Below are 127,802 nucleotides of genomic sequence, written 5' to 3'. Positions count from 1 at the left end.
CAAGTCTTTATCGAAAAAACATCACATGGATGCACCTGGGATGTATCATCAGTGATGTGCTGAACTCATCTGGGTTTCGGGTCTCGCAACATCATACCCCTCATCCAGGTGACCCAGCCGGGGTTAATCAAGTCCCGACTTACATCCCAGTGGCTACCCACGGTCAGTCCTATTAGGGAAAGATAGGGCCATACTCCGCTGCTCCAGAACTATACTCTGCTGAGACTGGGAAAGGCAATATGGCGCGTGGAATAGTGTTTAAGATTTTCCGGGAAATATCTAATTTTAAATCCCGGGAATTTTCAGGCCTTTTCCCGGGCTTCCCGGGAATTCCCGTTAAAATAATAATAATAATAATTTTAAATTAAAACCATGGAATGTGCCTTTAACCAAGCTGAAATTCATTATAGATCCTATTGGGGGCTACATTGCATAGCCCATCGTCTGAATTTCCTTGTGTCTTTGAAAACAGTTGATATGTAAGCTCACAATGCCTCGTAGATTAGACGCTATGTGAGCTTGAAGATCGGCTATTTTCAGCATGACACAACACTCACACGACAAACTATAGCCTAATCAAGCTTAATGGGAGATGGACAAGGCTACGCACAACTCTTCCCAATGGAAAAACAATGTTCCTCAATGGCTCGTTATAAAGCATTGCATAGGCCTACCTACAGTTACATGGATATTTATTTTGGGGGATATAACGTTTGCAAGATCATTCTTCATAGCTCACCCCAAAGAAAGCAAGGTATAGAACACAAAACTTGGCTATTACTTACAGAATATTATGCTGTGTCTCTGTAGTGGTAAAGGGACTGTCGGAACACAGTATTAATGAGCCACCACGTTATATTTAATCAAACAACAAGTTTATCTAGTATGTGGGACGTGTAGATCAGCACTCTCCGTCCACCGCTTCCCATGATAGCCAAACCAAACTTCTACTCATGCTGAGAATCGGCCAGAAGAGAGAGTCAGAGAGAGATTCATTTGTTATTGGAATTGTCAGGATTATTGTAGCCCTGAAACATGACGGTCATATGATATGACCAGCCTGTTTCAGGGCTAGGATTGTTGTATTGCAGATCCTTGTTGGGCTTTAGAAGGACAGGATTGGGCATTCTGATATATTTTTCCTGTTAAAAAAGGAGGCGAGGATAATGTGACATGCAGCCAAATTGCCTCTGCTCTGTAGTAGGCCTTTCTAGTAATTAGTAGCAATTTCTAGCAAGAAAAAAACATCCTACGGGATTCCCGGGTAACAAAGCCATTTCCCGGGAGGCTAAATACGTTCGTTTTTCCCGGGAATCCCGCTTCCCGGGAATCCCGGTATTAAACACTAGCGTGGAAGGACTAGGCTCTGTGGATTACCTCCTGTCTGGGCCCCTCCTATGTCTCATTAGGTCCACTCCTGCTCTCACCAGGTCCAGGACCTGGTGAGAGCACCAGACTCCCAGTACCAACCATTTAATTCAGGAGCAGTGGGTTCATGACTGCTACCCACAGTCAGTCCTATTAGGGAAAGCTTTTAGCTTGCCAAAAGAAATTAGACCCCACAGTTGTTTTCTTTTTGGTAAATATATTTGTACTGCCCTTACTTAGTATTGACAATTTCTTGAATAGTATTGTCTTATATAGAAGTTAGAAGTCTAGAGTTCAGTTTTTGAAAAAAAAAAGTTTTTTGAAAAAAAAAAATTTTTTTGGAAAAAAAAAGTTTTTTGAAAGGTATTGGTGATGCGATGACGTGGTGTATACGGACGCTCAGCTCCCCGGGCCCTTCCCCGTCTTTCTTTCTCTCTCTCTCTCTCTCTCTCTCTCTCTCTCTCTCTCTCTCTCTCTCTCTCTCTCTCCTCCGCTCAGCTCCCCTCCCCCCTCCCCCTCCTCTGTAACGTGATACTCTGGTGACCAGTTTATGAGCACTGTCAAGATACTCCTTCAGGACTGGCTGCTCTGCGTGAGGCGAAAGGCGAAACTTTGTTAAATTGAAATAAATGCGGTTCAAAGAGTGGCATGTTTAAAATGTGGACAGTGCAAAATTTTCACGCTTGTTTGACGTGGTGGCTATGTTTGTGAGAGGTGTTGTGAGAGAATGGAGCTAAACATTCTGTTTGAGAATTGCCACCACTTTGTGTTTGCTGAATTGTATGTATTAGATATGAATACACAGAACCACAATGGAAACAAGCCCTCTGGGCTTTTTGTTATCCTTATAGTATTATTGTAAAACTGTACTTTCTTTTTTTCTTCTTTTTTTCAATCAATTAACTTTTGGCTCACAGAAGTTGAATAAACAAAACATGTTTTATCCTTGTAAGAAACTGTTTACATTTCACAAATGTTACAGTAATAAGGCTTCTGTTTTCCAAGAATTGATACTGACACGTCATACACAGTTCAAGATGGTTTAAAACAGAACAAGGAGGCACTGCCTGGATTCAGTCACTGTGGCTTTTTGCAAACTGGTGCTCTTCAGTGGAACAGGTAGGTGTGCATCGAAGCAAAGGAACCCAAAGTTTAGCTTATTATTATGATGATGTCAGGGCATTCCATGGTGGCAGAGTAGTATGAATATGGCATGAATATGTTTGTGCTAAATGTGAGGGGTACAAAATCGTAGCAGCATGATGTACAAGTACACCCCCTGGACATGACGCTATAGTATGATGCAAGGACTTACCCCCATCCCAACCCTTGATGCTGAGTGCCAAGCAGGGAGACACTGGGTCCCATTTATGACCCGGCCGGGATTACGTTTCCACACTGGCCTGGGAACGCCTGGGGATCTCCAAGGGGGAAGTGGATAATGTTGCTCAGGAGAGGGAACACTGGAAATATCTGTTGGAACTGTTGCCCCTGTGACCCGATTCCGGATAAGCGGTTGAAGATGGATGGATGTATACTGTCTGCACTATTCAAACCAAACCTACACCCGTAAAAATTAAATATGGAAAATACTCTAAAAACAGGAAAGTAGGTGAAGGGGTAGCCTACTAGGTAAAGGGTATTAAAAATACATTGGAAAATCTTCATTATCACAGCTCCAAAAGGAATGTTAGCTATCAGAGAACACAATGCCAAATGTCAAAACAAAACGCAGACAAAATGTCATGAACCAGGATACCCAGGGACCAAGGACCCCTTGGTGCATGTTTCCTAGAAACACCCCTGGCAAGATATCCTGTGCATGCGTGCGTGTAAACAGGGAGAGAGAGACGGGGAGAGACATGCAGTAAAGATCGTCGGGAACAGGACTCGAACCCGCGATGCACTGTGCAGGCCACCTAAATAAGGAACGTGGTATCTTTTAAATGCTTTCCATGATGATGAGGAGAGTTTGTGAAGGAAACCAAGTCAGTTTTCATTCATGACGACACTGGCATCGAATGTTCACTGCTTCACTTCCCAATGAATGAATGGACCATTGTAAATCGCTTTGAGTTTGCAACTTGCTTAGAAAAGCGCTAGGCCTATAAAAATGCAATCCATCATCATTATAACCTAATATCTTGTGTAGGCAAACTAACCATAACCTAATTAACTCTTCCATTGAATAACTTATCTGCCCAATCCTCGTTAATTAAGCCTGTGTGTGTTCACAGTCAGTAGGCTAGACCATGCAGGGGTCTTCAACAGGGGGTCTGGGACCACTAGGGGGTCCTCAGATTTACTACAGGGGGTCCACCAAATCTTTGTGTGATAGGAACTTTATTTACATGAACCATTTAAACCGCAGCATCTCTATTCTGAGGAGAACTTTAGAGCAGATCTACAAGCTCACAACGCCTCACGCTGCACATCTACAAGCTCATCTAAAACACAACGCCTCACATCGTGACCCACGTGAGCTTATAGATCGGCCAAAATGTATATAGGGTTGAAGTGGTTAATGTAGGTGTTGTAATAATAATAAATCTTCAAAGTAACTCGTAATTAAAGTTTTCAAATAATTGTAGTGTAGTAAAAGTACAAAATAAGTAAAAGTAGGCCTACTGGAAATTGGACATACTCAAGTAAAGTACAAATACCTCAAGTGTACTTATGAGTAAATGTACTTGGTTACTTCAGGTCTATGAAGCTCTTTATGAAATATATGGAAATGTTTAATCTTTTATCCAATATGTGGTAGGGTCCTAAAGGTCCTTGTTTCATCTATCTCTCAGCTAAGGGGTCCTTGGCCTGAAAAACACTGAAGACCCCTGCTGTAGACAGACAGACAAACAGGCAGACAGACAGACAGACAGACAGACAGACAGACAGACAGACAGACAGACAGAAGACTGATTGTGTGTGCAGAACTGCACTTGGATGTTGTTGTCCTGATAAAGTTCACCCGAAGGCTTTGATACAGCCAGTAATGGGAGCTGAGAGCGCAGACAAATGGGGGTCAGTGTAAGTAAAAGCTAAGGATGATATATAGCATATCTGACAGGTTCTGTGTTTCACAAAGCTTAACCTCCTGCACTCCCACACGCACAAACACAGACACTCAGACATGAAAGAAACATCAACGCTTTCATGCCTGCCCAGCCATCTCTGTAGTTCTCTAATATGCCCTTAGGGAGGCAGCAGAGTCTCCTTTTAAAAGGCCTTGCTTGTGTGTGTGCGTGCTGTGCGTGCGTGTGTGTCCATTGTTTAAGCAGGAAAAGAAACAGGAGGTGCATGTCATGTAGTATTATGTAGTGCATTGGTTTCAACCCTTTTCATATCAACTATTCATTGCACCTTGTAAGTTCGATTTTTTTGCTTTTACAGTTCTTCTTGTCTATAATATGTTTTATGTTGCACCAGAATCGCCCTCCAAGGACAATAAGGAGATCTGAATTTAATTAAATATAGACTTGTGCAGTTCCAGGGGTCATCAATATGTATGTACATGGACAAATGTGTCTGTGGGAAAGACTTGGCCTTGATTGTCCGTTGCTAAGTTTAGATTTTCTGTTTATATTATAATGTAGGCCTAATGTTCTTATTTTGATCATAATACCCAATTTCTGAATGTCAAGTCTCCAGGTTTTCTTCAGAATATGTATGGCAGTGATTTACCATATGACACAACTAGTGATTCTCAAATGTTTTATTTGCATGGCCAACATGTGATGACCCCTGGGTTCACGCTGACCTCACAAGCACAATAGAGTTAATCTGGATGCCGGTCATTGCAGCATTACAGCACACAACTTGGAAAGTAGCATATAGTGCAATTGGTTCTTCCAAGGAAGCCTTTTCACAAAGGGAAACAGATAGTGTGGTTGTTCTGACATTGTTTGATGTGTCAGTGTTCAAAGACCGTTCAAACGCTCTTTTAATGTGTCCATAAATCTCTTTAGGGGTGCCGCCAAAATCCTAAGGGCCCCTGAAAAGGCCTATCACATAATAGCCAAGCATCTGAGGAATCTATTTACAACATGGACAGTGCCAGGACCCCACGACCTACCAGGTTGCTCCTAGTTACCACTGGGTATTACTTGAAACAAGCACCTCAAGACCAACTTGGCGTGTAACTGGCTGGGAAAGACCATGACTAATGTAGTTTAACGGAAGATGGCCAGGGTTTAAGACTGGTTCACTGGTGTATGTTAAGCTTGATGCACAGTACAGGTCAGGTTTTCATATACCGGTACAGTATGGACGGTAGCTGGCTACAAGTAGCTTAGCTACATAGCTTAACTATATTTAACGTGAGAGTAGCTTGCTACATTTCTCTGGGGATACTGTAGCTTCCGTTGTAGTTGAGCTATATTTAATCAAGAGTAACTAGTAGTGTGGCTTAGCCTACTACATTTTCCAGGTAGCTTGTACATCACGGTCGGGAAAAATAAATATATAAATTGCAATGGACACTGAGAAGTTGGTGTGCCCTCGCCAAACTAGCTCCGACTTGGGCCGCCATCTTGAACTTTACTGTAATGAAACTGTACCTTTTCCTATGCAAACTTCTAATAAATATTTCAATCAATCAATCAAAGCTTGTAGATCGGCTATTTTCAAATGGCCAAAATGGATACGGCTGAAGTGGTTTATGTATGTTTTGTAATAATAACTAGTAAGACGCCTCAGGGCGACATGCAGCCTCGCCCTAAAGGGCGAGGTCGCGCCAATTCTTGGCCATCTGGCCATCTGGCCAGTGATCGGACCAGTTACCCATATATGGAGACCCCTGATACCCATATATGGAGACCCCTGGCTGGTACCCATATATGGAGATCCATTTACTGTATATGGTACATCCCTTTTAGGCCCATACATGGAGATCCCTGTCTGTCTTCCTCCAGGGCATTCCCATATGAAGTCCTGTTAGATATGGGCTTAATATTGATGACATCAGGGATCTCCATATATGGGAATAAAAGAGATTCTGTTAAGAGTGGTTCCAATGACATCACCACATACAATCCCTTTATGCCCATACATGGAGATCCCTATCTGAACCAGCCACACAGATATGGGCCATGTCTTGGCCATCAGGCCAGTGATATATATCGATGACATCAGGGATCTTCATACAGTATATGGGCATAAAGGGATTCTGGGGAATACTCATATATGGACTTTTACCTAGGTGATGTCACCTGTGATATGACCTGTGATGTCAAAGTGATGTGTCAGGGGAACCACAGTGTCAGGCATGACCTTCACAGATACATGGATACACGTGGACAAGATGTGCCGGTTTTCATAGTAAACTTGCCACCTACGGTCGCAATCAAAATCTACAAACTAGTAGCCAAACTAACTAAAGTTTTGAAATAAATGTAGTGGAGTAAAAGTACAATATTTGGAGTGGAAATGTGGAGTAGAAGTAAAAGTATTGGAAATTGGAATTAGGCCTACTCAAGTAAAGAATATATAAGTGTGCACACACCAAAATACCTAGGAGAGTGGAATCCGCGTTCCTCCAATGTATTTCAGTGAGAATGAAGCGGTTTTGTGCCAGCAGAGGATTTCTGCAAAAAAGGCTACCTTATCATTGAAATGCATTGGCAGATTGGGGATTCCACTCTCAGGTACTTTGGTGGGGGAGCAGTCTAACTCAAAAGTGTACTTAAGTAGGCTACAGTACTTAAGTAAATGTTAGTTACTTTGCAGCAGTGCGTGTTTCTATGTCTGTCAGAACAGCAGTTATTGCGGCCGCTGCCAAGAGAAGTTTTATTCATCCATTGCTTTGGAAATAAAGATCGGTTTATAATAATATAACATTCCCTAAACAGTAAAATGTCTGTGATCATTATGTTGCTCAAATATGGTTTGAAATGCAATCAAAGCCTAGAGCGATTTAAGTAAACATGCAACATAAGATGATGATTGTGGTAAGATGCAAACACAACCACAGGGTAATTCACAACAATGACTCAAAAGTAGTCCAATTACATGGTATATACAGGAAAAAAAAGAAATCACAGCAGTTACGTCCCATTGCTAGACAAAGATAGAATAGAGATGGAAGATACACTGTCCAAACACCACCGTCACAAGTACAGTACGTGTTTTTGAAGGGCATAAAGCCAAACTGAAGGGGCACAGCAGAATGGCCTCCATGAAATGTGTGCCTTGAATTGATTGATTGATTGATTGAAGATTAGAAGTTTGCATAGGAAAAGGTACAGTTCACTGGTACAAGGTCTACTAAAAGGAGATCCTAGAAAAGCACTTGGCTTATTTCCACAGGTAACCATTGAAGTATCTCATATAACATTGAATGACAGACGGATAGAACACAGTACTATGCAGTAGATATAGTCAGGAAAAAAACATAAAAAAAGAAACTGTAGGTAAATACAAAGAGGGGTCAAAGAGTGAAAGCTACAGTAAAATAAAATGTATATCTATCTAGTGTCCAGTCCAGTATGGCATCTGCTTCTAATAACTTGAAGCAAAGTTATTTGCTTCAAAGCCAGGGTTGAAATTTCACAATGGATAAGGAGACACCTCCACCCACTGCAGATGTGATAGTTACAGTAGATTGTATTAACAAACATACCATACCTGTTATTAGGATTTTGTTTGGACTGGAATCATAAGCAAATTTGAAGGATTTATACAAAATGACTGATAAATATTAATTTGGATGCATATTCAACTATATATTTGTGTTATCTGAAATGAGTATTCACGTTACACACATTGCTAAATACAAATGTACTGTAGGCCTATCACGCTCCAACTTCCTGAAAGTTTGCCAAATTTAGGATGTAATTTTCCTGATTATGCCAGCTGTGAGGAATGCAGCTCCCAGTCACACACATACCGTATGCAGGCATCTGTATTGGCATTTAATCAGTTGTTACAGGCATGAGACGTTCAGCCAATATCCACCCATCTGTGTCCTTTCTGTATTCCTGTTGTGTTTCTTTTCTAGTGTTCCCTGTTCGTATAGTTACAGGGCAACCAGACTATAGTATGAATCGGCCCTAAGGGACATAACAGAAAAGTAAAACACAAACTAAAAGTAGTATTTTAGTTAGTGTATTACTTTTCTGTTATGTTCCTTAGGGTCGATTCATACTCCCCTTTTAGAGCCAAATTTATTTCGGTTCGGCTCTGTCCAAACTACAATATGACGTCATTCCAGACATCCCAAGTTGGCGATCACCATTTCCGGGAGGTCCCCTGTGCACGCTATCGTTTTTTTCTCGGATTTTACTCATTTTTCTACGGTTAAAAATGGTTAAAAACTGTTCAAAACGGTTCTGCACGGCAACGGAACCATTTAGGCTTAATATAATCGGGTTAATTTATAGAATGATGTCTTTCTTACCTATTTGGGAGAAGGTTATGTCTTCTCACAGTGAAACACAGGCTGCCGTGCGTCACACAGGCTGACGCAGCTTGTCCAGTTGTATGTCCAGCGCAAAAGAACCGACAGCTGTAATGTACTGTTATTTTATTCATATTAAGCAAGACCTGTTAAAATCTGTCTGTTTACTGTTACGAGTTGATTATATTCTCGCGCTTGAGAGTCTCGACTCTCGAGAGGAGAACCCAGTCTCCATCTGAGACCAGTGGTTGGTCACTTTTAGACGCCCACATCTCCCACAGCGAATTGCAATCATGCATTTGCCAGATTGACAGTTCGACGACGAATTAGAACCGGATTAGAACACATCGCGGGTCGCAGATCCGGCTTTTTCGACCGGATCCAGCCGGATATGGCAAGCATTTGCGGGAGCGGCCGGGATTTCCGGGAGGTTTAGTGCCACTCGTGGGTGTCCGGGAGGAGACGCTGATTAAAACTTCGTTGACTAAAACTTCAGAAAGTAGACGATCTGTAGACCTTGTGACCATGTAGATCTGCTAACACCACAGCTTGTAGATCTGCTAACACCACAGCTTACTGGGAGGGGAGGGGAGGGGGGCAGGGTACCGTTCACAGGGTACTGTTCTCTCCCTACCAGGTAAGATTGCATCCAGCTAATTGCTCCGCTGTCAAGACCGATGGCTTTTAATTTATCAATCTACGTGGCCATTTTGACATGCAGGTCGATACTGTGTATGCATTATCCATTTTAAACCAAAGAGCAAGCGCACATAAAAGGGGACTTTTGCGTGCATTTAAGTTCTCTGGGGTTTTACAGGACAGGTGCAACTGGCATTCTTTTGTTTGGTTCAATGTATAAACACTCTCATGCGGCACAAGTCAAGGAAGTCTGTAACTGGTCCTTATCCACATGCAAATGTCAAAGTAATACCTGTTCATGTGTTCACAGATTTAGGATCATTTGAGATTCATAAATCATCAATATTCATAAATCATCAAAGTTGTGTGAGACTTTTTTGTTTGTTTGTTTGTTTGTTTTCATGAATGAGGCCCTAGGACTAGATTGTTTGGAATTAAGAAAAAAAAAAATATATATATATATATATAAATATATATATATATATAGGAAATTGCAATCAAGCTGCTGATAAATCGATAAGTGGTATTGATTGTGATTAGTAAGTGATGTAGGACTAGGAGCAAGTACTATAATGCAATCTGGTTCAATTGAACAATTGTCTCACCAATTGTGGTACCACACAAACTATTTCTCATTCAAAGAAACGTTTGTGTACTTTTGGCCACAATGATTAGGCACACTGAGTGGCTGAAAGGCCAGGAACAAAAAGAGAGTGACACTAAGAGTGGCACCATTGCTTACCTACTGTATTAAACAAAATAGATCTTTCATTTTGATATACAGTATATTGTTTGTTTCTAGCTGGAACTAAAATGTTTTGATAGGGAAACATACTTTAAAACCGTGGGTGGACTCCTTTCTCATCCAGTGCCAAAACCGAAAATGTTCGGTTTTTTAAAACGTATTACATATGCCAAAACCGAAAAAGTTCGGTTTTTGAAAAAGAAAAAAATTAAAGTTTTTAAAAAAAAATTTTTTTTGGACCCCATCAAATCTAGTGAACATGATTTCAATCGCGATTTTGCATGTTCCACCCCCATACAACCCCATCTAACATACAGGGCAGCCATGTTTGTTTACATAACATGTAAAACATAATGGCGATTATCTCAAGAATGCCTGAACGGATTTCCAATCGGATTTTTTTGTTTGAAAGCTGTGAACAAACTGCACAAATCCACTCCAATGCAATCCAGGATTGCATTGGATTTTTTAGAGCTCATTCTTCTCTGTTTTTTTCCCATGCATGAGGTGTGCAAGGTTTAATCATGGCTAAGTTGACGAAAATAAGGCTTCTAAAATGCTTGGTAGCCAATAGCTAACTTCAAGCTAACTTCATCCTCTTCCTGTACATGCACAAAGGAAAGTGTTCAGGCAAGTCATGGCTGCAGGGCTTCTGCATATACCAGCATATCTCTATGGGATTTTCTATGGCACCTGGGGCACCCTCTAGTGGTGAACGGGTGGCACTAAAAGAGTTAACACTCTGCTATAGTATATGATGGTCATGATGAAACCTAAATAATACATTGTCCAGTGTCACTCACTATGTAATGGTAGGGTGTTCAGCTAGTCATCTATGCCATCTCTGGCCTAGTCACAAAGGCAAACAAGAAGAGCGTAGAGATAATCCTTCTGCCAACTGAAACTTGTTAATCAAACGCTGTAGTCAGGTGAACGTTCGTTCACAGTCAAATCCTCAGTGTTTTTTACTGTGTTCTTTTTTACTGTGTTCAGTTGATACAACAAACTCGTAATCTACAGATCCCTCTCAAAGAAATAGAATATTGTGTTATAGTTTGTTTTCCTCTGTAATATAATTCAAAAGACTTTCATATTATCTAGATAGATTGCACATGCAGTGAATTATTCTAAACCTTTTTATTTTAATTTGGAACTTGATTGGCATACAGCTCATGAAAATCTAAAAAAAAAGTCCTGATTACCCGAGACCCGAACCGAGAACCGAGCCGTTTCGGGTCTAAAATATTGACTTGTCCCTCGGGGCAGGGTAGGGTAGGGTCTAATTGCTTCGGGTCCATTCGGGGTATACAGAAATAATGCATTTACCCGTAAAGATCCAAGAGGACCCGAGCTTTAAAATATTGTGTGTTTACCCTTCAAATTTAAAATATATATTGTTTTTAATGAGACATGCATTGTAAGTATGCTCCCAAATCCATATTATCGCCTGTTCTCGCATATTGAATCAATTACCCGAGACCCGAACCGAGAACCGAGCCAGTTCGGGTTTAAAATATTGACTTGTCCCTTGGGTCAGGGTAGGGTAGGGTCTAATTGCCACGGGTCCGTTCGGGTATCGGATCTCAAATTCCCAATAATAGGCGGGTCCATTCGGGTCTGGGTACATTTCTCACGGGTCCATTTGGGTTCGGGTAGGTAAAATTGGACCCGTGCTACCCTCTAACCACTATCAGTGGTGTAAAGTAACTTACTTAAGTACAATTTTGAGGTATTTGCACTTTACTTGAGTATTTCCAATTTCCAATACTTTTACATACTCCACTATACATCTCAGATACAAATATTGTACTTTTACTCCACTACAATTATTTGTTATTATTTACTAGTTACTTTGCGGGTATAAATTATAATATATAAAACATACATAAACCACTTTATACCTAGGCTGTTTGAAAATAGCTGATCTACAAGCTCACAACACTTCGCGATGCGATGCGTTATGAGCTTGTAGATCTGCTATTTTTCCATCACTGCCCACTATGTACCGGTATTGTGCAATGAGTGGAGAGTGGAGACCAATGAAGCACAATCTCATTTACTAAACCCCCTCCCAGGTCCATACCCTAATCCTGACCACGCCACCAAACCCATCCCAGCTTAACTATCTCTCAACTAATGCCAAACAACACGGTCTAATGCCAAACAACACGTTTCTGTTTTCACAAGTGTTATTGTTTGTCCTGCAAACTAATCCATATTATAGTGCTTGTAAGTGGTTTCTTCCTTTGCTCAGAGAAGCAACCTGTTGCCTGATTCATATATTCTTTGTTATTGGACTGCACCAGCCATAGATTTGATTATATTGGCCATCTGATATGGTGTGTGCTATTGGCTTGAGTGTTTACTTCCCCAAAGTCAAATTAATGTAAATGTATCACTACTTATTATGTGTTATCTTATCGCGGTTACATTTTCAGCAGGTTAGCCGTAGGGCAGATGTGATCGAGTCTAGACTAATATTGAAGTTTGATAAGGCGTGCACAGTTAGTACACAAGATTAAAAGTCTTTGTTTACGTTTGATAGTGGCAGTAACATTGTTGCAGTCACAATCAGGACTAAATTGAGGAGACGCACACACACGCATACACGCACATGGGTAAACGGAACACTTGCCACAAAACACACTCGCCCCGATTTTTTTAAGGGACGCTTGCCCCCAGCGTTATTGTATTCTTGTATTGGTTTTACTGAGGTTAGGGTTAGGAATAAGTTTAGGTTCATTCATAGATTTACTGAAGTACATTTTAGGAATAAGGTTGGGTTTAGGCATTTGGTCGCCGGATTTGACCTGGGGCGAGTGTATTTTGGGGCGAGCGTTCTTGTATTCCACACATGCACATGCTGCACATGCTGCACATGCTGCACATGCACATGCACATGCACCACATGCACATGCACATGCACATGCATATGTACATGCACATGCACATGCACATGCAGGGCCATGCTGTCCTTGTCATACTGTATGGTTTGAATGACTAGCAAATAATGAAGTATGTAGCTTCATCAAAGAGGATTGTGCACACATGCGATACAAGAGCGTGGTCTAGCCAATACCAACTCAGGACTCCTGGATCACTGCCACTCCACACTCTCCCATCTAACATCAAAGAGGATCATCCTGAATGTGAGAGACAGTTATTGATGAGTGGTGTCCACTACTCTGTTGATCTACAACACACTTTGTATGCTATGCTTCACCATACCTTGGTACAAAATAAGGATGCTGAAAAAGCCTTACAGTACGTTATTGAGACATCAGTCTTTTGACATGATGGAAAAGCGGACGGTTAGTATCTCTACTCAAAATTATTTCTTTTTCGTGTGGCCAGTTCGCCATTAACCAGAAATTATGATTTCATACATTACATATACTCTTTGGTCTAGTAGTTGTGTAACCATATTTTACTGACGGACAACAGAATGGCTGGCATTAGGCCTACTGGCCTTACGCCAGCTGCATGTTCATGGCTTTGAACAACTCAAATGGTTGTTTATGAGGTCAGGTGCATGTTCATTTGTATTTGGCCAAAGGGGACATATTGGTAAAGCAATTTGAATTGCCTTGTTGTTGAAATGTGTGTAACGTATGAATAAAATTGTCCCTGCCTAAAGCTTAGAGAAGTGGCTGCATGTCTCTCTCATTGCCCCTTCTGGTTACCTATCAACCACATTAAAAGAGCTGCCTTGGCCACTCATTACCCATCAACAGCAATAAAGTAGACGTGCACACCTGCACGGTGCTACTATGGTTCAAAGGGTTACATTATGCCATAAAACCTACTCTTTATTGGGAAAAAACACCCTCACACATTTGTCCACACACACACACACACACACACGCGCGCGCGCGCACACACACACACACACACGTGCACGCACACACACACCCCGGGTGGTAAATACAGCCTAGAACACACTGATTGGCTTGGTTTGGTGAGCCACGTCATGGGGTGTGCCTGACCACTGGGTAATAAACGATACAGAGATAAAGCATAAGCTTATTCTATACTGGACATCAACTGCAGAAGGACCAACACACTGGAGCGGGAGGCAGAGTGTGCGTGTCTAGAGAGAGCATGCTGTGACAAATCTTTTTCTTGGATGTTGCAACAGGAGGAAAGATTGGAGGTAAAGAAAGCGACCTTGTGGATAAGGTTGAGAGGGTCAGGCTACTGAGACGGGAGTGACTCTGTGACAATTGGACTTCATACAAAGGCTACTGTACTGTATATAAAGAGAAACACTCAAGATATCGATAAAAGAGAGGAGCAGTAAAGGACAAATAAGGAAAACAGGACAACAGCTTGAAAGAGACACTCAGCGAGGACAGAAACCTTCAAACAGGAGTTTATCTTACAGAGGAGACGCCTGTTTGGGGGCGCAAAAATGGCATCGTTCGGTCTCGAGCTGGTCGGTGTTTGTCTCTCTGTGCTGGGATGGCTGCTGAGCGTGGTCAGCTGCGCGCTGCCCATGTGGAGGGTCTCCGCTTTCATCGGGGCCAACATCGTCACGGCCCAGGTGTACTGGGAGGGCCTGTGGATGAGCTGCGTGGTGCAGAGCACGGGCCAGATGCAGTGCAAGGTCTATGACTCCATGCTGGCCCTGCCCCAGGACCTGCAGGCCGCCAGGGCCCTCTCTGTGGTGGCCATCTTGGTCGGGGTGGTGGCGCTCCTCATCTCCGTGGTGGGCGCCAAGTGCACGACCTGCATCGAGCAGGAGGGTGTCAAAGCCAGGGTGATGGCCTCCTCCGGCGGGGCGTTCATCGCGGCCGCCTTGGCACAGCTGGTCCCCGTCTCCTGGTCGGCGCATACCATCGTCATCGAGTTCTACAGCCCGTTGATCCCCTCCGGGCAGAAGATGGAGATCGGGGCCGCGCTCTACCTGGGCTGGGCCGCGGCCTTCCTGCTCCTGGTGGGGGGGTCCATTCTCTGCTGCAGCTGTCCTCCCCAGGAGGCCAAACCCACCAGGTACTCCATCCCCGCCCAGAGCCACGCCATGGCCTACTCTGCCGCTCCGAGGTCAATGGCGCCGAGCTCCTACAACAGGAGAGACTATGTGTAAGGATAAGGGAAATGGAATCTGAGGAAGACAGCGGTCTTCATCAAGATGTCCGTACACGGACAAAATGTGTCCATGGCAAAGACTTGACCTTGTCCGCTGCAAATTTCAGATTCTCTTTTTTACACACTGTTCTTGACAAGACCCAATTACTGAATGTCTAGTCTCCCGGTTTTCAGAATATGACACTTATTTACTGGACACTATGGCACTAGGAGTCCACTAGAACTTGTGGTTCTCAAATGTTGTATTTGCAATTAACTCTAAGAGTGTACAAATGCGGGTCCATTTGGTTCCATTTCTACACTCTCAGAGTTACAGACCTGTTATGGTCATTCAGGGCTAGCTCTATGTGTTTCTGGTACTATTATTGTCCACTCATTTTGTATGTCTGTGGCTAAAATGGAATGCTGACAGAAATGTCCACCACACAAGCCAGCATGGCGATGACCCCTGGGGGAAGGATATAGAAAATGTCCTTTCCCTTGCATGCATTCACCTAAAAATGGTTGGATTGTGGGGAGATTGTAGTACAGTATGTACCAACTAACTAGAGGAGGAAGTAAAAGAAAGAAAACCAAGGAGTTGTCCTGTATATCTGTTTAATCAGAATTGTACAGTAATATATGACTTGAACAAATACCTTATGAACATGACTATCACATTTTGAAAAAGATCGTATTCTGCTGAGGAAAGGACTGAATCACTTTTATTTTTATAACATTTTCTTCTCACTGTTTACAGTTTATTTTGGTCTACAGTCACAGTAATGTAAGTAAAATATACAAATGGGGAATACTATATGTCAGCAAGAAAAATATTCATCCATGAGAGTTTTGTAGGCCAAAGTAAAAGTTCATGTATTTATTGTGTTTTATAATTATTGGTAACTTTATTTTATGTTCTGTATGTGTATATCAAAGATTTTTCATAGATCTTATGTTTTGGGTCAAACGCAGGTATTTCAATTGTTTGATTGGCATAGAACTAATGTTCTACTCCAATCATAACTCCTGTGTTTGCCCTAACACATGGCCGCTGTAGGACTACAATTGCCACACACTATAGTCTTGCCACTGTTTAGCAATCACTGTAGTGATTGTCAAAGCCCATTTATATTCCAGGTTAAACATTGTAAAGTAACAAAGCTTTCATGCTACACATACAAATACTGTATAGGCCTACTGTGCTGGTGGATAAGGGCACAGCATTATATATATACATTGTTCAGAGCTACAATGACCCATCGTAGAAAGGTCAAAATGGCGGTACTATACTGTTTTGTTTATATTCTTGTCTTTTCTTTCTTTTAATGTCTTGTTTAAAAAAAGAGAGAGAATGATAGGTTAATTGTGTATGTACGGTATACTGTGATTTGTTAATAAATACATCTAAAAAGAATGCTGTACTATTTGTGTAATATGAAATATGTGAGAGAAAAGTTAAACAATGCTGTAATGCTGTAAAAATGGAACCCAAATCAATATGTAAATTGTTGGGAGTCCTGGGTTAAATTAACACAGAAGATTTCACAACTTAGGCATACCTACAGTACTGTTTTTGTTGACGTATTAACAGTGTATCTACATTATGTTGCTCTTTATATTTCCAGTGCAAACGTGAGACATGCAACCTGAAAAACGTGTGCATACATTATAATAAAGATTTGTTAAGAAGTGTACAGTAACTCGCCCAATGTATGGACTAATGTATACTCCTTGGGATAAGGATGATTGAAAGGGCCATAAAGATGTTGGACATGAATGCTTGGTATAGAAGAACTGTACTGAGAGCAGAGCACACATAACTAATAGGTTTCACCCTATAGAAGATAAAGGTGAGATATTTCAGGTAAATACAGTCCTTGCAACATAGTGGGTGAAGAAATATGTTTTACAATTGTACGGTTAATGAAAAAAAAAAGCATTAACTGAAGGCATGGGAACATAGGCTACTACAAGGAGTTTATCCCCATTCATAATGACTTCCTCAATGATGATGTATTTCATTTAAAATGTCAATATGCTATGATAAGATTTATTTTCATATTTTTGTTATTGTAGAAAAGAAGTCAAAAGGAGTGTTGGACACCGAGGTTAAATTAACCAACTAATCTCAACTAATAAGCAAATCAGATTTCCCTCCCATTTCCACATCCAGTCCCATCTGACAGCTGATTTTCTGTCAAACATTGTTATGGAACAATAGAAATCTGATATTTAGACACATGACACAACAAAGAGAGGAAGTCCATGGAAAGTACCTCATTTCAATCGAAACTTCCACTACTCTGCACTTATACAGTAGCTCCATGACTGAACTATTCAGCTGGTGGCTGAGATACGCACAGCTTCCCCTTTTGAATAATCAAATTGTTCCTGTGTGTTTGGACAGGTGTGCCGTGCGTGGCAAAGGGCTCCACAGGGAAACCTGTCCGTTCTGCACTGTGTGAGTCTCTCTGGACGTGACTCCACCAGGTTGCTGTTGACAAAACAACGTTTGTTTCAAACAAGACGGAATCTAATTACGGCTTGGCTTCCCTCTGTTCAATCTTTATCTATCTATAGCAGTGGTTCTTAAACATTTTTGTCTCAGGTCACCCCCGCAAATAATTATTTCATCCACGGCACCCCTGAATTGCATTTGTTTTTATAGCACCTTTTGTCAGATTAATGGAACGTAAATATGTAAATCTTTCTCCTAATGATACAGTTTGCCACGAGGAAAACTGGAGAGAATATCTGTTTCCATTAGGACAGGCTGAAACAATGAAGAAGTTGCCAGCACACAAAGAATCTCCTTTTCACATGTTTATTTACCTCTCTGGACAGAGGACAACGAAAGCACGCTTTGACCGACAGACTGAAAACCTTTATACTTGCTGACACTTAAACGCCAGGATCCCTATACTGGCACCCCCTTTTTGAGAAGCCCTGATCTATGTGTATATGCAGTCAGTGATGAAGCCGCACTGATCAGGAAGACTCATGATGGCATCGTCCCCACATTGACAAACTGGCTGCATGTGGGCATGTCTGTCGTCTATACGGTGATCGTCTACACTACAGTATGTCTCCTTTGGCCAAATACAAATTGCAATCTTTCTAAAATGTTTCACTTTCCCTTCACCTGGCTGTTCAAACGGTTCATACTGTGCTTGTTTATTGCCAGAGGGGTTCTAAAAACGGGGCTATAAGCTAGTAAAGCTACAGTACTGTACATGTAGTGGCGTGAGCTGGCATTGGTCTATGTTTTACGCCATATACATACAAATCCTATTGTAAATGTTGGATTATACATTATTATACTCAGTTATACATACTGAAAATTAAATCATTAATCTTGTTCCAAGTTAAAACTCTTCTCTTGAGAGACCCCTGAAATAAGATCAAGCCAAACACAAAACTCATCCTGGATATCAGTGCTCACAAATCAAATTTATGTTTCTAGATGTTCCGCTCTTGATGAGACATTTGTACCTCATAAAATAAAATACTGTAGTTCAAACCATGGATGACCCCTGACAGTCAACAAGATTGGAGGAGTGTCGTCATCATGTCAACACAATGTTGTTGAGGGTGCAGCTATTTTACAGGAGTCATATATAGATAAGATAAGATCAAAATAAACCTTTATGTAAACCATTATATATTATTGGGTCCTTATACTGTAGTCGCGGACCGATTTTTGTGGGTCGTGAGTAAACATCCCATTTTTCCTTTTCCTTTTCCTGCACTTAAAAATATATCTAATTTCAAAAGATTTTAAAAAGTTAAAAACTAAAAATTCCATCAAAAACATCAAACCAAGATTTTTCTAAAGTATTTCGTAAAATAAAATCAGAAAATCTATGCATTTTCATGATGCATTAAAAAAAGTTAAGAAGTAGTGAAAATAGCTGATCTACAAGCTGACAATGCGATGCGAAGCGATACGTTGTGGGCTTCTAGATCTGCTATTTTCACTAGTTTGGTTCCCAGGCAATCGTCTGTCTCTTTTGGACCTCGGCTTGAAAAGTTTGGGAACCACTAGACCCACCAGTTCAATCTATGCCATCCAGTGGACAAGGAGACAAAGATGAACCACAAGGTGAAATAGGGACAAAAACATGTGTCACAACAAGGTGAACTGAGATGAGAATGAGATTACATAGAACTGATAAAGTGAAATGTAAACCATATGCCTCCGCATTGCCTTGGGACTGATACATCAACTACTGTTGTCCACCCAAGTCCAATCTTTGTGTGTGTGTGTGTGTGTGTGTGTGTGTGTGTGTGTGTGTGTGTGTGTGTGTGTGTGTGTGTGTGTGTGTGTGTGTGTGTGTGTGTGTGTGTGTGTGTGTGTGTGTGTACACATGATGAATGTTTGTTTGTGTAAATTTCTTGTTAACCCTGAAGCACATTTTGAAGGATACAAAGACACTTACTAAAGACATTTTGTTTTGATCACGGTCCTGTTGTTTTTACCAGTGTAATTATGTTAGCTCTGGGTTAGGGTCTAGGCCCTAGGGTTCCTTTGGTTTTATTGAAATTCAAATGAATATACACAGTGCAGTGTACTGTAATTATTCACAAAGCTTTTTTTTAGTTTTCTTTTACCAAGCCTGCTCATCATTAGCGGACACAAATGCATGCAGAGGGTGAAGATACACTGAACTGCTTTGGGATAATTGGATTACTTTTATTTCCCCCTGATTGTACAGTCATGAAGATGAAGCATTTACATCTCCCTTGGCGTAATTGTATAACCGATACTGAGATGATACACATTGTCTGTGTACTAAGGGTGTCTGAGGGCTAGTTCCATTATGTAGTCTTTCCTCTCATATTTGCTCTGGGAGCAGTTATTCCGGTTTCTACGGCTTCGGGATTGTGTTCCAATCCTTACACAGACTGTTGGCTCCTGCACAGCCCACCACTGCAAGGACCAGGAAATAATGGGCAACCAGTAAAAGAGGACCATGCCCGAGGGCATATGTGTAATGTGTGTGTGTGTGTGTGTGTGTGTGTGTGTGTGTGTGTGTGTGTGTGTGTGTGTGTGTGTGTGTGTGTGTGTGTGTGTGTGTGTGTGTGTGTGTGTGTGTGAGTGTTTCCATGCTTACTCACAACAAGGATTTCTAAGTCGCGTGTGGGCAGAATCTGTGGGAAAACACAACAAAGATGAATGAAGCACAAAGAATGGTCATCTATTGTCCACTATGGTCAACTCTCCATTTCACCTGAGGGCAGTTTGAAGAGAGGGGGTTTACAATTCTCTAATTTGACACAGTTTTTTCAAACCAACAGGTTGCCTTATCTTGTTTGTAAGGTCCAGTCATTTCTACACCGCTGCTCAAAGTCTGTTGTGTCTGCTTTGAGTTGAGGAATACTGTGTACAAACAAATACACTTCTGATGCACAGATACTGTACCTCAATTTCTCCTGTAGATTATTATAACAACCATATAAGAGAAAAATAATCCCACCCTATATCTAGCCAAACCAAGGTTTGTCTTACGGTATATGAAATAAGAACAATCAGGAGTAATTTTACTCATCATTCATTATCCTTCCCCCTCACTAAACCTCCTCTCCCGCCCAATTCCTCCTGACCCCCCCCCCCCCCTCCCCACCCTCTCCCCCTCCTCCCTGGACAGCCTCCTGAACGTGATGCAGGTGCATGTTGTTTTTGCTCAGAGACCTTACACGTCCTGCCCGTGACATCATCACCAGGGGACTCCTCCTCCTGCTCACCTGCGGCTCCCCAGAGGTATAAAGGACTTGTGTCTCCGTGGCAGCATCTTTCTATACATCACCTCGCGCTGTCTCGGTTCATCTCACAGCGCTGGAGAGAGGGCACAGCACACAACAAAGGAGGCCGCAAAGGAGGAAGTAGAATTATTATTGTCATTTCCTGAGGTGAAGGAGATTTTCCAATTCTAAAAAAAGCAACATACATCTTCATCTTACCTAAGGAGGCGCCATCAGAGAAGCCAGAGATGTCTATGGGCATGGAGATCGTGGGCATTGCCCTGGGAGTCCTCGGCTTCCTCCTCTCAATCATCGTGACGGCAATGCCAATGTGGAAGGTGACCGCCTTCATAGGAGCCAACATCATCACGGCGCAGACCATCTGGGAGGGCCTGTGGATGAACTGCGTGGTCCAGAGCACAGGCCAGATGCAGTGCAAGGTCTACGACTCCCTGCTGGCCCTGCCCCAGGACCTGCAGGCCGCCCGGGCCATGACCATCATCTCCATCATCCTGGGCGTGCTGGGCGTCTTGATCTCCATCGTCGGGGCCAAGTGCACCAACTGCATCGAGGACGAGGCGGGCAAGTCCAAGGTGATGATCATCGCCGGGATCTTCTTCATCCTCGGCGGGCTCCTGGTGCTCATCCCCGTCTCCTGGTCGGCCAGCACCATCATCAGGGACTTCTACAACCCCATCCTGACCAACCCGCAGCGGCGGGAGCTGGGGGCCTCGCTCTACATCGGCTGGGCCGCCGCCGCCCTGCTCATGATCGGCGGGGCCATGCTGTGCTCGTCCTGCCCCCCCAGGGAGGAGAGGTACAAGCCCCCGCGTATGGCCTACTCTGCCCCGCGCAGCACCGCCACCGGCGGCGGGGGTTACGACAGGAAGGACTATGTCTGAAAAGAAGAAGCTCAGAATTATCTGACAAGCATCATTTCAGGAGAATATGACGAATAAGGATCTTAATGTCTTGCACATTATTTTTTTGATCAGGGTTGTTGTTGTTTGTTTTGCTATGACAAAGAAATATGGAGGAGAATCCTCTGAGAAGACTCCGCAATGAAGGGCAGTGTTTAGTAATGTTATTTTTTACTGCTATGCTTTTCCTTACATGTTGCTTTTACACTGTTGAAAAGTATATAATATACAGTAAATATGTGTTAATTTGAGTGATAAAAGCTGCATGTCCGAGGGCGTACAAATGTAACCAACATTTAGATTTGTACGTCTTTACAGTTTTTGTTTATTTTATTTTTTGTCACAAAACAGATATTATAGCCATTGAAACATATCTGCCCCATCATTTTGTTTACCCGACATGTACAAAATGCCACGCTTTGTGTTTGAGATGTATATTTTAATAATATAGTACTGCACAGTCAAACATGCACTCATTAAGACTTGATTATCAGGTACCCTTCCTTTGTGTACAGAGAGCTACTGTTTGCTCTCAGCTTTGGTGGTGTTGCGTTTCACTGAAACTGCCGGTTAAAATGCGACGCGTTGACAGTGAGAGCCGTGGCTCTCATTTTACATGGATTTGGTTAGGCGATGCTATTGTCTGTGTTTTGCATGTATTTGGTTGGGAGAGTTTCTGCTGAGACTGAAACTGAAGATGGATCCATGATATGGCCTCGGGACACACACAACATCATGATGATGTGCACCCTCACTGTTCTCTGATGACGTCCTGTAACAGGAAGTAGGAGTTGGTGTGTGTGTGTGTGTGTGTGTGTGTGTGTGTGTGTGTGTGTGTGTGTGTGTGTGTGTGTGTGTGTGTGGGCGAGCGTGTGCGTCTCCTGTGTATTGTAACGTAAATGGTGTAAAATGTGCCTTGTTGTGATATTTGTAAATGTTTGTTCTTTTGGATGTAGGCTCGCAGCCAGGGCAGTGATGTGAATAATATACTGGAATTATTTGTTAAGATTTAGACTGTTAAACTTTAGAGTATATGGAGTATATGTAGTTTTCTGTTTGTCAAACATATTGTAAAGCCAAAGTACTTCTAGTGAATGGGGTTGGTACTAGTGTGCGTGCGTGCATGCATGCGTGCCACCCTCTCACAGAGTATAATCCAAAAAGGTAAAGTGTATATAACTGAGATACTCCCCATGCAACTTTTCTCTATGTCGACACTAAACTGTCAAATTGTAACTCCACTTTTACCTTATTGTTTTGTATTTTAAGAGCTAGAGATATTCATATGGATATTGTTCCGGATATGATATTTGCTCACATTTCAACTGTGCTGTTGTTGAGATCAATAAAAGTTGTGACCTTGTGTTCATGTGCCTTATATGATGACTATGTGTGTAAGTATTTTTATTAACACTAAATGTTCAGGAAACATTCATGAAACACATGCTACAAAGACAAACATCTGTTTAATCCGTTTTTCAATCACGTTACACATCATTATAAATATATGGTGGATTTATTATCCTTTATGCAAAGCGCTTTTCGCCTGTTCACACATCCATGCAAGGCACCAACCTGCTCATCGGGAGCAATTAGGAGTTCAGCATCTTGCTCAAGGACACTTCGACACTAACCAGTGTAACTAAGAAAATGTACTCAAGCTGTACTTACACATAGAAAGGTTTGAGAAGTGTTGAAACACAATCACAATTTATTCAGAAGCGCTGCCGGAGACAGCACTACACCATAGTATCAGGCAGCAGTGGCTCAGGGTTACAGTTGCTGTCTTAAGGTGTCTACACACCAAACAGCCTACAGGAGACTACTTCTGACTGTACACAGACTGCAAAGAACTGCAAAGAACTGCAAAAAACTAAGCACTTTTATTTTTTCAGACGACGCCGACTGTAGTTACTGTATGGCAGTGGTGCCAGGTCTGCTCGTTATAAGCAACGTTGATCCTGTTTTCCTATAATGTTGCTAGTTGTGGGTTGCTTTTGTTTGGGCTTGTTTCTGAAGTGTAGTTGCTTATTTGGCCTTGCTTTCAACATTATTTTATAAAATAACTAATGTAATAGAGCTCAGAGGTGAAACTGGTCGCTGCTTTTGGGCTTATTTTCATAGACCTGGTCGCTTATTTCACTCACAGAATCTGGCAACCATACCGGAGCCACTGTGTGTTCTCCGTGCAGAGGAGAAGGGGGAAAAAAAGAACAACAACAACACGGGGAGCTGCTGCACTATTTACTAGCTTTGCTTTGGATCAGATTGGAATAGGAACTGAGAGTTGTGATTGAGAATATGCTATTTAGTAAAAATATGCGACGGGAAAATGTCTCTGGCTTATTTTGCCTTGGTTTTGCAACAGTAGCAAACTATTCTACAACTCCCTCAATCTTACCGACGGCCAGGGGCGACTGTACAAAACTGAGCAAGTCCAGTTTTCCAGTTTTCGGTCAACGTTCCCGACCCGCTGCCGAAAACCTGACGATGAGCTCCCGTTCGGCAAACGACGCTATCCGCCGCCTTCCGCCGCCGAATCGTCGCCGAATCTGTGCGGTTAAAAGTGGCCTTTAGAACACAGAGGGTTCCCGAAGGGTTCCCAGTTCGATCCCGGGCTCCCCCAGAGTTAGTGTTGAGGAGTCCTTGAGCAAGACTCTGAACCCGTAGTGGCCCCTGGTGAGCAGGTTGGTGCCTTGCATGGTTTCCTTTGCCATCTGTGTATGAATGTGTGAGAATGGGTGAATGTATTGCACAATCTCTGTAAAGTGCCTTGGATAAAGGCGCTATATAAATGCACCATTTACCACAGGCCGAGAGACACAAAATAGACACAGCACTCAGTGGTGACAAGATGAATGGCCTTAAATGGCTCTTTCTTTAGGACTGCAGGAAAAACAGCACATGACATTCATGTGACAGGTGAAGGAGTTAGTCACCTGAACAGTTGTCCCTCTCAGCAGCAGGGTTAACAGCATCTCAGTTGATTTCTTAAAACAGACTTAAATTTATAGAATTTTGTACATCTGCTATTTGCGCCACTCAATAAGCAATAGCCTACACATACATACACAAAGAAACATTCACCAGTCCATGACTAGTAACACATAGGAGGAAGTAGCTCTTGTTCTGAACACATCAGTATTGCTTTGAATTGTCCCTGCCAGGCCAGATAGCCTTTGGCCAGACGGCCATGACACCGTCCTTCCATGTGTCCATCCATCCGTCCGTCTGTCCATGTGTGTCTGTGAACAGCTAATCGCTGTCACTGTTGGACCGATTGGCGTGAAACTTTGCACGCACGCTCCCAGTAGGCCATGGAAGAACCTCTTTGCCCCACATTTTTCAAATATTATCCAATGAACAGAATGCATTTGTATGCTGTGTTAATATATATAATTTAACACAAGAACTATAGCTTATCATGCTGGTATGTTAACCATTGATCTTAATTACATCCCGTGCTGACACCTGGTCGGGCCACTTTAAAGGGAATGCTGCATTTACAGCCTAATAATCTCTAGAAAATAGATAGAAAGGTATTATCTGGTGAAAAAGTAAAAGAAACGTGTTCTTTATAGTACACACTCACTCACAGAACTATGAGGTATTAACAACCCATTGCCCACCCATTGACAGGTGTAAACACACGAACGCACACACGCACATGCACACGCGCGCGCACACACACACACACACACACACACACACACACACACACACACACACACACACACACACACACACACATATAGCTGACCTGTTCTGGCATCACAATGTTGACTCGACCAGCCAGATTAATAATTTAACTAATTGTGACATTCATCATTTTAGACCAAATAAAATTACGAAAATGATTACATTTATTTCTTAAACATCAGTAACCAGGGGCAGACAGGAGGAGTGATGTGAGTTCATTATATCCCCGTTTGTCAACAGAGGTGAACTGAGGACTTTGACTGAGGCCGGCATGTCAGTTTTTATTCAGTGTCACTTTGACTATGCATAGACTGATAGCTCCAAGTCACTGAAAACCAAATTGCAGAACCTCCAAAAATGACCTTGTAATATTACTACTCAAACTGAACCCCAGGTCCCACTTAACCTCTGTTCACTTCAGTACTCTCTAGGATGAGTGGAGGAGAGTTCAACTCAACTTTCATTGAATGTGTTCGGTTTTCAAGATCCTTAATGGCTTAGTTCCCAAATGCTTGCTTAACAATATTTTGTTCAGGGTGAGGGGTGCTCATGGGTACTCAATCAGGGGGAGTTCTTTTGATCGCTTAAGGGTAAGAATGCGTCTGTCCCAGACTTCCCTTCGAAAGTTTAAAACTGATCTTAAAAACGAATCCCCTGGCTTAACTGCCCCTTGGCTGAAGAGGGCCCACTTTCTCTATGTTATAGAGTTTAAAGGGAAGCATGGACAACCCTAACCCTAATTGCTTGCCTATATAAAGTATTCTATTCTATTCTATTCTATTCTATTCTATTCCATTCCATGACGTGTCATGGAGTGAGCTTGTAGATTTTCCCTATTTTTGAAAATTATACAGTAGCCTATGTATATGTGAATGCCAAAATAGGGACACCTGGGCTAAAGTGGTCAATCCTCCAGGCCTTTTACAAACAGGACTGGAACAAAAAGAGAATGAGAAAGAGAGAGAGAGAGAGAGAGAGAGAGAGAGAGAGAGAGAGAGAGAGAGAGAGAGAGAGAGAGAGAGGAACTGAGAGAAAAATAGAAAGAGACAGAGATCATGGCATGACAAAAACTCTGTATGACCGAACTGAACAGAATGTGAGACCATTGTTCTCTTAAATGTCAGAGGCTTTGGTATTTGAATAATAACTTCCTTTTTCTTGTTTCCACCGGTAGCAGATTCCTCACAAACATGCTGATGTTCAGACAGCAAAGTCCAACAGAAAACCGATAGGGACGCTAATCTAATAATCCCGGGTTATCACTGATTTTTTAACCCTTGTCATAATGCAGATAGCTCTATCTGATGCCAGCTCATGGAGAGCTGCTACACTCTACTGCAGGGTTCCATTTGCTCAAAATGTAGAAAAGAACTAAAAACAAATGGGCACATTTTGTTTACCACATAAGCCCTATAGGCTAATTCTTCATGTGACAATTAGCAAAGAAATGCCAAGCTCACATGCAATGCGTTGTGAGCTTTTAGATCTGATATTTGAGCTTTTTTTTTAATTAAGAAAAATCTAATTTGTTTTCAATTCTTTTGATACATTTTGAACATTTCCCCAAAACAATGATGTCAGGATTAATGTGGTAAACATACATTTTAATTGAATTGTTAAATTGTGATATTATCAAAGAGAAACATCAAACATACTGTATGAGACTGAGTCTATATCCCAAAACAAAATGCATTTATTTAATTCAGGCTAATCAGAATCAGGGATCAGATATATCACAACCGACTGGGGAGGGGATAACAAAAGCATAAGGCATGTATTCCAATCCTATCAACCCCAGCAAGCCTGACTGTAAAGTTGAGTAGCCTACATCTTTCACAGACACATGCACACATAGACATCAAAGATGGCTTCAGTCCCTGCCCTTTAACCTGTCTCTAAAAAGTGCCCTCTCTCTCCAGACCATGAATGTAGCTTTTACTATTGTCGTACGCTGCATCTCCAGTTGTTAAATAATGCAGGGTCGTGCCCCGAAAATAGCAGATCTACAAGCTCACAACGCATCATGTTGTGAGCTTGTATAGATCACTTTGGCTTTGGGCTTTTTCTGCCTTTATTGAGAGGCTAGGGGATAGTGACAGGAAACAGGGAGAGAGATGGGGAGTGACACGCTGCAAAGGTCGTCGGGAATGGTATTCGCAACCGCGACAGGCTGTCAGGCTGCACAGAGCCTATATGTGGTATGCGCCTGGACCGCTATTGCCAGCGGGCGCCCATAGATCCACGATTCTTTTGACAAAAAGGCCCTTTTAGGGAATTTCAGCCCCTGCCTCTCTAACGTTGTCCCTGATCTGTCACATAGAGCACTGTTTCTCAACGTCGGGGAGACACTCCGCCCCGTAAAGCCTTTTGGACTGCTGGGGGTCCCCGGACCTGATGTTGGGAACCAGTGGCATGGAGTAGCTCACAATCTGCTGCAAGTGAAGGACAGACAACACGGTTTTCCAGCACCTGCATGCGGTCAATGACCCCCGGGAGGTCAAGGAGGCTCAGACAATTAACTCACATTATCAATATCTAATAAAGCAATCAGCCTGTTTTATCTCCATTCCATTGAAAATGAGGTTCATTTCTTGTTTTATTGTCCATTATATGATGAACTAAGACAGATTATTTGGTAAAATGTCATCTATTTGTGTTAACCTTTTTTAGAAAGACTTGAATTATGTTCTAATAAAGGTATTTTCTTTTTGGCAGATTATGTGTGTAAGGCTTGGGAAAGAAAGACAAAGTGTGTATGTTTGAAGCAAAGTTTCATTGTTTGTCCTCCCCCAGAAAGTATTTAACATAGTAGTAGGCTAAATGTAATTGCCAATCGTCCTGGCGAATCCAGGAGCATTGACAAGCCTGTGAGCTTAAACATTTTTGGGGGGGAAATACCAAAACTGTTTTGAATTTTTGTGTGATCCAGTCAGGGCCTTAACGCGCAAAATACAAAATGTGCATAGAAACCAAAAAGATACCCATTAAAAGAAGCCCTGGGTTGGAATCCATTGCCTCTGTGCTATCTATATAGGCTAAAGCACACATGCATCCCTCTTAAAAAACAGAAATGTGTCTGTGGCTCTGGAGACAGTAGAGTAGACAACATCATCAACAGTAGGAGTTGAGCTGTGCCAGCAGGCTGCTGTTATGCTCTCTCATCTGCTTGGTGATTTATCTCCCTGGAAACGTGAACATTCCTCTTTCCTTTCCCACATCGCATCTCTGATAACTCCACAGCAAAACAGTCCTTATCGTGGATACCTCACGCCCCCCACCCCCAAGTGTTGAGCTATGATAGAAGTGAGTCATCAAAACATTTTTTATCTGTAAACAAAGATAATTGCTCCGTCTTGTGAAAGACTAGGAAAAGCGATTTAATTAGTTGGAAACGTTTTGGAACGGTGCTTTGCGCTGGAAGACAAGAAAGAAAACCTTCATTTCTGCCAGACAGTTTCTGTCTGGTGTCATATCAGGATAATGAGAAGAATATTCTGCCAGAGGGAGACTGTTTCTGGAATGGACTGGTTACTTTAAAGTTTTGAGAACTTGAAAAGGCAATCCACATTTTGTGTGTTTTTTTTTTTTTTTTTTTCTGCATTTTGACTGACGGGTGGAGAGGCTACTGAGGATAAAATCAGTATTCATTCATATTGTTCACAGACAGTAAATTTATCCCATCCAATTATGACTGGGCATTTAAAACTGTGAAAAAGTTTGAATTATTTCCATCACAATGAGAACTAAGTGTCAGCCTATCAATAGTCATATTTAAATGGTATTCTAGGGCTATAGACAGAATAATCTCACTTGATTACTGTCTCTCTTTGGTTATTTTGAGGATTCCTGTGCCTGCCTAAGCCAACACTTGGTGGGTTTGGATGTTTGGGATGATGGTGAAGTTTAAATACCTTTCCTTTGTAAACAGACAACTCAGTGAGATGATACATTTAATTCAGATGGACAGATAAAAAGAAGACATTTCTTATTTCCACAGATATGTCAGTAGATGGAGTGGGAACACTTCTATTCAAACTGTTTTGTTTTTAGTTTGCACAAATGCACAGTGTCTGATGCCTTTTTTCCCTCTCAGTGTTTTATTGTATCATTCGTATTTATTTAACCATGTTGATATTCAAAATCTCATTCTAGTGTAAGTGTAACCTGGCCATAAAGCAGCAAGAAAATAGGGTTAGGTTTACACAGTCTCAGAAACTTAAATAAAATAAGAAACACCTAATTGCATAACAGACCCACCGGATCCCTTCAATTTAGGGGTCAAGTATTCAGGCCTATTCCTGTTCCAGGCACTCATCCACTTGTGGAGTATATACTATGGTGGTGAAGGATGACTCATCTGACTATGACACTTTTATGACAGTCATGTGTCAGGGCTAACCTCACGCTAACCTAACATCTCTCTGACTATTGTCGGAATAATACTCAGGCTAGTAATATGCAGAGGTGTGTTTGGGCCGGGCAGGCTTTCCTGTATGCAACGATTAGCTGGACACACACCAGATGTCTCAGACACACCTATAGCTCAGAGTCTAATTAGTTTGATTCAGGCCACTGCAGCTCTAACAACTCTAATATAATATCCCTCTATGTCAACAGTTGCTCTTCTGTTTTCCTTACATATCGCACTAACACAACGAGCATTATGGTCATCGAATGTGAGCTTTTGATTACAATTTCTGACTCAATTTAGTGATGTCTTTCTCATAGATTTAAATGCACATGCAACTATAATTCGTTTTCTTATTAGCCAGCTGGGCAGACTGTGAAGTTCCCCGTGCCCCCAATAACAAACCCTTTCTCTTGTCATGTTGATCCAAAATTGAGGTCAACATGGGCCTGCTCATGCCTTTTCATACATGACACAGAGCATGATAGGATGTTAATTGCTAAATTGTATCATGACATGTAGTGTCTGTAGTAGAGCAGTATCTGCATTAATTATTCCACACTCTTTTATTCTGGTTTTTGTTTTAATTTATCACCCTTTGGTAAATATGGGTCCCATATGTTGCAAAATACATTCTAGGTAACGGATGCCATAAAACGACCTGGGATGGTTTTAAAACATTTCCAACAGCCTTTAAAACTGAGGATGAAACAAAGAAAACAAAGGTGGTCAAAGGTTTATAGATGTGATAGTTGACACAGTAAGCCTCTGTAGAAATGTCCACAGTGGAAAAAAGCAGAAGTTAAACCACTCATTGCAGGTATAGAAACATGAACCATGTGACCGATACCATGACAAGTCAATATGCATGGAAGAAGTTAAACACAATACATTCCACACACACACACACACACACACACACACACACACACACACACACACACACACACACACACACACACACACACACACACACACACACACACACACACACACACACACACCATAATGCTCCTTTCACAGTTTTTGTCTGGGTTCTGCATGCACCTGCTGAGCAGTTTTGGATTTGTGATTATAGAGCACTCCTGCTCACTATAGACCCTCAAAGTCTTTGATTGATTGAATATATTATTGGCACTTTTTTTTAAGAATACAGTAGTACAAGGAGTTTTAATATAAAACAGCAAATGGATGGATGAGAAACAAAACAATGGTGACCCATGATTAAACAGTCAACACTCAAACAACTGGACAAACAACAGTGAAACAAACGATACAAAATAAAAATAGCACAATATACCGTTTTTAAAACGCTTCGTGACAACAACATAGCAAGGAGGAGGGGATATACCTACCCGAAGGAGTGGTCTGTTTTCAAATCTGGGGGCAGGGCCAGCAGGGTCTGTCGTTGAAGTTCTTCAGCCAACTGCCACACACATAAATCATGAAATATATGTGTGGTGTTATATGCAGACATTGGACCTGTAACTTGTACTCACACAATTCAACTGTGTTATCGCCATGAAGGGAGCTGGCTGAACGACAAGAAAACAAGCGTCATATTGTAAATGTAATAAACCCACATGTGACTGTCACAGATTTCTATCTGTGGTGGCATTTGCCGTAGGTTAGTGTGCCACTAAGTTCAGTGTGCCATGCCATCCTCGTAGGGTTTCCCTGGCATACATTACACACATACTTGTTTTATGGTTTAACAATGTGTGTTTTTCAATGTATACAGTAAGGTGAACCTGCTGTGTGTCCTCAGCAGAAAAAAACACATTGAAGGTTACATAAGCTATATTGTGATGATGTTCAATAATGGATGACGAAACTGAACATGTTATGGTAAGTAACAGAATTAAGTAAAGTGGTTATGAGCTGCAATACAACCATGCAGCTCATAACGTCCAAAAATATGAAAGTTGATTTATAGACAATCAGATGACTGAGTGAATAATATCTTTCAAAAAGGAGTATATATTTCTCAACACTTGGGTCAGCATCTCTCAAAGATATACTTGAAAATGCATCAATCGGATTCCTATAGTATCTTTACATGTTTGGGGTATCATGGGAACCTCTCTTGCTATTCGGGGGGGAAATGTCCTAAAGACACTGTAATCTTCAATTTATATGGCGCTTTTATAAATACTCAGTGGCTTTACAAAACAAAACAAAGAGATTTTTTTTCTTCTTTTTTTTTTGAAAATAGCAAATAAATTTAAAGAACAGCCTGACCCACTTATGTTGGCTCACACTTTGAACCTCTAATACAGTTGGCTCTGTGCTTTCTCTCGTGCTTCATGGCCTCCCCATGGGCCTCTGTGTCATGCCATCGCTATGGTGACAGTGTGTGTCTGTGTAGGGCTTCATCCCAGCAGACATGTTCCCATGGTAATGAAGATTTAGAGAGAGAGAGAGAGAGAGAGAGAGAGAGAGAGAGAGAGAGAGAGAGAGAGAGAGAGAGAGATAGATGCACACACGCACAGAGACAGAGAGAGAGAGAGAGAGAGAGGGGTGGGGGTGGGGGAGGGATTGAGAAGATAAAAGTGTCAAAGATAGTTTCCAATTCCAGAGATTATAAATGTTTTTACTGTGTGAGGTAGTTGTCGCTCACAAAGATGTAACCAAACAATGAGTGTAAATCAAATGCACGGGCCATTAACGAGTGCAGGGGAGAGATTTAGGAGAGAACAGAAAGAAAGTTAGAAAGTTTTATTTCGGTCCCATTTGGCAGCCAGTATAGTACAATACATTCAATATCAGTATACACTGTATGGTCCGAAAAGGTATAGGCAGAAGCTTACGCTTATAATGCCTACCCCATATAAATAAAATACAATCAAATATACATTTGATTTGACAAGACTGAAAAACAAAATAGTCAATAGACTTGCTAATCCAAAAATAAGAGAAAAAAACAAAAAAAGAATACAATTGAGTGTCGGTGTCGGTCTGGTTTAGGGCTTCGTCAAGTGGCAATATGGAAGTATTGCCACAAGGCTACACGAAACCAAACCACTTGGTAGATATTTCTAGATAAGGATCTTAATGGTATATAATAAACACATATACATACACATGTAATATAAACAGTAAGACTCACACCCACTATAGTACCGATGTTATATTTTATACATTTATTACTTATTTATAATAAATGCATTAATATATTTATAAATGTGTGTATATTTATTTATAATGCTAATATAATTTTAATATATTATAATGTTCTATATTTATTTATTATCTTTGTTTTGAACATTTTTTTGAATTTAGTGATTGATGTGCACATTTTCAGTTCTTTATCCAAGCTATTCCATATGCTTACCCCTCTTACAGATAGACACCTGTCTTTTATGTTGGTTCTTGGGGTTGATCCCTCAAATACACGGGGAAACACCACATTTATATTTTGTGTTTCAACTGAAAGTGTTTGTGAACCACTGGTCAACGTGTTATTCACTCACATGCACTGGTTCTAAAATGTTACTAAGGCATAGATTTTATAACTACAGTAGGCTAATGCTTAAATGCCAGATTGGAATGGAACATTCAGTTGAAGAGTATGAATCACCTAGCCAACTTGAAACTATAATCACTTTCACACATAACGAATTAATCAGACTCAGTGATGTTATTATATCTAGATGAATATGTCTCCAAATATGTCTCCACAAAATGTCAAATCAAAGAAAGGACAGCTGGGTCAAACTGTTTCCACTTGGGGGTTAATATGACAAGTGTTTCTGGTAGGAGCTGGACTATTGATGTGTAGCTGGCTAGCTGCACGATAGTATGATGTTTGTCTGCTTGTGCATGGGTTAGGGTTACTTTTTCTAAGCAGTAAAAGGTGAAAGAAAAAACTTTTTATACAGTATGTGGTGGCATTTCAAGGGGGGAATTAATGCAGAGACAGACCTGAACTCCTGTAGAACCTAACCCTGGCCCCATCCTAAACCCTAAACCCAAACCTAACCCTAAAACCCTGACCCCAACCAATTAAAGCCTGCAAAAGTTCCACTCTGAAACTGTCTCCATCTCTGCATGAACCAATATGCAGATCGTTTGTGTTTGGCGCCTCCTAGCGCGTCAGATTTGCATTACATTTGTGCGTTGAGCTCATCTGGAGCCATTTGGTCATTAGTGTAAACTAAGTAGGCCTAAATACATTTACTTAAGTACTTTACTTAAGTAAAATTGTGAGGCATTTTCACTTTACTGAAGTATTTCCAATTTCTAATACTTTTACTTCTACTTCACTACATCTCGGAGGCAAATATTGTACTTTTACCCCACGATTTATTACTTTGTAGATTTTGATTATTATTACATTACCCACTTCAGCCCTATATACATTTCGGCTATTTGAAAATCTACAAGATCTACAAGCTCACAATGCAATGCAACACATTGTGAGCTTGTAGATCTCCTATTTATTTGAAAACTTGTGAAATGGGACATTCCTACATAATGAGTACTTTCTACTTTTGGATTGTACTTTAAGTACATTTTAATACCAATACTTTTATACTTTAACTCAATTACATTTTGAATTTCTGGACGTTTACATGTAACAGTCAGTATTTCTACATTGCAGATACATTTACTTAAAGTAAAACATGTGAGTACTTTTCCCACCACTGAACCTATAACCTAAAACCCTGACCCCAACCCACTTACAGGTGGCTGCAACTCGAAACTGGCAAAAAAGACAAAGCCTATCCTTACCTCCCCCTGACCTATTGACCTTTCTACTGTAAATGCAATTTATATTTTATTTTGTTTTCCGACTGTCTTTACATGACGATCGATATTTTTTGCATAGTACTTTATTTTATTTGTCTGTCATTTAATGTTGTAAGAGTTGTAATTAGGGACACTTCAACACTAACTCTGGGGGAGCCCGGGAAAGGCGGGAAAGCTTTCTTGTGGTCTTTATCCTTTAGTTGACCTGTCCTGTCTTTTTGATTGATTGATTGATTGATTGAAGACTTTATTAGAAGTTTGCATAGGAAAAGGTACAGTTTCATGACGGTACAGTTCACTGGTACAAGGTCTACAAATAGGAGATCCTAGAAAAGACTTATTTCCACAGGAAACATTGAATGACAGACGAATAGAACACAGTACTATGCAGTAGATATGTAAAGAAAAGAAAATGAAAGGACAAAAAAGAGAAAAGAAAACAGTAAGTCTAAACAAACAGTATGTAAGTAGGTCTATACAAAGAAGGGGCATGGGAGGGTAGGGCTGGGCTAGGTTGTTTTTTTACCAGTTGCGAACGGCTGCTGCCTGTAAGTGGTTTTTCAGGGCAATTTTAAAGGATGCTAGTGATCCACACTCCTTTATGGCCTTCGGTAAGGCTTTCCACATTTTGGTGGTATAGCAGAAGAACGAGTTTGACCCTTTGTTGGTTTTGACTCTGGGTTGAAAGTGATCTGTGGCGCTGCCTCTGGTGTTGTAATTATGGACATCCTTAACGTTTATATTTGATAGGTACTTGGGTATCATAGTGGTGTAGTGTATCTTGTACACCAGGCCCATTGCAAGTTGCTGTACACTGTCATCTACTCTGAGCCACCCCACTCTTACAGTAACTGGTGAGTAGCGGTGAGGTGAGTCTGATAGGGAAGGTTAAGCAGGACCCTAATTCGTTTATTTTGGGCTGTTTGGAGTTTAGTTTTTAGGGCTTGTGGGGCGTCACACGATACCATACGTGGACTCCGTAGTCAAAGAGGGGCTGGATTATTGCACCAGCTATGGTCTTCAGTGTGTTGAAATTGACCATTGGGGCGATCCTCTGTAGGAAACGAGTTTGTTGGTTGATTTTATTTATTACTTTAGAAGTCATCTTTTCACTGGAAAGATTAGCTTCAAGGATACATCCTAACTCCTAAGTAAGAGATTTTTTTTTTTTTGTGTGTTATGACCTTGTCACCCACTTTGATTGTGAAGTTATCGACTTTTTTGAGGTTATGATTTGATCCAAAGAGGATGGACTCAGTTTTTCCCAGGTGAATTGATAATTTGTTGTCGTTAAGCCATGTGCAGATCTTACTTAGTTAAGTGTCTTTTCAACCTGCAAGTGGTCCTTGCCCGAGACTAAGAGAGCCGAGTCATCCGCCAACAGGAACAGGTTGCAATCGCAAGCAGATGCCATGTCGTTCACGTATATTAGGAACAACAGAGGTCCCAGTATGCTACCTTGAGGAACACCACAGCTTACTGGGAGGGGGGGGGGGGGGGGTACCGTTAATCTCCACCACCTGTTCCCTCCCCACCAGGTAAGATTGCATCCAACTCACTGCTGCGCTGTCAAGACCGATGGCTTTTCGTTTCTCAATCAGAATAGAGTGTCAAATGCTTTCTGGAGGTCCATCATGACCATGCTGCTATATTTGCAGATATCCGCTTCGCGCTTGATTTGGTCAGTCAAATAAAGAAGGCATGTGTCAGTGGAATGAGATTTTCTGAATCCAGATTGGAACTCGTAAATCAGATTGTTCTCATGGTCATGGAGATATCTTGCAATCTGTTCGTAGACTATTTTCTCCATGACTTTGGATATGGAGCTAAGAATGGAAACTGTACCTTTTCCTATGCAAACCTCTAATAGTAATAGCCCAATGAATCAATCAATGAATCAATGAATCAATGAATGAATGAATCAATCAATCAATCAATCAATCAATCAATCAATCAATCAATCAATCAATCAATCAAACCCTAACAAAAATCCTGTAAAAGTTCACCCACCTTGAAACTGCAGTCTCCAGCTCCGCATGAACCCACGTGCAGATAGTTGGTGTTACTCTGGCGCCTCCTAGCGCGTCACATTTGCATTACATTAGCGCGTCGAACGTGTGTCACGCACGTCTGTGATTCTGCAGCTCTACGTCATCACGCACCATCAGCTGTAGTGTGAAAGGCAAAGAGCTCTCCTTCCTCTGCTAAATTCCAGACGGGACTCTCACTGATTCATTGACTGCTGCATGTAAATGGGTCACATTTAAATCCACATGCTCGTTACTTAATCTCAACCTGCGATAATCGTTGCTCTAACTTCTTACCATGAGTGTTTTCCATCGCATCATCCAGAGAGGACTGCTGGGCAGGAGGACGGCGGCGTGTTTTGTAACGGCGGCGCATCGGGACATGTGCGAAGGACCATCACCCACCAGGTGAAGTAACTGAGTACATTTACTCAAGTACTGGACTTTGAGGTATTTGTACTTTACTGGACTGGAGTGTTTCCAATTTTCAGTATTTTTACTTCTGCTCCACTACACATCTCGGAACCAAATATTATACTTTTAGTTTTAACTCCACTGCATTTATTTGAAAACTTTAGCATCTCACCCCTGTGTGGTAGTTACTTTGTAGATTTAGATTATTATTACAAAACATACATTAACCACTTCAGCCCTGTATACATTTCGGCAATTTTCAAAATATTCTTTTAATACATTTTATACATTTGAAAACTTGTGAAATGGGACATTCTGCATAATGAGTAGGACTATTACTTTCTTTTTGGTACTTTAAGTACATTTTGATGCCAATACTTTTGTACTTTTACTCGAGTACATTTTGAATTCCGGACGTGTACTTGTAACGGAGTATTTCTACATTGCAGTATTGATACTTTTACTCAAGTAAAATACGTGAGTAATTTTTCCTCCACTGGGTAGCGATATGTCCTCTGTGTGAGCATCATGCTGCTCTCTGCTAATGCACTGACTAGCGTCCTCTCCTCTCCTCTCCTAGCAGATCTCCAAGTCAATGATGATCCATGCATGATTCATTCATTGTGGTTTAAATCCAGGGACGCTTTGGTTGGAGATCTAAACGAATCACTTGTCTTTTTGCAGGGAAATGATATGGGAGCGTCCATTGTGAACCGTTACATTTTTAAACGCCGTTCAAATGACTTTCAGACCCCATGCCTAGTGCCTACCCTGCTGCTATGGCAGTTAGCAAAGAACCAGAACCTAATGATCTGTGTCACATTCATTTAGTTTGTTAATTTAACTTCTGAGAGAGTTGTACAAATGTAAGCAATGCACCATTACTGGTCCAAATTGGTTCAATTTAATACAACTTTTAGTTACAAATGGACATTCTCAAAATGAATCAGTGTAGGGCCTACTAGACTACCTGACAAAATAGTTACACATCTATGTCTCTGGTGATTTATCATAATTGACTTGTTTTGCCAGTGAGTGGTGATGTGTGGCATTGTTAGTCTTCTACATCAGTTGTCGTATTAAATGCAGTTAGTTGTGAAAACAGGGAACCAAAGAGAAACAATGGCACAGGCAGATTGTTTAGTTTGTAATTTGTATACTTGTTGTGATACATCTATGATGAGTTTATTGACAGACTATGGTAGACTATACATATTTCCAACTTTGGTCACATTCGCAGGCCATTCCATGCCAGCCTGCCACGCCTTGGAGTTCTGTGCCATGAATCATTCCTATTCCCTACTTAGTTCTCTGTATGGGAAATATCTCCTGTTCTCAAATCTCAATGCTGACCTTTTGAACCACTAAACTCTCTCAGATGAGAAGATAACTCATGAAGTATTTTGAGTTTGGAAACATGACCAACGACAAAAAAACTCCCATATCCCATACCTACTGGGAGAAATACAACAATGTGCGAACACAGCAGCAAGATTTGTGAACTGTTGCGATAAAATAATCTGAGGCTTTTTTAGTATAGGCCTACTATTGAAATCGTATTGAGAAAAAATAAATGCCCCTATTTGTTCCAAAAATCTTCATGCCCTGTATATACTGCATATAACGACACAATGTGACATAGCTCTGTTTACACAATGCTGTATCCCCTCCAACTGTATATATTTTCTACTGTTTTTATTATATTTTGAGTCTTTTGACCCTTGCTTTGGCAATGTAAATGTATGTTTTCTCATGCTAATAAAGCTCCTTTGAATTGAATTGTATTATTTTTCAGCCCGGTCAACCTGACCTACGATGTGTTCGACGGGAAAGGAGAAGACAGCACCCCGCTTGTCTTTCTTCATGGCCTATTTGGCAGCAAGTCCAACTTCCACTCAATAGCCAAGTCCCTGGTGCAGCGTACAGGCAGGAAGGTAATGCAGGGGCAGAAAATAATGTAACACTTTCACTTTAAAACCGCATTAACAACATGTGTAATAAATAGCTTTCCTTTCCACAAGACCAAGGGCAGTAGACTCCAAAAAACGAAGCTACTTCCCCCAGGCAATCGGGTTTATCACAAGGGCAGTAGTTGCCAAAAGAAAAAAAGCAAGTCACCCCAGGTTTGCAAATGATGGACGCTATATTTGTTTTGCCTGTCAAAAACGTTGAATCTTGAGTGAATCTAAAGTTCTAAAAGTGAGACATATATTGCTCTCTTTCTCAGATGTCACAGCCTATGCAACACTGATAGAATACACACATCATTGGTCGTATGACACGACCGTCATGATTCCACCTCAACCTGGTGTCGAGCAGTGAGCCAATTTGCCACGGCAGGCTAAACAAACGTTCAGATTTCAAAAATAAAGTGCTTAGGCCGGCTTTACACTGCCACTGAAATCTAGCCTGAATCAGATCTGAGTCACTTCAAAAGTGGAATCCGATTTTTTTTTAAATAGTCTAAATCCAAACATGTCACATGCAGGTCACATGAAATCCGATTTTGAAAAACCACATCCACAGGTAGTTTCAAATCCGATCCATATCGGATCTGAGGACATCTGACTCAGTCTGAAAGCAGCAACCACATCCACCCCATTGAGTTGTATGCAGGTCACATGCAAGCCACATCAAACTGGCCAAGCGTCACTTGTGCTGCGCAACCCGAGCGCGGAGCGCCGACGTCATTACAGAGTGCGATTATTTACTATTTGATTACAGCGCATATTACAGCACGTTGAGCACATGAGAAAAACAAGAGAGGAGAGAGAAAACACGTGAGCTAAATAGATACAACCAGAGAGAAGAGCGAAACACAAGAGTGAAGAAAAGGAGAGAAAAAGTTTTTGTTGTCGCTTGTCTGTTATGTCGCATTTCCTGAACATGTGATCAACTAGCGTCAACGTTGTGACGTGACGTCATGACGCCGACGTCGTTACCACGGTAACCAAAGCAGATATGTAGACGCAGGGCAGCTTTGGGCTGACGCTGTTAAAATCAGTCAGAACGCACAGATCAGATCTGTGTCACTTGCAAATGCAGTGTGAAAAGTCGGGCCAAAAGATCAGATTTGAGAACCAAATCGGATTTGGTCTGGATTTGTCAGAATACCAGAATTACTGGCTGCTCCAGTATTGTTTAATAAAAAGCATTTTAATCCGATCGTTGGCTGCACTAAAAGTCCTCGGACAATCAGGTAAAACTAAACACGTTACAACCAATAGATGCGCATGGGTAAAACCAGGAAATACAAGGAAAAACTGAAAACGATCGGATTAAAATGCTTCTTATTAAACAATACTGCGGCGGCCAGTAATTCTGGTCGAGCGGCCCGTATTCTGACACCCATGAGCCTTCACTAAGCACTTTATTTTTGAAATCTGAGCATTTGTTTAGCCTGCCGTGGCAAATTGGCTTACTGCTCGACACTAGGTTGAGGTGGAAGCATGGCGGCCGTGTCATACAACTGTCATGTTTCAGGGCTAGGTAAGATAGGATCAGGAAGAAGAATAGAACCCTCACACTCACATGCCCCAATACATTTTATATTTTATGATCTGGGCTCCTGGGCAGGATTTATTAAAAAAGAAAATCCTTTGGTTTGGAGCATGTGAGTCTGTATTCTATTCTTCTTACAGTTATGTAATGCACCCATCAATGTGCAATGAATCTTGTACACTGCCACAAGTGCACAATATAGCAGTCTCTGACTCAGTGCCTGGACACAACCCTGAGAAAGTGACAGGAAGTTCATGTGCTATGAAATTAGGTCTCGGCTGAAAAGAAATTGCCAATATTTTCTGGTTTAAATCTGCCGTCTGCTGTCTGCAGCTTGTACGTGTACTGCGTGTTCCACATAGCGATGTGCATGCCAAGGTAGTTGTCCCCTTTGGCCAAATGGACCTAATGATCTTTATAAATATTTCACCTCTATGAATAAAACGCTTCACAAGAACATTGTGATGATTTGTAATGAAGAGATCCACTGAACATAGTGTAGAACGTAGTGTTTATTATCAAAATAATAATAATAATCTTAAAACAACATTGCTCCTGTGAAGAAGTTTGTAGGTTATGTATTTATAAAATTTGCTATTTCAATTTGCCCGTGAAGCAGTGCAAGGCCAGTTTGCACAAAGCTTGTCTCTATATATATGGACACAGTGGTTTTTTTAATAAATACTTCATCTTGTGTACAAAACTACTTCACAAGAACAGTATTGCTTTTTAACTACATGTTACTACTTTCTTACTTTTACTTGGGCCCATCGCACCCAGTGGATCATAGGCCATCTACGACTCTTCTCCATCCAACACGGCTTGGGGTTGTCTTTCTGCCTCAGCTGATTCCCAGAGTTACTATAGTCATTTTTTAAGTTGACATGTCCTGGTTTTAACCAGTCACGACAAAGTGATTGGATCTCCAGACATGACTTTCTGTACTTAACATAAATTACTGATCTCAGTGAAGATAACCTACTCGCAAAAAAACCTTGATTTGTTTTTATTGGCGAATTAATTTAGAACTAGTTGTCGAATATCTGAAGCTTGAGAAAAGTTCATCCGGACAGCCCTACAAATTGGACATTTACCATTTAGGATTCCTGCTGGTATGTGTCCCTGTAAATGCTGTTAAATAACCATCACTTTGGCTGCTAGCAAGTGATTATCAGATGTACCCACCCCGTGTCCCCCCCTTTCCCCCCATCCCAAGTGTTCTAACTATACTTTGTCCAGTTAGGTGCTGACCGTAGACGCCCGTAACCACGGGAACAGCACACACAGCGACGTGCTGACCTACGAGGCGATGACCAACGACTTGAAACACCTGCTGGCCCAGCTGCGCATCGACAAGTGTGTCCTGATTGGCCACAGCATGGGAGGCAAAGTAGCCATGACGACAGCCCTTACACAGGTAGAGGAGGCTGAAATGTCACCATGAATTTATCATGATCCCAAGAGTGTTTGATTGATTGAAGAATTTATTAGAAGTTTGCATAGGAAAAGATACAGTTTCATGACAGTGCAAGGTCAAGTAAGCAAATTACTTATTTAAATTGAGATCCTATTTTTAACTCGTATAACATTGAATGACAGACAGATAAAACACAGTGCTAAAGAAAATAAGAAAAACTGTCGTAAAAACACGATGCAAAAATAAATGGTAGAATAGAAAGGTTAGGGGGGAGGTAAGGTTGGGCTAAGTTTACTGTTACCAATTACGAGTAGCAGCTGCCTGTAAGTGGCTTTTCAGAGTGGTTTTAAAGGAAGGTAGGGATTTACACTCCTTTAAGGCCTTGGGTAGGGCGTTCGTCATTTTAGCGGTATAGCAGGAGAACAAATTTGACCCTTTGTTTGAGTCGAATCTGGGTTGAACGTGATCTGTGTGGAGCTGCCTCTGTTGTTGTAATTGTGGACAGTCTTGACGTTTTGGAAGTATTTTGTCAGGTACATGGGTATCTTAGTGGTGTAGTTGCGACCGTAGGTCGCAGTTACTTGCACACTATCCAAACCTCCACCGGCTGTCCCTCCGTCACTCCCTCCGTCACTCCCTCCGTCACTCCCTCTGTCACACGTCACACGTCACACTTTTGCCCTGCTCATATCTCTGCAACCGTTGCCCCGATCCATGCCAGATTTTGCACACACACTCCTTGCCTGCCAAACTACAACCTCCAAGGACCCCCGGAGTTTCGGGGACCCCCAGGTCCCTGGGGGACCCCCAGGTGTAAAAAATTACCAAATGTGCAAAAATGACCAAATGACCACCCCAACGGGGCTGCTCACGGGGCATTCCCGGGGACCACCCACTCCTGGTGCTCCAGAACGGATGCAAAAGTGGTGGCGCCCCCAGTGGAGGACCCCCTGCCACTGCAGCTCACATAAAATGCCGTAACTCGGCCTAGGAGCGACCGGGAGAGCCGGGGCCGGTACCTATTCGTCCGCCTTGGCGGCGCGGAGACCCCACCCCTCATTTCTCACATGGCCCTCTAGCGCCACCATGAGGCCGATTCAGATTTTGCCCTAAAATCACGAAAATCACTACACAGTATGTCTACACTCATGTCAACAACATGGATCAGGAAGATTTTGGAAAAACACATTTTTGCTCTATTTATGGAGATAAGCGACCAACGGTCGCTTATCTCCCGATTAGGGAGTCTTACTGGTGTATCTTGTTCTCCCCCTCGCCCTCACTCATCTTGTGTCCTTTTGTCCCTTCCTATCTCAACTCTCGCCCTGTTCCGCCTCCACCCTCAGCCCAATCTTGTGGAGAGATTGGTGGTGGTGGACATCAGTCCGGCTCAGACCACCACCCGCACAAACTTCCACTCCTACATTAGAGCCATGCAGAACATGAAGATCTCCAGTGACATCCCTCGCTCCACCGCCAGACGAATGGCCGAGGACCAGTTGCGCTCGCTGGTCAAGGTCAGTATTCTTCTTGGTTTTTATTTGAGCTTTGTGTGTACCCTTCCTCTATGATACGAGAGTCTGTTTTATTTGCAAGAGAAAAAGGTGCAATGAACTAGTGCTGTGATTATAAAAAAATATAATCTTCGAATGTTGAAATTGCCATTTGAATGTTTTAGTTTTTTACTGATTCATTTCCTGACCTACCATGTGAAAAAACAATTGCTTTTATCACATCACACATGATCAACAAAGGTTTGCACACAGCAAGTAAATATGAAAATGTTCCTCTATAAATGTACTGATTAATTTCCTGACCTACCGATGTGAAAACAAGCTTTTATCACGTCACGCATGCATCAACAATAACAAAGGTTTGCACACAGCAAGTCAGTATGAACGTCACGCTGCCACCCAATGTGTCTGGGTTGTGCACGCTCGGTTGCACCCCTGTGTTTTTGTGTCTGGTCACGCTGAGACTGTCTGTGACACCCATGTTGGTTCGGGTCCATGCTCAAGTTCCCTCAGCCCTATGTTCCCTCAATGTTAACCACTATGCCTAACCCTAACCTTAACCTCAGTGAGGGAACATAGGCATGACCCCGTTGGTTCAGCACAGCAGGCAAGACTCCCTTTCCCTGTATAAACTTCACTTGTAAGTTAAAACGTTAACGTTCATAATTAACAGCGCAAGTTGTGTAACATTGTTTACTCTGTTGCTACAATGTGGACCTGTGGCTGGCTATCAGCACTTGGGACGGTGCCTGTTGGCGACTGTTAGGAATCACTATAATAGTACAGTAACATCTAAAAGTAGCTACTACACACCTATGCAAGTGAGAAAGTGGGTAAAGCGCAGCCGCTTACAAAGCGACGCAAACCAGCAGGAGTTTCTATATCACCTGCCATGTTATGAAAATGATCAGTGCCAATGTGGGCTGTGCTCAGAGGTTCCAACACACACAAAAATATCATGTCCTCGCAGCCAGGAGAAGGACATCTAAACATGGTGTGATAAAACTAAATATAAACCTATTTGCGCTAAAAATTAGCATTTTGTAATTACATAATCGGCGATAACTTAATTAGAGATTGTAGGAAACTCATAATTGTCCTGTGACGACTATATTGTGATCAAATTACATAATCGGCGATAACGTAATTAGAGATTGTAGGAAACTCATAATTGTCCTGTGACGACTATATTGTGATCAATCAAGCCTAGTCTGTCTTTTTTCAAACATGAGACTCTCCTAATCTGATCTCCCGTCATAGTCAGGACGAGACCGATTGTAGTGTAGAGGCCTTTAGGTGTTGTAAAGGGATGATGATGATACTTTATTGTCGGACTGATCCGAAATATGTCTTGCATCATTACCAGCAACACACAAATAAATACATCAATTTAACATAACATTTCATAATATTACGATCTCATACAATCACGTGACCTTACAACATTAGAGGATGACAACCTTCCAACATACTACAAATCTGGCTAGTGTGCGTTTAAGCTCCAAATAAAATCTTAGGGTCAACTGATGCACAAAGGAGTGCTTCAATCTTAACTTTTTGTATCTCCTATTTTATGGTAAAAATTCATATTCACTGTTCAGAACATGATAGGGGTCTCACTCCTATCGCTCCATGGTTTTGCAGTTGTAATGGAAGTTCTTGGTGTTACTATAAGTAAGTGGATCAGGAAGATGCAGGACTGCAATGTCAGGAATCAAACTTCATTCTTTATTGCGATAGTAGGTCGCAGATTAGTATGTGAACAGTCACAGCTTGTCCGTATGTGGTTCTATGGGTTTGTCACTCTGACATCACGCTCTGGCTTCACTGTGATGTCACACTAACAGAATCCCTTTTATGCCCATATGTCCCTGATGTCATCAATATTAAGCCCATATCTAAGAAATCCATATATGGCCAAGACAGATGGCTAAGACAGCCCATATCTGTGTGGCTGGCTCTACAGACATAGATCTCCATGTATGGGCATAAAAGGGTATGATGTCAGATGTCATAGACGTCATAGGACTTTCACATAACGAATAATCATATCTCCATATACTGTACATGGGTCTCTCCATACATGGGTACCAGGGGTCTCCATATATGGGTAACTGGTCCGATATACATCATTGGCCAGATGGCCAAGAATTGGTGCGTGTCGCCCTGAGGCGTCCTACTAGTTGTAGATATCTTCACAGCAGAGAGAAAATAGTGTCTCCCTCCAGAGCTTCCCACTGCACCCCCTAACACAAATATCCTCCAGAGCTTCCTACAGCACCCCCTAACACAAACATCCCACACACATTTATACTGGCAGGAGATGTACACCGAGGTAACAACAGATGGTCACTCCTTAAATGACCTTTATTCTATAGCACAGTCGGCATCTTTGAAATAGGTTTGCGTGAGTCTGTCAGGGAGAGTGGTTTGACAGATATAGATACCTTTATTTTAACAGGGAAGAACAGGTGATGACGATGTCACCCCCTTGCAGAGGGTGACATCTACTACTAACTAGTAGTTTCATCTAGAGTACAGGAGGATTATTTTGCCGCTTCCTTCCTCAGGAGCACTCGGTGCGTCAGTTCCTGTTGACCAACCTGGTGGTGGATAATGGTCACTACACCTGGAGAGTCAACCTGAAAGCCATCTCAAACCACCTGGAGGACATCATGAGCTTCCCCAGCCTGGACACCAGCTACGAGGGTCCCACGCTCTTCCTGGGAGGAGCCAGCTCGGCGTACATCAGGTACTGTAACTGTAAACCTCGCGTCACCAGGCTTTCTCTGTAGGGCTGTCACAATTATTACATAATCGTCTAATCGTGATTATTTGACATTATCGCAATTATTTTGTCATAATCGTCATAAAAAAAAAAAATCCGAAATAGTGGAAATAGCAGATCTACAAGCTCACAACGCATCGCGCGCGTTGTGAGCTTGTAGATCGGCTATTTCCACTATCAAAGTTATTTTTTAAGTAGTAAGTTGTCAAATATGTCAGTAATTGCTTTGTATATTTAGGTTATGTGTCATATCTACCATGTACAACTTCAAAACCTAAAAGCCAAACAGAAATGTAATTATCAACGTCAAAAACACAATTAAATCGTTAATCGCCAATTATTTGAGTGACAATTAATCGTCATGTAAAATGTCATATCGTGACAGCCCTATTTCTCGGGGGAAAGCCTGGTGTTCGTTTACTAAACAGGTCGTTTGATCCGGTCTAGACCGGATGGCATCCTAGACCGGATGGCAGAAGAAACGGCGTCGCTTTGTTTTGGTTCCCCGTTTGTTTAACTAATCCCTATTTAAATGCTAGAGGAGTGTAGTCTTGCCAGTCGCTGCGAGTTGGATTAAAGATGGACATACCAAACGAACTTTTAAAAAAATATGAAAACTACACCGCATCAAGGGTTTTATTGGGTAGGTACTAAAATTATGTCATTAACCGCGGGGAATTGTTTTGGGTTAAAACGGAGTCCGGTTTGGTATTTCCGGGCAAAGTGTAGTCCGTTTTGACTACAAAATGACTTGGGACGCTATCCACTCCCGACCGGATCAAAAGCCTGAAATTGGAAGCGATCCCAGGCTACTGTAACTGTACTATGGACGCCACAAGTTGGTGTTGAGGAAAATGTTCCTCGGTTTATCAGACCAGGTGTTGTCTGGTGAGTAATCCTAAAATAAGAAACATAAACTTTACTCAGTTTGCTCAATTTCCTCAGTGGGAATTGTGTTGTTGGAGCAGCTTGTAACATACATACGTTGACTGTATTCCCAAGGGCTCTAATACTAGGCCCATTCTGTTTTCGCTCTACACTAAATATCCCTCTATATCCCTCCTATTTTCGCCGTGGCCAAAAATGGATGATCTGTGAGTTCACAACACATCAGAAATGAATCGCGTTGTAGGCTCCAGGATAACCCACATTCGGCAGAAATAGGTGAACATTCTGCAAAGATAGGCAAACATTTGGTGAAAATACCACATCTACTCACTCACTTGTCGGTAACTCATGGTGAGCTTCTAGATTGGCTATTTTCACCATTTGTCGTACAATAGAGTATTTACTATATATAGGGTTTAAGTGGTACCGTTAAGTATAAACCTATATTGTTATATTGTGTGCCTCTGACGCTACACCCTCTCACTGTTCTTTCCTCCTCTGTCCTGCTCTGCATGTTGCCTGATGTCTGCTGCAGCTCGGACGACTACCCAGAGATCCAGCGTCTGTTCCCTTACGCCGACATCCAGTACATCCCAGACGCCAGCCACTGGATCCATGCAGACAAACCTTTAGACTTCATCAGCTCCATCATATCCTTTCTGCAGTCTTAGTCTTCACCACCACCCCCTTAAACCCAACCCCCTGCTGAACTCCCTTGGCATCAAGTTGCAGAACTTCGCGTTCTGGGCGCGGGGTGGCAGTCACACCCACTCAAGCAGCTTCGACAATGATGAGGTGGAGCTCGTTGACTGTAGCTAATACTCGCTAATCCTGGACCAAATGTACCCTGTCCATGTGGGTCAGAACTGACCATTTTAAAATGTTCTCAAGGGTAGTATGTATGTAGCCGTAGATGTTTAGGACATTTCTTATTCTTTCCACTAGACATGTAGTAATGTAAGTTCATTCAGTTTGTAGAGTTATACGTGGTTAAGTACTGTAGGTTTACCATTTTTAGTAAGTGATTAGATCATATAAAATAAAACATTTTAGTTTTTAACATGAGGGGAGATTGTATTGGACCACTTACTAATCCAAAGAACCTCTCGCTTGCACAATACCATTTCCTATGTCAAACTGTTTTGTCATCTTTGTAGAAAAGATGTTTTTGGCCAAGTATATTGAAGGGGTGTGTTACTGAGGAACTTACCAAGAAATTATATGTACACTATATAAAGCAAAACTGCAGTGAACTGTAAGAAAATCAAGTAAAGAAACGAAGCTTTACGAACAGAAAACAAGAATGTGGAATGTTAAGCAAAAAATATTACTTTTCATAGACACCTCTAGTTCTGTAGAGAGGCCGCAATACAAACTTTGTGAGCACAGTTGCTGCAAACCATTTTGTTTTCGTTATAGTGGCATATTTAGTATTTTGGTCTGAGATTTGACACAGTTTTCCCCACGTCTCCTCTTTGTATTTGTTCCACAGGCCAAGTTGTAGATATCTATTCCTCCATTACTCTTTCGCGACTTGATGTCACGGATATATTTTTATGCTAAGAAGAAGAAGAGCGAACCATTACTCCTCAATGTAGTATTATCAAGCTGCCTCCTGAATCTCCCAGGTTTCAACACTTTATTCTACCTTTTCTGTTCTCTTAATACTCTACATCTGCTTCTGTCAGGCTGGTAAGCAGCCATGTCTGTATTGCTGTCTTGTCTGAGTATGTGAGTTATGTGTGGATCTACAGTTTTTATTGGAAAAGAGAACTTTAACTTGGATACATTACTTGTACACCACTTAAAGTGTGTAGGCAATGAACAGTAAGAGCAACACTGTATGGGTACGTATGTAACAAACATATGCTGTAATACTTAATATTGTATAATCATCATATATGTTGGAAAAATACAGTGGAACAATGACACTGCCATATTTAAGCAGGGTGTGATGTCTGTGAATATATATGTATATGTATGTGCCTCATATGTAGACTTTCCATGTTATCTTTGTTAAACTTGGTAACAGTTTACAATGGACAATATTCACACAATGGACATTTTACTCTTGCCTAAAACTAGAGGGTTGCGTTTTCTCACTGCCTGAGTATGAAGGAAGAGCAAAATGTCTACGGTGTGGATATGGTTAAAGACAGCCAGCAGAATTGAGATTGGCAGCTGGGTTGCCAGATCTACGTATGTGCATTGTTTCGTCGGGAATCTTTGCTAGATTTTCCGCTAGATATCATTTTATGGCGTTTAGTGTTGAATTTGGTGTGTCATCAAGGGTATATAAAAGCCAGGTCTGAATGAAAGAATTATACTGTATATCAGATGTGAATCAGAAAAAAATTGGATGTGAGTGACGTGTAACTTGCTCCTTTTGTTTTAAGTGGGGTATCCCTTTTTGGAATGAAGCAGGAAAGCCCTCTCGCTGTATCTCTCAAACACTGACCGCTGGTCAGTTTGTCTTTCATTGCACAACGGCAGAGGGGTGTGGGGAGGTTGCATTTGTATATGATGAATACAGGATCTGGATCAAGTATCCGCTGCCTTGCTGTTGGCCAAGAATGTGTCAAAGGGAACCACAGAGTTGGTTATATACAAATTTTGAATTTATTTATACACCCACATCAAATTTTAATTGAAGAGTGTGTAGTAATGTACTTTACTATGAGCATGCCTTTTCTCTTGTCTACAGTTGTGAATTTGTTGTTCTGTGTGTTAAAAAGATTTCAGCTTTCTTTTTGAAAAACTGACAGTAAATCATTTATTCTAGATAATGGTATTCTAGATCAGTGTTTCTCAACCAGTTCTCGCAGACCTTTGGTGTGCCCTTTGAGATACTTTGATGTGCCCTTAGCAATTTGACAGTGAAGTCAGAATTTAGGGACTTAGAAAAGAATAGAAAAAAGTCCATTACTGCATCAAAAGTAATCAACAAACTATATAAACTGGTAAAACATTGCCCAAATTGTAAAATAATATAAGAAAGGCAAATATTTTGAAAATGGCCACACACACACGCACAACATATATCTATTTGTGCCCTGGGATCTTTTGGCTATGAAAAGTGTGCCCTGGGATCTTTTGGCTATGAAAGGGGTGCCGTGGCAGAAAAAAGGTTGGGGAAACACTGTTCTAGATAATGGCATATAGTATATAATTTCTGTGTGTGTGAGTGAGAGAAGCATACTTGAGTGACTTGTTTAGATATATACATATTGAAAAATGTCAAATCTATAACTGATAACTAATAAAAATGGAAGATTTAAAGTCCCTGTCAACATGTCTCATGGTGTGGCTTAAATCCTCAGGAGAAATCATCTCTGTTTTTATACATGTAAATTTCTCTCTAATAAAAAATGTCCCTAAGGGAACGGTCACATCGCACTTTTATTCTACCTATAAGGGCAAATTCTGCCAATGCTTTTCAATGGGAATGGGGTGGTTTCTTGCCATTTGGAAAAATACACACTGTTCCCATTGAAAAGCATTGCCCGAATCGGGGTCCACCCTATGTTCCCCAGGTTCTATGTTCCCCACTTCCTCCCAAAAAAGGTTCTATGTTCCCCACCCACCCTCCCCACAAAAAGGTTCTATGTTCCCCACTTCCTCCCAAAAAAGGTTCTATGTTCCCCACCCACCCTCCCCACAAAAAGGTTCTATGTTCCCCGCTCAACCAAAAAAAAAAAAAAAGGATCTACTGTATGTTCCCCACCAAAAAATAAATAAATGTATATGTTCCCAACTCAAATGCAGGAAATGGTGGGACATCTGGGCAGTGGGCACTAAGAACATGTGGGAATCCCCAGGTTGCCCAGATGTCTCCACCCCTAAGTGCCCACCAAATGCCCAGATGTCCAGGCATCATGACTATGACTATGTGTCCAGCTGCCCAGTCATAACAAGTATGGTGTCCAGATGTCCCTAGTCTCCCTGTCCCACTAGTATTCATAATTTCTCCCCATTATTGTGTGTTTTGAGTTTTTATTCATTATTAGAAATGAATATTTCCTGCATTTTTGGATGAGTGGGGAACATAGAACCTTTTTTAAGTTGAGTGGGGAACATAGAACCTTTTTTTGGGGGGGGGGGGGGGGGGGGGGGGGGGTAAGTGGGGAACATAGAACCTGGGGAACATAGGACCTTTTTTGGGTAAGTGGGGAACATAGAACCTTTTTTGTGGGAGTAAATGGGGAACATAGAACCTGGGGAACATAAAATGGTAAATGGTGCATTTATATAGCGCTTTTATCCAAAGCGCTTTACATAGATTGTGCATTACATTCACCCATTCACGCACACATTCATACACCGGTGGCAGAGGAAACCATGCAAGGCACCAACCTACTCACCGGGAGCAATTAGGGGTTCAGAGTCTTGCCCAAGGACTCTTCGACATTAACTCAATAATCGGGGGATATCTTTAGAAATAGTGTCAAATCCTGGAATAAATTCCTTACAAAAAAAATCTTCACCAATGTGTTTGTAAAGGTGTCTAGTAACACATCTCACAAAGACTGAAATTCAGTTTCCCTAGGAAAATCTTTGACAGCTAGGGTAATTCTGGGTCTCATTCACTCACTATACACTATACTATAGGGGAAAAAAACACTCCCAAAAAATATGCTTTAAGTGGGATGTGAGGTGTCTAACTAGGTGTTTTTAATTATTCCGAATCCATTGCAAGCATTTGTTTTGCACCAAAAACATTCCTTGGGCTAGAAATGGACCCCCATACCACTGTGAAAAGTGATGACTCATCACTAAACCATCATTTTATGGGCTGTTTTTAACCCAACGAATGTTTTTTTTTGTGCAAAACAAATGCTTGCAATGGATTCAGAATAATTAAAAACACCTAGTTAGACCCCTCACATCCCACTTAAAGCATATTTTTTGGGAGTGATTTTTTTCCCTTATAGTATAGTGTAGGCCTATTGAGTGAATGAGACCCATAATTACCCTAGCTGTCAAAGATGTTCCTAGGGAAACTGAATTTCAGTCTTTGTGAGATGTGTTACTAGACACCTTTACAAACACATTGGTGAAGAAATGTTTTGGTAAGGAATTTATTCCAGGACTTTTTAAGATATCCCCCGATTACAAGGGGAGCCCGGATTCGAACTGGGAAGCCTTCGGGGACCCTTCGTGCTCTAACCCCTGAGCTATGCCGCCCCTAACATAGGTACGGCCCCAGCAGAATCCACCCTCACAAGTAGAATTAACTTTGGCGTGACTGTACCCTAAAAGGCTTACAGTAAAAAAATAAAAATCTATCTTTGCTGATCATTTAGTTTTCCATATCCTATGAATACGTTTGTTCTACCAGAATTTGAGTAATCCAGACAGAGTATCCACCGGAATACACAAATGTATTCTAAACATTCTGTGATGAAAACAAGTCGGAGCCATATAGTTTGTTGTGAGGTTAGGTTTAGTTATAGCTTATTGTGAGGTTGAGGTTAGGCTTAGGGGGTCTTTATACCAGGACGATTGGAAACGCTGCCGGTCTCGTTTTGGATTTATTACCCAAAAAACGTCGCGTTTACACCTTGTTGTTGGTTCGTTTTTCTGTGTTTACTACAAGTTGACAACGCATGAATTCAAGCAAAATGTGTCATGTAACTGTTCCCAGCCTACATAGGCCTATACTGTGTATTTACCCTTCAACTATAAAATATAGGCCTATATTGTTTTTAATGAGACATGCTTTGTAATTAGGCTATGCTCCCAAATCCATATTATTATCATCTGTTCGCATATTCAATGAGTCCCGCAAAAGGAGGTTTTTAGCGAGGTGAAGTGAAACACCAACAAAAGTCACCTGGAAGATGAAGGTCGGAACATTTATAGCCTATGGAGCATATTTCTGGACATTATCTACGGGGATGGGCTATATTAAGTGAGTTCTGTCTTCTAGCTGCAACACAGAAGTATAACGCACCATGCGAGGCAACTAACGGAGTAGGCTAGCCTACAGAGGCACATATGGGTATGGTAGTCTACCATACCTTGATTACAAGGGAAAATAATAAAATGTACTTCTTAAAATAAATTCATCATGCCTGTTGCTAAGTATTGGCAACATGACTGTCTTGCATGCGTGCCTTGCACGTGCAAGACCAGACAACAGTCATGTTGCATATTACAATAACTCACTCATTACCTGAAGTCCGCTGCGTCTGTGATGTGGCGCGGTGCATGAAGAATTAATCCAGTATTTTTTGGTGAGAAGTTGAAAAAGGGGGACGCAAAATAGTCATTAATCATAGCTTTGCTTAGAATGGAATACCATAGCCTAATGGTTTAATTTAACTTTGCGGAGAGGAGAGCTGTTGCAACTCCGACAGGCCAGCTAGGGTACCAGCCCAGGTGCGACGACTTGTGCGTAATTAGACATTTTTAAAAGGCTTTCATATAGACTACTCCTGACATTTTTCAAATGAGGTTTGTGCTAATAGATCACTGGGCTATTTTCTGGGTTTTAATTAGGCCTACAACAACACAAATAATAATAATACATTTTCGGTTAGTCTGACAGACTGACACTTATATGCAGCAGGGGAAGGGGAGCAGAGGAGGGGGTGCTATGACATCATCGCACTCTCCCTCACGGCCGAATTCCGATATTACACCGTTGCGAAACTGATGCGAAACCGCAGAAATGCACTTTCAGAGCCGAATTCGGAAAAGTATCGGTTAGGGTCATGAAACCGCGTCTCCGTGTGTCAAAATGGCCGAATCAATAGTAAAAACTATCGTCTACAAAAAAATCGACCTCATGTAATGACCCCCTTAGTAAACACTGACTTGCCTGTCATCCAAGCCAGCAAGCTGAGTGCTCCCTTACCCACATGTAAGCCAATCACAACATCTCCAGAAAATAATAGCTTACGTAGAATCACTTGTTTTGTTTCACTCAACTTCCCTGAATACTTCATCATTCATTTAGTGAGGCTCTGATTTTCATTAGGGGGGTGTGTGTACATCGCACCTCATCTTGAGTTGTGTGCCCTATCTATGCCAAATCTGTTTTCATTGAGTGCTAGTCTGAAGAACAGATTTTAGTTGTAAAACACTATATTCATGGTTTGCAGAACACAAGAAACTGTCAGGATCTTCACATCTGACTTTAAAAAGACATTAATAAAACAAAAAACTGGGTGGGTCCTAAAACCTAATTTTCTATAAGTGTCACAACTGTTCCCTCATACATCATGTTAAATAACAGAAGTGCAAACAATGAAGGGTCATTGTAATGATATTCTTAGTGACACTACACTGAAATACACTTGAACAACCTTTTGTCATATTAATGCCTTTAATTCTACATAGTAACACAAAATAAAGAAAAAGAAAAGTGCAAACCAATGAATTTCATTTCAGCTCAGCCAGTTATTGCACAAAAAAACATTATGCTCCTTAAGAGCACAAAGACCTGGGTTCGAATCCAAACCCTGTCTTGTCGGGCACATCTCTCCTAGAATAACAATTAAAGGGATTTTTCACTTTCAATAAAACTTTTGGTCATTTTATGACCTACTCCTGTAAGACGCCTCCCCATACACACCTACTGTAACTTCAAACTCTATTTTAACCATGATAGATTCATCAAAAACACCCATTATTTTTTCTGGTGACTCATACGAACCTCCTAATAATCGATAACCTTTTTCATTTATTTGTAATAATTCTTTGGGAAAATGGAAAGAAATATATACAATAAAATATTATTACAAATAAATGAAAGAAGTTATCCAAAAAAACACAGCCTGCTCACATATTAGGAGGCACCACAAAAAAATAATGGGTGTTTTTGATGAATCTATTATGATTAAAATAGAGTTTGAAGTTACAATGGGTGTGTATGGGTAGGGGCCCTGCAGGAGGTGGGCCTGATAACATTTACATCAAATATCTAAATATTGAATCAATCACATTTGTTCAGGGTGTTCATAAAAGCCTGATCAGACAATAAAATGACAAAACGTTTTAATAGCAGACACTCTTATGCTGTCTCCTCTCTCTGCCCTTGGTTTCCTTTCTTCCTACACTACCATATTGAAAATAAATCTACAAACAGATCAAATTAAAACGGAATAATTGTGTGTGTTTCCACAGCACAAGCAGCATAATGCTAGTCACAGTAAAAGGTCATTGTTGCTCCCCTGAATACACCATAGCCAGATAATTAAGTGAAGAGGCTTTGTACCAGCCATGTCAGTCCAGTGATACATTATGGAAAGCCTCTTCCCTGTTATGGTAAGCTTCCTGCCTGCCCCACGTTGACGGTGATGGCTGTCCCACCGCATCCTGGTCGCCCTGACGACCCGTCTTCCCTCTCTTCAGCCTGTCCCTCCAGTTACGCTGGGGGGCCGGGGCAGGGGCGGCAGCGGCGTTCACATTGACACCCGGGGACGGAGGTGGCTTATACGCCGAAGAGGAAGCTTTGTTGATGAAGACCTGGTTGGTCATGGTGATGGCGCCTGATGCAGCGGGAGCGGCGACAGGGACAGGGAAGGAGGCGGGCCTCTGGACGAGAGGCTTGTTGTTCCTCCTCAGCAGGCCCAGGCGAGAGGACTTCTTCTGGGCCTGCTCAGCCTCTGCCTCGGCCCGATGCTGGTTCTGGAGCTGCTGCTGCAGGATCAGCTGGACGTCCTCCTGAAATCAACCAAACGTCACAGACACGCACAGGTCACCAGAGGCAGAGAGTGGCCCACAGAAATGTATTGCCAATTGTGAGGCTCATATACAGTAGGGTCTTTTTGTACAATTTTATTTTTTACTTCTGGCACTGCGACAACCAGGGTCATCACCATGTTGGCTTGTGGTGGACATTTTGGAAAAGAGCTAGCCCTAAATGACCATAACAAGTCTATAACAACTCTGAAAGTGTTCAAATGGAACCAAATGGACCCTTACGGGTTCAATTGTATACTCTCAGAGTGTCAGAGGACCTTGCAAATAAAACGTTTGAGAACGACTAGTACTTGGGTCTTTTGATCAAAATAAGAACATTATACGTGTGTAAAAAGAAAATCTAAAATTTGCCAGGGACAAGACAAAGTCTTTGCCACAGACACGTCAGTGTACTGCACATACTGTATGAACCCTGGCGACAACCTAGCCTACTTTGTGTGAAAATAGGCCATTGGAAGCATGTAGATCTGCTATTTTTACTATTTTTGAAATTGTTTGAGCATTGCCCAAGATACATTCATGCATCAAACCACATTGAACCCGGCGTCCCTATTTTGGGCATACTGTACATAAGCCTACGTACATTCCAACAGTAGAATACACATGGATAACAGACAAAGCTCATTGCTTAATATTGCGAAGTATTGTACAATTTATTAATAACAATGTAGGAATAATGAGGGGCCAGGCGCCAGCAGGAGTAGTCAGGTTAACAACTTAAAGGAACCCTATATAAAAACTGTAGATAGTTGGCTCTGTACTTGGCCCACTCCCTGTTTCCTTCAAAATAACCGACCTACAAACTCACAACACTGTACACAGTACACACGCACCCATGTCTGTGTCTGTGACGTGTGTGTGTGTGTGTGTGTGTGTGTGTGTGTGTGTGTGTGTGTGTGTGTGTGTGTGTGTGTGTGAGTGTGAGTGTGTGTGTGTGTGTGTGTGTGTGTGTGTGTGTGTGTGTGTGTGTGTGTGTGTGTGTGTGTGTGGTGTGGGGGGGCGTTGGATCAATACAGGAGTTCAGTTAAGCTGCGGTCTACTTCCTGTTTACACCACACGGTGCACTAGACACTCAGCAGATGACCTCATTGGTCAGAGAGAGAGGCTTAACAACCATAATAGAACAGCGGAGAGTAATGACCGAAAGAAACACAGCGGGTATAAGCACATCCTGTGTCTAATTAATAATGTTTTTTTTCCAGTGCACTACCCTTTCTTTAGCTGAGTGCCATATGCTAGACAATGTTCCATCTGTTCCTTCATGCCTATAGCCTACCCATCTTTTTATTTATTTTTTCATGCCTTTATTTGTCTTTTTATTTGTTTGTTTTTGTTCTGGTTGCAAGACCTTGTGGTTCACTCGCTTTGTCTCTATCAAACTAAATTCCAGTGTTGAACACTTCATTACACATTAACACTAACTAGCACCTCCCAGACATGGCATGTTGTTCAGAGCAGGAAGGGGCACTTTTCTGGTACACTCCACTGTCCACTAGGTGCTGCTATAGCACACAAAGATAATGAACTCCACTGTCCACTAGGTGCTGCTATAGCACACAAAGATAATGAACTCGCTCCAGAGGGCCTTTAACCTTTAAAACCCACATGCCATTGAATCAATTCTTAACCTGATTTCACAAAATATAATTAACACATCTGTACATTGTCAGAATTGTATTAAATAATTCAAAAGGGCAGGGGTGAACCAAAGGTTAGAGGAGCACACAATTTGCCGGTTCGATTGCCCGTATGGAGAGGAAAGATCTTCAGGCTGTTGCTGAATTCAATATAATAGTAATACAATATAACTAGTACACAGTAGGCCTAAATGGTTGGAGGTGGTCTCTCTGTAAACTTTCATTGAGAAATTTAGATCCTCATGTCAGATAGGACACTTGCCTGAAGCTCATAGCACAATATCTCCCCTGACCAAGGAGGGATTATTGTCAAAGTAGAAATGTGGTCTCTCATGTAGGACAGCCAGGTTTGAATCCCGGGTTAGAAGTTATGGATTGCAGGTTTAACACTGGGGATTTTTTTTTTTTGCGTAATGGCTGTCTCCTCTTTGTGTTGCAACTCTCAACCTGTGGGTCAGGACCCCCAGGGAGGGTCCCCAGATGATTAACTTAATGTGCAACATTGTTTTTCTCTCTCAACAGTAAACAAACCAACATAAAGTTTAAGTGTATAGAGGGTATCTGCACATTTCTAAAGTGACAATTTAAGGACATTTTAGTACCTCTAAAATTACGAATGAAACATTGGCCAAATTGTCAAATATTAGAGCCAGAAATTGTGAAAATAGACGATCTACATGCTCACAATGGGGGGGTCCCCAGTTCAAATATGATTATTTGGGGGGTCGCGGCCTGAAAAGGTTGAGAACCACTGTTGTAACTCATCCAGTCAGTGTCAGGTAGGGCATTCACGAATAGTGATTTTTAGTATTCTAATTATTCGACCTCAAAGTATTCGAATAGTCGAATATTCGACAGGACTGGCCAAACTGTCAAATATTAAGTAAGCAAGAGGCGAACATTGTGAAAATAGCCGATCTACATGCTCACAACGCCTCGCGTTGCGAGGCGTTGTGAGCATGTAGATCTGCTATTTTCACAATATTTATCTACAGAACCGAGTCAAATTAAATGTAATACCTACAATTCCAAGTGCTTGTTCCCAGTTCATATATGTTTATTTTGGGGGTCACGGCCTAAAAAGGTTTGAGAACCCCTGGTATAGAGCATTAACAAATTCATCCACCAGGGGCGTTGACAACTCATTCTTATGACTTCCTATCTAACCAAGCTTTATAAACTATATATTGGAGAAAGAGAAAACAATAAAAAATAAAAAAAATAAGCGAATATTCGACTTCGGTGAACAACGTCGAATAGTGACTTTGATATTCGATTATTCGGTGAATGCCCTAGTGTGAGGTCTTTCTTGTCTTTACCTTCCAGGCTTCCAGTTCCAGAGAGAGCTCCAGGCGTCTCTGCACGGCCTCCAGGAGCTGGTTGTTCAGCATCATCAGCTCCGTCTTGCTGCGCAGGAGTTCAGCCTCCATCGCCTTCTTCCTGTACAGAAAACATGACGCATCCCCTCAAAATAGATCCATCCCTGCAGTAGCCAGGTCATCTATTCTGTCCTACTTCCTCTGTCTAAATGTGTGGGCTCTTAAAATTGGACGTACAGTGAGTGAGCGGTGTGTGTGACTCACTTCTCTATGGCCTCGTCCCGGTCCCATAGCGCCTGCTGCAGAATGACACTGTCCTCCGCTCCATGTCCTGCTTGGCCTCCAGACCTGACACCCTGAAGAAAACAAAGGATTCAGAAACATATTCACTTCACTTCTATGTACAGCAGGGGGTCTTCAACAGGGGGTCTGGGACCCTGCCTAGGGGGTCCTCAGAGTTACTACAGTGCGTCCTCCAAATTTTTGTGTGATAGAAACTTTTTTTCTCCTTTTTTATTAACCACTTGAACCCTAACGTCCATATTCTGAGAACTTTAGCCAAAAATAGCAGATCTACAAGCTCACAACGCCTCGCGCTGCGAGGCGTTGTGAACTTCCATCCATCTTCAACCGCTTATCCGGAATCGGGTCGTGGGGGTAACAATTCCAACTGAGACCTCCAGATTTCCTTATCCCGAGCAACTTCCTCCACTCCCTCAGGGAGTATACCGAGGCGTTCCCAAGCCAGTTTGGAGATATAATCCCTCCATCTGGTCTTTGGTCTGCCACGGGGTCTTTTCCCAGTGGGACGCGCATCGAGGACCTTCCTAGAAGGCGCTCGGGGGGCATCCGTACTAAATGCCCGAACCACCTAAGCAGCGGTTCTACTCCAAGTCTCTCTCGGGTGACTGAACTTCTCACCCTATCTCTAAGGGAGATACCAGCCACCCGTCTGAGGAAACCCATTTCGGCCGCTTGCACCCGTGACCTTATACTTTCGGTCATGACCCACACTTCATGACCATAGGTGAGAGTAGGAACGAAGATTGCTCGGTAGACAGAGAGCTTTGCCTTCCGGCTCAACTCTTTTTTTCTTCACCACAGTGCGATTTAGCAACTGCAAAACCGCTCCTGCTGCTCCGATTCTCCGGCTGATCTCCTTCTCCGTCTTCCCCTTTCTCTCATTCGTGAACAAGACCCCGAGATATTTAAACTCCTTCACCTGGAGTAAAGCCTCATTCCCTACTTGGACTGCACAATCCATCGGTTTCCTGCTGAGAACCTCAGATTTAGAGATGCTGATCCTCATTCCGGCCTCTGTACACTCGGCTGCGAACCTGTAGATCGGCTATTTTCGGCAAAGAGGTTTGGTGTAGAGGGGAAAAAAGAGCACACTAAGTACAGAGTGATAGGTCAAGTTTATTAAGTATTGACGGTCCAAATGGTTAAATATCTGAAAACACAAATTGACATGAATCCAAGATACCCTGATGATTGTGCTGTCAAACGATGAAACTATATGTATGTATGTGTGTGTGTCCATCATGTATGTATGTATGTATGTATGTATGTATGTATGTATGTATGTATGTACTGTATGTGCAGTATGTATGTATGTGTTTGTGTATCCATCATCATGCACGTATCTCTCAGTATGCTTGTCTGTCTATTCTGTTCTGGCATGAAAACTAAGTCTGAGCTCCTTTGTTCTCTGAACTGGTAATACTGCATACTGTAGCACTGCTGACTTTAAATACCACAGTTGCTGATCAGGTTCACCACAGGGATTGTGTGTGTCCCCCCTCTTTCTTTCTTTCTCTCTCTCTCTCTCTCTCTCTCTCTCTCTCCCTCTCTTTCTCTCGCTCAGTGTTCCATGTCTTTGTGGTGCATAGTGTAGTAGAGACCCAAAAGAGAGATTAGACGTTTGCCTGGGACCCAACCTAGTGAAAACAGTAGATCTACAAGCACAAAGCGTATGGGAAACCGTGGATAGTGTATGCACCACAGAATGTGGTGTTGTACAGTACGTACAGTATGTGGTATGTATGTAGCTATATCGTTGGTTAGACTCATGTTAACTATCGTTACACAGGGTTACTATTAAACATTCGTCAGTTGCAGGGAAAAAATTATCATATGTGTATCTATTATCCTGTCTGACATCAATGGTATGTGGGCAAAAATCACACCATAAATCATTGACTGGCTATATTGTGATATTTTCTTCTATACTCACCACTATATCCACCAGTCAGTCACTTGACATAATTAACTGTATTTTAAACTGCATCCCCTTTCATATAATTTGCATTGCATTTTCATACTTGAATACAGTTTCTTTGTGTTCTGTTTGCATTGGTGTAAAGTAACCAAGTATTAATTCAAGTACTATACTTAAAGGAGCTATAGTCAACTTTTTCTTGAAAAACGGATGCTAAAATAAAAATAATGTTTTGAAAATATTTTATTAAAAAATATGCTTCATATTCTGTTCAGAAATGTCCACAAAAAGCATAAAATAATGATAAAATAATCATTTTGGCCTGACACTTTGTTTACATCCTAGTCTATTCTTTTATATGGATTGATAGGATGTAAACAAAGTGTCGGTCCGACAATTTCCAAAATGATTATTTTATCATTATTTTACGCTTTTTGTGGACATTTTTGAACAGAAACACATATTATGAAGCATGATTTTTTTATAAAATATTTTTGAACATTATTTTTAATTTACCATCCGTTTTTCAAGAAAAAGTTGACTATAGCTACAATTGTGAGGTATTTTTTACTTTACTGGAGTATTTCCAATTTTCTGTTCTTTTATTTCTACTCCAGAAATAATCTATAAGCTCACACCGTGGAACCGAGTGCCGCGCAGTGAGCTTGTAGATCTGCTATTTTTGAATAATTGTGAACATTTGTGCAAGTCTTATATAATATCCACCTGTTTCCGCGAGAATTTACTGTAGCATTATTTGCGGGACACTTCCGGTTAACAGCAGACATACAAGCTCACGTCGCGTTGCAGATGCAACCGTTGTCAGCTTGTAGATCACTCTCGGCTGCGGCGCCGGAAGCTGCCTGCACATTCTGCGCAATGCACGATGGGATGTTGGAAAGTTGGGGATAAGGTTTTTTGAAAAACCTATGTTTCCCATCTCAAAACATTTAGTTCCAGAGACGCCCCAGAAGGAAAATTACAAATGTTCGCAGCGCGGTGCAGCGCTGTGAGCTTGTATATCTGCAATTTTTCAATATCTAAAGTATAAAATAATTAAGGTCCCTCCACCTTGGACCCTGGTAACTCAGTCCGACTCCCCCCCTTGTGACACCCCTGGTACTGACCTGCTGGGTGTGGCTGATGGCCAGCTTGCGGGCCACCGCCTGCAGCTGACTGAGAGCGGTGTCCAGGCTGCCGTCCTGATCCGAGGGTTCCGCGGCTGGAGACGACTCTGGTTCTGTCAGAGGGAGCAGCAGCCGCAGGATGGATAGAACCTCGTCTGTCACCTGGAAACACACAGCACGGTTTAGGTTAGTTTCAATTGATTTACTTTTCACTTTGCCATTAACCTACAGTTTGCCATTAACCTACAAGCACCACCTTGTGTGCTTGTAGATTGGCTATTATCAAAGATATTGCGAATTTCTTTTCTCTTTTTTATATATAGAAAATAAGGATGTTAATTGAATTCAAAGGAGCTTTATTGGCCAAAGCAGGTGTCAAAAACAGTTGAAAATGGGGAACATAGGCCTATATATAGTTGGAGGGGGTACAGCATTGTGTAAACAGAGCTATGTTGCATGTGTCGCCACATATACAGTATACAGGGTATAAAGCTTTTGGAACAAATAGCAGCGTTTATTTTTTCTCAATAGGATTTAAATAGTATACAAAAGAAGCCTCAGATAATGTGTTTAAAGGTAGCAGCTCTGTTTATACTGTATGTGCGGTAGGTCAAGATGTCAATCAATGGTTTATAGTCCTTAGGGTGTTTGTGTTCCAATCCAGTCTCCAGCCTTCTTTTATCGTAAGCGTTCACAAATCTTGCTGCTGTGTTCTATGTCAGTGTTAAAGTTGTTAAAACTTGTCTTTGTACTACAGACATATCTTCCAGTTATTTGCTGTGCGTGTGCGCGCGCGCGCGTGTGTGTGTGTGTGTGTGTGTGTGTGTGTGTGTGTGTGTGTGTGTGTGTGTGTGTGTGTGTGTGTGTGTGTGTGCGTGCGTGTGTGCGTGCGTGCGTGCGTGCGTGCGTGTGTGTTTGTGTGTGTGTGTGTATCCTTGTTCATCTAGTCCAACAAACAAAGAACTGGAAAGTTTGGATAATTTGCTGGTCCTTACTTTACAGTTGGCCTAATTGATTTTCCAGTTTAAAATTCAAAAGTATAATCAGTACAATCTTTGGCAAGCAACATAGTGCAGAACGAAATATGAATTACGCTTTTTGTTGATGGTTTTTGGGGTTTAAAGATAAGCATTCAGTGGTGAGCGGTGGGGTATGAATGCGGAATGTAGCAAATTACAGTGTAATTTGCTACATTCCGCTAAAAAGAGGTGTGTGTTGGTGTCGTACCCTCTCCCGGTGTTTGCTCCATCCAGGTCCATCTCTGCCCTCTTGCAGTTTGTCCACCTGGGCCTTCAGCCTTAAACTGCGTCTCCGAGACAGCTCCACTTCTCTGCGCACTTCCTTCAACTGCACACACAGAGCCACTAATCAATGCTGTATCATGAACATGACATTTATTTTGGTTATAAACAGTCAGCCACTCGAAACCCACTCATACATGCGGAAACCACTGCATCATGATATTTTAACGTAGTGTAAATAGAAACCCAACCTTGCTAAGCTGGATTCCCGAGGGAAACTGGTGACTTTGGCAGAGCTCATATTGACAGAATGAACACTTCAATATACTTTACCACAAATGAGACAAAAGACCACTCACAGAAATATGCAATATGACTGTAAAACATTATGCACAGGTAAGTGAAATCACGATTCCAACAATTCTTTCCTAGCTCAAAATCACAGATCAGGTCCTGTCATCATCATGTGATAAAGCATGACTGTATCTCACACTAGGCTGTCTGTCCTCTGTGCTTCATAAAGAATCACATGTATTTTTTGTCATGCAGGTTCAGACCAATTATTGACATTTGTCAATTTGATGCTCCAAACGTTACAGGGATTGTATCTGCTTGACTGTTCACAATGCAGTCCAAAACTATGAGGTCACAAAGTTAATGATTACTTATGCCCAGAGAAACTGCAATCTATCCAACGATCACACAATAATACACTCTGTTTGTCATACTGTATCTGAGACGGGTCCCAGCGTCCTGCGCCGGCTGAGCGGTCTGCCACTCCTGATCAGGTCCGGCAGGGTTCCGTCCATATAGTTCCTCCAGTGCGGGCTGCCGTCGCCCTTGGCCAGGGCCGCAGTCTGAGAGTGTTCTTCCCCTGTCTCCCCTGTTGGAGTTGGACTTCTGCCATCCCCATCCAAAGAGGAGCCGTCATTCTCCTGTACCACAGCCAGCCCCTGCTGATCATCGTTGTCCTCTACGCTCAGGCCGGGCGTCAAACACTGGTTGATTAAGGTCAGCAGGTCATCGCCGTTCACGTCCTCGGTCAGAGATGGATAATCGTCAGTGTCTTCCTGCTCGTGGCCCTGGTTCACCACGTCCTCCTCTGGTTCCTCTGGCTCTGTGGTTGCCTGCGGTTGCTCTGATTTCTGAGGCAGAACGGTGGGCCGCGGGGTGGAGGAGCTGCTCCTGAGAGAAAGCTGCCTGTCCTCCAGCGTGCTGAGAGAGGAGCAGAGACGCTCCATGGCTGTGAAGCGGGGCCTCAGCCTCTCATTCAGCTCGCTGAAAGAAACAGAATCTCCCATGATGATCCGCTGATCCGCTCCAAAGATCCAACAAAGCAAGCAGGCAAAAGACAGGATTGAAAAAACAAGCCCCTCAGTCAGTGAAACATCTCCACTCACTGATGGCCAGAATAGAGACGAATGTGACAGAGAAGAAAGAGGAAGAATGAAAAAAGGGAAGGAGAGAGGGAGGGAGGGAGGGAGTGAGGGCGGGAGGTGAACTGAATAGAATGTCTACATACTTGTTTTTCCTGAACTTTGAGTCAGGAACGTGCGTCTTTTACCATGACGTGACTTGTGATGTCATCAGAGCTTGTCTGGCTTTTCTTTCTTCCCTTTTTTTCCCCACTGCTGCTAAGACAACAAAGTAGCCTAGACACAAAGAGTCAACATGCAGAGGTTTCAGGGCAACGGGGCGGAGGCCCTTTTGATCCTTTGACACAATCAGTGACAAATTAGTGAACTAGAATTGGTTCTGACGCAGAGCACCTTTTATAGACCTCAATCCACACAACACAGAACCATTAGTGAGGATTATAAGAGACAACAGGGAGAAGGCCAGAAAATATGAGATGTAATCATTGGCAAAAGCTATTAAAACAGTAACATTGCTTTAATCTCCTGAGTTTGATCATTCTGATGAAAATATATGAGCCATAAACTACATTGTTATTCCTCAATACATTTGCCAGACATAAAATATTACAAATTAAATGATCTAATATCTTCTCAAAAATACATGCTTTAGTTGCTTTTTGTGTTGTTTATGTGAACTTGCAAAAATGCATAGGGTATAGGTTATATTACCTGATACATAGACACAAATGTACAAAGACTATAACACTCCTCAAGATTAATGTTTCCTTTATTTCATATTAATTCAAATTACAGTTTAAAAAAATCGAATACATGAATATTTACAATATTCAGTCGATAAAATAAAAGATAGCAGTTAAAATTGCTCACAAATAGCCCCTAATGGCATTCTATTTGGCATTTAAAAGGCCTGTGTGGAATGGTTTGGGCGACTTTCCTGTAAGGCAAGTATAAGCATTAATTACAACTACCAGCTTAGTCACCTATCATGAGAATGTAAACAGAAGGACAAAGCCCCACAGGGACGTGCCGGGCCCCTGATTTAGCCCGGGAAAAAGAGTTGGAGAGGCCCTCATTGCGTGCTATAGAGCTGCTGCTACTCAAAGATTTGCCATTTCAGATCATGACAAGTGAGAAGCAAGTGGGCCAATTACATGAGTAATATTTCGTCGTTGTCGGGTGGAAACCTTGTACGTCCAAAACCATTTGTTTTGTATTTATCATTTTAAAAATGATTTAAACTAGTGAAAACAGCCGATCTACAAGCACACAACGCCTCAAATCTGCTGTTTTCAATACTTTTGTGCGACGGCCTTGTATGATGAAGCAGGGCTTTGCTTTGCGAAAAAAATTACAAAATGGAACGAAAGCCAACATTTAATTTTAGATTTTTTCCTAATGGCCGGCCGGGAATGAGACGGCCGTTCGGGAGTTGTCCCGCTTTTCCCAATGGCCAGCACGTCCCTGGCCCCACCCCTTACTATTGACATAGTAGTGGTGTGATCATCAGCACAGATTCATTTATCAGGTTCCTACTGTTCTTATTTTCAGTCTCAGCAAGTTTGTTTCATACAAATTACAAAACCACTTACAATTGCTAAAGTCTGCTTTTGTGCAGTTCTATATCACTATAAGCTGATGCTAAAAGAACAATGTTGACTTGTCTGGTCTATTTCACTAAAAGGTTTAGGCCATGCAACTGCTCAATAATAATTCATTCCATATTTACAACAGCTATTTAACCACTTTAACGCTACATTGTTATAAATGGAAAATGGTGCGATTGGGATATTGTATTATTTTCTGAACTGAAACATAACACTCACCCTTGCCAAAGACACATATGTGTGAGTGCTACTACACTTGCAATTGTAAAACACAGGAAGCACAAGGCCAAATCAGTTGCAGGTACATGTTTATTTGAAAATATAAGGTTTCAGCCGGCCCTAACACGTAAATCTATATCCTAATATGACACAACTATCATGATAGAATCTTATTCTTTCTTAAAATTTCATAAATCAAAATAATATCTCCTTTTTGCCTTTGTAAAGGACCAGGCGTGATAAATTGTTACCATGACTTCTCCAGGAATGTTACCAACAGTGATGATGACGTACCTCACAGTTTTCCTTGAATATATAAACCAAAAGTAGAACAATTTGAGAAAAATTCATTCTAAACAATCTAGACAATCATCATTGGGAACAAATGCTGTTATTTGTTTGCCATCTAATCAGCTGTACCACACACTTCCAATTGGCAGAACTTCCAACACCTCTGAAGAAACCAGAAAAAAAGAAGCAGGTTAAAGGCTTGTGAGGCTTGTTACCAGGCAGTGTGGTGCGATACAACAAGCTAAACTATATGGAGTTTCACTCACTTTGTAAAGAGTGTGGTTCTTGACCCACTTCACCGCTATTGGGTTAAATAAAAACAAAGAAATGCACTCCGGTAAAGGTATGTGCAATTGAAAAGGACCACAATGGAAACAAGCCCTCTGGCTTTTTGTGTTATCCTATTAGCATTATTGTATAACTGTACCTCTGTACTTTTTGCAATTTGTTCATAAAGTAATCAATCAATCAATCAATAAATTCAGACAGCTAAATGAATCAACGGTTATCTGGCTGACTGGCTTGAGTCACCCTGTATCGCCTTCAAATGTTTGGGAGAATTGCATTCCTTCATCTTTTTACATTGGGCTACAGCGATATCCATAAATCTTTAACCTTGCCTACACATCACCAACGGTGTGCTAACTTTGTCTATGGAGCTTGGCCTTGTGGTTTGTTGTATAGAAATTCAATTCGATTCAATTTTATTAAAGTGTCACTCAAAAGTTGTCTCAAGACATTTTACATGTAGAGCAGAGACCTGACATCGTCCCAGCCTGAGCAAGCAATTCTTGCAACAGGCAGTGAAAAACTCCCCCTTTTACTGTAAGAAATGTCGGAAACGTCAGACTTACGTGAGTGCGTTGCTCCTCTCAACGCAGCAAGGCTGTGTGGTTCACTGTGTGCATGCATGTACAACTCTAGCAGCTTGAGCTGAGTTGCGATTGATCTACTTTTGTGGACTGGGGACAGAGTTACAGACATATGGGCTCTATTATGATCCAGGTCTTATGCCTTATGCCTCAACTTCTTTGCCTTTTTTTTTACTATAGACATATTCTTTTAAATATTTCAAATATCTGATCTGCAAGCTCACAACGTGCAGATGTAGATCAGCATTTGAAGTATTTAAAAATGATTTTCAAAATAGTCAAAAAAGGCAAAGAAGTTAAGGCATAAGGCATAAGACCTGGATCATAATAGAGCCCAAAGTCTCTTATAGACGGCTAGGCCCCTGGCGCCATGCCCATCACGTAAAAGATTTAAAAAAACGTCACAAGCTCTCCACAGGAGAAATAGAGCATTTCTGTATGCTCATATACAGTATTTGTGTTACCAAGTCCAAAATGCTTATAATAGTCTCTATTGGTCCCACCGCTTTATTTTCCGCTCCTTTTAAGATTTCCCCTTCTTTGTGAGCTGGCTGTTGCTACAGTTCCACTTTCTGTTTCTTCTTCTCCTGTTTCTGTCCGGATCGGTCCGTATCAGCAGCACACCTGAAGCCCAGGTTATCAGAGGCAGAGTCAGGAGTGTTCCCCATCCTATGTAACACAGAAAATATAAGTCAATAAACATCTCTGGCCACTAGGCTGCAGCAGTAGCCTAACGGTACAAGGAGAAAGAGCAGGCAAAAAGCTAACCTAATGTAATGTTCATCATTCGATCTACACAAAAACAATTTCAAAACTAGAAAAAGATGCATTTGGAAATTGCAGGTATGGTTGCCATGTCACACTTGCAAATGAATTTCGTCTTAGCACTTAAGGTTTATCTAGAAGGGGAAAGGAAGATGGAAAGATGGATGGAAGGAATAAAGTCCTATATAGTACTATTATAGTCTGGTTGAAAATAATCTCAGTTTGAGGTTAAAATTAGGCATGAGGTCTCCTGTAATTTTAACCTCGGGTAAGGCAAAGATTTAAGTGAATAAACAACTTTGTAGGCTTTGGTTTAAGTTAAGACACCACTCCAGTCTCTTGGGGAGACCCGTTGCGTTCACTACTGCAAACGGTGGAACATGTCCCAACCAAGTTTCCTGTTTTTACTGGAAAGACTTAAATATACTGAATCAAATGACATTCTGTCATTGCATTTCATGGGGCCTTTGACACACCTGGTAGTGACGCGTGCCTTGTGGTTGGCTGATCCATCCACAGTGTCGATCCAGGAAGCACCGCGCAGTACGTACATGGGCCGTGCTGCAGGGAAGCGCGTGACTGTCCATTCCCACGCATTTCCCATCATGTCATACAATCCTATGTAGAGAGTTGGCATTGCTATTAGAATATGTCAGGCTGCAGGCAAATGTAGACCAAATGTACACCATTTATTTTGTCCATTCAAAGTTAAATGAACGTCTGCCAGGGTTTTGTGCAGACGCTGTACAGAGGGTATCTTGTGTAAAATTAAATTCTATGAAGAGGATATTATTATTATTATTATTACCATAACTGTTCTGTGGTGGAAAAGCTGTTACAGGGGACATGCCATGGTAGCCATCTTCTGCTGTGTCTCCATTTGGAAAAACGCCCTGAAAACACACACAAACATAAAAGTAAACAACTGGATAAAAACAGACTTTTAGGTTCCTTCCCCCCCCCTTTTGCACGCTAGCATTCACTACCATTCGGTGTTGTGTTTGTTTCAATGACTAGATGAACAAACAAAATACTTACTAGTAAAATAGTAAGTCACTGCAATAAACACTGTTGAGAAACTTCAGAGCTGCTCACATTAAATAAGAATCTTGTTCTGGCATTACTAGTAAGACACCCTAAGGGCCGCAATCTCCATATATGGGCTTAAAAGGGACAAGGACGGAATACATTTGCAAGTGTGACTCGTGTCGTGGCAAACACACTGGTTATCATGAGACTCACCCAATATGTCCGTATATGGGCATTCCCAGATATGGGCTTAATTGATTGAAGACATCGGGACTACACCCAAATATGGAGTGTGTCTAACCTCAATGTGTCATCACGGCATCAGGCACAAACAAATGACTCAGCTCCATATATGGCCACAAAAGAAGCCATTCCCATATGGCCATATGCTAATGACATCAGGGATCTTGATTTATGCCCATAAAAGGGACAATTACTGACGGATACAGAGATCTCCATATATGGCCATATCTGTTGGATGCCTCACACATTAAACAAGAAAATAAGCAATTTTCCTGTTGATTTTATTTTTACAGAATGGCTTCTAGGCATGGCATCTATTGCACGCTGCCAGTAGGTAAAGGAAGTAAATTCCCCAAAATACTTCACATGCTGTGAATTTATTTTTGGAGCAAATATCTTCATTATCATACATAATCACTGATCCACCATCCTGAACTTCATATTTGGGCAAGACTGACATCATATAATACAGTATGCCTGTGACATCATCAATATGACTGCCACCTCACCCACTGCTGGCTGAGGCCTGGCTCAGAATAAAAAGAGGAGTCTCTCTGTGTAGACCATCAGTGTGTGAGCAGAGTCACAACAGCTTGTCAATGCCACGTCGGCTACAGGAGCGTGCAATGTCTCCTGTCAGAGGAACTGCAAGAGTAAAAATGGTTGCTGTGGCAGAGGAGAAAAAGAAGGTTTTCCGTGCCAGGAAAACCATGAAGATTAGTGATCGGCAGCAACTGGAAACTCTTCACAGCACTTTGTTAACAGCAGCTAAACCATCATCGAATCCATCTGAGAAAGACCACAGGGCAGTCATTAATTCTGCAGAGCCCATGGAGACAGATGGTGACACTATGGAGGCCAAGGCTCCTGTGATCTCCACAAGATCCACAAAAAAGGACAGAACAACATCTTCCTCCAAGGCAGATACCTCCTCGGTACCTGCATCCTCCTCTTCATCCCCGGCAGCTTCAGTTCTTGACCAGGAAAAGGAAACCAAGGAAGCGGCTAAGGAAGTGAAAGAGGATAAAGTAAAGGATGAGGTGACAGCTTGTAAAGAGAAGGTGAAAAAAGGACCAACAAAGGAGATAAGGATGGAGGTGGACCACGTGAAAGCAAAAACAGAGGTTGGAGAGTCCTCAAAAGCATCCCGACCCACATCCACTCCTCTATCTGACACAGTGGCCCAGAAGAACTCCACTTCACAACTTAAACGCACTCTGTCAGAGGTTGAGAAAGATGGCCTGGAGTTAGAAAGAGAACTGAAAAGGCCAAACCTTAAACTTAAAAAGATTGTGCAGCAGTTGGTGGCGGGGCAGTTGAAGGCGTTCGAGTGTACAGTTATTGATAAAGGTTTACAAGAGCTGAAAGACAGGGTAGAAAAATGTGCTACCCAACACCAGACCAGCATTAATACACTACAGGCTAAAATAACTCGACTAGCGAAGACGTTTGGAGAGGCCAATCAAGCACCAGAACACAGAAGCAAACAGGAGGCACTTGCTACTTCCACTAAGACTGCAGCTGCAACAGCTGCATCAGTCATAGCTGGCCCAATAACCCAAATAACCCCAGTAACCTCAGTCACCAGCACTGTTGCTGCTCGCCAAGCCTCTGCGGCTCAGATGTCCCTGGCATCTCTTGCCCGGGCAGTGTACCAGGGGGCCGCTGGAGCGATCAGTGCGCCCAGCGCTGGGGTATCAGCGACCACAGACAAGGAGAAAAAAAGGGTTTTCCGTGCCAGGAAAACCATGAAGATTAGCGATCGGCAGCAGTTGGAAACTCTTCACAGCTCCTTGTTAACAGCAGCTCAACAATCGTTGAATCCTTCTCCCCCTCCCGTGGCACCTGTAGTAAATGGCACGCTCAAAGAGGAGGGGAAAAAAGAAGCTGACAAAGAGAAAAATTACTTTTTGGACTCAAACTCAGTCATTGCTCTCCAAACCTCCACGGCTCAGATGTCCCCGACATCTCTTGCCCGGGCCGTGTACCAGGGGGGTGCTGGGGTGTCGGTGACCACAGACAGGGCACCAACTCAGTCCATTTCTGTAGCAGGAGCCATGTCTTCATCCTCTTCACCTGCAGCCTCTGGGCCAGCTGCAACAGGCTCCACTGCTCCAGAACCCCCGCAGGACGACCAAGCTACAAGCTCCACTCCAGCCAACCCTGCTGTGGTAGAGGTCATAGACCTCACTGAGGATGACGACAACGTTCAGGAAACGGAGGCAGTAAAGAATGGCACTGCTGCACCTGCCTCGGTTACACAGCGGCCTCACCCAGTCATCAGTGCTCCCAGCAGTGCTGGAACCAGGTCGTCCCCTCAAAGCAGTCAGAACTCTGGAGGCAATCCTCAGACAACGGTACACCATCGCACCCCAGTGGGATCTCCAGCGAAATCCCGTGCTGTAACCACCTCTGCACCAACCCAAGCCACCGCAACGGTTCTGCCAACCCGAGCCACCACAGCGGTTCTGCCACGCCTCCCTGCGGCACCACAACCCGTAGGCCCGCTGCCTCCAGAAGCTACCCAGAACTCACCTCCCCAGCAACCTCAGCTGAAGCTGGTGGAAAGTCCCAGTGGTACAGCGCTGTCCTGGTATGTAGCAGAGACTGACCTGACCTGTGCAACTGTGGATAGCTACCACCTTTATGTCTTCCATCAGGATAACTTGAATGCCAACAGTGCAACACAGCAGCACTGGAAAAAGATTGGCAAGGTTAAGGCCCTTCCTCTGCCCATGGTCTGTACTCTAACTCCGTTCCAGGCTGGCTCCACCTACCATTTTGCGGTCCGAGCCAAGGACATATATGGCCGCTTTGGGTCCTTCAGTGATCCTCAGTGCACCAACGTCATCAGTCCTAAGCTGAGCTGAATCATGGTGATTTTTGTTTGAACTTGAGAAGTTATGTTTTAACTTTTAATTTAGTATGTTATTTTAGTCCTTTTTTGTCAGTTCTGTCTGGCAAGTCAACCAGACCAAAAATTCTAATACAAAAAAATAAAACTAATACAAATACAAATAATAAAACATTTGTTTTATTGATTGATAACACTATATTAATCCCACAAGGGGGAATTCAGGGTGTCACAACAGAATAAGAAAATGGAAAAAGTAGAAAGTGCACAGTAGACAAAAATAATGAAAACAATACAATAATAAGCCATACAACATGTAGATACAATAAAGACTTAAAGACGTTTCAGAGCATACCAGCCTTAGTCATAAACGGATACCACCATGAGGTAGAGGATGCCCGGAACCCCATGTATGGAGATAACATACATGTGTCAGGATCAGGATGATAGAACCCATCTTGGAGTTCCATGTACTTATGGAGATAACTGAAACATTCAATCCTGACACAGGGGTTGACACTAAGGTCTCAGAGGCACTTGCCCATCGGGCAAGTACAGGTCATGTTCTACTTGCCCAAAGGTAATGCCCACTTGCCCGAAAAGTAAATCGTCCATGAATGATAGGTACGATTTTAATTACCGCTCAATTTAACACTTATTTCTTTACTTTCTGGGGCTGTGCGATAAAATGTCATACCTCAATACCTCCAAATCCAAATACCAAATACTTTAGCTATGATTGAATATGTCTATGGTTTCACACTTCTTATTTTATATTTTTAAATGTAGCAACAGTAAAAACAGCACATTATAGGTAAATAGTGCTCTTATTTTACATTCCACAGACCAGAAGACAGCGCACTGGCCACGTTCAGGTGTTTAGACAGATATCTTGTGTTGTGTTTATAGACATTTGTGTCCCCTCTCAAATGAGCACTTGCCCTGTCGGGCAACCTGAAAGCCAACTTCACCTGCCCTGATGTTTTATTTACCTGCCGGGGGCAGGTGGGCAAGCCTTAGTGTCAATGCCTGCTGACATCTATCTTTGGGCATAACTGGAATTGAGGGTGCCATATACAGTATGGCTATGACTGACACACAGTGACATCACGGTAATGACGCCGGCACCTAAGTCAACGATACAAACGAGGCGATCTCCTCGACAGCAACTACCTCCAAGAGACTAAGCACCAAAGGCATCTAATTGTATTACTCTTTGGACACCATCTCAGCGGGTCTTGACCCAGGTTTAAACAACCAACCTCATGTCATCGTTAGCTTTTACAAAGACTATACACACGCACTTAAATTTTGACATTTCTGTTTAATGGCATGCACACTTGGAAAACAAATCAATGGCATTACATGACATCATGCTGCGTTGTATATAACAGACACATCAATTAGAAAGCCAATTATTAAAAGTAAAGGATGCTTTTGTTCAACTCTCAGTCTCTCACGGTTTTTTAAAAATAAAATAAAACATCTAACCTGCCATAAATTGGTTCGGTCGGATTGGAACTTGTCTCCCCAAGGATACTTCCTGCCTGGTAACCAAAGGAAAGATGAGAGGAATGAAAACACAGACCACCCTTAAAGCTACCAGACATACAGTATGGTGCTGATAAGGATGTTTAGTGATTTGTTTCCTAATAATAATAACATTATGATGTTTTAGCAACACTGTTCTTGCTGTTCTAGAGGCTTTAACCTTTACTTTTAAATGATGAAATAATCGATACTATTAATATTTCACGGCAGATGTTTCTGAACATATTGCTAGTTTGACCACTTCTGCTTCCTAGCTTGCCACCAGGAATCTGCAGCTTGCTTTCAATGCTCTCCAGGATGCCCTGGTTGAGCTTAGGCTTGTTATGAATGCAAGCAAATCTAAGTTCATGGTATTCACTAGGGCTAGAACCACCAACCATGACAATTTAGCCACAATCTCTGCTAGTGGCTCTACAATTGAGAGGGTCTCAGAATATAAGTAACTTGGCATCTGACTTGATGAGAAATTATCTTTTAAGTTTGAAAATCTTGTCACCAAACTAAGAAAAAAAAAGGCTTTATTTAATTTATATATATCTGATATATATATATAAATCTTGCTTGGATTGTGCACAAAGAAAAAGGGTTGAAACTCAGTACTAGCAGTGTTCTCCTGATGCAATCTGTGCATAACTGGATTTCCTCCGTGGGATCAATAGACAAATCCACAGAGCGGCAATCATAACTGCGGTATCAAGTGGCACTGTGACTATAGGGCAGCTCTCTGATACGTCTATAAAGGTTTCATGTAAAGAGCATACCCTGCAGCCCCCCGCGTGCTGCCCACTCCCATTCCTCCTCGGTGGGCAGTCTCTTCCCCTTCCAAAGACAGAAGGCCTGAGCATCGTTCCAGCTCACTTGAACCACAGGGAAGTCGAGGCGGTCCCGAATACCAGAACCAGGTCCAGCTGGCTGAAAGCAAATTGGTGGGAAATAGAAGAAGGAAATGGGTTTGGAGGCAGATGTTTTGAAAGACTTGGTATCCAAACAGCACCTAACGTTTTTTTTACCATGACAGACTCCACAACTCACAACTTGTGTCAGGAAAACCACACATTGTAACAGATTATTAATCATGATTAATCAGCATTGTAAATATGCCTATTCAGCTATTCATCTTTTAGCTAGTTGCTGTGGCAAACTAACTGGTTGACATTTTCTGAATGTAAAGCAGACTGCTTCTTTTGATTTTGTGTTGTTGTTGTTCTTGTTGTAGTAATAATGTTGCATGTTTCTATTTAATTTGTTGTGTTAGCCAATAGAAGGAAATATAACAACAAGTGTGCACCCTTGGTTGTGCTACTGAAGCAGTGAAGGAAAGAGGGTAAGGCAAGGTTTATCATCAATATGGAGTAGGAGGAAACCACGCTTACCTGTCTCCAAAATACCCGTTCTATAGGCAGCCACCACGGAGCAGACTGGTTGATAATGAGGACATGAATCAAGAGAGAAACATGGACCAATTATTTGTTGCTTTTATGAAGGAGTCAACTACTGCTAACTCAATAATCAATGTGTGTTGTAACAAGGCGTGTAAAGCAAATCAACTGATGTTGATTTGATGTATTTGATTTGAATATATATATACATGCATAATATACTAGTACTTTCCATGGGAAAGGTGACATGTAGTTGTTGTGCCAGTGAGGTAATTCGTTGAATCTAGGGTTGCAAATTTGCAATACCTCCCATTGGCAGCCAATGCATCCAAACATTTTTTTTTCTTGCTATTTGATTGTATTAAACAACATCAAACTCACCAACATTGTGGCTGTAGTAAAAGGAAATAGGACAACAAAAAATATAAAAGTAAAAGTACATGTTCACCTCTATTCTCTCTGTAATCTTGCCCTTCAGCTCATCAGACACAAAGTCCTCAAAGACAAAACTCCAGCCAAATGTCTCTGCCTCAGTTTTGTACTTCTTCGCCCTAACAAAGTCTCTGTAATGGACAGGACAAATGCATATACATTATCTGTGAATAGGATCAATTCTTTTTATTTGGATTCTTATAAGAGACAAAAGGGGGATAGGACGGTACAAGTCAAAAATAAAATGAATAGGGTATATTATGAACAAGATACTAATCAATAACTTTGCATATTGAGAAGTTCACCTGAAATCAGAATTTGTGACAGGGTATTTGTCTATTCTGAAAGGGGCAACTTTCACTTCTCTTGTCGGGGACTCTCCATCTCTCCCATCAGCTGCATGTGTCCCCATTGTCATCTTTCCTCCAGGAATGTCCACCATCTCATTATCAGCTGCTGAATGACAGGAAAGGAGGTGACACACCAACTATCAAAAAGATAAGTCTGTGCAACAGATGTCCATTGCCGATCTTGACCATTGCGGTTGTATGAATATGCATTTTAAACAGTGTGGGTTCCTCTTACCTGCCAGTGCTATGCAAAACACAGCAGAGATCCACAGCATAATCTTAAGACACATTGTTGACTAGGTAGCAACTAGCAAACAAGGACTAGGAGTAAATTGACATGCTGCAATCAAACGTCAATGTAAAGTTTATTTATAACATTCAGCCAACATCCAAGTTTTGAGACTTTCTTCAGAGATACTTCTGCATTTGGAACGTGCTTCTGGGGGAATGTTTCAGTGTAGGACAACTGGAGATAGATTCCGGGCAAAGCGTCCACAAAAGCTGAAAGGGTTCCGCGCCACAACAACAATAAAAGGGTAATAAGAATGAGATACATAGAGGTGAAATTGTCCACAAATAACACATCTAAAAATTGGAGAGTGTTCATTGGTATTTATTTGAGTAATATGCAGAAAATCTAATCTATTTAAAATTCAAAGACCATGGGATTGTGTGAACTGCTGTGAACTAACCCTGAAAGCGTGGTTTCTATTTACTACTCACTGCTTTGATCCGGTCTACAGCCCGCTTACCATATCCGCTCATTTCAACGCACACATACATGAACGCGACGTTTCCGTATGCACTCTGGGCAGACCGGATCAACACATTGCAAAGTGAATAGATGTCAGACTCCAGACCAGACCAGTGTCAGACTAGACGCCACACAGGCAATTTACACCGTGTGGGCGGAGCTACAGAACCAGTGTTGCCATGTCTTTCGTCTTGTTTTTTCCTGTAAAGTTGCTTGTAAATAGCACAATATTTTGTGCCAGGGACCACCCCCCATACAAGATTTGTGTTGTTAAAATTGTGTTGTTAAAATGTTTTAAAAATATTCCAAAATGACTCGGTTTTAGTTTTTCTTTTCTTATATAGCATATCTACAAGTTCACAACGCTTCGCATTGTGATGCATTGTAACTTGTGTGAGCTTGTAAATCCGTGCCTAGTCCCCATGACATTTTTAAGATATCCTTTTAACCAAATCATGTGTGACTATATACCTGGTGCTGTTTGCATTTCTGTCTAATAAAGTGCTTGATCAAAGATTGTATCTATGTTGTGGGGCTTGTTTTCATCTGCATTGGTTGCTTAGTTCTCTCGCATAATCTGGCAACACCGTTTAGCAGAGCCGCCACATGCTGGAGTCTTCTGGAAGCCTCCACCCCTCTCCCTCCAGCGCTGCAGGCCGACTAGTGACACTCCTGCCCGGCAACACTTCCCTTTCTCTCCTCGCTGGCCGTGCTGCAACGCCACCATGTCCGCCATCAAAGCCCTGAACCCCAAAGCGGAGGTAGCGCGGGCCCAGGCCGCCCTGGCCGTCAACATCAGCGCTGCCCGCGGACTGCAGGACGTGCTGAAGAGTAACCTGGGACCCAAAGGAACCATGAAGATGTGAGTGTGTTTGTGGAGGATGGAGCCCTTTGTTGACCACGAGTGCTAAGCTAACTAAGCTAACGGTACATAGGAAGCAATGAGAAAATGCTAGCTCGCTAAGGCAACTAGCTAACGCTAGCAGGTAGGCAGGCAGCGATGAGAACCTGTTAAGTCATGAGAGCATGCTAAGCTAACGGTGGCTAGGCAGTTAATAGGAGAACATCATGGGATGTTTATATTGCAGGCGTTGTTTCATGATATCATAATTGTGCATTAATATGCACTTGTTTTAATTAATTAACCGGCATCATAAAGTCGGTCCATGGAGGTCTTGTCGTGGTTAAAGTGTTTTTTTTTTCTTTTCCTGGCGGCACATGTTCTGTTGATCAGTCTGACAGGCGGCCGGCTAGTAGCAACCAGCATCAGCAGCAGAAGCCGGTTAGCACATAATGATGTTGAACGCAGAAACATTAGTGAATCTATATTCTATGACTATAGGATACACTTCATTCCACTTGATTATTATGGGACCTTTTCAGCGACTTCGTGTTGATCAAGCTATAATAAATCGCGACCTAACGTTAATGATGTCTGTGAACATGAACAATGTTAAGCCGAATTATAACACTTATAACTTGAGTTATAAGTAAGATGGTTAATAAGTAGGAGTGTGCTATTCATACATTTCCCATTGACATTGCTTGTAGATGCATCATGTCAAATCATACATGTTGTTACTGTTTAAGGTGACGTTAACAATATCACTTTTCGTTACCTAATCCATCCCTTATTGTCTCTCTTGTCTCTCCACCCTGAAGGCTTGTTTCTGGTGCAGGGGACATAAAGTTGACCAAAGACGGCAATGTCTTGTTACACGAGATGGTAAGACATCTTTAAAATGTTGGTTTTTATGTAAGCATTTTGTCTTTGTTATTATTATTTTCTGGGGATGTTGAATTTTGAATGGGGTCCATCCATATTAGCCAGCCCCACCCCATCTTAGTGCATCTTTGACTTGGGTTTTGATGACATGATATTATTTGTACTTGAGAATATAAAATCATTATTTACATGCCCGATATGTACCTAATAATAGAATACGTGAACATTTTGAGTTTGATCATTTAAAAAATTATGTTTAATTTTAAAACCTCTTTCATTGGAGCCTCCATCAACCATTTTGAAATCTTAAATATTGTTAACAACAGTGATATTGTATACCATTCATAAATGTGCTTTAGAATGCATTGCCATTCATTTGTTTCCGTCCATTTTTACATGTTGCACAGAGAACACCCATGGATGCTAATGTGGCTCTCCCTGGTCTATTATGTCTGTGCTACAACAACTCTGCTCTGTACCTCTGCATTAGGAGAGCTGTTTTCTCCCCTACATGTATTCAACAGAGCAGTACATCTTTTGGATGATTTATCATTTAGAAAATCATAATTCTGTTATCTATGGTGTGCTTTTTCTAAGCCCAATTTGCTCATTTTGATCGATTTCGCACTTGTAAGTCGTTCTGGATAAGTGTCTGCTAAATGCCTAAATTGAGAATTGTCTTGTCTTTTGTACCTTCAAAAAAGTAACTCAAATTTTTATGTTTTTATTTGGGAGGGTGGGTGGGCAAAACTGGGCATAATAGAGCATTTTCACACATGAATGTCCCTTCTTCCTTCTCAGCAAATCCAGCATCCCACCGCATCGCTCATCGCTAAAGTTGCCACGGCACAAGATGACATCACAGGAGACGGGACCACCTCAAACGTTCTCATCATTGGTGAACTCCTGAAACAGGCTGACCGCTACGTGTCGGAGGTGAGAGGTTGTCTCTGCTTACTAGACAAATCTCTCCTGCGATTTTCTATCATAATAGACTGTATATAACCTGCCTCTTTCTTGGATCATTTGCTTGAATTAGTTGATACTAGACCTACTTGGGAAAGATGCAAGTTAGGAACAATGAAAATAGGGAATGCATCCATCCACTCTTATGTTATACCTGCTGTCATAGCACCTGTTTTAACCTTCTGGCTGTGTCCCAGTCCTTTTGTGGCCATATGGAGATCTCTGTATCTGTCTGAGTGCTGTATCCTTTGTCTGCCCATATATGGAGATCTCTATCTGTCTGTCCTTGTCCTTTTTATGCCCATATATGTAGATTGGTTAAATGGGAAGCAGCAGAGAGATGATTTACTTTTACGGTCTGAAAATACAGCTATTTTCCATATTCCAACATTGCATTTTTATATCCATCATGACTATTATATTGGATAATTCATTATATTGTCTAAACATAATATGTAGTAGAGGGCACATAAAGATTGTACAATTGCTCGGACACTGATCCTAGCAGCTAAGTCACAGTCAAAGAGAAAACACATCCTCATCTGTTGCCATGCCAACACAACACACAGGGTCTCCACCCCAGAATCGTGGCAGAGGGGTTCGAGGCTGCGAAGGAGAAGGCCCTTGCCGTCCTGGAGGAGCTGAAGGTGACCAGGGAGATGGACAGGGAGATCCTCATCCACGTAGCGCGCACCTCCCTCAGAACCAAGGTTCACGCAGAACTGGCAGACCTCCTCACTGAGGTGAGACACAAGGGGGGAACTGGATGTCAGCACATATACAGGGATCCCAGGGGTTAAGTAGTTGAGCCTTGGCCTCTGGGTTAAGGAGATAAACAATGACAGCTGGTGCAGCCTGATGACTGAGGAGGAGGGCCATTTTCAAGTCAATGAATACAATTTTGTTAATCACAATAATAAATATTCTGCCCAGTGTGGAGTGAGCAGTGCTATTTATGAGGTAATTTCATTAAGTGCCCTGCAAAGCTTGGCCAATGTGGGATGGGGCAGGACAACGTACACATAGACAAAGACAGATGTAGCCCTAACTCGGCACTGCTCAATCTTTATAGTTCCTGAAGGGATATTTTGCCTCAGTCTGAAAAACAACAAACAACCATGTAGCACAAAATAACATCTCACACGACATAGTCTCCGAGTTGAGGGTTTTAGTGTGTATCTTGAACATTGGGTCATAAACATTTTCAGAATGCATTGACATTCATGTGTTTATCAGACATTTGTACATGCACAGAGAACACCCATGGATGCTAATGTGGCTCTCCCTGGTCTATAATGTCTGTGCTACAACAACTCTGTTCTGTACCTCTGCATTAGGAGAGCTGTCTTCTCCCCTACATGTATTCAACAGAGCAGTACAACTTTTGAATATATATGTGATGATCTTATCCAACGACAACAAAAATATTCCAAGTCTTGGGTCTAAGAGGCTAAATCTCATTTTATGGTGGTCCGTGACCTTATCTCAAATGCAGAATAAATAATGGACCATTATATGAAAAGGGTTGAAATCCACTGATTTGGTTGTTTGTGTTGTAGACGCTTTGCTGGCCATTGTTGCACTCAGTCAGTCAGTCATATTCATCTAGTCGTTTTGTTGCCTATTGCTTGCAGGCTGTTGTAGACGCTGTGCTGGCCATTGCCAAACCCAACGAGCCCATTGACCTGTACATGGTGGAGATTATGGACATGAAGCACAAGACAGAAAGTGACACACAGTGAGTCTTGGAACGCAATTATATTATCATTGCTTTCAGCACTTTGAACTACTTTATGTATACAATTTAAAACATGCTAGTATAAACTACTAACAAGCTCAAATGTGTTGTTTGGAATTGTAATAGCTGAAATCAATAATATATCAGTATTACGATATTAACCAGCGGGCCGCCAGTTGCCTATGTATGTTTTAAGTCTTTAGCATTGCCCTTGAGGCTTGAATGAGTTAATTTCTTGACACCCTCGTCTCTCGCTCCCATCAGGCTGATCAGAGGTCTGGTTTTGGACCACGGCGCCAGACACCCAGACATGAAGAAGAGGGTGGAGGACGCCTACATACTGACGTGTAACGTTTCCCTGGAGTACGAGAAGACCGAGGTCAACTCCGGCTTCTTCTACAAGAGCGCAGACGAGAGGGAGAAACTGGTGGCTGCAGAGAGGAAGTTCATTGAGGACCGCGTGCAGAAAATCATCGCTCTGAAGAACGCTGTTACTCCTGACGGGGAGAAAGCCTTCGTCGTCATCAACCAGAAGGTAAGGCTGTAGGTAACGACACATGGACACTGTTTGGTTCTTTACACCAAATACAATGTGGATGTGATTTGTTAAAAGTTAAAAGCTCTTGAAGAAGCGAGAAGCAAAAAACTATTATCTTCATATATTTTCTCTTTGTTTTAGGGTATTGACCCATACTCCTTGGATGCCTTGGCTAAGGAGGGCATTGTAGCGCTGCGCAGAGCCAAGAGGAGGAACATGGAGCGGTAAGGAGGGCAAACGATAACAACGAAATGGGCACAGCCAATCATTGTTTTTCTGTCTTCTGATATGTTCATTAAAACCTGTTAATGAGAGGGAGGAGGCCAGGAACATCTAAAAAGACATGATTTGATTATCTTCTTAGAAATGGCTTTCTGCCTGTACAGAAGGACTTCCAGGGTGGTTCTTTCTTTTATCCTGTGAATTGGTCTGGCACTGAACCGTTAGTTCAGTTCTGAACCGTTAGTTCAGTGTCAGACTATAACGGAACTGAATGCTACTGTAAAAAATAATGCATTCTGGTGGCTCAGCCAGCTAATATCCAACATCATGTTTTGGGTTCCATTCTGGATCATTACCTGTGTTACACCTTCATCCCTTCTCTATACCGCCTGTCAGTGTCCCGCTCCAGTTGAACGTTAATCACTTACACTATATATATACCTTTTGACCCTGGTCCCTCAGGGGCCTATACTTTCCCCCCTCACTTTTTTCCTTCTACAACAAATCTACGCAGACCTCCATGTGGGAGAGATTGGCTGTTTTTGCTATTATGAGCTTGTAGTTCTGCTGTCTTCGCTGAATGTTTTCCCCAGAATGGACATTACGGTTCAAGTGGCTAATGTTTATTCTTTATAAAAAGATCAGATATTGTGTTGTACTCCAGACTCACATTATGTTTCGTTGTGGCTCCTAGACTCACCCTGGCTTGTGGAGGTATTGCTGTGAACTCATTGGATGACATGACCCCAGAATGCTTGGGACATGCTGGGCTGGTCTACGAACACACACTGGTGAGGATTTGTCCTTTTTGGTGACAATTTAATTTTGACAAATCTATAATTTACAGGAGAACATTTTTTATTTAAATATTTATTGTCTGATCACAGAATCAGAAATACTTTATTGGCCATGTACTGTAGGTTTTGGGGGGTGTATTTAGGTGTGTGCTATCAACTGGTTTTCATAGAAAAACCAAACCAAAAACCATAGCATGTACATATTTTAAATCGGTGCTTCTCAAACCTTTTTGACTTCAGTACCCCTTTTTTCCTTATTTCTGGATCACCCCCTGGAGTACCCCCTTTACCCGACTACAACATGTTGCTTAGAAAACTCTTCCTTTTTAGTACCTCTGCATACCCCCATTTGAGAACCATTGTTTTAAATAATTGTAACTAAAGCAAGCAAGTGAACTGTCCTGGTCTCTTCCACAGGGAGAGGAGAAGTACACGTTCATTGAGAAGTGCGGCAACCCTCGCTCTGTGACGCTGTTGGTGAAGGGACCCAACGCACACACCCTAACACAGATCAAAGATGCCATCAGGGACGGCCTGCGGGCAGTCAAGAACGCCATTGAAGACGGTAAGAGGTTGCAGACACAGAGCCTGTACTGACTATGGAACATGTAATGAGTCTGTGTGTGTTGGATATCTAAAAATGGTGTATTGAATTATTTTTGGCTACTACTGAATCATCGTGTTGGCAGTCCCACTTTGGGTATGCAATGTTCTATATAGGTAATAACTATATAGTTATATAGTGAACACCAGGGAATTTCAGTATTTTCTTCTCTTTTTTTTTTTGGAACACAGATATATTTGCAACTATTGAGTGTCCTTTTTAGTCTGTCCTATGGCAGGAGCATATTCATACTTGCACTATTCATTGTTGTATGAAAGCGCTTACACAGGTGTGTGCACGTTAACACATCTGTATTCAGGTGCAGGACAAGCAACAGTTAACATAAGAGAAAATAAGCTCCGATAATTTATTGCCCGTCAAGGTTTCAATCAAGAGATCTTCCTCAGGATTCTAATGATGGATACCCATTCATTAACATGTCCTTGATGAATAAGTTGACATTCATGTGTTGACCTTGCATTTTTACATTTTGCACAGAGAACACCCACGGATGCTAATGTGGCTCTCCCTGGTCTATTATGTCTGTGCTACAACAACTCTGCTCTGTACCTCTGCATTAGGAGAGCTGTCTTCTCCCCTACATGTATTCAACAGAGCAGTACAACGTTTGAATAATTGTGATTAGAAAAATCTTGATCGAAACCTTAACACGCAATGGAACAGTGGAGTTTATTTCACCAGTGTGCAGACCTTATTTTCTTTTTACCATTCAATCATTTTTACATGTTTGTCCTAGGCCTGTCCTCTAAAAATCGACGAATCAACGCGTCGTTTTAAGCCCCCGGAATCGACGCCAATTGTTTGAGTCGAGCGGTCAAAAATATATAATTTTGTTATCACACCAGTTACTGTGGTGCGGTATGAGAGCGCTGGACTGTGACTGTCATGTAATTCTTATTGAGTCCATACTTCCTACTACTTGTAAACTAGACTTAAAAATAAAATCAGTTCACGTGACTTGAAAGTTGCCTTGATCATATGACGGGGAGCTCTTATTTTGAAGTTAACCGCTTGGAGAGGAAATGCGTCGACGAGTTGTTGTTCTACTTGAGAGCTGGCCAAAGAAGCAGCAGAGCCAGCGCGATGCGCTTTCACTTTCACTGCCGTGGGTGTGTGGTGGTCTCACTCAGGCTGAGGAATGAATAGCGACGGGCGAACTGTTTTCTTTTTATTATATCGCACCAGATCGGCAACATAGCTCTTTTGATACAGCAGCGCTGTGCTCTGAGAAAATACAACTTGTGGAAATAATACACAACATGCTGTCAAAGAGAAGCATTATTCTCTCCTCCGTTGTTCTACTCTGCTCCACAATTCACAATTACGCACGGCAAATTACGCACGGCTGGACGCAATCTTATCGTCATTAATGTCCAGTGTCCACCGCTATCATGTCTCAATATGCACGGTAGTTCATGGATCTAATTCACTTTAAAGGCTTAAAACATATTGCTGTTTTATTGTATTACGTTGACGTGGTTTAAAAGCTTAAAGCACCACTTTTTTTGTCCTGCAACCTTCTCTCGATAACTGTAACTGAAGCATCTCTGCTCATCTTCGCTTCTCGTGTGTTCTAACATGTGTCGTGTGGACCAGCTGGTGGGAGTTTTTGTGGATATTTATGCTGCTCGTGTACTGAGCTGCACAAACATGCCATTAGGGATACGTGAAAGGTGAAAACCGGGATCAGAGCCGATAAAAGACATATTGAGCCCAATCGAAAATATCGAGATATTTTATACATTCACAATAACCTTCCTTCACTGATGAAATAAAATAAGTCCTAAAGGGTAACCAACTAGTCAGTTCACATAACTGTTATTCACATTACACTTTTAGCCGAACACAATATCGGGCAGAGAAATAAAATCTCGGAACATCTTGACTTTGAACTGGTCCATGGAGGCTCTGGAATAACAAAATAAATAATAACCCTATATAGGTTGGCAAACAGTAAAATCTGAAAGACAAGTTAAAATTATCTCCATTTTCTGTCTGATTTATCTCTGTGTTCCTTGTCTCTCCCGCCGCAGGTAGTGTAGTGCCAGGAGGAGGTGCATTTGAGATAGCAGTAGCAGATGCTCTGGTGAAACACAAGCCTAAGGTGAAGGGCAGGGCCCAGCTCGGTGTGCAGGCGTTTGCTGATGCTCTCCTGATCATTCCTAAGGTGAGCTGTTAATTTGTATTGCTATTTAAATGTCCCTGCTCACATGATTGACCTGTGCTGTTGCACTCTGGTCCATTTGTGACACTCTGGAGCCGGCACACCATAAAACATACATTAAAAAACCCACAGTGAATTGCATTTGGCTATTTTTTTTAACCAAATTGAGTCTATTGAGTAGTCTTGCCACAATTTCTGTTGTTATCTGTGTTGTACAGTGAGCGGGCTTACACCCCCATTGCACTCTGGTGGCACAGTTTTATTGTAATTTTAATACATTTCATATAATTCAATACAAAATATAAACAGATATTTGTCCTCTCCTCCATGTTGCAGGTGCTGGCCCAGAACTCTGGCTACGACCCAATGGAGACCCTTGTCAAGCTGCAGACTGAGTACAAAGAGTCAGGGCAGCTTGTGGGAGTTGACCTCAATACAGGTTAGCAGTCACGCTGCGTTGTCCTGTATGACCCTTTTGCATGTCACAAGACTGATGCTGTGTTCACACACTAGTGGCGATAAACCTACAAAAAGCTACATTGCTGTTGAGTATCCGTTGAAATGCTCAAGCCAAACTGTGTAAGTGAAAAGGTTAGGGCTAAATGGCACAAGGAAGTGAATAATGAGTTTGTCTTACATTTATGGCAGGAAATGTAGGGAGAGAGAAGGGGAGTGGAAATGCTGAAAGAAAATGATTTCTGATCTGAACACAATGTTTCATGTCGTCATTGGAGCTCTGTTAACCCTGCAAGACCCGAATTAATTTCTACTGGCCAAAAGAAATTAAAAAAAATCAGATGCTGTTGTAGGAGTCCTAATCACAGGAAAATGTAATGTTAAAAAATTAATGTTTTTGTAAGGTTTTATAGACATAAATCATGCTCTAAATTGCATTTTGGGGATATTTTTTCACAATAATAACATAATACATGTTCTAGAAATTCTAATGATCATGAAAAAATATATTACAGGCATTTTACTTATGTTTTAGAGAGGAATAGCTTCAGTTAAAAAGTGAGATGTTGTTCGTCCAGACGCTGGAATTTCAACTTCTCTGGGAGGTGTGAATGTCAGCCCCTGTGGGGGGTATTTATATGCAAATATCGTGGCCAATGGCATTGTAATACTAAACAATAGGATTTAATGGTGATGTTAATGTGAAAAAAGAACAGGAAAACTAACTATAACATTTTTTTTTAAATGATTTAAAAAATAATGCCAAAAAGCAACGCTGGGCCTTGCAGGGTTTTAAAGATTGAGGCCAGCTTAACTTTGACTTGTCGCTTCATGTTGCTAGCATCCATTGCAAATAATATGTGGCCCTTGTTGCTTTGTTGCCGCTGTGTGAATGCAGCATCAGACTAGTAGGGCCTAGTGCATTCAGTTTGTTTTGTTTTTAGCCCCTTTTGTTCCTTTTTTTTTTTAACTTACTGTAATTTCTGGGTTCAAAACCATGGACTGGTAATTCTAGTCTATTACATTTCAGTTCAAACGTAATGTATTTTAATTGTACAACTATACAGTTACCTTATGTAGTCTTTATTTTATAATATCTTACTTGTATTCATATTTTATGGCTATGATGCTAGCCTTTATGTCTGTTAAGGCACTATGTAATAGTCTTGTACAAGTACTACACAAATCATGTTGACTGTAATGTTGGATCTTTCCAGGGGAGCCCATGGTGGCTGGAGATGTAGGTGTATGGGACAACTACAGTGTCAAGAAACAGCTCCTCCATTCAAGGTGAGATTAGCTCCACTTTCAGGATACAGGGGAGATTGAATATCACATACTTTATTTCTGGCATTCTTGTAACCACTTTATCAACCTGGCCATTTGGGCATGTCATAGGTAAGCACTTGCAAAATATTTCCAATAGCATATTGTGTTGTGAGTTTGTAGATCTGCTATCTTCACTATTCACCATACAAGTTATATAGGATCTTGAGTGGTTAAGTTCCAATCTTTTAGCGTGTGGCAACGTTTCGATCAGATATCTTCATTAGGAACTTTCCTGATAAATGCCCATTCATTAACATGTGCTTTAGAAGAATAGGTTTATCTACATTTTCACATGCACAGAGAACACCCATGGATGCTAATGTGGCTCTCCCTGGTCTATAATGTCTGTGCTACAACAACTCTGCTCTGTACCTCTGCATTAGGAGAGCCGTCTTCTCCCCTACATGTATTCAACAGAGCAGTACAACTTTTTGAATAGTTTTTGATCGACATGAAAAGTAACAGTGGAGCTATATAGGTATCTTAAGTGGTAAGTTCTATAATATTGATAATTAAATCTCTCTGTGTCCCATTTATTTCTCCACAGCACTGTAATCGCTAGCAACATCCTCCTGGTGGACGAGATCATGAGAGCCGGCATGTCGTCTCTCAAGGGTTAATGGTTCATCTGACGTCACGTCACGCCCACAGGAGATGAATTTTTGCTTGACCTGATGGGGGACGAATCAAAGCGCTCCCTGCTCGCGTCACGCTGAAGCTCCCGCCTCCCCGGTCAGATGGCCAGCCTTTTAAATGTCAGGCACCCATCGCAACATGTTTCAGATACCATTGTTAGTTCGCCCTGTTCTTGGATTTGTCATTGTTCCTCTGAAATAATTGGGTCTATATTTATGTTTTTGTTAAGCACTGAAAATTAGCGGCTGAACTTTTTTGTTAATACCCATTAAAGGTTTTCTTGGCTCTTGACACGATTGTGTTCTTTTGTCAGTGTTTTCTATTTTGAACCAGTCATTGCAAAAATAATACAAGGTTGGGTTCATGAATGCAAGTGGCTAAATATGTCTTATTAGACACAATAAGACCATTCCCAGATAACTAAAATATGAACCCTTGTTGTGAAAAAAGTGCAAAATAGACCCATAAGGGACCCTTGAGGAGCCATGTTTACACTTACAGAGATTTTGTAAAAGCTATGATAACCACATTAAAATGATCATTTCAATAATCATGGTTTTATCAAGATTTCTATGGAAATAAGTGACTTGAGAAAATGATAACAATAGATATGTTGCAGTTATCTTTATTCAAAGAATGTGAGGAAAATGGCCGGTGCTAAACAAAACACTCCACATGTAACTGAAACTGTTAGTAATCGGATGTATGTAAAGTTTTACAAAAACATTTGAGATTAACATACAGTAGATCATATGGAGTACATCACAAATTACCTCCCCATGTGAGTTTTTGCAATATCTAGTTTTAGAATATTTTCCTACATGTCTGGTAGTGAAATATGCTGCCTTAAATAGCTGAAATATAAGTTAATACTTAAAGCTATACCTACATTTTTTATCACAATTGTGTCAACCGTTTTTCACAAAGGCATCTGTTCTTGGAAATAGACAAGTACTTTAAATTGACTAACTTATGGCCAAATAAGTTGCAGATATAAGACAATTTCTGGATTTTTCTAGACTGATTCAAACAAACTAATGTCATTAAAATGATATTCTTGAGGTAAACACTGAGTGCTAGTGGGATGAAATTAAATTTAGCTTTCTGCTTTATTTTCAATTTCCCAACATTTACATAATTGGACCTTGGTTTTTCTGTTGCATTAAAATGTAAACACATTCTACACAACTCAGCACACTAATATGAAAGACAAATGCCAGACAAAGAGTTAACAGATAGATATGCACAACACTTTAAAACCATAGCTCTGCGGCAGCATCTACATCAAAGTATGCATCATGCTTTAGCCTTCTGCAGGCCGCTGGATGGCGCCAGAGGCACAGCCACATGCACGAGTGAGCTGCACAGCGGTGATGACAACGGTGCCAACCTCCTCCACGTACATGACTGGCAGCCATTCCTGGGAGGTGGACTGGCAGCAGGGCATCTGGGCCTAAAAGAAGGAAGAGACAGAGAGACAGGAGACGGGTGACAATTATATTAAATAATATATGATATAATCATGTCACACTCACTATCATCAATCATTATGTAATAAATCAGTGGTTCTCAAACTTTTTGGGCTTCAGTACCCCCTTTTGCTGAATCCAAGTGCCCCCTTTAATCGACAACAACATTTTGATTAGAAAATACTGACATCAAAAGTCCAGTTTTATGTCAATATGTTGAAAATAAAAGTAAGTAGCCTGTTTTCTATTCAGTAACAGTAAAATGTTTACTTATTTTGATTTAAAGCTTTACGGAGCAGCACGTTCACATATTTGTCAATGTTTTTATTATTAAACATTACAGTAAAATACATTTTTCCATTTTCTCTCAAGTACCCCTAGTAGGCTACCTCTGCAGTGCACCCCTAGGGATACCGTACACGTACCCCCATTTGAGAAACACTGATATAAATCTGTAGGAATAATATATACCTGTGAAGAGTTGTTTAGAGAGTGTGATGGGCAGCGCGGGTTCTCTTCCAGCAGAGGGTTGCAGGGTGCACACTGGACCACGGTGAAGCTCTCGGGATATATCATCCAGTCGTCCCAGCCCAGATCTGTCACATACATACATAGGAGGATAGAAGGAGGACATTACATACTTGTAAATAGGTACACACACACATACGCACGCACGCTCGCACGCACGCACGCACGCACACACACACACGCACGCACGCACGCACGCACACACACACACACACACACACACACACACAGACACACACACAATCTCTCTAATCTACACACACGCACACAAATACAAACTCTCTCTCGCTCTCTCTCTCTCTATCTCTATCTCTCTCTCTCACACACACTGTTTTATACCTTTCAGGGAGATCTGTGAAGACATCTGACAGCACTTGAAGCCAGTGCCGTGGCCATCGCCAGGTATCACAGTTAAGCCAGAAGCTATAAAAAAAGAAGAAAACAGGTTGTCAGAGTTTCTTGAGTCATCTCAAGTTCATTATAATGAAACAAATGGTGCTTGAATTCTGTTATCTGACCTACCCCTCTCATCCTGGGTTCTGTGAGTCATGCCGTTGAGTCTTGGCCACTGGTCTCTCTTCAGCCAACCAGCAGGCAGACGTGGCTCGGTCGGCAGGTGTAGAGCATCCAGGAGGTCCTTCCTGATAGACTGCAAGTCCTGGCACCTGCAGATGACCAATAGCATTGCATTACATTACAACATATAGGGCTATATTTATTAAACTTCCACCCAAGGTTATGTGTCGAGAATCTAGCTCTTCATCAAACACAGGTTCTCTCAAACATTCTTCAACAATCTCTGGAATCAGTTTAGCAAACTATTGTGGAGTGATTGATTGTGTTAATAATTGTGTTAAACAATTGATCATTGTTAATTATTGTGTGGACTGTCATGTTACAGCCCTAGTCACTCCAAATTCTCCCTCTGTGCCGTAAAAGACCTCAGCAAGCACATATGAACACAACATTTGCCATAGGCTTTATAATACTTAATGACTGCCATGCTACAATCCAATACATTTCATGAATCTTCACCAGCAGTAATCGATTGGTCTCAGATGCATATATCCATGTAAATTAGATAAAGAAAGGACATTATAAACCACTCACACAAAATGTTACAAACTTTTGTATCAAGAGAATGTGTCACACTCATACAGGTACAACCAGTGAAAAGGATAGGGTTAGAAAGTACAGGTAAGAAGACACACTAAACCTCTTCATATGATAATTGTATTATGATACTACTAACCTGTTGTCAACATCATCAGGATGTACAGAGGATGTTGCCGTTTCTCTTCCAGTTCCAGAGGTGTCCAGGACAAATGTCATCCCAGGTGAAGAGCTCAGAAGAACTCCCAATGTGACAAAGACTGCGCTCAACATGTTGAATCTAGACAGCAACGCGACTACTTTGAATGCAGATGTGTGGTGGCGGGATGGCGACAGGTTGATGCTTCTGTTCTGGCTGGAGGAGGAGACAACAATGACTAGACAAGGATGCTGCCATAGATATTGTTTATAGGAGCCTGAGAAACCTGCCTATTTAAGGATGCTGTTGTAGCTCTTGTTTATAGGAGCCTGGGAACCTGCTCTTTTATCTTCCTTTTGGCCTTGACATATTTAACATTGTTGTCTTGTTCACCCAGATGTGTGAAACAGAGGGCGGTTATGAGCAATAGGCAAATAATAAAGAATAAGCAGGCAAAGTTGGTGTTCAGAGCCATGCATATTCTAACACAGTTACAACACAGGAGTTTAGTGAAATGCTTTTGTCTCAGATTAAATCTATATGCATACAGTTAGCCAAAGAGTTCATTCCAATTGAATTAAATTATACTGAATTTTGTATTTGTATCAGTTCATCAAAGGAAGAGACAGTGATGGAGTACAAACACTAAACCTTTTCATGCCAAGAACCCCCAAATAGCCCCATATAGGGAAATGGCTTTTTTCTTTTTACATTTTAATTTCTTTCAATTTCATGCCCAAAATAGGGATCTCAGGTTGAAAGTGGAGAAACTGGCACAATAATCTTGTGAATTGAATTTACTTTTATTATTTGTTATTATTATTTGTTATTTTCATCTTCCTTCCTTTCCAATTGGATCCTCTGGGGCCATGGCCTCCACTTAAAAAAAAGGCTGCACTAGCAGACACAAGCTGTCCAGTGATCTCCTGGTGGTTGCAGGCTCGCCATACAATTCCAAAATGTTGGCATGACATAAAAGACACTAATCAACACTGATAACTAGAGAATAATATTGGTCTGTAGTCTACACTTGCATGTCTTTCAAGGACAGGAGGAAGACAGGAATCTAAAACCAAGCAATGACCAACAAATGACCTGTCCCCCTTACATTGCATAACACACACATCTATTCTAGACTCTTCTCCTTCCTGGCTCCCAAGCAGTAGCGTAACCTCATCTCACCCCCTATTTCTATTTTATTTTATAGATGCTTGTTATACTATGCATGTTGGTTACTTGTTCACAGGGCTACCATAGTGGGGTTTGAACTACTGATGTAAGAGTATACGTATATATTTTTAGATTGTTGTATGACAATATTCTATCCTGTTATCTAGGTAAACATACCATTTCTTACATCTCAAATGCTAAGAATGTCATTTACTTTATATAGCATGTTAATTGTTTAGAGATGCTAGGTTTGATGTTTATCTGATATTTTAATTACCTCAAGCAGTACTTTTCTCTGCACTCTACTGTACATTACCTTTTACCCTGTTGTGTGTTGAATAGGGTTCATTGCATTTACTTAGATTTCACACTTGATCACGTTATGTGACAATGAGTTTGAGAGCCAGCAATTAGTATTTTACTGTGTACTACTGAGGCCTAAACTGGGACACACACACACACCTATATAACATCATTGCGTTACCTATGCCTCAAAATGAACCCAATATATTTGTATGCTCTAATGCATAAGAAAATATGAGTGTTCAAATGTGCAATCAGTGTGGAATGTATGGCCAAATATGACTAGTCCTTGAGTGTTGGACATCTCCCTCAGCTTAACAGTGGGAGTCAACCAGCACCTGTTCCTGGTTCATAACACAAGGATCCACAAAGAACACACTTTGATGCCCAGATCAAGGTCCCTATTAAGGACTGTAAAATCCTCAATACGCAGCTGCTGAGTGCTATTAAGTGTTTAGCTAAACCTGAATCTAAAGATACAATGTTTGAAAGAATACCAGCTTATACAATATTGAACTTGGCTTAGGAAAAAGTTCACAACACAGCCATTTCCATTCAAAGTTTAATTCAATATGTACAACTAATCTTATTAAAGCACTGCGTTTCACATTTACCACAATTGAGATATCTTCTATGCCGTGTCCATCTGCTTTGATAGTATAGCAGAATCCCCAGATTTAATTTACAAAAACTTGATTTACCTCATCGCTGCTTTGGTCAGTAAGCCAACACTATGTATATCTACAATCTGACCAATGTATCGTGTCAAAAACATTCAGTTACAGCACACAATCACCTATCATAAAACTGATGAAGGGGGATACTGATTGTTTGAAACATTTGAGAATCCCCTTACAACTCTGCTATTAAGAGAGGCCTCCTGATTCCATAGTTAACATACAAGAGTAGTTAGCAAAGTAACGGTTTCACAGAGAGTAGACAGGCCACTCTGGTTTACATATCTACTTTGACAGCAAAGTTCATTTCCAGATGGGAGGCACAACTCTGAACTGTTGTGTGCTCGTTAACTTAACTTAACTGTTACACTGTAACTCCAGCCAAATGATTATAATCCATCATTATTGTTCCATCAAGTTTAAATCACAAGAAGGGAAAGTCATGTTTTGGGGGATAGAATCCAGATTTGGTGAATAAGATTAAGACTTAACAAATGAGACAGAACATGCCCAAAAGGTCATGGACCACAGTCGCTGAGTAACTGTGAGTCACTTCATTGGCTTTAGGTGTAAGCTTCCTCTCTGTCACTCCAATCTTGTGCTTACACATACAGTAGATGGATAGTTAAAGTATATCTTATTTACCATGACGAGAGTCCTTCAAGCCAAAATCACTTTAACTATTCGTTTTAGAGATAATGGAAGCACCATAATGTACAGTTTTCAGTCCCAATGGTTCGTAGTTACCATAACCTACAACTATGCAATAGAATGACCTCCGCTTTCAATGTTTCAATACATTAAAAAGCACTGTTGTAACTACTTGACAAACTATAAAAGACTGAAGTATCGTCCTAACTCTTGACAGGCTTCTTAAAGTCTTCAGCCATCCCTAAAGAGACAGCAAAAGTAGGAGAGAACTTTGCATTTCAATAGCATTTATGGGTCAGTAACAATTTCATCTGTGTAACACATACAGTCATCGTGACAAGAAAAGAAGAGAAATCAAAGCAAATAAAAACTGAAATAAATTGAAGTGATGCGTTGATGGCCACCATTAATGATCACTGGCAGTGCACAACAGCCCAGACAGTTTGTTAGGCTCTATGGATCAGTGTGGTTGTGAAGAGTTCCCCACCCTGGGCTTTACTTCATGGGTGACTTCTTCATGGGAATCATTATTCTAGACTCCATGTGCTGAATCAGAGGAACTGCAGGAGAAAAGAAGAAACGTTGATTGTGATTTCAGTTTCAGAGTCGGGAGATAACTACTTAACAGCCATTTTATACACTTTGCTTTGCTTTCGTTACATGGCATTATTTCGATAGTCTACAAGCACACAAAGTGTCACAATGCACGTTGTGAGCTTGTAGATGTTCTGTTTTCAAATAACCAAACAATGAAACCAAATAAAAACCTAAAATCAAGACTAGTAAATGTTCAAAAATAAAAAGAATAAAAACAAATTAAAGGGAATAATGCCCAAAATAGGGACACCAAGGATCAAATGGTTAATCAGGGGATGTATTCAACCGTCAGTCTTATTTTCATGATTTATTTACAGATTTCAACTGTTTACAACTTTACATCAACCGAGCTGAAGAATTTAGGTTACAGGTACATGAATTTAGGTTTTGCAGCATGTATTAGAAAACACATGCAAAAACACATGCACAACAAAAATAAGTCTTTAAAAGTTTGATTAGTATGGAGCAAAGAAATAAATCAATCAATATAGACTCCCATCTCACCTGTGTAATAAACCACTTCATCCCAACCTTCTTGTTGCCAGGCTGCATTTCTGGTGTCTTCTCTTGCCTGAAGATCTTTGTATGCTGAGGTGGAGAGTGAAATGGAAGTCGCTTATATTAGGTTTTTGTACTTAGCTTACCCTTACCCTAACCCTAACCCTAACCCTGTCACAAAAGAACACAAAAGAGCACTTTTGCGAGCTAAAATGCAAAATCTCTTCTATTCGTGGCAAGTACTTCTTTACAGCCATGGACCAGTCTTGTAAGTCTTAAAACTCCATTATCTTTTCAGCGGACCACCATTTGATCCCAAAACGTTGGATTTGATTTTGTCCACAATTCAGTGCTGTATTGATGCGGTCAAAGAAGAGATAAACGGGCAAACATCGGTCAAAATAACAATCTTGAATTTTCTAATTGCGTAGACTTCTTATAAACGAAGTAATGCAGATGTTTAACAAGATAACTTAACTCTTGAGAGCGTACAATGAAACCAAATGGGACGATTGTGGTTTCATTTTACACTCAAGAGATGGACTATAAGGGTCCGTTTGGTTTCCAACTCTCCATCATTTAGCTGGTGAGGACAAAACCTGGAACCCCCTCAAGGACCACTCTGGAGGGCCCTGGACCACCGTTTTAGACAGACGTTCCATGAGAATGCAGTAACCCGGCTCACCCCATAGGTGGTGCACCATGTAGAGGTTTCCAATCTGAGAGAAGAAGCCTCCACAGGCCTCATGGTTGTGTTGGCGGAAGTTAATGGCCCGAGCCCTAGAGAACAGAGAGCACTTAGGTCACTGAGGCTGTCAAAAAGCTGAACCGCGTCAGGTTGTCAGTAAGGAGCAGTGAATAATGTCACTGTTGTCGGGTGGAAACCTTGTATGTCCAAAACCGTTCGTTTTGTATTTTTGTATTTATCATTTAAAAAATGATTTAAACTAGTGAAAAGAGCCTATATACAAGCACACAAGTGCTTATAGATCTGCTATTTTCACTGGTTTTGTGTGACAGTCTTGTATGATGACGCAGGGCTTTACTTTACAAAATTTGAAAATGGAGATAAAAGGTTTCTGCCCGACAGTGACGATATTGATTATATATTATTTAGATGTTAAAAATTAATATTATTATTCATACATTATAAACAAGATTTAAGAGAACAGATATTCAAACTAAAATGATCATAGACTATATCCAATTATAGATACCACATTATTATTTTGTCCCTGTTAAATTATTAAAGGGCTTTTCTTTTCCCTATGGTCCATAAAATACATTTCAATGTAATCTATTTAAAATATAAACCAATTTTGATCTTTCCCTGCATTTCATTTGATTATGTGACATAATTCTCATTTGAAATTGCATGGCACAGTAATCAGATTTGCTATACAATAAATAAAATAGAATTAGGCTAGACTCTTAATGTAAATTATCCTTGTTGACACATGCTAAGAGGACATGCATAGATGAATGTGAGAGGTACCGTTCACTCATATTCAGCTTCTATAATCTGTAAAGGCAATAATATAGTAGGAAACACTTATTCCCCAATAGTATAAAACAAAAGCACAAGTCATGTTGCACTGTTCTACAGTCGGGAACTACAAGTAGATATGGATGAGAAACTCCTGCCTGCCTTACCAGTAATTTCCCCACTCGATCATAGTCCCTGGCTGAAAAAGAATGAGAAGAGAGAGTCAACGACTTGATGGGAAGGGAGAGAGGAGAAAAAAGTAACTACTTTAGGAGAGGAAAGATCTATTATCATGAGAACACCCAAGAGAGTGCACTTTACTGTGATTATATCTGAGCAGCCACCAAAGTACATGATCCAATCACTCAAATAATACATGAACTAATTATAAAAAGGTCATAAAAAAAATTAAAAAAAAGAATGTGAAGTGAGCGGTGCCTTTTATGAGTTCATTTCATTAAGCGTCCCGCGAAGCTTGGCCAATGAGCCAAGTGTGGGACATACATACACAGTACATACATAAAAAGACAGATGTAGGAGTGGTTAGCACCGCTCAAAGATTTATTATCTGAGAAAACAAAACAGGATTCCAGCAGCTAGCTCCCTATTTACTACAACATTAGTCATATAAACCATTGTTTGGTAAACAAACCAAAATTAAAGTAGATAAAATGCATCAAAACACTGTATTCAAACAGAATTAAAGCAAATATTCACCCTGAGCTGGTATGACCGCAGCTCATATATGTTGGGCCCCTCGCGTGGCACAGGTTCATTCCAAAAGCTGAACTCCAGCAGTAGTTGGTTGCGACGGGACAGAAGCATCTTTCCCCTCTCGTTCCTGTAGTCCATAAACTCCTGCAAAGAGGACAAATGGTACAAACAACCTTTATCGCTGGGAATTCATTCCAAACACCATCAGTGTCCCAAAATCACAGATAAGACTTGGTTTTAATATTTGGTATACTTGGTTTTAAATATTACAGTAAGCCTACTATAGCAGAGGTTCTCAATCAGTGGTTCCAGGTGGTCCCCCAGCTATATAATGTTGAGTTGGTAACCAAATGGACCCTTATAGATCTTTAATATAGTGTATATTAAAGATTTTTACAAAATAGAGTGTAAAATTAAACCAAGTGGACCTTATGGGTCCATTTGGTTTCATTTTACGCTAACTCATTGTTAAACACCGCATTACTTTTTACAAGAAGTCTATACAATTAGAGAATGTAGAAGAATTGTTATTTTGATCAACGTTTGTCTGTTAGTGTATCTCTCCTATGGTACCACATCAATATTTGGACAAAATATTATCCAGTGACAATAAAATATTCTATATCTTGACTGGGTCTCATCAAATGGTGGTCTGTGGCTCAAATGCCGAACAAATAATCAGGAATGGCGAGTGCCCCTTAATATGAAGTGTTGGAAATCAATGTACTACAGCATGGATTTGAATGAATGAAATGAATCATAGGGTCTATAGTTATGTTTTTTGAGGACAGTGTAGGCCCACAGGCCTCACTGTTAGTTTGCCCCGTAATGGCCCATTTGGTTCTTAACCAACCTGTTGCCAAGTCATTGTTGACCTGGCATTGTGGTATAGTGTGTATAGTTTCAATAGATCATAGATGTTTGGGGGTTATTCTACTGTTAGACTGATGATAGGTTCTTGGTTTACCTACGTTTGTAGATGACTTTGTAGTTTCTATGCATTTGATGTATTACCTTGTGCTGCCCATGCTTATTGTAAATCGCTCTGGATTAAGAGCGTCTGCTAAATGCCTGAAATTGTAAATTGTTAACCAATCGGCCATTTTGCTGTTGACCCCCTTGAACCGCCTCAAAGGGCCCGGGGGTTCCCGAACCCCACGTTGAGACCCAGTGCACCAGCAATGTGACCACCCCATACCTTGTTCTGCCTGAGTTTGTTCATGACCTCGGTGAGAGCCGGGTATCCTCCCCGGTATCTCCACAGGTGAACTAGGAAATATGAGGAGACAGAAAGAGTGAACACTGGTCTCGCTCTGTCGAGTCACTCATTAGTTTTGTCTCAGGCCCCCTTTTTACCAAAACAACTTTGGTTCTAAAACTAGTTCTGTTCTGGATTCCATTATTTGGTTCCATTTCTTTACTCTTTATTTATTCGATTTATTTTGGTTCCATTTCCGAACTTATAGGGTTCTGAACCATTTCATTTTCAGTGGAAACTCTGAACTAGTTCAATATTAGGCAGGAAAAAAAAACTGAACCGGTTCAACCCATGGTGGAAAAGGGACCTCACTGTCCCTGCATTTGCAATAAGAAGTCATATGAAGTATATAGTGAGCCAATATGTGTTGTACTGTATCAGTCAAGGACGATCATGTTATTGCATTGAATGTGAAAAATACAAATTGGAAATTACAGTATAGTCTCAAACCTGACTAATTTGAGATAATATTCCTGGTGTTTTTCTTTCTATTTTGTTTGATAATACACAGATTAATTGATATATTTCATTTCATCAATTATTTCTTATTTTTTAGAGCCATCTGTGCCACAAAAACCCTGTGGGGCATTTTAATATTCTAAATATGTTCCAGCTGGTGGCTTAACAAAATTTCAGCCCAAGAACAAAACAACCACAGCGAGAGAAAGAACCAGTACAACTACAGCCAAAAAAGTGTCATCACTGTGAGGGGAGGATAAGCACAGGTGTCTTAAATAACTGTGACCGAGTCGTTTAGGGTCAGGGCCAAAAGGGCAAAGTCTACCGTACTCCCACTCCAAATGCCAGCAGCAGTAGTGTGAGAAAGTACAAACATATACAGCAGGCAATGCACCATTTTTCTGTTGGGAATTTGGGATACTAATGGCACCTATAGGCATGTTTTCACTACAGTTCCGGAATCTTTCCTGCAAAATAATTAGCATAATGATTTTCAACTTGCCGGGAGTTTCGTTTTTTGGGTGTTTTCACATATGCAAAAATGCTGGCATAGCCATAAAATACCTCGTTTTCACTAAACCGTTGTCGCGGTGTTGTCCGTTGTCCGTGTCCGTGTTGCCAGACTTTGCGAGAGAACTAAGCAACCAGGTGTACGAAAATAATCCCCAAAAAGTGATATTATCTAGGCCACACGAGCACTTTAAAACTACCCGCATCGCCACATCAGCTAATTGAAAATTACCGATCTACAAGCTCACAACAAATAAAACGAAACCAGCAACTATCATATACAAACAACTTTACGGAAATGAAGCCCAGAGTCGCTTATAATTAGCAGACATGGCAACACTTGCACTGAAAGACCTGAAAAAAAAAATGAAAAAAAGAAACACTCTCCCCAGTTCGTTGCGTTCACTGCGGTGGCATCGGTGCCTGTCCTGTCTCTTCTCTCTCTCACTCTGAACGCTACAAATGGATTTACTAAAACAAAATATTCTTCATGCTCAGCAACAACAACACATAAGGTCCGATCAGAAAGGATCTCATCTAATGCAACGTGTTGCACCTGTGGGCTTTAGATTAGCTGTGGTCTGTGGACTCGCTCGGTGCTCAAAAGACTTTTAGGCTAATCATCACATGACAACGGCGATAAACTAATGATGCACCTTTTGTTGAGAACGGCTTCTTTCTTTCAGAACCTCTCCAGTCCCTCCGCAGATAGCGGAGGAAGAGGTTCCAAAAGGAGCTGCCGTTAAGAAATCGTTGCACTTTTGCAGGCAGCCAGCCATGGTCACAATGCGACTCTCACTCTACTCTTTATAGCCTAAATAATTATCCCTAATGCAAGGTGAAGCTGTATTATATTTCGACTGTAGGCCTATATCCCATTCACACTGATCGTTTTCAATCCCAAATACAATGCTTTAACTGTTATCATTGGCTCCTTACGCACCTGCTTGTCAAAAAACCGTCAAAAATAACGGTATGCGTTTTCACAGAAGGGAAATTTGTATTCTAACGGTACTTTAGCCAAAAATTACTAGGTATTTTCCCGTCAAATTTCGGCCTCCAAAACTCCCGGAATACAAAATAAGTGGCCGTTTTCACATGGCGTGAATTTCAAAATTGCCGTCATTTTTGACAAGACTTCCAGAAGTTTTGCTCAGTGAAAACGGGGCTTATGTCCCTTGTACATTTCTATGGGTTTTTGCTAATGGAAGACGTTTTAAGAAACATAGGGCTTGTGAGGTCACCCGTACCTGCCTGGTCCTGCTCTCCATACCAGGTGTTCCAGGTGCCAACTAGCTCACAGGGGTAGTGAGGGTCCGCATGAATGGCAGGCAGGACTTCTTCACTACAAAGAGAGACACACTTTCAAGTAAAGGAGCTAGAGCAGTGGTTTTCAGCCTTTTTCATATCAAGGTGACAAGGTCCATTATTTATTCAGCATTTGAGCCACAGACCACCATTTGATAAGATTTAGCCTATCAGACCCAAAACGTTTGTTATTTGCAGAGTGGAATTTTGTTATCGTTTCCAAGATGTATTGGTGTAGGATAGGAGAGGTAGCAGGCAAACGTTGATCAAAATAACAATTTTCTACATTCTCTAATTGTGTAGACTTCTTGTAAATGGATTAATGCAGGTGTTTAACAATAATTTAACTCATGCGAGCGTAAAATGAAACCAAATGGACTCTTACGGGTCCATTTGGTTTCATTTTATAGTTAAAGATCTATAAAGGTCTATTTGGATACCAACCATAATTTAGCTGGGGACCACCTGTGGTCCTCAAGGACCACTGATGGTCCCCAGACCACTGGTTGAAAACCACTGACCTAAGTGTTCACTAAACAAGTTGCTTGTCAGAGCTCTCAAGTGAAATGAGAAAGCCAAACAGAGACCACTTACCAAAGCTTGTTGTAATCATCTAGGCACTCAGGCTTGACATTGTGAACTAAAAGAGAAAGGAGTGTGTTTTAGGTAACAGCATGTAACGTTTGCCTAGGGAAAAAAAGTATTTTAAATCCAGGTTAATCCTATGAAAACTCAATCAAAGCATGATAATCCTGTTCCATCTAGCAGCACCAGTAAGACTGTTTTGTATAAACACAGAAATATTAAGTAAAGACCCATACATTGTATTTTATAGAGATTGTTGTCTTCCTTCTTGGCAAGCAGGTGAGAGTGGGCATCTTTTCTGGGATCAACCTTTCTGACAAACAGAGACTTGAACCAGCTGTCCTTGTCCTTGTTCCTGTTGTGGGAGGCTGACAGGCTCCTATGAGGCACGACACAAAGAAAACAAAACAAAACAAAATATACTGTAAACATCAGGCCTGGGCATCATCATGCACAAATCATCATGACTGAGTCACAAAACAATTCCGTGGCATATCAGGGTCAACCAAATTATGTCACCTAAACACAATTTAGCCTACAGCAATAAATATTTACTTATAAGTCATTAGTTGTACGAATAATACTGCTGCACTAAAGCCTACTGTAATAACCTCAGAGAAAATGGTTGTAGTCAGAATAGTGTGTGATATCACATGACTCTGTCTTTGCTAAGTCATGCAAAGAGACAAGACTATTTAAGTGCCAATTACATTCTTTATAGATGTTCCACAGCTATGGGCCTAAGGTTAGCAGTTTAGACCACAAAGCTGCAAGCAGCCAAAAGGATTAGTCTACATTTACCTCATGTAAGCCAACATTTCAGAGTTTCCTGCTACTTCTCTCCATAATGGTTTAAGTTTAACTACCCTGGTGCAATGTGCTCTAAGCAGATCAGTGTGCAATGCAATGTGCAGTAAAGTTAGAACACTGTGTATTATAGTACTGTAACAGTGATGGTTTGTTTCCTTGAGGCTTTTTGACAGCTTGCCAGATGGCACAGGCAGAACTAGTCTGCTCTGCTGCAACCAAAGTGAATTCTTAAATCAAAAAGTTTGAAAGACAAACATAAGTTATCAGTTTAACATACTTACACCGCTTCACATGTGTGTGGGCAAACCACACACCAGCGATGTGCACTAAAACAAACTAAATACACTGAAGGGATAGTTGTGTAGTTGTGTGTGTGACCTTGAAGTTGAATCGGATTTGAGAGTGAGACTGACCTGAGGTCAGTTTTCTACAAGCAACGACACTGATCATAACTTGACAAAATCGCAGAACGTGCACGAATCCAATTGTTAAACGAGATAACTTTGTATACATATGGCACTTGGGTTGGAATGACAAGTAGTAGTAGCAGTGGGTTGGCGTTTTGCTAACGCTAGTAGTAGCTACGTTTACACTGGGGGATCCAATGGTTAGCCTAGCGTTACTAGCATTAGCCAGTGCAGAACACACTGAAAGACTGAACTATGACATTTCAAGGTAATCATTTATTACTCTGTTGCATAGCACAGAAGCCAACCTGATGATGACTGTGACCTGTCCGCTCGTCTGAAGTCCATTTCTGGGGTGTTTGAGGCCGTTGGCCACACTCTGAAGGACTCTGGTCGCCATCTTTCCCCAGAATGCTGTGTATGTGTGTGTGTGTGTGTGTGTAGGTTCAGTTGTTTAGAGAGGGGTGGATGAGTGGGGAGGGGGTGCAACAGCTACACAGCACAAAGCTGATACTAGAGTGACGAACACCTGCTGTAACAGTGATGGGAATTAACTAAGTTTAAAACTAGTACATTTACTGTAGTACTTTAGTACAATTTTAGGGGTTTTACTTTTGTGTGTGTATTTCTATTTCTTGATATATTAGGACTCAAAGCCAAATATTGTATTTGCATTTTTCCACTATTATTGTATAGGGTTGAGCAACCCATTTTAATCTAGCTGCAACATAACATAATGAACACATGAACACATTACTATGATGAAATGAGCCATTCTCTGCACAATGACTACTTTTACATTTCATTTTGGTAACTGTAAATATAGGCTTTTTTGATGCCAAATGCCAATACCTTTGTACTTTACCTAGGTAAAAACAATATTGAGAACCTCTTCCACCACTGCCTATTATGTTTTAAGGCCAAACACGTTATATTAATACGGGTTTCCCGCATACACACACATCATAGCTTTTAAATCTTTATAAATGTTGTGTCCCTGGCATATAGGGACTCATAGTAGTTATAGACTACTGATCGATCTGGGGCACAATAACACTATATAAAAAAATAATTAAAAGTAATTATCAAAATGTGTGTTCTTTGACAAATACGCAATTGTTGCTGGGTAATAATACATACTGTATATTGTTGTCCACAATGTTTTTGAGTCTAGATTGATATTACTACTGAGCACATTCTGTAAGCTGACAAGCAAAAGCAGCCATAGTACTTTCTAAAATACTTTTTCACATGCCTTAAATTATACACAGGACACCTGTTTCTCTGTGTATCCCAGAGACCTTGAACAATGAAAGAGCTCTTGTTCTACTCTGTGTGAAATGGGAGTACGACAGTCTGTCTCCAGATAACATTTTCTAACATTTTTAATTAACTAAATGTCCTCTAAATGCAACATTAAAGAATGCGGCCTTGAGGTACACTTCCATCTGTGCCTGTAAAATCTGACTTTCTATCCTCAGTTATACCACACAGATCATTATGTATTAACGTTTATAGTAATAGGCTATAGTTGTTTATATAAGGCAGGTCTGTTGAAAGTTCCAGTTCTTAAATTAGCCATTATGTTCTGGCCCGCTACCTTCCTTAGAAGTCAAATCTGGCCCACAGGCAAATATACTTAATGACCCCTGACATAAGACAATGTCATCTGTCAAAAATACATTGTTTATATACAGATCCATCCAACAAAATAAATGTAATATTGTGTAAAAAAAAATATGTATACTATTTTATATATCAAACATAAAACAAACATGTTTTGAATATTTCACTGCATGCACAATGTATCAAGAATATATGAAAGTTGTTGAATAATATTACAGAAGAAAATCAACTTTTACACTAATAATAATAATAATAATATAATATATATATATATATATTATTTTTGGCTCCTTTCCAATCCTGTCTGAAAGGACTGGCTGTCACTGGGTGGCAGTATGTCCATACAGTATATTATGACTCCTTGCAATGACAATACCAGTCTGCATGACAACAATACCTTTAGTTGTATGAGAAAATGATTTGTCTTGGCCCTTTGAGGCAAACCATCCTGTTCCAAAAAAAAGTTGCCAAATCCTAGCTTTTTATAACTGGTTATAACAACTTTATTCTGATTGAGTAAAACAACTTGCAGTGCATCACTTAATGTGTGTGAAAATGCCATAGTCACGACTGTGGAATAGTAACTAGCTACCAGTGTAGCGTTCAAGTCTTTCATTTCACTTGGATCCCTCGGTGGGAAGCAACGGTTGGGTACTTTAAGTACTTTTCAGTCCTTGAGCACTTGTGTTTACATCGAGACCAGAGGGATGTTCTACCAGTAGTAGACATGTTATCAAATATACAACATTAGTAGTACAGAAAGACAAACAGATGATGCGCTGTGCTCAGGGTGTTGGGGTCGGCGTGGAAGTATGGGCTGAGGTTCCAGAGGAGACAGCAGAGATATTCAGCTCCCCTAGTTTTTCGGTTAATGACGTCTCCTCTTCCAGACTGTGGGTGAGATCGGTCAATGGCTCCAGAAATTCAGTCCCTGCGACTTTCTTTCCTGTCAGAGGGTCAACCACCCTTCCCACTTTGTACACTATCTCAGACAGTTCATGCTTCACGTGTCTTGACCTGGGCTCCGGCAGGGCCTTGAGAAGAACAACATCTCCCACCGTGCACTGCTGCAAAGCATCGTGAGCAAAGTAAGTCTTCCTCTTGTTGAAGTACTGCGGAGAAGACATGGCAGAGTTGTTAGATATGTCAAGCAGTAAAATATGGTTAAGAGATCAATATAATATGTCATTGTTCTTGGGTTGGGGAAACAGACATTTTAAACCGTGGGGAAATTATTTGAATATAATTGAATAAATCACAGTAAACATGCAACATGTTATTCTGTCTGTTATTTTTCAATAACGCAGCACCCTGCCGCTTCCTGCATTATGTGCAATTTAAAAAACAGGAGCGTTAAGTGATTTCCAACCAGCGCTTCCAAACTCAAACACAAATACGGTAATCACCTGCACGCAATTTATTGACAGAATGTTGCTCATAACACGAGTGGATTTTTATGAAACGAAGACTTGACATTTACAAAGAGGACAATTCTATCTAGGTGATTTTAACGTTGTGTTAATACAATCAGATGGGACTTTTCTGTTTGGATGAATGGGCTGTCAAGGGTTGGTATTGCTGCTCTAGATCCCAGATAGCCACAAACAGCAACTCTACATTTTGACAGCCCATACATCAAATATTTGTTTTGCTATTTGATTGTATTAAACAACATTATAAACTCACCAAAAGTGTAAAAGTCCACCGTAGACATGTTATGAGCTATTTTCTGTCAAGAAATTCCATGCAGGTGTTGGAGTTTGGAAGCGCTTGTTTTCAATAACGCAATGTCCTGCTGCCTCCTGCATTAAGTGCAATTCAGAAACAGGTGGTACACAGGACCATTGAGTGAATTCCCACAGATCCATGTCAAAACCAGTTATTTTCACACTCCTAGTGATTTCTCATCTGAAAAACCAATCCTGTTCCATAGCCATCCATCCCCAGAGTGAACAGTGCACACTTACCTTGAGCAAGTAAGGGTCCAGCACGAGCCTTGTGACTCGCACTTTAGCAGTTTTATGCATTTTGGTGCCTATTACTCTGCCAATTATCCATTTGGCATGAACTGACGCCTGCCTCGCCGACATCCTTCAGTTCTTCAATCAAGGCTAGGTTACCTTTGGAGCATAGAAGGTTACCTTTGGAGCATAGAAAGATGACAAAAATTAATTAGTGTCTTAAGCCAGTGGTTTTCGTCAAATGGTGGTCCGTGGCTCAAATGCTGAATAAATAACAGACCTTGATATGAAAAAGATTGATTGATTGAAAACCACTGTCTTCCCTGCAAGCCAAATTACGTCATGATGACGTTATAACATCCTCCAGTGACGGATCACAGCCCATATGGGGATGATCTTGACGTCACTACCAGGACGTCATGGACTTTTTTTGTTTCAGGATTATTGTTATTTTTTGTTTAAAGTTAGTTGAAATATGAGCATATAAGGTTATATTTTGGCCTGGGACATATCTGACTAGTTATGATGTAGGTATTTATCTGGCTAGCCCTGAATACAGGACCTGGACGGTCATATACATGACTGACCTGTATTCAGGGCTATTATCTGGCCTCGATCGGACCCTCTCTGATTAATCCAGTACGTCCGTTTTCGTGTATTTATGTTGGTTGAAATCAGGTGATAATCTAGGCCAGATCTGACTAGTAGACATGGTTTGGCTTGATCCATCTGGCCCCAATAGAGACGTGTTATGTTATGTTAGGTCCTGACCGTGCTTGCTGGGAGCTGTGTGGACTGTCAAATAACGTCTATATCCTGTCTCTCTATCCTTCTATTTAATTGGGATTTTTTTAATTAGGTGTAAAGAAGGGTAACCGATATAACTGGTATAGTTAATGTTACTGTAAACAACATCTTGGCATCAGCAGATAACAGACTTGCCTTGCATTGGCTAGCAGCATTGGCTACATTACTGGCCATAATCGTGTTCGTCAAAGTAAAAAATCTAAACAAAAACAACGTGAAACGTTTTAAGCATTGGAAGCTGCTATGTCACATCAAAGACACAATCATAAAACATTTATAACTCACCGGCAAGACTATTCAAATGACAAAAGAAGGTCACAAATTCGCAAATGCTTTTTCCATGCACATTCAATCTGGCGAGTTTTGATTACGTAAAACTACGGCTAGTAAAGAGGCACAAAACACTTGCTGTTTCCCATCCCATGCAAAAATGAATGTGGATGTGGACAAGAGTTTGGTCACTTGGTGATGAAAAGCTAGTGATGCGAGGTTAAGTTATGGTAAGTATTTTCTTCGGTACATACTACCCAGGCGTTTGTTTTATTTGGTATTTCGGTAATAGCCTACCACAAACGGGAACAGTGGGAAGCAGTGGGCACATGAGAATTCTGGGCATGCCATCCTATTTTTTATTCATGTATTTGTTTGTTTGTTTTCATAACTACATTTATTTTACAAATGAGAGGCCAAATACAAATAATAATCTTAGACAAATGCTACAAATTGCCTCAAACCCGTATGATGAAAATTTTGTGGATGAAACAAGAAGTTGAGGAGTTAATTTATGTCTGTTAAATGTGTGTAGGCTTTTGATTGATTGATTGATTGATTGATTGATTGATTGAATACTTTATTAGCAAATAGCAATTTACATGGGAAAGTACAGTTCAATACAAGGTCTGCCTTGGTAGAAAGCCTATGGCTTGGTCCTTTGTAGCAACTGAATTCATATAGAACTCCTGTGCATGTTCAAAGTTGTATACTTTCCATTTTATTTCCCACCATTTCCCAAAGCATACATTTATTTGTATTGTGCAGTTTAGTATGTGTATCTGTCTGTCTGTCTCTAACACCTGACACTGTGGTTCCCCTAACACATCACTGTGACTGACATCACATGTGATATCCGATATCAGTTTACTATCAGAACCGTCACAGCTTGTCCATAGACGTCTGTCCGTCCGTCTGGACGTGTACACTTTTATAGGTTTGCCCCTCTGATATCATGCTCTGACATCACTGTGATGTCAGGGGAACCACTCTTAACAGAATGGTTTTGCCGCTCTGACATCACGCTCTGGCTTCACTGTGATGTCACACTAACAGAATCCCTTAGGCTTTTATGCCCATATATGGAGTTCCCTGATGTCATCAATGTGTAGTGGTTAGTGCATGTGCCCTTCATGCGGAAGGTGAGTGGTTCAAACCCTGCCTAAGCCGACGTCAGCGAGGGGGAGAAGATGACAGCCAGCCCCATGGCCTCCCCTAAGTAACAAGAAATCTTGTGAAATAAAATGTTGTCAACCAATCATCAAGGACGATGATACACGAAAGAAGAAGAAGCCCATATCTGACAGGACTTCATATGGGAATGCCCATATATGGAGGCCACATCGGCCACATACCACACTAACAGAATCCATATATGGCCAAGACAGATGGCCAAGACAGCCCATATCTGTGTGACTGGTTCTACAGACAGGATCTCCATGTATGGGCATAAAAGGGTAAGATGTCAGATGGCATAGACATCATAGGAGTTTCACATAACGAATAACTGAGTAAGCATGTTTGGGCTCTCACAGCATATCTCCATATACAGTACATCTCTATATATATGGGTGGGTACCAGGGGTCTCCATATATGGGTAACTGGTCCGATATACATCACTGGCCAGATGGCCAAGAATTGGCGCAACCTCTCCCTAAATGTCGCCCTGAGGTGTCTGTTCTAGTTTTATAATGTTTTGAGAAAACACCAACCTGTGAACCCACTTGGTAATGAATCTGTCTTGAGAGACTGAGAACAGAAGCATTGTAAACAGGACCAGACAGGAGAGACAGTTAAGAAATGGTTTAGTCCCATGGTCAGAGAGAGAGACATGTACTCATTAATACACTTGAATATATAATTTTTTTTATCTCTCTGTCTGTCTGTCTATCTGTGCAGTGCGCACAGCTAATCACATACCAATCGCATGCACACTCCCAGTGGGTCGCAGCAGACGAAATTGGACGTAGTAGATGGAGATGGATCGAGCACACACTAAACAAACTAGTAGTGTCCAACGCCACCAGACAGACTCTGACTTGGAATCCTGAAGGGAAGAGAAACAGAGGCCAGCCAAAAGACACCTGGTGGGATCTCCAGGCAGACACCAAGAGACTGGGAAAACTCTGGAGTTCCCTTGTCGATGGCCTATACCCCAGTAGGGGTGTCAGGCATAGGCTAAGTAAGTATGTCCCAGTAGGTCAAGGAAGCCATTCCACCCTCACATTGGCCGCATGGTGGCACTATACCAAGCCGTTTACATCTTGGCCTATATTTCTTGAACCATGGTCAGTGTATAAATGTTCCCTTTTCCACCTACTACTACAAATCAGTGAGCACACATTAGTCATAGACATAGTCATGTCATGAAGGTGTATCATTCAGAGTTTTCATATTCCATTCCACTTCCAAATTTGTGGGAGCGGCCCATTTGACCAAAGAAATAAATGATGTCAGAGCGACCCCAAATTCGGGTTGCTATTTCTGTTTTTCTTTTCTTTTTCTTTTTTTGTTGCCCCGTATTGTGTACAAACGCACGCTATCCCCCCAGCTTCGTGCATATCCTGATAGCTGCAAAAAAGTTAATTCTGTTTCTATTGTGTTCTATTTTTAAGAACTACTTACTTTCATTCAATCTCCTATCTTTGGCTCTTAGATAGTCTTGAGGGTCATGCTTAAGTGTGTTATCAAATAACATTCTAGTTTTCTGATGGAAATGAACTTTCTCTTTTGACCAGCAGATAGTGATAGAGATCCCTTACACAATATGGAGAGAAGGCCATGGCACTGATCAAAAAGGAAAGGACTGAATCATCTACAAGCATACAGATGTGTGAGAGAAATACCAGGCAAGTTAATAGCCTATGACTGAAACTTAATGGAAGACGTATTCAACTGTCACCACCCCTTTCCATTGTTATGTGCAGGTTATTAAATTAGATCCACACCTAACCTCACTGCCCATAATCAAGACAACCACTTGGCAGTGACATCGCAGCTTTGATTTCCCACTGACGGAACAGCGAGGGTCTGAAGAAGGAGATTATATACAATAAATGTATGCATAACACAGAGTAAACAGTCCTGTCCCTGAGTGGGACTTGGACACGGGTCAGAGCCCAACACAATCTGGTCTTAATCAGAGCTACGCTGTAGTAAAAGCACAGATCTGGCTTTCTCTGTTTCCCATTTAAGGCAGTGCAGCGTTGATATACCATTGCCAGAACTATAGCATCAGACAAACTGAACACACTCCCACCTCGTGCATGGGGAGGGAGTGATAGACAATGCACGGTATTGTGTTGCTTTTGCATTACAGCAAGCATGCATACCAATGTTTCAAGCCAAAGTGTGTGCATTGCCAAACATGATGACGCCTTCCAAACAATGTAGGGATAAACAAAGACTGTGATGCATTTTCAGAATTTTGCCAGCTTTCTTTAAACACTATACTACAACCTTTTGGAGAAATCCTATACGAGGAGTAGTCACAGGACTCTAGAGCCTAATGTCTACTTTAAAGGCACAGGAAACGACTTAACAGTTATGTCCGTTATCAATTCTGGGAGTAAAGCCTCCAGACTTAGATCACATGGTATAACACGTCGCTTTCATATTTGCTCAAGGATAACGGCGCACACACATACCTTATGGCACATGTAGCCGATGTTTTTACATTATGAGACATCATACGCTCTCGCCTCACATGAAGCCGTGAGTGAGTGCTGTGAAATAAGACAGAGTCATGATCCCAAATAGACCAGATGTATGGCTTTCATGATAACACAGTCATCCTCCACATCCGGAAGGTTTATGTATCCATTCACAGATTACGATGCTGGCATAATGTTGGCCTACATCCTCTGTTCATAAGGCAGTAGCCCTCACATGTGGTTTTGTACTAAAAATGCTGATGATACATACCGTATATCTAGGCCTGTGGTTCTCAAACATGTTTGTCTCAGGTCACCCCTGTAAATAATGTTTTCATCCACAGAGTTACTTTACAGCACCGTACATGTAAGTCTTATTAACGGTTCATAGACACAGTTTGTAAATCATTATAATAAATCTTTAAAATACAGCATATCACAAGGAAAACTTGAGAGAATATTGACATTTAACCACTTGAATCCAGCATCCCTATTCTGAGAGGAGTATTCGCCAAAAATAGCAGATCTGCAAGTTCACAACCATTCCCAACGCAACACGTTTTGAGCTTTTAGATCGTCTATTGTTGGCGAAGACATTTGGTGAACATTGAAAAAGAACATAGCAAGTGATATTGATACATTCCAAATATTATCAAAGTATCCTGAGGCACCCCTGGACTTGCGTCGAGGAACCATAGGGTGGCACGGCACCCACAATGGGAACCACTGATCTAGCCCCATGGTTTTGGACCTGTTGGAGCCTATCTCAATCATGGTTGTAGAGCCATGCAGGCACAATACTCATGAAATGCTTTCTCTTCACTCTTGACCAACTAGAAAGAAGTACAGTCTAACCACTCAGCATGGCACACCACTCAGAAAACCAGATGTTTTGTGTACACAGTAGATACATTTGCAATAGTCTAATAATATCAACTGCAAAAATGTAACAATGCTGTTTAAATGATATTTTTGTTCTAATAAATGATCATTGAAAAAAAGAACAAGCCCAGAAAGAAACAGTCCCCAATTCCAAACAGTCCTAGATACTACCGTATTTAGCTATAAATATAACAGCACACTTTATAACATAAAGTTTATCATCCATACTGTGCCTATACTGTATAAAATTCCATTACTGCTCAACTATCTTATTAATGGAGCCAGGGCCCAAGCTGTGACGATGGATAGTAGTAGGCTGTAGTAAGATACAGTTTATGTAAATGTTACGCCTAACACAGGGAAGAGAGATAGAAATCTTACCCCAGGGCCCCTAGTATGATAATCTGAGCATTCATTAATTAATTAATGGCACATCTCATATCCAGCTATCACAGGGAAGCTGTCCTAAACACCCGGGACAACGCTCCACACACACCCACCAGACTCACTCCCAATATCCCACCGTAATCTGTAGACTCACCCCCTCAGACTCAACCTCAGCCCTTGATCTAGGTATGATGACCATGCAGATATACTGTACTGTACAGTACCATCATCCTCATGGTTTTGCTACCTAGGCTTGTTTTTCATGACCACAATTTGAAAAATGTAATTTAGATAGAATGCTATTTAGGCAGATGCTAGGTTCATTGTTTACCTGGTGTCCTTTAGTTTCAATTTACAGACAATGTTTTGATAGTATATTGTTTAGTTGTGGGCTCGCCTGAAAGGCAAGACCAGTACATGTTATCTTCATTATTGTCTCCACCAGCCGAAGGCTGAGGGAGAGTATGTTTTCCCCTCCGTCCGTCCGTCCGTCCGTCCGTGCGTCCGTGCGTGCGTCCGTGCGTGCGTGCGTCCGTGCGTCCTCGCAGTTTGTGAACAGCTAATCTCAGTCACCGTTGGCCCGATCGCTGCCAAACTGAGCACACACACTCCCTGGATGCCAATCTAGAACCTCTGCCCCACATTTTTCAAATCAGCCTCATGGTGGCGCTATAACAGGCCGATTTGTGTGGCCTGGTTGTTACCAGCTAATCTCCGGCGCCGTTGGCCCGATCGCTGCCAAACTGAGCACACACACTCCCTGGATGCTAATTCAGAACCTCTGCCCCACATTTTTTAAATCAGCCTCATGGTGGCGCTATAACAGGCCGATTTGTGTGGCCTGGTGGAGACCTGTGCTCGGAAGAGCACTGCTTCTAGTTTATAGAGTGAGTTCCGTCGCGTGAGTTCCGTCGCGTGAGTTCCGTCGCAGACAGTACAAAGGCAGGGCCCTTTGCCAATGAGGTGCGGAAAATCTGAGAGTGGTGTTAGCTGGAGTATTGGTTGAGCTTCACATGACAGTTAGCACGCTGCAGAATATAGTACAAGCGACCCCACACTGTTTCGTAGGAACAGTATCTCTAGTTTTAGACTGATGCTATCCACAACTTTCCAACATCCCATCGTGCATTGCGCAAAAGTTGCACAGAGCTTCCGGCGCCGCAGCCGAGTGTGATCTACAAGCTCACAACGGTTGCATCTGCGATGCGACGTGAGCTTGTATGTCTGCTGTTAACCGGAAGTGTGGTGCAAAAATTTCTCCAGTAAATTCCCGCTGAAAGAGGTGGATAGGTTCTTGGTTTACCTGTGATCCTAGTTTACTGAGGCACTACACTGTCGCTCTGCATTTGATGTATGTGTTTACCTTGCTTATTGTAAGTCACTCAGAGTGACTTACCATCTACAATTTAGGCATTTAGCAGATGCTCTTGTCCACTCTGGACACGAGCATCTGCCTAATGCCTAAATTGTCGATGTCGGTCGTACAAAGCTTAACAACCTTATCAACGTCTAGAATGAAACCATGACCCTGAATCAGTTTCCATACTGTAGTTCCAGGGTGGTCATTCATAAGACACATGGATTTGAGATATAGCAAGAATGTGATTCGTTTATTGGATGTATGATTAATATGACATGTCTGACAGACTTGGCTCTGCATTGCAATCAGTCAGTCTACTTGCCCCCCGATTGTTTTATAGGGCAAAGGTTTGCTTTGGGACCCAATGTCTAAAATTCCATTGACGAACCATCATCATATAACACATTCATTCAGCCAGCAGGATAGGGGCCTCGACATCCTGCAAAAACACACATTAGACATACATGTCCAATAGATATGATATGTTCTATACACATTCATTCATTCATTTTTTTCCCCTAGACAATAGTCTCTTATCCTTTCCAAAGCTTTGGCTTTGGGTGCAGTCGTTCGTTTGCAAAATGATAAGGTGTCTCCGCTATGGCAGCTGGTCCCGGTGTCGGCGGGCCGGGCTTGCAGGTCTCTGAGCGGTTAGGAGCTAAAAGTGACAGATAGCTCAGCGGGCGGCAGCCGTCAGCGAGGGAAGGGCGAGGCTACGGCGGACAGGAAAGCGGGCCTGGGCCGGCAGCGGCTAACATTGGCGGCCTCGGTGAAAAGGGGGGCAGTGAGTGAGTCATATATAACGACAGGGCTAATGTGTGTTTGTTTTCACGGTGGATTGACTGAAGGCTTAATGAATGGGTTCCTCCCACCGTGTGGACCGAGGCCCCCGGGGTCCGGCGGAGCTGGTGATGATTAGTGAGATGGCTATCCTCTGGACCCTGTCACCCCTCAAGACCAGGGGCCAACTGCCCCTCTCTCTCTCTCTCGCTCTCTCTCGTCTTTCATCCCTGTCGGTGTTGTCGCAGTTTAAGGTGTTGGTTTAAGCCTAAGTCGGCAAACAGCCTTGACCAGGAGACAGAGCTGTGGCACGTGGCAGAGCGGTGAGAGAGAGGTTGTCACGTTCAACCCCAAGATGACCATGTCTGTCTGTCTGTCTCTCTCCCTTTCTCTCACACACCATTAAGCACACGCACACACACACGCACACACACACACACACACACACACACACACACACACACACACACACACTGAGTGATTAAGGCGTTTTGGCTGAACAGTGAAAGAGTTCACAGAGTCACACAGGCACGGCAACATGTCCAATCTTGAGAGATTAATTGTTGGAAGTGCAGGTTTCGTTTTATTGTTCTGTACCATATACTAGTATAGTATATAGGCCATATACAGGGAGGCCTACATTGATATACAGGCCGTGTGCTGCTGTAGCTTTCTGTTGGCCCATTATTTAACGCTGTCTTTGTCACTCTGGGAGCTGTATGCTACAAGCTGTACTGTACTGTACTGTACAGACTGATTCATTGTTGGATCTGTCCAAGAAAACGAACAATGGAAACATGAAACTCCCAAGCGGGTCATCTTGTTCACTAGCTGGTGTACATTGGCTCAGTTTGCCGCCTTTTGATAGAATTGGGGGAAAAATTTCCATTTGGGTCCAGTTCTACTCTCTCAAATTAAAGGAGAATTCCGGACTAGTGCTTTTCTTACCGTAATCTGATGTTATTCCATCCATTAACCAGTCGTAGAGGCGAGAAAAAACTAAACAATTTACAGCCCATGGCAGCTATGAGCTGGTATTATTATTACCCCTTTTAGATTATATATTTTTTTAGATGTGGTTTGCTGTTATTATATTGTTTGCTGTTATTTTAGATATACTACTGCATTGTCTGAAGGATGCCAAAACAAAACAAGTTTTACTCTTAGCACCTGTACAAAAGACGTAACAATAAGTACAACCTTGAACCTTGAACCTTGGAGGTACAAATAGCTCAGTGGCTTAGTGACATTACCGTTACGGAGCGGATAAAAGCGCCAAATTTTGCATGGGCCTTCTTTATGACCTATTGAAGGATTTCAGATGGGTAAACAAACATACATATTCAAAATACCCCTATAGTGCACAAAAGTTATCTTGATCAAAAACGGCAAAAAACGCCTATACTAAAAGAGGGTTAATTCTTGCCATGTGTCCTCCTGCTGCTAGTTTTTACATCATATTTGCACAGGGTGTTTACAGGTAGTGTCTTGACATCCCAGAACAGCTAGAATGCCAATATTTGATTCCATTATGAATCATTTGGCTTTTAAATAAGGCCTCATTATAGGCGGAAATAGCTAAAAAAATAGATGATGGATTTTGGATGATGATAAGACACAGAACATTAAGTATTATCCATCAAACCTTTAATACAATCATACTGTTCAAACTCTACTGATTGAGGCCTAAACTAAAATAAATGAAAGGGGAGAAGGATCGGGACAGGTCAGCTGGGGCGCGCGAACAGCCTGACATCAGGGTTGAGGACCAAGGGCCTGGATGACTCTCCTTACTCCACTAAGAAGTAATCTGCAAGGGAGACAGGCAAGAAAGAGTGTGTTGTCACAATTTAAACAAATGGACATGTATATTTATGTGAAAACTTGGTGTATTGGTGTACCTTACTGTATCTGCATGGTGTCTATTTGCAGCAGTTGTATTTGCAAAGTCCAGAACAGTCGAGATTTGCGTTGCTGCATTTACAACTGGAACAGTCTCCTTTACACACACATTTTATCAGCTCTCTGCAGGCAATGGAGACCTCATTAATGCTTATCCACACTGGCACCCATGACCCTGATGCATGCTTGGTCCAGCCAAAGTTCTTTGGAGAAGGAATCGCTTGCTGTTTGTCTGTGCTGGTTGCCCAGATTCCTGTCTGAAACACAGCCCGTTTTACATGCTGGAGAAGTGCATCCTGCGTGGGAGGATCTCTTCATCAGCCGACTCTCTTGACAGAAGAGTTCCTTCCTTGTTTGATTGATGGAATTCAAAGGACTGGCTTTATTGTACATGATCACAGTCAGTCTTTCAAGCGTCTGGAAATGCTCAGGGTCAACATTTAGTTCCTGGAATGGATGCTTTGCCAGTTACACAAATGCTTCTGTAGCAGCAGCATCAACAAGCCAGCAAGGATCACGATGACATCAGTGTCCACAGTTCGCACAAGATCCGTCTTTGCTCCATGCTTCAGTGCATGTTGTAGATGAACCACAATCCTTGTGTCTGCCTCCTCATGGCCGCCTCAGATAAACCACATCTGCAAAAGCCTGGGGGAACCCAAATCTCGAGGTCTGCTTATGGCCTAGAAGGCCTATGATCTTGTGACGTATCTTGTGCGAACTGTGGACACTGATGTCATCGTGATCCTTGCTGGCTTGTTGATGATGCTGCTACAGAAGCATTTGTGTACCTGGCAAAACATCCATTCCAGGAACTAAATGTTGACTCTGAGCATTTCCAGACGCTTGAAAGACTGACTGTGATCATGTACAATAAAGCCAGTCCTTTCAATTCCATCAATCAAACAAGGAAGGAACTCTTCTGTCACAGACAAACAGCAAGGGATTCCTTCTCCAAAGAACTTTGGCTGGACCAAGGATGCAACAGGGTCATGGGTGCCAGTGTGGATAAGCATTCCTGAGGTCTCCATTGCCTGCAGAGAGCTGATAAAATGTGTGTGTAAAGGGGACTGTTCCAGTTGTAAATGCTGCAACGCAAATCTCGACTGTTCTGGACTTTGCAAATGCAACTGCTCTAAATATACACCATGCAGATACAGTAAGGTACACCAATACACCAAGTTCTCACATAAATATACATGTCCATTTGTTTGTGACAACACACTCTTTCTTGCCTGTCTCCCTTGCAGATTACTTCTTAAGCCGGTTTTCCATACCAGTTTTTAGCCCGACACTACACTACACGACACAACACCGCACCGCATTTTCATGTAGGTTTTCCACTACAGTACAATATCCCCCCCCCCCACTACCCTCCTCCCCTCCGCTCCCGAAAGAAAACGACGCCCCTTTCTTCAACATATGGATAGGATCTTTCTCTGTAAACACAATGGAGACGCTAACTTGCGCTAATTATTTTTAGAGATGTGGTGGACAATGTTTTAGATGCCACACACTCACACAGGTCTTCATCGAGTTTTTCTAAGTATAGCGACGACTAACGTCGGGATGTACAGTACATGGTCAAATAATAACTTTATTGGCCAAACTACACAAAGAAGTATAAAGCTACAATGTAGATGCTAGTTGTAGATGCCAGCTACAGTACAGTACATGTACTGTAGATTATTTTCCCCATTCAACACATGCAGTTACAAATACAAACAGGAGACATCTCACTGAGAAGATCTATATCAAATAACAGATGGCCGACGCATTGTCCGGTGATTATTTCGACTCGCAACGATAGATATATGTCCGCTGTTTGTGTTGGTTAATATGTTCTTGGTGCTTCGTGGTATCTCAACTGCAGGTCTGGGGAACACAATTCTGCCTAATCGACCTCTTTAAAAACAGATATATAAAACAAACAGGCTTTGCTTTTATATTTGATTTGCAGCCGTGACTGCAAACTAAAATCTGTCTCAAGATGATTTGGCCTCACTTGGCCCAGCCCGGACCCACTCTAGAGTGGAGCTGTTTTAGTACCCAGTTTTGTACCCCTTTCACACCACTATACCCAGTTCCTTGTAGTGGAAAACCTGACACAAGTGTGTGGTGTGGGGTGGAGTGGAGTGGGGCCATGCATATGGAAAACCGGCTTTAGTGGAGTAAGGAGAGTCATCCAGGCCCTTGGTCCTCAACCCTGATGTCAGGCTGTTCGCGCGCCCCAGCTGACCTGTCCCGATCCTTCTCCCCTTTCATTTATTTTAGTTTAGGCCTCAATCAGTAGAGTTTGAACAGTATGATTGTATTAATGGTTTGATGGATAATACTTAATGTTCTGTGTCTTATCATCATCCAAAATCCATCATCTATTTTTTAGCTATTTCCGCCTATAATGAGGCCTTATTTAAAAGCCAAATGATTCATAATGGAATCAAATATTGGCATTCTAGCTGTTCTGGGATGTCAAGACACTACCTGTAGACAACCTGTGCAAGTATGATGTAAAAACTAGCAGCAGGAGGACACATGGCAAGAATTAACCCTCTTTTAGTATAGGCGTTTTTTGCAGTTTTTGATCAAGATAACTTTTGTGCACTATATGGGTATTTTGAATTATGTATGTTTGTTTACCCATCTAAAATCCTTCAGTAGGTCATAATGAAGGCCCATGAAAAAATTGGCGCTTTTATCCGCTCCGTATCGGTACGCTTATAAACGTGCGCTAAGCCACTGCACTAAAATAGCGATACAAATAAACGATTTGGCATAAAATACCACCGCTCGCGGTCGGAGTTGCTGTGGACTTGAGATGAAGTAAAAAAACAACTGTACAGATCGTTCTACGATATCAACATCAGATTATCGTAATAAAACGGTTAGTCCGGAATTCTCCTTTACCCATTCAGGCCGGGAACACATTTTGCTGTTTGGGAGGGGCTTACAGTACATGTACAGTATGTAGCAACATATTTGTTTTGTAGGCTAATTTCTGATTTAGCCCTATTCTATAGGTTAGGCCTAAATGGGTTAACACTGATGATTTGTGTGAGTGGGAATTCAAACTGCCGAATGTTTATTTATTTTCCTCAAATGTGTGAGTACTGTATGCGACACTGCCTCAACAACAAAACACATGACACGAGTCGTCTTTTTCTTGGCCGTCGCGCTCCACTCCCATCCGATGGAGCGTTGCAAAGTGGAGCATGTTGCTGGTCCACAGAGCAGGGGCTCAAGTTCCCACTCCCAACACCATTTATGTTACCACAGCTCCCAATTATATAATTAAAAGTGACTTTTGACTGTATTTCATACAGTATATATGGGACTGAGAGAGTGTTTGCTGTTTGTGTGCTTGTGTGGACAGGTGCATTTAACAGGGGTCCAGTCCTGTGCCCTCCTGGTGGAGGTGCAGTTATGACATCACCGTGGAATTCTGTTTCCCCGGGGGAAAGGGGGCATAAATCATTGAATATTCTCCCAAATAATAAACAGCCCATCTGGATCACACGCTGTAAAAATCTGTCATGTTCCTTCTCTCGCACTCTCTCTGTCTCTCTCTGTCGCTCCCCTTTCACTTTTACACACGTACAGACGGATATATGGTATGCCCCAAATACAACCACTTATACACACACACATGCAATCTGCTTTGGGAATAGAATAACACTGTATACTGTATGATGTGCGACTGCGTGAGGAGGCTTGCTGTCCCCTTCTTCCTTCATCAACTCCGTCCATGACCCGATCCTGCCCATTTTCATTATCGTTAACCCTTTAGGGCTCTATTTTGATTGTCTTAACTTAACTTAAAGGCCAGACCACACTGTCTCTGACTACCGAACTTTTCGTCGGAAAGGTTCTGTTCAACTACAAAATGACATCACTCGCATCTTCTGAAAAGCATTACCCCGAATTAGAGTTCGGAAAGCTGCATGTCGGAAAGTCTGAGCTCTCCGACGAAAAGTTCGGTGGTCGGAGACAGTATGGACAGGCCTTTAAGTTAAGGCATAAGAGCTGGAACTTAAAACAATCAAAACACAGCCCTTTGGGTTCAAGCTTCACCTGCACTCTCAAAGGAATGCCACTTCAGGACAGTTTTTTCAGATACTTTGAGAAATGTGTTCTGGGGGAACGCTGGGCTTCCTATAGAGAGTTTGAGGTGTGACAGCCAGGCAACAACGGTTGTTGGCGCTGGCTGAATCATGATGTACCGGCTTCATAATCATGTTCTCTGTGCCATGTGTTCTCGGTGCAGATGCAGCACGCCACAGCGCGTTGTTACACAGGTCATAGGTAACAATATGGGATCACTTTGGCTAATGTGCTCTAAATTATATATCCACGTCGAGACGGATTCTTTGATATTCCCTGAGCAGTGACATCATCTCTCTCTGTCTGTGTTGCCAGCAGGCCCTGCTGACCTTGCTGTAGTGTGTACACTGGGTGTACTGTGCAGTAACCAAATACTCCCCTCCAAAAATGGAACGTCACGGGCCGGGGTGCTCCTCGCCACGTTGGATAACTAGACTCGCCAGGCGGTGAGGTGAGTGATGTCCTTGCAAGGTAAGGGCCCTGTGGTTAAAAGAAACAAAAGAAGACAGAGGGATATCCCGATATGTTATAACTCTATGGGATAGCCCATAGGCCATCAGTCACTCGGTGAGGGCAGCGCGTGTGAACCTGAGCCCATTAGCCCACAACTCTCCAACTGGTGTGATGGCAATGTGGTTTGAATTTAGGAATTCACTTACACGTGCATGCTTGTGTAGCCCTGGCCGGAGGCACAACACCGGCATTCACAGTGGGTCTGGGTCAAGATGCTGACTGGGTACTGCAGGTATTCGGTCATGTTTGCCGTTACGCTAGCTAGGAGACACGTCATGTCTTGTCACAGACACAAATACAATGAGCATCTCCAAGTTCTACGGTCAGTATCAAAGCTAAAAAAAAGTTTTGAGTTTAGCATGGGTTAGATATATTGTGTACAGTGTCAAAATGGAGCTGTGCAAATCATTTTGAGGCTATGTTTCCAGAAATGGTACAAAATTCCAGCCGCGTGCTATTAAAGTTTAATTGTCATGAGATCATATTATAATTGCTCCAATTACAAACATACTGGTTCCCCTAATACATGTATGAAATTGCTGGAGTGGACTCATACTATTAGCAGCCACCACACACACACACACACACACACACACACACACACACACACACACACACACACACACACACACACACTGTGTAAACACGCATTACACAATTAAGTAATTACTATGCGCGCTATACAAATGAAACTAACGCAAACACACTTCACATATCTGTATACCTACAAAGACACACACACACACACACATATACACGTGAAAACATGCACACACAGAATGGGGTACATGCTCTCACACAGATCATGCACGTTACAAAACTACGTAGTGGTGTGGGTGGGTGGGTGGTGGCTGATTTAAGCAGTCACACCTGGCCTGAGTTCAAACTACCGGTACTGAGCTGGGTGTGACTACACTACACACATGTTGTGCGTTGATCTAATAATCGATCTAATCGATGCACACAGGATCAGGGTACAGTCACACGTCTGCGTCAGAAGTGTTGTAGCCAACGTTAAGCAGAGGCTTCAAACCAAAGCCCCCAGGACCGTGCAGAGAATTATTCAAGCCATAGAATACACTACCAAACAGTGTTGATTTTGATAGCAAAAATATTAATTTCGTTTTAGTTATAGTCTTCTGAATACAATTCCATTTAGTTTTAGTCATATTTCAGTCATATGAAATGTTTTTACAGCTGGGACAACAAAGGGACAGAACAAGATTGCTGCTGAGAAACAATAAAAGTGCCAACTCCGTCTCCTAGTGGACGGTTATGGTTTGCATTATTTTGTTAAACAGACAAGACCTAAGGTTGCATCCCACAACAATTATGAACATACCAGACACACACCAGAAGACGTTCACAGACGGTGTGTAATGTGGAAATTGTGGACATAAATCGGTGAACAACTTGAAGAGGAAATAGCAGTGACACTGAAGAGGAGCCATAATGAAACTGTTTAATCAAATTGAGTTTCTCCTTTTTCTCTTGTTAATCTATGTGTCACCATGCAGGTGAATTCTTGAGAGCTTGTTGTCTCCTGCAGCTGATGTGGTCAAATGTCCTGGCCCCAAAAACCTATTACCCATTATCTACTTACAAGTCCTAGGATTCAGTTCTTAGCTCTTAATAACTCTACAAAATGGGTGAAAGACCCTTTGTTGATCTCTGGCGACTGAAGCTCACCTTGAACTATTTTGTGCAAACACCTCATTATACAATTCTGCCATGCTGGGATAACACAGTCAATAAAACATTTACAACTTAAACAGAAGAAGACATCCTCCCTCCTTTTAGAGCTCTAATTCTTGTTGCACACAGAGGAAGACAACTAGCAAAATATTATTGCATGAAGAAATACATCGGCTCATCTAAGCAAACAAGTTCACTTGGGTTCACAAGCACTTCAGCTTGTGGTGCAAAATCAGAGCTTGACCTTCAATCAAGGATCTCAGGAAGCTTTAATGAACAAGCTACAGAGCCAACTAACATCTTTTCTTTCTCAAAAGAAGACACAATCCACACCACAGCATGAACCGCGTCAGTTTCCTGCTTCAAAGTCTACAGCTGCAAGTACTGCTGTGCCACAATCCTCAAACAGACCTAAACCTCGCTATTGTTTTAAGTGCAGAGATGACGGTCACATTGCTCCATCATGCAGTAATGCTGCCAACTCTGGTGATAGCGAAAAGGATGCAGCTTACAACAAAACAACAGATGTGGGACATGGAGAACACTTCATCCTACCCATCAAAATAAATACAGTCTCTGTGGAAGGATAGCCAGGGGCGGTAAACCAATATCCCATAAAATGGTATCAACCACAATCCGCTTCCCATATGTGCAGGTTACCTAAAGGACTCATTGGCACCAAAAGCGAACCAGTGTCCATCAAATGAACACAATTCAATTCAATCTAATGGACACACTGGTTGTCAGGTTCCCCATTCCTTAAGTTAAATTGTCTGAATAAAGGTCTGTCTGTCTGTGCGTGGATATTAATTCTCTTTCTTTGATGGTGCCTGGTATAGAAAGAATGCAGTGTCCCTTGCGCTCATTGGCATATAACAGACAATGACACTAATTATGGTGTTTTATGGAAAACCCCAGAAACAATTCCAGCTGGAGGGATTTTGGAGGGAATTACCACCACTGGCTCTCTGTAAATTGAATTAGTGTTGAACATGCATCCTCTTTTCGTTTGCCTGGCGGCTTGATAGTTAAATCATCTCTTGTCGACCTTCCCAAACTTCAGCCATGCCAGTTACCTGTCATCATAGCTAATGAATGTATCTGATCATGATGTTGTTGTCAGCCTCGCTAGATCTGCAATTGCACAAATTAATAAGTTCAATTCACGCCATCATTTCAAAAGAGGTTATGATCCAGTCCAGGCCTCTTCATCAAAGCCACAGATGAGTTTCAACATCTGTGACTCACCCAAATGGAAAACTCACATTTCAAACAAAATTCAACAGTAATCCAGAAGTTTTCACAATCTTGATTTTTGGGGCTTTAATTTTGGCCCTAGGCCTACATGTATTTTTTTGTAATCCTTTTGTGAAGAATTGATAGTATTATTCAATGTTGAGTAGCCTTGACTAAAAGGTGTCTTTATTTATTTAGGTTGTCTTTCAACATGAGATTTCTAAGAACTTGTGCTAAGAGAGAGAGAGAGAGGGAGAGAGAGAGAGAGAGAGAGAGAGAGAGAGAGAGAGTGTGTCAGCTAAAGCAGACCATTTCACAGCTACACTACGGATGTCAACCTTTAGTTTTTATCTTAGCCTAGGGCATGTGCACAAGTTGGTTGTGAGGGGCTTACAAATGGCCGGTCTCTCCAAAAGGAGGGCCAAACACTTAGCAAGGTACTGCTAAGTATCATCCATTATAGAAAGCCGCTCAATTTGGAGGAGGCGTTGTTTCTTTTACCCATGATTTATGTCCGCTGTGTCTGACAAGTATGTCAACTATACTGTATGTAATGTTCTGCCGTCTATGCACTTTGTAACTGGCTGGTCTTTCATATTGTCTGACTGCACTGGCACAATGCCTCGTCCTTTGTACGAGGCATTGTACTTCTGTTCATATGGTCATAAATAAACATTTCAAATGTGTGTGTGTGTGTGTGTGTGTGTGTGTGTGTGTGTGTGTGTGTGTGTGTGTGTGTGTGTGTGTGTGTGTGTGTGTGTGTGTGTGTGTGTGTGTGTGTGTGCTTGCTTGCATGCATGTATGTATGTATGTATCTGCAACTACGGTATGCATGTGTAATTGTTGTGTTTGTTTGGGAATCAATCAGCAGTCAGGCTGAACCCTTATCCTGTTGTCAGGAACCGCCACTCCTCTCCACCGTGGCGGTGTGAAACCGTATCAGCCGTCACACCGACAGATAAAGTGTGGTGTCATGATGTCACAATTAAAACAACGATGATGGTCGAATGCCACGGACGCTTTCCGTTCGAGCGCTGGCTCAGGCCTGACGAGTCCTGGACAGACAGATAATGATAATAGCTCTGTAGGGATGAAAGACATATTAACAACCCCCATTAACATACTGCATGATAAAAATCGGGTTAAATAAATCCAATAGAATTACATTTGACTCCCTAGTAATAGGCATTTCATATGGCTGTTCACCGGGTTATTTGTAGCTGCAGAGGTTTTTATGAGGAAATTATTTGATTTCAGTTAAACACAAGATATCTTGGCTTTGATTTGTTAGAAATCAAGACAGATAACAGCATTATGGCCTTGTGTGGCCAGTCCATGACGCCAGTCATCTATGATGTATGCCTCCATATTTGGGCAAGGTTAATTTGAAGCCTGATTTGACCACCATTGACATCCTTATACTGTACTGTAGATAGCATGGCACTGAAAGAGGCTTGCCGAAGACATCATCTATGCCCAGCTTCATTGACTTCCATTATATAAAAAATGAAAAATGAATAGAACATAATAATAAAAACAAATGAGCTGGATTCTACTGTTATGCCCATAGTGACAATGCGAGTGTGAAAGAGAAAGTGCTGACAGCGGTTTGCATGCATGATCAGCTCTGGAGAGATACACAGACACACTAGCCTCGGAAAACCAGGCTTATTTTGGCGATCGGAAGAAAAATAAAGCCTGGGCAAGCCCCCCTATAACTGTGCTGGTTCATGACATTTTAATTGTATATTAAATAAATGTAGCCGTTCAGATATCTTATTTTACATCAGTATTGTTCATGTGAACGGTTTTGTTTAGGCTTATCCATTATAATTATAAAATCGCTATGATTTATCACTCGTTTTCCAGCGCGGATCACTTCCTCATTTACTCAAAGCAGACAGCAGCAGGAGTCATGTCCCCCTCCGCGTCATTTCGATGACGCCGGAGGACCCGGCGGGATCTGCCGGACAGCAAAGAATGTCCGCATTAGGTTAGACTACAGACACACAGACCGTCGTATAGACAGCCGGACACCTCCTTCAGAAGCAGAACCACGGCGTAAAAAAAAAAAAAAACATCGCTCAAATTAAGATGTGATTACTCTTGTCATCTTATAAATGTAAGGTGACAAGGGGGTGGGGCACACTAACAATCTCCTCTTTGTTTTTCAACGGCGTATATTAGCTGAGAATGCAGAAATGGCTCATAATGTTTGACAGTCTTACCTCTCAGACCTCAATGACTAATGGCTGCCGCAGTGACTATTAGAAAAGCCAATATGTCATCATTAGTGCAGACAGCTGGGTCATGTCTGTTTGGCAGTTTTTATTTTTATTTTATTCACAGTGTGGCAAAGACGGTTGCAACACATCCTCCGTCAGAGATGAAAACACAATGCTAACGGCTCATTGGACTTCAACTGGCTGCAGTGAGTGATTGTGTAAACACATTAGTGTGTAAACACAAATTCAGGGAGGATATGGTTGAACATAATAAACTTTGGCCAGGTGTAAGGGGATTTTCTGAGGCACGGGAATTCTCAAGAGCTGTAATCACTGTGTGTAACGTGTCTGTTTGGCTGGCCAGGCCGGCCGGCCGGTCGGTCCACATGACGTGAGGTGTTAATCTGCAAGACAATTTGGCTATGATGGTCTGGTCTCTTCCTTCATATGAGAGCTCTTTATGTGTATGTGGTTTGTGAAATCACCTCATTCCACAGTATGTTGTTTTTACATGGGTTGAAGAGGCGCAGAGAATTCAAGCTACCATAAAACATAAGGATTGGTTGTAAACAGCAGTGTCTTTAGGGATAGTTTATATGCAGGGAATCCTCTTGTGTTAAACAACTTCTAAATTTGACTGTGTAGCCTGGTTTTCAGAATGACCACAACATTGTAAACATTTATTTTGTTAGAATTGCTACACAATGAAAACTGTTAAAATTGATGATTACAAGGGAGCGGACAGCCAGAGACAAAAAAGGTCACCCAGCGTGAAGTGAGCGGTGCCTTTTATGAGTTAATTTCATTAAGTGTCAGATGAGGCGTGGCCAATGAGCCAAGTGTGGGTGACATACATACATACATACCAGAGATTGCGTTAGACCGGAAATTGCCGGATTTGACCGATTTATAATGACAAAGACCGGAAAATATAAACCTCATCGGACATAAGGACCGATTGAAAATGACACGGCAGTTCACCGCAAATCTCTCTCTCTCTCTCTCTCTCTCTCTCTCTTTCTCAATGTCTCTCTCTCTCTCTCTCTCTCTCTCTCTCTCCCCCTCATCACTCTCTCTCTCACATGCACGTCTGGTTGCACAAACACACACGGGTTAAGTTACACTTTTTCCTGTTAACTCATTGAGTGCCTATCCCGAATATGTTCGGGATATATTATCGCATACCAGAGTGCCTATCCCGAACATGTTCGGGATATTTAAAAAAAAAAAATTTTTGAAAAAAATTTTTTTTTTAATTTTTTT

The 127,802-nt window shown here is 41.6% G+C and overlaps 8 protein-coding genes across 10 annotated transcripts; 5 read left to right on the top strand and 3 right to left on the bottom strand.

The window, feature by feature from the left end:
• Positions 1-14,556: 14,556 nt before the first annotated feature.
• Positions 14,557-15,231, top strand: LOC308305039 (claudin-4-like; the record flags this gene model as incomplete). The annotated part of the gene is made up of 1 exon (XM_080749678.1): positions 14,557-15,231. The coding sequence occupies one exon, from the start codon at positions 14,557-14,559 to the stop codon at positions 15,229-15,231; it is 675 nt and encodes a 224-aa protein (XP_080605804.1).
• Positions 15,232-21,205: 5,974 nt separating this feature from the next.
• LOC308305040 (claudin-3-like) lies at positions 21,206-21,859 on the top strand (the record flags this gene model as incomplete). Its single annotated transcript, XM_080749679.1, has 1 exon — positions 21,206-21,859. The coding sequence occupies one exon, from the start codon at positions 21,206-21,208 to the stop codon at positions 21,857-21,859; it is 654 nt and encodes a 217-aa protein (XP_080605805.1).
• A 15,086-nt stretch (positions 21,860-36,945) lies between these two features.
• Positions 36,946-50,545, top strand: abhd11 (abhydrolase domain containing 11). The gene is made up of 6 exons (XM_080749110.1): positions 36,946-37,171; positions 38,973-39,111; positions 41,922-42,095; positions 43,442-43,612; positions 46,180-46,361; positions 47,821-50,545. Exons 1-6 carry the CDS (start codon positions 37,062-37,064, stop codon positions 47,954-47,956), a joined length of 912 nt encoding a protein of 303 aa, XP_080605236.1. The 5' UTR covers positions 36,946-37,061; the 3' UTR covers positions 47,957-50,545.
• A 15,598-nt stretch (positions 50,546-66,143) lies between these two features.
• Positions 66,144-76,914, bottom strand: sumf2 (sulfatase modifying factor 2). Of its 2 annotated transcripts, none has more exons than XM_080748401.1 (9): positions 76,743-76,914; positions 76,463-76,613; positions 76,174-76,288; positions 75,720-75,764; positions 75,108-75,258; positions 74,287-74,342; positions 69,478-69,562; positions 69,146-69,287; positions 66,144-68,573 (listed from the first exon to the last, which is right to left on the bottom strand). In XM_080748401.1, exons 1-9 carry the CDS (start codon positions 76,795-76,797, stop codon positions 68,462-68,464), a joined length of 912 nt encoding a protein of 303 aa, XP_080604527.1. In that variant the 5' UTR covers positions 76,798-76,914; the 3' UTR covers positions 66,144-68,461. The 2 variants fall into 2 exon arrangements, with proteins under 2 accessions (XP_080604527.1, XP_080604528.1); XM_080748402.1 differs by having other exon boundaries at positions 76,463-76,610.
• Positions 70,601-72,811, top strand: LOC308304068 (activating transcription factor 7-interacting protein 1-like; the record flags this gene model as incomplete). Its single annotated transcript, XM_080748627.1, has 1 exon — positions 70,601-72,811. The coding sequence occupies one exon, from the start codon at positions 70,601-70,603 to the stop codon at positions 72,809-72,811; it is 2,211 nt and encodes a 736-aa protein (XP_080604753.1).
• A 972-nt stretch (positions 76,915-77,886) lies between the features above and the next one.
• On the top strand, positions 77,887-88,749 carry LOC308303885 (T-complex protein 1 subunit zeta). The gene is made up of 13 exons (XM_080748403.1): positions 77,887-78,123; positions 78,924-78,987; positions 79,789-79,923; positions 80,523-80,696; positions 81,588-81,691; positions 81,956-82,226; positions 82,371-82,453; positions 83,146-83,242; positions 83,666-83,813; positions 85,907-86,040; positions 86,374-86,476; positions 87,711-87,783; positions 88,370-88,749. Exons 1-13 carry the CDS (start codon positions 77,987-77,989, stop codon positions 88,440-88,442), a joined length of 1,596 nt encoding a protein of 531 aa, XP_080604529.1. The 5' UTR covers positions 77,887-77,986; the 3' UTR covers positions 88,443-88,749.
• Positions 88,750-93,780: 5,031 nt separating this feature from the next.
• Positions 93,781-103,540, bottom strand: LOC308304343 (protein NipSnap homolog 2; the record flags this gene model as incomplete). Of its 2 annotated transcripts, none has more annotated exons than XM_080748928.1 (10): positions 93,781-95,068; positions 95,610-95,693; positions 96,289-96,383; positions 97,257-97,288; positions 97,807-97,947; positions 99,002-99,072; positions 101,281-101,375; positions 101,933-101,978; positions 102,160-102,302; positions 103,449-103,540. In XM_080748928.1, 10 exons carry the CDS (start codon positions 103,538-103,540, stop codon positions 95,004-95,006), a joined length of 864 nt encoding a protein of 287 aa, XP_080605054.1. In that variant the 3' UTR covers positions 93,781-95,003. The 2 variants fall into 2 exon arrangements, with proteins under 2 accessions (XP_080605054.1, XP_080605055.1); XM_080748929.1 differs by lacking the exon at positions 103,449-103,540 and adding an exon at positions 102,725-102,752.
• A 1,522-nt stretch (positions 103,541-105,062) lies between these two features.
• On the bottom strand, positions 105,063-107,888 carry mrps17 (mitochondrial ribosomal protein S17). The gene is made up of 3 exons (XM_080748575.1): positions 107,820-107,888; positions 106,734-106,907; positions 105,063-105,878 (listed from the first exon to the last, which is right to left on the bottom strand). The coding sequence occupies exons 2-3, from the start codon at positions 106,854-106,856 to the stop codon at positions 105,552-105,554; spliced, it is 450 nt and encodes a 149-aa protein (XP_080604701.1). The 5' UTR covers positions 106,857-106,907; positions 107,820-107,888; the 3' UTR covers positions 105,063-105,551.
• Positions 107,889-127,802: the final 19,914 nt, after the last annotated feature.

This window comes from Nannobrachium achirus (assembly GCF_963921795.1).
Source record: "Nannobrachium achirus genome assembly, chromosome: 19".
NCBI lineage: Eukaryota > Metazoa > Chordata > Actinopteri > Myctophiformes > Myctophidae > Nannobrachium > Nannobrachium achirus.
The sequence above is the reverse complement of the archived record's forward strand: the minus strand, read 5'-3'. Positions and strand labels throughout refer to the sequence as shown.

Excerpts from the sequence above, each read along its gene's own strand:
- mrps17 (XM_080748575.1), bottom strand. The coding sequence starts at position 106,856 with ATGTCGGCGAGGCAGGCGTCAGTTCATGCCAAATGGATAATTGGCAGA. Across the intron at positions 105,879-106,733 it reads TGGACCCTTACTTGCTCAAG|TACTTCAACAAGAGGAAGAC; the intron begins GTAAGTGTGCAC and ends TCTTCTCCGCAG.
- abhd11 (XM_080749110.1), top strand. The coding sequence starts at position 37,062 with ATGAGTGTTTTCCATCGCATCATCCAGAGAGGACTGCTGGGCAGGAGG. Across the intron at positions 43,613-46,179 it reads AGTTGCGCTCGCTGGTCAAG|GAGCACTCGGTGCGTCAGTT; the intron begins GTCAGTATTCTT and ends TTCCTTCCTCAG. Across the intron at positions 46,362-47,820 it reads GCCAGCTCGGCGTACATCAG|CTCGGACGACTACCCAGAGA; the intron begins GTACTGTAACTG and ends TGTCTGCTGCAG.
- sumf2 (XM_080748401.1), bottom strand. The coding sequence starts at position 76,797 with ATGTGTCTTAAGATTATGCTGTGGATCTCTGCTGTGTTTTGCATAGCA. Across the intron at positions 76,289-76,462 it reads GTCACAAATTCTGATTTCAG|AGACTTTGTTAGGGCGAAGA; the intron begins GTGAACTTCTCA and ends TGTCCATTACAG. Across the intron at positions 69,563-74,286 it reads ACCGAACCAATTTATGGCAG|GGCGTTTTTCCAAATGGAGA; the intron begins GTTAGATGTTTT and ends GTGTGTTTTCAG.
- LOC308303885 (XM_080748403.1), top strand. The coding sequence starts at position 77,987 with ATGTCCGCCATCAAAGCCCTGAACCCCAAAGCGGAGGTAGCGCGGGCC. Across the intron at positions 80,697-81,587 it reads TGGCAGACCTCCTCACTGAG|GCTGTTGTAGACGCTGTGCT; the intron begins GTGAGACACAAG and ends TATTGCTTGCAG. Across the intron at positions 82,227-82,370 it reads TCGTCGTCATCAACCAGAAG|GGTATTGACCCATACTCCTT; the intron begins GTAAGGCTGTAG and ends TCTTTGTTTTAG.